We start from the raw sequence: 119,724 nt of genomic DNA on the forward strand, positions 1-119,724 counted from the left end.
TATTTTAATACATTTTATTGGGCTATCAATCACTTCTTTGTAAGATGTAGGGAAAGGATTTCCTTTGATTTCATCTAGAAATCATCCTCTCCCTAGAAATACAGGTCTTGGTAGTCTTAATTTCTGCCACCTTCCAGATGATATTCTTAGTCAAATAATTGTTTAACTACAGAAAATTGCTAGTCACTTCACATGGAATAATGAGAATGTCATTCTTCTGCATGTAAATTAACTAATGATGAGAGTTTACAGATTCTGAGTTTCAAAACATGTAAATAAGCCCAGGTTTAGTTTATTTACATCAGGAGAATCCTGATTCAACAAGACAAGTAGTGTGTGCTGTCTTTTACTGCAGAGGTGAACTCATTAATTTAAACAGGACTGCTCACGTGCTTAGTGATAGGTCTCTCTACTAGGTACATGGAATTCCCTTGCTCAGACTCCAGTGAATATTTTCCTGGGGCCACTAGAAAAACAATGAAAATTTCTGGGGAAAGTAAAGGGAATGCCTTATAATTACTGAGAAGTCATCTATGTAATTCTCTCAAAATAATTAGCCACATTAAGAAATCTCTTATAAAAAGAAGAATGGTGCATCAGTGCAGAGGGCTGCCAAGTTCCAAAGAAGTAATATCAGACAATTTGTGACCCAGTGACTGACAGCTGCTCTGTGTCCTTGTGACTTGATCAGGATATGCAAGAAACTTTTAATGTTTCAAACACTGAGTACTTTGCCTTTGTAGCATCCATCTGCTAACCATCTATGTCACTTGTAAATGAATTCATAAATCCAAACTTCTTAAAATTTTCTTAGAGACATTAGTGGAGTGCTATTTATGTTGACCTCTTGATAATAGTTATGTTGACCTATGTTGATCACTTTCAAACATTAATCGGCATTAGTGAGTGTTGTTAAAGACCATGTGTATCATATTTCTGAAGGTCTCTCTCTCACGTTTTATAAGCAAATTACTAATCTACCTTAATTCAAATTATTCCTTAAAGCACAATTTCTGCCAAGCTTATAATTGCTAGTATATCCAATTTACCATGATTCTTGCATACTAAACAAAAATCCCCAAACTATCCTGTAATCTAGAACATTCTTTTCTATTCCTTTTATTTTGTACCATGCTGACCCATCGACAGTGCTCAATTGGTTTTTGTCTATCTGTCCAAATATTCTTCTATCCATCAACTATCCATCCTGTGCCATTGTTTATATATCAAACTTTTACTCTAGTTTTCCTTGTATTGGTAGTAAAAATCTAAGCTTTCACAGTTTTTCATTGCAGTTCAGCACTTTGGATTTGCATATGAAAACCTGATACTAAATAATACTCAACGTAATACAGAGCAGTATGTGCTCTATATGAGTATATGAACTTCCAGTTTAAAGCCATGAGAAATGTTATTTCTTAATATCCCACGTAATGGGAATGAGTTTAGAATCACAAATAGATCATTATAATTCAAATATTTAGCAGCTACCAAAACTAGATAAACTGTTACAGGAGTAAGAATTTATTTTCTTACAACTATAAAATTTAGTCAAAAGATGAAAGAAGAATGCTTATTTCCCCAGGAAATAGTTTTCCTCTTGTTTTTCCTTGAAACATTGATTTTCTTCTATTCTGAAAAAAAATGACCAGAAAATATACTATTATTTTGCCCTTTGCACTGTGTCATGGATGAAGAAGCTCTGTGATTTTTTCAAGGTCTTAGCTTTAAGTACTGGGCCATAGCATCACAGATCGGTTGTTGCTTGTGTGCCATATAAGGGATATTCTATATTCAGAGGTCTGAATGATTACTGGTTTTTTCTCAGTTTAGTACCCCACAAACTCTTCTGTTATTTCTTCTCTGTAAAACATGGATGAGCTTTGGTTTTGCTTTTTGTCATTGTCATAGGAATCCTGGTATGATTTGTACAGCTTTCTACCTAGACTAAGAGAACATAGATTTAGAAGCATGTGTAAATTATCTATTATCCACAGAACTGTAATGGGCTGCGTACCCATGAGATTATGAATTTATGCCAATTTATGATTAATCAATAGAAATGCTATTTACTGACTATGACAAGCAGAATATAAAAGAATTCTGCTAACATCAACTAGTCTTTGCAGAGTTACATTTTCTGATTTTGCTTGATAGGCAAGAACCTTAGCAATGGTCATCTGTGACGTGACCCATAGAAATGACATCTTGTTTTTGTTTCTTCCAAGATTATAAGAACTTTCAGGAAAAAAATGCTTATGGATGAGAAACTGACAATCCTGAAGATAATTTAGTCACAGTGTAGTTACTTCATTAGCAGCAACAAGAGTTTTCCTATTGTCCACTAAAGTACCTCACTGGGGAGCTAGAATGACCATTCTTAGTTATTTAAGAATGTTCCAGTCTCTAATGCATTTCTGTCCCTGGTGTATATGATGCTCATGATTTGTGCTAGCAAATAGATATAGTGGTATGTGTTGCAAAAAAATTTTGAAGTGTGTAAGTGAGCAAATAGTTAACTTCATCCACAGTAGGTAAACATTATAGCAATTAATGTTAAAAAATTATGGTCATACTGGATTGAAATAAATCTAAATATTACTTTTTTTTAAACTACCCTTTGTGTATAGTTTATTCAGCAACTTTTCTTAAATTCACTGGGATAAGAAATGAGCTGCAAGCCCTCACAGAATTAACTAGGCATATTAGTAGACCCATTTTATCCTGTTTCATCTTCATGTTGAACTTACTAGCTTTGGTTTCTATTGCTAGTTTGTCTGTACTGCAAGATACTTCCCCAAAATGAAAGCAATAGCAGTGCTACCTTGAGATGATTTTGTAGCAATAGTTTATGAAACAAACATTTTTCATAAATTAAACTACAAACAGCTACTGATATGCTGGCAATGACACTATTACAGCCATATAGATGTTTATGGATTTTTACACAGTTATTCAAGCACCCTGAATTGGTTGAAAGCTCCTTACTTGATGATGGGCAGTTTTATGGTGCTATGCTGGAACCAGTAGCTGGAGCAGGGAAGGGAGGGAAAAAGAGTGGGAAAAACCAGGGTGTTTTCAGCAACTAACTTGAAGTATCTAATTCAGGAACTTTCTTGCCCATATAGCAGAAAGTAGTCAACTTCACTGTGACGGGGGGGCTGTATTTTTTGTACGTGGTTACTAGTCATCACAAATATTACCAGTTTTCTGTTATCTGGGACAACAGATAATGGAATAGGAGACTCTGATAACAGAAGAGCTTCCATTACAAGATAATAGTGCAAGTAGAGGTATAGAAAACCCTTATTTCAACTCAGAAAGAGCTTGAGTACCTCCAGACCATGCTCCCTGCGAGGAGTGGAACAAAGGTTACAATGGATGTTTTGATTTGTCTTATGCCACCTAGTCGTTTACTTTCAAAATAATCTCTCCAGCCTACCACAGACATGCACTGCTCCCTAGCAGACACATCTTTCCAGTCATCACTTCAAAATCTAGAACATGAACCTTCAGATCCTGTAAAGTGATGGTGACTTTGAAACGTCCATTTCCTATAACCCAGAAAAACTCCTGCTAAGCTTTGAGCCCACAGAGAGCAGGGTCCTGAAAGCATATACTCCTAGAGCAAGCTCATAACCCAGCTGAAGCCTTCTGTCAGGGAGCATATCTGCCTGCTGAGGCCTTATCCCATGCTTCAGAGAACTTGTCCCTTTCCAATCTAATTAATCCAAGGAGCCTGTTCACTAAACCACAACCTGCTCTCAGCCAAAGAGAACAATATTACTTTATGATACCTTGTCTAGAAGCTACTTCTAACCTATCCTAGACTTTTCCCTAGACCTACAGCCTTTCTCAGAGAGTGCTCCCAGCTCAACACAGCTGAGAGAGATCTAAACCCTCATGGGCCAGCTGCTGCTGCGTCCTTGTGTTGCTGGCTTCAGAGGCCACTTAGCTAGCTCTCCTTCCTTTTCTCTCTGCATTACTAGTGTATTGGCTAGCTTCATTTAATATTTTCTAGAGGATAGCCTTGGTCTTCAGTTGCTTTTTCAGAATTCCTGATCTACTCAACAGGATCTCCAAAAGATGGATTACTGAAACAAGTCTTCCCTGAACAACTTAAAAATCAATGTAGGTTGGTTCAATACAAAACAGTGCAATGTGTGGTCTATTTCTTTGCTTCAGAAGGTGGTAAATTAGTTTGCGTGTGGAAGTAAAATTGTTCATGGTAAGAAAGCAATGTGTTACATGATTGACCTCTTTAAAAAGGAGAAGAACTAAACTAGTATCGCCTACCTGTTGCTGTGCTTCTTGTTAGATCTCAGCATTGTTACTCTCGTGGTGAAAAGTAGTCAAAATGAACAAAGTTATTCCCCAAGAGATTTAGTTTGTAAGTATATTACAAGAAGTTTTTCTCTAATGGCTTGTATCCACAGAAGATAGAAAGTGGATTTTAATATTACTTCTACAGGCTTTGTAAAGCTATTGAAAAGTCACTCGTTTAAGTTAATTTCAATTTTGCATGTAGATGTTCAACTACTTTATTGTAATATTCTTCTTATACATAGAACATATTCTTCCTAAGTTTACAGTACTTTCATTTTACATATTTCTTAATTTGCAACTAAATTAGTTGGTTTTATTCTTAAAAATATTTCCTTTAAGAATGTAGTCGCTTTTACTTTTTTGTTTCAAATGATTCTAATACTGAGGAGTCTTCAAAATTCCTTAGTAGTTAAAATTCAAAGTATAAAACTTTAGTAGTTGCACTTAAATAATTTTTGAGGTTTGCTGGCTATTTTATCCTACTATTTTTCATAAGTAAAAATATCTTCTTCAGTGATGCTGGGAAAAAATAGGCCTCTCTGGGCATATCTTTTCTGTTCTTCCTCTGTGGCTATGGCTTCTTACAAGTTTTCCTCTAAACTGTAGTGAAAATATGACTGTATAGTCTACTCTAAAAGCAGCACAATTGATACTGTAACAGCAAGCTATTTGTCAGGGAGCACTAGCAGAGTCTGAAATCCAAAGCAGAGTTAATGTAGAATTTCAAAACATTTTATAAGAATGTATTAATTGGGACTTGGTTTGTATGTTAGCTGTAACAAGAGTATTGTATGCAATCTGGCAGAGTGTAAATCTTCTGGACTGCAATTTTGACATGATCTAATTCTAATTGAGTCTTGTTTTGTAAAATAACATCTACTAAAAATGTGTGTGCTCTTTAGTTGAGTGACAAGAGATGCAAGGATTTCTACCTACAAATAAATCTTAGACACATCAACTATATTCACTGAAGAGAGTTTAAAGTATACACTGACTTTTAAAAAGAATTTGATTGTTTTTACTCATATGTGGTAGAAATTCTGGTCTGCTTATGAGATAATTTCAGAATCTTCACCTTTCAACTTCAGTATGTGAATGAATTCTGGAAAACGAAAGTACTTGGAGATGTTAAAGAAGGCCAATGCACTATACTCGCCTACGTCACATGGTGAAGAATGAACAAAATTGTATTAAACTATGTTACAGGTGGGACACGTAAAGGGACAGACCATGATGTTGTATAAAAACTCAGTGACAAAGCCTAACAATTTGTTGTGAAATTTCCATTTGTCTATTTAGCCATGGAAACTTGCAGTTAGTGCTGTTGAGATGCTAATGAAATTGATGGGAAGGAACCCTTTAAAAGTAGCTTCAGCTGGAAAAAAAATCCCTTTCATTTGCAACAAGTTAAATGCATAGGGCTTGAAAATAAAAGTGGTACGTAAATATATTGCTGTTAATTTAGAATCAGTTTTTCCTCTTCTAAAAACTTCAAAGATTTCAGTCTTAACCTTCTGTGACAACTGCCCCTCCTGTATAAACAGATTTAACCTAGGATTGCATCTGTACTTGCAGTGTCATTCTCCCTTATTCAGTTGTAATCAAGAATATTATTAATCGACTGCTGATAGTGTGCTTTGGGATGGTTCAGAGTCTCCTCAATTTCCAGGGAACATGCAGTCTTGGAGTCAGATGTAGAAGAGCCGTGCATCTGCATAGACAGGGTGGACCAAAGGATGTCTTTCGGGCACAGTGTCTCCTGAGATGATGAAGTTTATTTATTGTCAGAAAAATTCATACCAATTTGGTAGCAAAAGTAAAAACCCTAATGACCCAGGTATGTAGCTATGGAAAATAAGAATCACAGCTTGCAAGCTCATGTCTTCCATGAGAGCATTAGAGTGCTTCCAGTTTTCCAGATTTTATGTCTGACGTTTGTGAGGCAATATGCATTTGAATGCAGATGCACCTTCCTTAAATTCAGTAATGAATAGATCTTTTGTTTCCCATCTTGTATAAAGGTGCAAAGTCCAGATGTGGACCCAAGTGCCACTAAAGTTCTGGAGGGATGAGCTTTTTATTTTTTAAAAAATTAAGCTTAGAATTGGCAGTGTTATTAGAAATGATTTGGCAATTCACATACAGAGTTGTCTAAGTGATGATTGCCTTTTACACTGATGTTCTGTAAGAAAGATAACTCTTAGGTTGTAGGTAAAAGGAGGTTTGGAGATAAGTAACTGAAAGTTAAAAGAGAGTGGAGGATAGCCGAGAATGCTGGATAGCATAATCATAGTGAAGTAGAGGACTGGACTAATTTATTTAAAGTGTTTATATTAATGAAACCTGGTAAAATCACCTTAATCTTGTAATCCAGTGTTGCTTTCACTCTGCATAGTATTGAGTCTGCTTTTAAAAGGCTGTGTATATTTCATATGCTAGTGATAACATAATAAGAGCACATGGAAATCCTATAAAGAGTGGAGAAAAAAAAACTCTCATGAGAAGAAAAACAGATGCAAAGCTATAACCTTGCACCTGGAAATCTTTCACACGGCAGCTCTGTGCATTCCCAACCACCCCATAAGGACAGAAACAACACAAGCAGCTGATAATGTGATTGTGAGGAATGTGTTGACCATGGTGATGACAGGGTGATACATTTACCCTAGAGAGCACAAGTGCACCTGTGAAAGATTAGACTGTGCTTTTTTACTAGGAGATCATTTTAGAAATATTTAAGAGTAAGCTACAAGATGGAAGGAGAGGGCAGTTAAAAGAGGCTGGGAAGCGGTAAATGATAGACATTTGGGGAAAAGCAGAGTGTCCTTTCAGAACAATTTATTACAGAGCTTTGGAAGCTTATTCTGTTCTCATTAAGAACAGATCCTATGCAGGCAAGCCTCTATCAATGCAACTAATTAAATACATTGGAATTAGTAAACAAGGAGAGAGAATTCCTGGTTTATATAAAAAAATACATAATTTAACATGTAATTAGTGATATATACTTGGGAAAGTAAAAGGGAATGTTTCAGAAAGCTGATTTGGTTGCACTGACTGTGTATTTCTAATTTATGTTTTATGTTAACACACCAAATGGTAGAGAAAACATTACATGCATGAAAAGCATCAAAATTGAAATTACTGTTGGTTTGGTGTTATATGGGTTGTCTGAATTCTTGGAATGTTATCTTCAGTACTCACAAATAAGTAATGTTTGTGATTATATTTAAAGAAAATTCTGCATGCTAGTATTACTGTTTCCAAATGATCCCTTTCCATTTTGGAGTTCCCCTGTGGGATGAAAGAAATAAGATGTGCCTGGGGGATGGTTTGTTGTTTGGAGTTCGGGTTTGGGGTTTTTTTGGGTACTGCTTAATGTAGCCTGATGGAAAATGTAGCAAACCTTAAGCTGGCTTGTAAGGGACACATGTGGATCAGGATGTTTTGTAGGGAAGATTCTTCCCAGTTAGTTGCTGTTGTGTCTGGGAGATGCTGAAATACATCGGTGAGTTTACCTACTTCAACGATTTGTTGAAACTTGATGAAAATGTGTAATCTTATATAAAGGCTGATAAAAAGAATATAATACCATCTGTATAAAATGGGGAGTATGTTTTGTGCAGGCTTGTGAACAGATGCTAGCTGACATGTTTTAGCCAGAAACTCTGAAATTAATGATAAGGTTTCCTGGGAAAAACTCTTCTGTAAGTATTTGAGGAAAGCAGTTCTGAGCTTAAAATGTCCTCACAGTCAATTGGATGAGGACTGATTTGGCCTGCCACCAAGGAGAAGTAGATTCTTCACTGGCAACACCTGAAAGGAAAGGCAAATGCTGAATAGAAAGTTTAATGCTGAAGCAAATAGCAGTAAGGAGCTCAGAGCCAGGTTTTATAGTGTGAAGAAAGTGACAGAGGATACCAGGAGGCAGAAACAGTAGAACACCTGGATGTAGAATACATTTTTAGAGATGATAGATTAAATTTTCTTAATTTTTTGTTGGAATCAACCTTAGGAAGGAAAAAATGCCTGGAGAACGAATTAATATTTTGGCGGTCTGTCCAACATTACTTTGCTAGTGAAGTGGAGGGAATCAATATTAAATATATTAAGGAGTACATTATGCTGAGTTATGCTGACCTCATTAAATATATCACTAACAAATGGCTACAGTACAATCGGTAGCAGGGCAAAATTTGAATCCTAATCTGCTGAGGCTTCCTTTCATGGCGAAGACATGAAGTAGCTTCTTCAGGAGAGGGCTGGGTGAAGTTTACCTGAGATTCTGAAGCTGGTTAGCCAGAAGATTAGCTGCTGTCAGTTGAAGAAAGCAAAATAAACTAATTGAAATCTCAGTGCATCAGGAGCTTAGTAAATGTCAGACTTCCCAAGCAGCCCTCGGAAATGTGCTAAAATGACTGGTCACACACTTCAAAATAGTGGAGGGGAAACTCCGTGAAAAGGCTCTCTGAGACTCATCTGCCTTGTGCTTCAGGGTGTGTGACGGTCTGGCTCCAGGTAATGCCCAGGGAGTGGGACACTGCTGCCAGCAAGCTTTACAGCTCTTTGCGGAACTGAAAGCTGCCTTGCAGCTTGCAGAGAAGGCAGCCTTCTATGGCTCAGAGAAATACCACAAATGTGTTTAAAAGGAGGAAAACAAGAAGAAAGATGTAAGGGACTAGTACAACTAAGAGTCCTAAATGAAGTGAAAAAGGATGTTTTTCAGACTCAGAACTTGATTCTTGTGTGTGTTTATTTAAAACTGCACTAAGTTGATGTGGATGTTCTTCAGAAATGGGTAATACTACTGATACGGGAATGTAATGGTTTCAAGTACAACATGCCAGAGGAATCTGGGCTTAGGATAGAAAGAAATGTTTACTGATGTGTTCAAATTCTGAAGAGACGAGATTGAGACCAGAAACTTCAGAAAAGGATATTTTACTCTCTTTAAGAAGAACTACATTGAACACCTGAGAAAGATCTGTTAAGTCATGTGTCACCAGTGTCTACCTCCTTCCATTCTTTCTTCATAAGTGCCCAGCTATAGTGAGAGTCTGGTTCATTTTGCTTTGGTTAATTATGCTTTTATACTAGTAACACTTTCACACAACTTGTGGTTTTCTTTATTATTTAGTGCTTTTTGAGTTTTTTGGGGTTTTTGTTTTGTTTTGGTTTTTTATTTTTTTAAATGGCATTTGAAGTTGAGGCATCTGCAAAAGCCAGTTTTCCTGCCTGGAATAAGATTTGCCCTAGGATAACAACCGAGGGATAATCTATGAGGTTTCTGTCAACTGAGGGGGAAACTGCAAGTATTTGCAGGACAGTCAGTCTGTACTGTCTTGAGTAATCTTATTGAGGGGAATTAAATCCCTTAGAGTAAGGAATTCAACAGTTGGCTGTTTTTGCTGAATAGGGCCTGGTAAGATTTGAGTTACAAGGTCAAATTAATTTGACAAGATTCTAGGTTTCTCCTGAAGTAAGTACAATTTGAAAAATGTTGAGTATGACATTATAATAATCTAACAGGTGAAACCTACTTGAAAGGTGTGTATGTGGTAACAAACTAAACACTGCAAACCTTGTTTCTTTAGGAAATGAGACTAAGAATGTAATCTCTTGGTGCTTGTGCCTCCTTTAACAATTTTTAAAGCCATTGATTAATTTCAACCAAAGCTGACAATGGAGATCAATCTTTAAGATGCTTGATTTCTATGAGCTTCATGAAAATACAATCCATCTCTGTTACCCACCTATCTATCAGTGCTCTCATTAGGAAAATACGGTAGTGTCAGTTCAACCCTTAGTAGTTATCAGATAATCTGTAGGTGGCAGCAGTGGTATGAATGCCCTGATTACTTCTGTCAGATTAGTGCTTTTGTAGACGTGGGAGAATCCAGTTGTAAGTGCTAAAGCTATAGGAAATCAGTCTTTTCTAATTCTGCCTTCCGTATTTCAAATCAGTTTTACTTGAGGCAGTGGTATGAAGAAGCCATAAAGGTGATTAATATTTTGTAATGAAGCTATTGGCACCTAATAAGCTATTCACTTCTATAGACTCTTTACTAAAAGTATTTAAGAACTTGAAGGTAAATGTGAAATTCAATTTTGAATACATACATTTGGATACTAGTTCCTTTGTCTAAATGAATTCATTAGTATTGATTGATCAATCACCTTCCAAAGAGATAATCAAGGGGTAATCTTGTTAAAGACAAATGGACTACTTAGCATGACTCAAAATGTCAAAGGGCCAAATCTTGATTTGAGAGTGGAGAATAACCTTACAGTTACATTAGGACTGTTAAAATGAGAAAGGCAAGAGGGACTCATTCCAAAAGGAAGTGAGTTTTTGCTGGGTCTCTAAGTCAGAGGAGCCTGCAGCTGGCTGATCCTGCAGCTTTGCTTTAATATACAGTGCAGAAGGGAGAATGTGCAGATGGGGAGAATCAGGTCCATTATGGTATCGTGCAACAATGAAAGATAAGGTCACTTGAGCTAAAGCTTATAATTTATTCCTGATGTTGTTAGTTTTTAAAAAGAAAATGTTGTAAATTTTTTTGGCAAACGTTGGAATGAACTATACGGAAAATTCCTAATAATGACCATTAATCAGCTTTCAAAAGAGTATTGCGAAACTTTAATGTGTTTGAATATTTCCTAACGGTCAGCTGAAAGATGATGATATAAGATGTAAACAGCATTTGGAATGGGCTGCTTCACATTATACTGGCACTTTTTAAAAAATTAGATCTGAATATCAGCTGTATGTTTACTCCATTTCTCTTCTGGAGTATCTGAATTTCCATTTTAACTACTGGATATAAGGTATGGTAAGCTTGGACATGTATCTGTAAGCATTGGGCCCCAGATCTTCAAAGACTTAAAAATTTCGTAATTTTTACTATTATAAATGGTAATAAACATTCTTAATGTCTCATTTTATTAACTTATTTAATCTTCAGATAGTAATTATGATATATTCAGGTATCCAGAAAACAATGCTTTGTGAAACATCAGCATCTTGGTTCTCTCTAAAGTACTCTTCCAGTCTCTGAAGTTACATCATACCATTTTGTAGAAACAGTATTTTGAACAATTGTCTGAAACTGACTGGACTTAGTATATGACCAGCTGCTGAGGAGAGCAGGCTCTAGAATGGGAAGCTCCTGGATCCTGGGAATATTTGACTCTGGCAATAAGAGTGACCTGGAACCTCTTTGTGAATATAGAGGACTCAAAAATACCTGTTTAGTCCTGCTGATCATGGAGATGGTGCTTGTCTGCACGTGACTTCTGCAGGTGGATTACGGTTCACTTAGAGCTCACTTTGCGTTTTCTGTTACTTTGTTGAGGGTAGAATATAGACAAGGACTCATACATAAAACATCTACAGCTAAATTGCGGTGTGCCCAGGATTTTATTCTCTACAAACCTTAAAATATTACTTCAGAACTAGAACAATAGAATAAATAGCTTTTCAACTTGCATATGGTGGCAGCTGAAGCTGGCTAAGTTTCTTTCTTACTCCTAACTTTGTTTGCCTTGAGCTGAGTAAAATCTACTGATGCCAGACCGATCTATTTTATAGGGACAGACTGCAAACAGTTCTGCTAAAACAAAAATCTCTTCCAAGTGGAAGAGAAAAAAAACTTTTAAATTGTCTTTTGAGTTATAAAAACCTAAGGTTCTGTATGGCAATTTTATTTCAAGCTGACTTGCAATTTTTTGGTGCCATTTATGCAAAATTTAAAAATTATTCTAACTTGTGCATTTATCAAAGTTTCATGTTTGAATTCTTTGGGCTGTGGCTTAATGGTACATAATTTTGTATTTCTGAAGAAATGTCTGTGACAAACCAGCTGGGGCTTACAGATTCATTCTTTACTAAGTCATCCTGATTGGAGAAATTTCTGCGTATGTTCTGATGTTACAGTTAATTTCCTCCTCAGCCTGATATTCCAAGCTTTGTTTTTGAGCCCAGACAACCCATTGTACATTGATCTGTGAGGATTTCCAAGCAATAAGGCAGACTAAAACACCTTACACTTCAAATTATTTTGTAATATACCTGCACATGAAAAAGCTATAACATGACATAAAAGTATTGCAAGACTTTTTAAAAACTGTACGTGCCTTTTGGAATATGCAGATGAGCTTTTTTGCGAACTGCTATTTATCGAGCTTTCATTTCTGTGGTCCAATTTCTACATTTTAGGTTGTAACTTTTCAGGAAGTTGTATAAAATGTTTACTTAGGAATGCAGAATGAAGCATTCTGCCTGCTTAGTTTCTGAACCTCTGTTTTACTCAGAGGGAGCTTAGGATTGCTTGTCCTGTCATATGCTGTCACTTGAAGCATCAAAATTTATGTAGCTGAGGGATTGGTCTGAGCAGGCACAATTCATATAGACTGCAGCTTTGGTTATCCCTGCTCAAGGGGTTGGCATAAGGTTAAGCTTTCTCCTTTGACGTGATCTGTGTATAAATACTGTAGAAATTTTGGGCTCTGGCTCAGGCCTGTTTTTCAAACAAGCTAAATTCATCTGAAGTGTCCCCTCTCTTGAGGCAGCCATGCTGAGGGTTTCCTAATGGTGAACCTGTTGTTGTTCTTTGTGTCTTGAACAATATTTAGGACCCACATGGCAACAGCAGGAACAGAAGACCAGGGGCTTGGGGTTCAGATCTTGGGCAAAGAAAGGTTTTGAGCCTGTATGAATGTCTAAATTGCTGAACTATTGAGTAAAAAGCTATTTCTCCTGATACTGTTTTGTAAACTTCTTGCTTGCAAGGAAAGCTGAAGTGCTGTGGGTTGCTCTGTAGTACTATTTATTTTTCATCACAAATGTAATTAAAAGCAAAAATGCTTCTCATGGTTAACTTAAATCACACTCTTTTTCTGTTGTTTTCAGAGACTGGTAGGCTGTGCAGAAAATCACTTCTTCCAATGGATAATGCCCCATGATTTAAAGACAGACCCCTAGTAACTATTGAGGCTTATTACTTGGTGATCTGCAGCAGCTACCACTGCATTAAATGGAAGTGGTTTGCACAAGCAATTCTGATAATCAAACCATTTAAAGTATCTACCTGGGGGTGCATATGTTAGTTTCTTGGCCAGCAAAATCTTGTAAACCCAACCCATTTATTTAGACATTTGTGTCCATATTTTGGCATCTAAGTGTAGGCTTAGGCACCACAGATTGAATTGTCACCCTTACTTTTGAAATTTGAACCATAGTCACTTCTAAAGGTAGCTGCAGTGCTGCCAGCATTTTAAGGTGGGGCTTCTGTTGGCAACATATGCAACACTGGCTGGGATAATCTCTACATTCAAAACAACAACAAGAAAAAAACCCACACACAGGTACACACACACACACACATCCCCCACACCCCCCGACTCAGGATCTTGTTCATGTGTGTAAGTAAGGAAATGGATGATGGTCTTTTAAAAATAAACAAATTATAAAAGTGCTTCACCACCACAACTCTGTCACAGATTGAACAATGTCTTGAAAGAATTGATGAAGCAGAGAAAGAACTAGTGCCCACTACAGTACTAATGCCTCATCCCCTGGTAAGTCGAACAGTGTCAAGGGCTTATCAAAGAATGGCTTCTCGCTACTTTTGCTACTGTTTTATTTTGCTCTTGAGGTAAAAGGAGGGCCCCAGCTATATGCTAATATAGATTTATGCCCAAGAACACTAAGATTTAAGGATATTTCCACCGTTCACGGTTAAAAGCTTATTGGCAAAATCTTTGCGTACAGACTTTTGTTTGTGATGTGGATGTCTATTGGTTTTCCTGTAGTTTTTCAGCTGGGTTTTGTCCCTCTGAATGTCTAGATGAATGTTACATTGTTCAGCCTGTGACTCTGTCATGATCTGCTTACCCTTACTTGTTCCAGGTGTTCAGGAATTGGTATATCTGTGCAGTTGATGCTGGCTGTCAGCTGAAGATGCAAGGAGTGATCCTGAACTGATAAAAGTTCAGCTCTAAGTGGTGACTTTGAGGGGGAGGTCTAGGCTATCTTAGATGTATCCTTCAGGGTAGGATTCCTCTGATCTAAAATAAAACTTTTGAACTCATTCTTGTGAGGTGAATGTTGATTTGCACAGAACAAACAGAGGATGTAGCTTTCAGGTTTCTCACATGGCCAGTTTCGAACCATTCAGTTTTGTTGCTTCCTCCTGCTAAGACAACTTATACTGTCTGGTTTTTAGGCAAGCGTCTATAACATGGGGTGTGCCAAAGCGTACTGAGAAATTGTTCCGTGATTCTTGTCACCGTTTGATTTGGTGGGTATGAACTAGAAGCGTTTGATGTGGCATGACTTTGTAGGATCAGATAAATCTGCAACTGTTAATAATGTCTGGTGATGGATCTTTGTTTCATTACTGGATGTAAGTGATCATACTTGGCCCCCAATGGTATGGCATTGAGCACAAGACAATGAAGTGGCTTTGATTAGTTTCTAGATACAATAAAATGTTGGCTTGTTTATAGGCATGGTCTAACGAATCAACAGATTGACTGAGATTCAAGGAATGTGAGTTTTATTACTGGCTTTTCCAGCATCAAGTACAGTGGCCTTGGCAGATGAATTAACCTTCTTTTGTAGATTAAAAAGTTGAGACCTGGAGAAGTAAGTGAAAATTACATCCTTTGTGCAAGTTGTAAAAATGAATGTGGTCTACATAAATATTTATAAAATAAATGAAAGTTACTATCAATATTACTGCAGCATTTCCATTTGAAACTATTTCAGAGAGTTTGCAATGCAAAGATTTAAACCAGTTCTATTTCAGAGCTGCTTCTTGTGCTTTGTGATGGTAGAGTTCCCTTCCTTCTTTCCATCCTCTCTCTGTCCCTTCACTACCACCCCCTAACCCCCCAACAAAAATTAGGATTGAGGTGGCCCTTAGTTCTGATCCTTCCAGCTGGCAGGAGGTACAGCAGGTTCTTTCCCCTGCTGTGGCCAGGGTGCTTTTGTTTGTGTATGTGCTTCTCTGATCAGCGGTCTCTTTTTTTTTTTTTTCTGAAGTGGCCTCTGCAGTGCATGAGATTTATGGCAATGTGTACTTTCATTATGTATCAGTGTTACTATGCAAGCTCGCTGCATCTCTGTCAGAGGAAGAACAGCTTCTCAGAACAAGCCTACAGTATTATCTTTGAACATATGTTCTCTATTAAGTGAGATGAGGAAAGTCACTTAGTTTTCCTTCCATTTGGAGGTTAAAATGGAGGGCTTGTCTAAAAACAGATTGTAGTAAATTGGAGGTTTATTTGAACAGTATGTCAACATTATTAACTTGAAAATATATACTAAATTGATAGGTTTCCTTTAATTACCTCATCTTGAAAGCTGTTCTCAACAAACAAGCAAACAGTTCAAAAGTGATTTAATCCATCTGAAAATGAGAAAATCAGAGGAAAGCATACAGCACTATGCTAAATATGACTTGTGTTATAATGAGTGCTAGATAAGCTATGTAATGTATTTGGCCCATTCCACTTCCTCCTGTTCAGAAGTAATAACAAATTAAAAAAATTGTTTGTGTCTAGGGTTATTCTGTGAATGTGCAAGCAATGGCCTATACTTTGGGCATAGACAACACGTGGGGTTGCGGAGGTGCTAGCTTGTTGCTATGACTGGTTTGAAACAAGTTATGTGACTGGGGTGCTGGAACACATAGTCACTTGACTGCACTGACAGATGTTTGATGGCTACGTGAAAGCTTCATGTGTGAAATGCATTATACAAGTATCTATGAGACTTCTTTGCTTTTAGACATTATTCTGAAGATTTTAATGATGATGTACATGCCAAGAATGCCAATTTGCTTTAGCATTCCACATAATCATAGACATTTCAGCAGCATTCACTCAGCACTACTTATGTATGTGCTACCCTTTCAGACTGAAGAGCTAAAATTAGGGGCCTTCTAGATTACCCTATTGCCAAGGAAAACTGGGGATTTCTAGGGAAACTGAGCTGCTTTAGTACAGTTAATGAGAAACATGTGCCAAGTCTGACTTACTTCAACACAGCACATAAACAGAGACAGTTTCACAATTTGGAGCTTTAAAATTCTTTCAATAAATAACCCATTTTAAAAATCCACTTGTTCTTGACCAGAATGGGTCAGTAATTCAGACGTGGTTTTCTTCTTAATGTGGCTTCTGGGCTATTTCCTTCCAGGTGAAACTCTTTGGGTAGAGCCTCGTATCCACACCAAAACTCAGTAGCAAATCTTACCTGTCTATGTTTTAGGAAGAAGTGCTGCCATAGTAGGAATTGATGATCTTCCTGACCCAGTGAAGAGTGGTTCTTAAGTCCACCATTTCGGCCCTTGATAGAGTGTGAAAGAAACATGACATTTTTAGATCTTCCAAACTACTCATTGTCACCCTTTCCAGTGACTATATCCAGGAAGATCAGCATCCAGAAGTGGTGCTTTCTGACAAAATGAACGGAGGATGTTACAGTTCTTCTAGGCAACCACTAGCTGTCTGGTAAAGGAACCATGCAAAATTACCATTTTTTGTCCTTGTACTTCAAAAAATAAGTAAGAAATAGCAGATCTTGACCTACATGAATATTTTGTTCTAAGTAGTTTTGGCAGTGGTTGATGAATCAGTTTTCTGTTATTTTAAATATTATATTGGGTTTATCCTTGAATCTGCACCCTATTGTTAAAAAGACAGCTTTATTGTTGTACAAATTAATTTGTATATGTCAGTGACTCTAGCTGAGATTTCTAAGCATTTATGCAAAGAAATTGAGCGATGGTGCAGCATGTAATCCCAGTTTGTCACATGAGGTACAGACACTTTCTTTAGTAGGAGAGACTGCACAGTGTTTTCTTCATAATTTGTGACTGCAGAGCTCATGGTGTAAGTAACCTTCATTACTACAGCTGAAGGTATGGTGGTTCTGAGGTGTAATTGGGCTTCCTATACTGTTCAAATACCAGAAAGTGGTCTGCTGCCTTGTCCTTGTGTTTCTCTGCTCTCACACTGAAGTGATTCTAAATGTCTGTGTCTAACTGACTAGTACTCGCTTTCAGCTATCATCCCGAGTCCCTCCTCTCTGGTCTATGTTTCTCTTGACCCTACCCCGAGTACTAAAGCCAAGCATAATACCAGACTGTCCCAGTTGCCACGTGCTTGGCCACTTCCCTATTAAATTTAATTTTATACTTCACATCCTTTCTACTGTGTATAGTTAATTTTATATGTACATCCTTTATTCATACTAGTATGTCCAAGTTTGTGTTTTGCTATTTTATTACGCATAATTTCCAAAATTATCCTCAGGAACATAACATTCTTAAATACAATAGAAAAAGCTTTTGCAATTGGACGTTTTGCAGTTTCTTGCTATCCTTATAAAACTGTGATTGACATTGGAGGATAGTAGTTTGTCACAGAGGGATTTGGGACACTATTATAAAACATAGCAATTTTTTTTGTTTATTTTTTTGGTGAGAAAAAACAGCTTGGTCAGTGAAAGGCTTGCCCTGGGCTCATCTAGTAGGATCACTGACTATGTGTATCTGGCCTGATACTGTGCAGAACACATTTAGGGTGCCTGAACTGCTGAATAGGGGCTTGTTTAGAAGTTATAGTTGTGTGAATATTTACAGAAGAAAATTCTTCAAAATGCCTCTGGATTTTTGTGGTACTATATTCAGGAAAAACAAGTATGCTTAGAAATCCTGAGAATCTGTTATCCAAATGTCAGTGGAAAAGAATTCGCAGTAGTTGGGGCATCTTCCTTACCTTTAAAGGTTATGGCTTAAAACTGTTTTGGGATCTAGAAGGTGCAAAATTTGGACTAGACTTAGCATTAAACAACATTTGACACATCATAAGCAACAATACAATACTGCTTATCAGGATGTTGTATTTCCAAAAGGAAGCCATAAACCAGAGAGTTGTACTCACCTCTCCTTCCCATATGCTTACAGTACATGGGAATATCTTTTCATCTTGCCAATTATTTTTCGCACTAGTGGGTTGGCTACTCATCTTCAGTACTTCATTGTTAGTTTATGTGATACTTCAGTTTGTGTTGTCCTATATTTTATGTGGCAGCTTGTCATTAAAGATCCCAGCAATTATCACTCTGTGCAACTCTACCAGTCTCTGCTCAATGGCCAAATTGCAGCTGAGCAGTTACAGCCTCCTTCACTGTGAAGTGTGAAGGAACAGGGTGGCATCAAGCTTTTGCTTTTACTTGTTCTAACATTATTTTGTGGTGCTGTTACCATTACAAGCAGGACTGAAACTATCAAAGCCTTTGTAACTTTACATGCATATAGCTGTGATGAATGTAAACATTGTGTGACAGAGAGATGCAAAAAGAAGGCTCATTTTATGATACAGGCAGTATCATGCCTTTATAAAAAACATTTACACATGTGTTTACTTCCCAGGCAACAGGGCTGTTGCTAGAGGCCATCTGATTAAAAGCCTTCATCCTGCAATTCCCAGTATTAGGATAAATCATAGAGCATTGTTTACATGACTCCTTGTGTTTTGTGTCATGTATCCTCATATGCAGATGGTTTTCATTGTTTATTGCTAATAGTATGTATTAAAGTTTTTCTATACATTTTTGTGGCATTTTGTATGTTTAAACTCTACTGTAGAATGGGAATGATTATGTATTTTGTCTGAGGGAAATGAAAGTCATCCTTGGGATACTTTTGGGTTTGTTTTCTCTGCTTATACAACAGCCTTTTGCTGTTCTAGAAAAAGGCAGAAACCTTTCACCATCTAAACATTTTGCCTTGCATTCCTGGATTAATAATGCAAGCAGAAGATATATGTCAGGTGTATTGGGTTTGCGTGGCAAGGTTTTCATAGCAAGGAGGCTAGAGGGGTGGCTCCTGTGAGAAGCTGCTAGCAGCTTCCCCCATGTCCGACAGAGCCAACACCAGCCAGCTACAAGTTGGACGCACCACTGGCCGAGGCTGAGCCCATCAGCAACGGTGGTAACACCTCTGGGATAACACAGTTAAGAGGGGAAAAAGAACCTGAGTAACAGCAGTTACAGCTGAGGAGAGGAGTGAGAATAAGTGAGAGAAACCACTCTGCAGACCCCAAGGCCAGTGATGAAGGAGGGGAGGAGGTGCTGCAGGCACCAGAGCAGGGATTCCCCTGCAGCCTGTGGTGCAGCCCATGGTGAGGCAGCTGTGCACTGCACCCACGGAGGGTAACGGAGGGGCAGAGACCCACCTGCAGCCTGGGAAAGACCCCACGCCAGAGCAGGGGGATGTGCCCCGAAGGAGGCTGTGACACCGTGGGAAGCCCACGCTGGAGCAGGCTCCTGGCAGGACGTGTGGCCCTGTGGAGAGAGGAGCCCACGCTGGAGCAGGTTTGCTGGTGGGACTTGTGACCCCATGGGGGACCCACATTGGAGCCATCTGTTCCTGAAGGATGGCACCCCGTGGGAGGGACACACACTGGAGCAGTTCGTGGAGAACTGCAGCCTGTGGGAAGGACTCATGTTGGAGAAGTTTGTGGAGCACTATCTCCTGTGGGAGGGACCCCATGCTGGAGCAGGGGAAGAGTGTGAGGAGTCCTCCCCCTGAGAAGGAAGAAGTGGCCGAGACAACGGGTGGTGAACTGACCACAACCCCCATTCCCCATCCCCCTGTGCCTCTGGTAGGGGAGGAGATAGAGAATTTGGGAGTAAAGCTGAACCCGGGAAGAAGGGAGTGGTGGGGGAAGGTGTTTTAAGATTTAGTTTTTATTTTGTCATTATCCTACTCTGATTTTGCTTGGTAATAAATTAAACTAATTTCCCCAAGTCAAGTCTGTTTTGCCCATGACCGTAATTGCTGAGGGATCTCTCTGTCCTTATCTTGACCCATGAGCCTTTTCTCTCCCCTGTCCTGCTGAGGAGGGGAGTGATAGAGCAGCTTTGGTGGGCACCTGGTGTCCAGCCAGGGTCAACCCACCATGGTCAAGTCACATGAAGGATGACAAGATGATAGAACATACTGACACAGTGCAGGGGAGCTGGTTGACTGAAGCACCTAGACAAGATGGAAGTGATTTAGCAACAATTCCATACCTCAAGTCCTCTGTGTATTAAAAGGATTCCTTTATCAAGAACCTCAAAATTAAAAGGTGTGAGGAGCCAGATTTTTCAGCTGTTTTAGGTGATTGTAGCTCCATTAGTGATTGAATGGGTGGCTGAATGAATGAATGCATGTGTTTAACTGCTCTGAGTTACTTGAAGATCTGGTTGAGAAGCTCTTTCTAAATGAATAATAGGGGAAGGATAGGGAAGATAGTTTTGGAAGAGTATACAAAATTCTGATGTTTCTTCTTTCTCCCCTTATTTGGGAAAGAACTGTAGGCAACTGGTAAGAAGAAGCCCTAACTGAAAAGCTTGATTTAAATGAGAATTTCTAGAGTTGATTCCCTTCAGAACAGGAAGCAAACCAGAAAACTTCTAACTGCTCTAAAAGGAGGGGGAAAGACTAATGGCTGATTAATGTTTTTCTTCAGCCTTCACTTACATTACTATATTAGTCAAAACAAAATCACTCTTTTTCAGGGTAACAGAAGGTTGAAATGAATGTTCAACACTTCTGTAAGTGCCCCCTACCCCCAATATGCTTTCACTCTTCTCTCCTAAGTAGTCTTCTGGCAAAACTGACTCAATTTTGTGTAGTAGTTTTATTTTTCTCTTATCCTTTGACAGAAAATGGCTTTGTGGGGTTTGTGTCTGTAGGGGTGTGTGTCTATGTGGGATGGTGGTGTACTATTTTGTTTTCCCTTTCCACCATCCGAGTCTAGTACGAACTGTTTCTGATTTTGGCTGAGAACTTCACAGCTGCTGATCTTCTTCCTAATGTGTTCAAAATAATTTGTGAAGGGTTTTAACTTCATGCAGTGAAGGAAGAGCCCCTAAACTCTAGGGAAAGATAAAAGACAAGGTTCTGATACTGTCAGTCTGAATGAATGAATGAACACATTCTTGTGCTTCTTATGGAAGTAAATCTCAAAGCCCTAAAAAAGAGACAATTCCAAATCTATTTGTTTAAATTCCTCACTTCCAAAGAGAAACTTATGTGTTTTATAAATAAGGCCTTGTTACAGAACAGCTGAACTGTCCTTGTGAACTGTTTCTGGCGTTCTTGAGAATTTTATTCTAAATGGTGAGTTTTCTCTAGGGTTTGAAAAACAAACAAAATGGTATATGAGCAAACCAGCAGCACATCTAGGATGAATCCATAGAGACTAGTAGGCCTAGAGTTAGTGGCCTGCAATTCTTCCAGATACATGGTACTCCCAATATGAACTACATTTTAAAAACATAATCTGATTTTAGTAAATGCTGCAGCACTGTGTGTAGCTGGAAAGGTTGTGCTGTGCTGTGGGATTAGAATTCAGGATTCTTCTAGATTTTGATGTTTTCAAAGCTACTCAATTGCCTTCATGAGCTCTTTCCTTCTTCAGTTACTGGTGTGCAGCAGCAGAAACAACATGACAGCGACTCTATCCTTTTTGCTGGTGCAAGTAGTAACCCTATTCTGTCTTTAATCAAGATGCTTTATTGTTGCAGTTCATGTGTTTTAATAAAAATCTTATAGTAATCAATATGCTATCTAAGATTCTGACTTACTTGTCAGTCCCTTCCTGGGCACAGTGAGGAGGTTGAGGAAGAAGTGTTTAAGTATACTTGCAGTCATGCAGCAGCATGTAAAATGCTGTCAGCTGCAAGATGTGTCTTACACCTGCTAAGCCCGTGCTAGCAAGCTGGCCTGGCACCTTTTGGTTATAAAGCAGACAGAAATACAGTTTGATCGCATTCTAATTTCATTTTTAGACAATCTCAGTTTTTATGGGAGATGTTTACTAAGTGAGTGTCCTGATCAAACTGAGCGTCCTGTCTTCTTTGCAGAATGAAAGTCTCAGGTATCCAACTTGTGACACAAAAGACAAAAATGATATCGATGTAAATGCTTCACATACTCTGTATTTGGAAGCTATATGGTTTCTATATGTATGTCTTTGTATGTATGTGCCCACCTTTCTTTTCCCAGGAGAGTAAGGGGAGAAGTGTTCTGCTCCATAACATTTTTTTCTTGTTGGGTTTTAAAGTGCTTGTTTGGAAAAGAGTGGTAAAAGTTGAATAGAAAACACCATGCTTTTGAATACAACTGTAGAAGGTATCATCACTAGATCATTTACTTGCTGGAAGGAGAGAGAAAAATGGGTGAGATTAAATATGGATAAGTCTGAGAGTAGCGTGGAAAGGTGGAGGGAAGCACTTGCATGTGAAGTGATCTAACTGGGTATCTTTGGATCATGTCATTTTGAAGAAAACATTTTTCACAGTTTCACACTTCTGGCATTTTTCTCTACCCTTCAAACCATTCTTAATTCCTCACTGCAAAAGTGAAGTTTCTTATTAGACAGAGTGACTTTTAATTAATGCTTGTCTTTTGTGAAAGCAGCCTGAGGTGTGCTGCAAAAACAGACCAGGCTCATTTGATTCAGCAGACCTACCGTGTGACCAGCTGCCAAAAGTTTGACTATGGACTCAAAGTGAAAGGCTTATAATCAGTATAGGAAAGTATATAGCTGGGCTGAAAGAAAAGTATTTCAGTTTTAATTTTTAGATAGTGATTTGAAAGACACAGAGAAGATACACGTGAAGGGAATTGATTTTGTTTCCCTCTCCTAAACCTAAAGGAGCTGAGTTTAACACTGTTGAAGGATTTTCTGTGAGATGTTCACGCAGTTCTGGTGGTGACAGTATCTTGGCTTCAGTTCTGAATTTTGTTCTAAATTTAGGATTCCTCTTTGCCTCTCTCTTGGAAATGTAGTTGTTCCCTTCCCTGCTTGGTATCAATAACAGTCTGCCTCCCTTTTAGCATTATTTCTGCACTCAATACTTGCACAGTGTGTGAATCTCTTTATATCTTCTGTGACTATCACCATGTTGCGGACATACATTATTTTTGCTTTCATAGAAGCAATTTACAATAGATGAATAGATGTTGACAGTTCTGGGCAGCCAGAGAAAAGTTGTATCACAACAGACTTAGTTCTGAATCAAAGAAATGTTGTCCTCACTGCCTCCTACCACATTTCCAAAGCTGTTTAGTTTGAGTCATCCATGTTTCCTATCTTTTCTTGGCAAAAGTAAACAAAAATCAAACAGAAACCTGTCAGGAGGTCATGCCTGAAGGACAGATTATTATTAATTTTTAATTTCTGTCTTCATCAGGTCTGTTGTTAACATGTTGCTACAGATTGATATGTAGCTGCATCAGCACTGCTAGTAATCCTGTTGTGTGAAATGGCTCGTCTGCCATCAAAAATTATGAAGAGACAGCAGGCAGCAAGACAATAGATCAGCCAGAGTGTCTACAGATGTTTTTAATCTGATCCTCTGTTATTTATACAGTGTCATAGGTATGCATGTTGTTTTATAGATATATAAAACATGAGAGTTTCCTGTCCTGAGGGGCTTACAACATGCAAGATTGTAAATTAAATCCTGCAAGATTTCTGGTCATACTATTCAGTGCCCAGTGTGTATAGCTTACAGCAAGTGCAGTATGGAATATAGCCACTTCTCACTAGCTGTGTATATAAGGGAGAGAACCATGTTTAAGTGATGTGCAGTCAGTAGTGAGGGAGAGAACTGGTAATGGAACTTCAGGGCCTTTAACACTGATTTAAACCTACCTCAGGTCAGCAAGGCCAGTGCTCTTATTTAGGCCCTAACCATATTTTGTTAAACAAGAGGACTTTCAGAGGTCCGAAGCATGCGTAGTCCCCAGTGAAAACAGGGTACGTGTGTGTCTGCGTTAGTAAAATGTATGCTGCAAAGTGGTCTGAAGGCAGCAGTGTCTGCTTATTTTGCTCAGCTGTACAAGAAATCATTCCTTATAATCTTGGTCTGTCTAGAAGAACATGGATCTAGGTAACAGGCACTGACAGGAGTTAGATTCATTTTTGCTACAGCCAAAATATCAATATTTAAGAATAATTAAGGAGTTTTTAAACTGACTCATTCACCTCAAACTCATATGGATAATGTCTTCATAAAAGTCCATAATCAGTATGACATTGTATAGGTCGAATTCCTCCATGTCTGAAAGCACTTGAATGTTTCTGACTTAGCAAGATCCTCTTTAGCTTTGTAAACTGAACACGTGTTCTTTTCTTTCTGCATCTGACCCAAGCATGCATAGCTTATTGCACATTTTTACAGACACAGAGGTTGAATTTACAGATTTTTTCCAGAGAATTCCAATATATGAACAGAGTTGTGTTTTGGTTTTGTTGTTAGTTGCTGTAGCAGAGCTCAGAAACATGCTTAGCTTTTCTGTTTCAACTGTGTGTGCATGTGTCTTCATGTTGAGCAGCACAGGGTGAATTTAAAAACTGTGAAGAAGAAGAAGAAAGACAATTAAATAATTACCTTACTGATGAAATAAGATGACCATTTCAGAAGCCTGTTTTATTTCATAAGTCTGTTTTAAGGTTGCAAAGCTACAAAACGATGTACTTTTGCTAGCATTTTACAGCTACTGTTCTGGTAGAATCCTTACCTTCAGAATATGTCTGATGAAAATTTGTGAACTTTGCACTGTAGTGTTCCCACTTTGTGCCATTAAATATTGACTGGAGAATGTGACTGTGAAATTTATTCTTCCTTTAATATCAAGCAAGTTGTATGTTAGGAGCGCAATCTGAGAACCAATTTTATGGCCTCTAATACTTGGTTAAGAAGTTCTTGACTCCCAACAGATAAAGATAATTTTTCTAGTCATGAATGCTGAACCTAGGAAGTGATAGTATTGACCTCATTAGCTTACTTCAAGCACAATTCCCATTTTTCCACACTACCTAGGAGTGATTTATGTTCTTCAAAATGTCTCCATATGATATAGACCTTGAGGTTTTTTTCAGTTATTTTTGATTTGTGGGGTCATAAATATTGTTGCCTGATATCTTTGACTAAATAAATACCTTCCCCCTCCCTTTTCAATTCTATTTTCCTTTTCCCATGTTATTCTTCATTTTTGAGATTTGAAAAAAACTTTAGGACACAAGGAAAAGCATTCCAAGAGGAAGAAATGTGGAAATTGGAGGCTCAGAAAAGAGTTAAGTGGGGGGTTTCCTTGCTATAAAATTACTGGTCAGAAGCCAGACACATGAGAGCTGGAGAAGAGGAACTGCAGAAGTTGTTTCTCTGTGAGTTGCAGTCTGGGGGAGGAAAGATGAGTGGAGCTAAAACAGGGCATGACTCCAGGGAGGGAGCCTTTTATGACAGCTTTCTGGGAGAGTGGAAACGAGGAGAAAAGATGGCCAGAAGAATGTGTGTGAAACATGTTTGTTTTACTTAGCTCAGACTGCTTCTTAAAAATTTTAAACTAGGTTAATTAGCACTTGCAAAATGCTTCTCTAATATGCTGAATTGCTTCCTGTCTTGGGGCTAGTTCATTTAGAATTAGCCAGTTCCAGGCTGAGATTGGCAAGTTTCTAGCCTTGACTGAGAAACTGAGTTAATAGGCTCATACCCATTTAAAACACCTCTGTGTCCCCCATCCAACACTCAGTGCACTTCCGATTTTCACTTCCTCATTTTGCATTACAACAGGTACAGTGAAAAGTAGCAAGGATACTCGAGATGTGGAATGACCTCTGCACAAAACCCAGCTGATTAACCTGGCCTTCTTGAGGCTGGGAAACACGGGATTGTGAAGAGCACATGACAGAAGACTGTAAAATCCTGGGTGGCATGGAAGACTAAGAAACAAGTAACCACACCTTCTCATAATGCAAGGATTGGAGTAGCCTCAAATTACACTGATGAGGTGGCAGGCTGGAAACGTGCAAGAAAGAAGATAGTTCTCGGGAGCTCGTTGCCATGTGGTAATACGAATGCCTGTAGGTATGCTTGGGTTCAGAAATGATGAGGCAGATGAAAGCCCATGAGGGCCTTCCGAATGCAAAGATGTCCTCTATGGCTCAGAAAATTCCTGAGAAACAGGGGAATACACTGGTGTAGTATCACTTCATGCTTGGCCCTTCTCTTGTGCTCTTTCTCCACATACCTGCCACTGGCTGTTGTCACAGAAGGTCTGGCTCAGTGTGGCCGTTCATATGGAACAGCAGGTCATATGCAGTAAATACACTGTGAAATAATCACTTTGGGAGAGTATAGGTTTACTTTTGGAATCTCTTAAAGTGTGTAAATGCTTTGGATGCTGTTTTAATTTGGTTGAATAGCAAAGTGGTTTTGCCTCTTTCTCATAGCTTTCCTGCTTTTAAGTTGTAAAAGTAATTACTAAAATCTAAGGCTATTCAGACAAAATATCATTGCTGAAAAGAAGGTTATGCTTGATAATCTGCATGGTATACATTTGATGTCTAAATTTCAAATACGTATCCAAATATTACGATTGCTGGCAGAGATTCAAACAAGCGAATATCAAACTTCAGCTGTTGCTTCAACACACTGGATATATATTTTGCCTAATTCAAGTTTAGTTCTAACAGTGGCAAGCTGTGTTGCCCTGAAGTCTAACTCTAGTTAGTTGCAGGAAAAGCTGTAGTCTTTGTTCTGGTGCCTCCCTTACAGCTGAGGATTTGTTGTTCCAGAAAACAGCAGACGTAGTTACTGTGAGGATTCTGGGCTCCTTAAGAAGTTCAACTTCTTTTAAAAAATCTTGTTCTTTGGCTTTACATCCATAAATTTAGAGCATAAAATAGGGCCATTGAGTATGATTTTTACCTCTGGACTTAATTTTTTGTTGACATAGACAGTTTACTATACACTGAAGTACTTGACTGTGCCCATGTTTATATTCTGAGATTGGGCTCAGATAAAAGTTATTTCTGCAAATGTAAATCATGATGGTCATACTGTGTAACTTTAGCCACTTAATTTCAGGGGTTACCTTTCTCTTTAAGCTGGTGGAGAGAGAGGCTCCTGCAGAACTTTGTGCTGTGAACCACCTTTCAGAGGAGATTCTTTGGAATAGGACTGTACTCTTAGAAGTGTCTCACCTACTCTAACTTTCAGCATTTGATTTTAATAGTCTTCCTTCCCTGCTTCCACCTGCTCTGCCTTCCCTTATCCTCAGCAGCTAGCTGGGAGTGAATATAACCAGGAGAAAAGGAAATTTGCTCCAAGGGATCTTGACCCTTTGCTTTTCCCTTCTCACTGCAGTGCTGGCACACAGAATTAATTCTGTGAGCAGCAGGAAGACTTACTTATGACAATAGCATTCAGTGGTTAGGTCCTCTGCCATCTGACAAGGTGTGAACTCCGGCTGAAGCTTCTCTTGGGATGACATTATTCATAATGTGCCTCTCCCATGTGGCTTCACTCTTATAATGGACAAGTTCAGTTTGACCAAAATTGCCCCAGGGCTACGGAAATTATTTGGACTTCTACTATATTGTCTATGTGCACTTCTGCAGGAATATCACAAAATCCTTCTTTCTTTAAAAATTAAAGTTAAAATCCCAACTAGTGGAAACTATATGGTAATTGGATCTTTTAAATGAAAATATTACTACTATGTAACTAAAAAATATGCCGTTGTAGCAGATTGCAATTCTGCACCATAGTTCAGCTAACATTAGCATATAGTGCACAGAATTGGAAATGTGTGTAATATGTTTCTTGATTTTCTTAACGGGAGGAGAGGAGGAAAACGTCCTAAACCATTTCTTATTAGGTGCAGTAATCTTGAACTGCAGAGAATGCCTTGACTGAAGACAGTGATAAGGACAAACATAGCTTCAGAAGGCATGTAGTTCACCACCTACCATGGGGAAGCTTGGTATCAGTGGTGAAAAATAGGTATTTCAATTGTATTTTGGAATCGGACATTCTGTTCTGTGATAGAGTGCAGTTCAGTGCACTGTGGGATCATGGTGGTATGATAATCCAGGCTGTTGTTTTGGCTCCACTCTGGTGCAGACTCCTCTCTATGTGAGATATAAGTAGCTCCTATAATTTTGTGTGTGTGTGTTTAAACAAAACAAGCAACACTTGCAGTGTGGTCGGTCGCTGTAAAAGAAGGAAAAAGATGCAGAATGAATCCTTGGAGACCTAGGGTTCATGAAATGCCTGCATGTTAAATATTCAAATCTATTATCTTAATGCCCATGCCATTAGCAGCCATGGGAATTTCAGGTAGTTACTGAAGAGGAACATATGTTGTTTATTTGTTTGTCTGTTTTTAAATGTCAAAATTAAAGAGGAAGAACATGAAGGATTCCAAGAAAAAAGAGCACATAAATCCTTCACATAGGACAAGTTGTGGGGCAGATCCGCAGCCGTTCTGAGAGTGACCACTGGTAGATCTGAGGAATGGAGTATAAACCCAAGTACATGTGTGAAGGTTGGGGTTTTGTTTTGGGGTGGGGTGAGGGGATTAGAACAAAGGCGAAGGAACAGTGAGAGAGATCCTCTGTGAAATGTGTGTCATTATATACACGTAGCATGGGAGTAAAGTGTAACCTGCTGTGGGCACATCTTCAGTTTAACAGGATTTGAGGAATGAATGGAGTCAGGGCTTGTGGTAGGTGCACTTACACTTCATCCTTCCATATGTTTTCCAAGCACTTTAGAGTCACTTCTAGATAGTAGGTGTTTCCTGCAATTCAATTAATGTTTATTGCATTTTCCTCCTCATTACATACAGTCAGGTTAATTCTGAGGGGATTGCTACCTGCAATTGCTTAGCCTGGCACAATGGAAATGCAATGGTAGTAAACAGAAAAAGAGAAGAAAAAATTTAATCAATTTACAAAGCAGATGCAGTCTTCTGTTAGTTGAAACTGAGAGCCATTAAATGCCTGTGTATCCTTAGTCAGTGTAGACTCTTGTCTGTCTTTTCAGTTTTCCCTTTGGAAATATAAAAACTTATACTGGACTTTGTCAATTAATATCTTTCTAGTAAGCATGACAATTAGAATCATTATTTCAAGAGAGAATGTCTCATAGCTATACATTGTTAATTTTCCAGCCCCAAATGACCTCCCAAAGTAAACTTGAAGTTGCAGGTGCACATCCATGATTGGAGGACAAACACTTTTAAGAATGTTATTTTTAAAAAAAAGTAAGACACAAGAAATCCGTAACATGGCATTCCAGTTGCTTATGGAGGAAACTCTATTTCCCAAAGTCTCCACAAAAACTTTGATATTCTTTAGTATGTCTGCTAGCACAGATAGGGTTGCAAAATTAAGTGCTTGAAAGATAAAAGGTGACCAGCTGACCTAAAACATGATCAGTGTTTCTGTTCTTTTCACAAATTTTGGTAAATTATACTTCTGAACTTTGCCTACAGATATTGTACACTTCAGGTATACAACAGACAAATGCTTCCTCCTTGTCAAATCTGGTAGGGCAGCTTTAATTCATACCTTAATTTTAAGATTAACTTTCTCAAAAATACACATAAATATGCATAAGGAAAAAACACCATGAGTGGGCTTCTTCTGCGGCAGTAAGTAGTAAATCATGGGAAAACCTTTTTACATGTTTGATACAACCGTGACACTTAGCAGACTGACTATTCTAGTGTATTGCAGTTTGCTAATATTATGTTCAATTTTTAGTTCATCAAAGCTGGATAAGAAATCCCGTGATGCTAATTTGAGCTGAATATTACTTGAATCATCAAAGCTGTTCTAAAACCAAACCAAGCTCAACAAATGGCTTATTCTTGCTTGTGTATTGGGGGGGGGGGAGGTGAGAAAAATCCTATTCACCTAATAATGAATTCATTGTTCTCTTGCACAACTGCACATCAGGATTGAAAGCTTTAATTAATTTGCTAAACTATACTCTCAGTTATTGAGGAAAATGGCCTGCACGCAATTCCCTTAAAGCAGTATGTAGTATGAATTATTTACCCAAAGAATAACTCTGGTTCTACAGTCCGCACACTGACAAAATTCCCAGTGCTGGGTGAGCATACAGAATCACACTGTATTTTGTGCAGCAACTTTTGGGGTTTTTTTTGTCTAGCTCTACTGTTAAACTTAGTTCTCAAACAAAACAATAAATAATTTCATAGACAACTTCTTGTCTGGTTGCCAAAACTAGAACAGTGTGGTTAACAAGCAGATACTTTGACTATTGTAAATTTTTCTTTCTATTCTAAAATGTTTCATGTTTGTTTAGTTCTACCAATGTTAGTAAGGAAATAACAGAACAAGAAAAAAATGACTGTGACTACTGAATGTACTTATAAGAATTTTGCATATCTTTTACTACTCAAATCTGCTAGCTGAGACATCTGGCAGAAGATAACCTGAAGGGAGACATCTGTGTCACCTTATGCACTCTATCATAATTGTCATGTGCTTATATTACATGGTAATTTTTTTTCCATAAACTTTTATGTTATGATGCGTGGATGGTTTTGAGGAATGTTTCATAAGTTTTCCATAGGAGGAGTTGTTCCTGTCCCAGTTGTCTTGCAGATGTGATGAATGCTGTTTGTGTCTTCAAAGCACAGATAAATGCTGCAGAAGGGAAAGATGAGGAATAAAAGGAATTTAGATTAACTAAATCAGATGATTAGACCAGCTAATCAGGTACGTAAGTTAATTGAACTGCCGTTATAAAAACTGTGAAAGCAGTTCTAAATGAAGTCACTCTACCAGCACCAGAACAAATAAGCCCTGGTTTCTGACAGATTTGCCTGAGTAGCTGGAGTTTTTGGTGCTAGGAAGATGTGAGATCCAGCTGAAGCTGTTTTGCAGATAGGATGATTTCAGCACCTCTGCTATGCATGCATTTTCTGGTGTCTAGTAAGGCTGGAACACAAGTTACAGCCTTTCTGTTGAGGTGTTGATACTCTCCCTCCTCAGCTTAACTAGCTAATATCATAATGTTTGATGAAAATCACTATCTTTGAGAAAATTAGCTGACTGATTCAGAAATTACTGGTGTGAGAGAGAGAACATGTAAGGATTATTTCTTTGGTAAACCTTGGCGTAAAAAGTTACGAGGCAGTGAAGATCAGTATCCAGATAACCACTTTTAGTGTGGTCTTACATAAGAATTCTGTTTTCTTCATTCCTTTATAACCTAAGGAAGTCCAAAATTATTAAGGCTGTTTTGGACTTGTTTTTTTTGTACTAGTTTTCTGTTCTGGTCTTGTTCTTTGTAAATCGCCTTTAAAATACATTGCTTTGCATACACTAGAAGCAGCAATGTACATCAGGATATGGTTATAGTGTGAAAATTGTGTGCTTACGTTCTTTTCATGAGGCTCAGCTCTATAGGTGAGGCTCAGGCCTCTGCAGCCTCTGCTGGACACTTCAGCCAGAACATATTCTTCTGAGAAGGAGAATATAGGATGGAGACATATATTTATATCTATATGTGTATCTATATTTAAAGGCAAAGAGAAAATTAAACACAAAGAAGAGGAAGGAAGCAAAACTAGACAAGAAAATGAGCTCCTAAGGTGAAGGAAAAAAGATTTAGCCATGGAATACAGTTACATACAGCAATCTCTGAAGGGCGGGGAAAAGAAGGGAGGTACACCAAATAATTGTGGTATTCAGATCACAGAAAAAAGTTGCGTGTTAAGGCATCCATGCTCTTCTATTTATTTATAGCATAGCATTCCCTCAGTTGTGTTTTTAAAAAAATAATAAAAAAAAAATATTGCCAAAGGTAAACCTCCAGAAAGCACAAGTAAAAGATTGCTCTGCCTTTGTGGGGTGAGGAACTATGAAACCTAAAATGGCTTTTCTTTTTTTTGTAAATGTGACGTATGCATTTCTCCTTGCCTGTTGCTTTGGAGAGCTTTCTCCTTACCACTCCTGAGCATTTTCTGCTTGTTTAGTAAATACTCAAGGTATCATAACTGAAGTGTGCTACTGAATCTGTCCCAAATCACAACAAAACAAACTGTCTCTACCTCTGAGCCAAATCGTACCTTCCTTTCCAAATGTTTCCCAAAGCATGTAGCTTCAAATTAGAATCTGTACAAGGAAACATAGAACAAGGAGAGGAAAGGCTGGGGAAATACCATTTCCTGCTTTGTTTAAAGTAAATTAATTAGCATAATATATGAGATAAGAAGGAAAGGCAAGTTCTTCCCTTTTACACTGGAAACTCGGAATAGAAACCTCCTAAGGAGGAACTTTATTTCAATTCATGCTGATAATTAACACTCAAATTTTCCTGTTTGTTAGAAACTTTATCTCCTCCAGAGTTGCATTAATCTTTCACTGAAATTTTGCTTCAGTGAGTCCTTTAAGAAGAAAGAGAGAATAGAAAACAGTTCTTTTTTTAGTTATAATGTATCTGGAATAGCAACAATTATACCACAAAAAGACCTTCAGTCTCAATAATATGAATAACTGAATGAAGGCATTCTTAATGTTGCTAAAGTTAATTGTCATTTAAGAGCTTAATGTTAGCCAATTCCAATTTCTTTATCAAGCAAAAAGGAAATATGCAGCTTTGTGTGGGAAGAGTATATCAAAACAGCCTAATTTATCTTGCAGTAGAAAAACCTGACTAGATGTTGATTATGTCAGTCAATGCTAATGCTTCTACTTCTGAAGACTAACTATGAACAAAAAAATGATAGTGCACAACCTTATTCAAAATCCACTTTCCCTTTGTTCTCCCTTCATTTGTAGGAAGGGATGCTGTGCTGCTGACGTATACTAAATGTACTTCAACAGTTGGAAGCAGTGATTCATGTTAGATGAATTTGGAACTTTGAGGTTGTACTAATTAAGAATCTGGCTTTTTGGGTTAAAATCTCGACATCCTTTCTTTTGCAGTACTGGAGATGAGAACTGGCACTCCTAATTTACTTAGGTTGGGGTTGTTTTTGTTAAGAAAATTCTCTAGCTTTTTAAATTTTGTTTAGAGAAGAAAGAAAGAGTGGTGAAGTTACTTCTGTATTTTATTTCCATAAAGATAAGGAATGTATATGACTTTCAGATACAAAAGTGTTTCTGAACCAATAGTCCAAGAAAGGTCTGCTTATTTAAATAACAAAACAACAGAACAGCTCTCTTCTTGGTTTCTTGGCTGATTAATACTAGAAAGGTTTGTAAACCTTGAGTGGTCAGCATAACTTGTTTCATAATCTCCATTACAGTGAACAGAAACTCCTTGGTCTGACTTGGAGAAAAATCAACTTTGATCCCATGAAATTATGAAGCTGCATAACACTTTCAGTAACTCTTTTTCAAACCTTCTTACCTATTTCCATAGGCATGTTTCTCCTACTTCAGAGACAGAGCAAACATAGAAGTCTAGTCAAGACTCTAGATGAGTTAAGTATCTTGCAGATATGCTGTGTGAGATTCATGTATGTATGGCCTTCATTGATGTGAGCTGTGGGGAAAAAAGAACAGAATATCCAAAGGATGAATCCAGATGCAGAGATTTTTTTTTATCTACTTAAAATAGCCTTATACACATGCACACACGAATCATATATGTTAAACATGGGTTACGTATCCAGTCAAGAATCCTACTTATCTTTTGAAGTTATCTGATCAGGATTCAGCTAAAGCCAATGTGTAACTCAGCACATTTGTTGAGAACTTTCCATTGTAGTACAAACCACCACTCGGACAACCTGAATGTCAACTACGATGACCAGAAGAACACCCACAGGTGGGGATAGATTAATTCTTTTAGTGCTGACTTGAGAGCGCCTGATTCACAAGCTGTGCTCTTTTTCTTCTTCCCTTTGGCAGTCAATCCAAGATAGACTGGCCTTTTTCTGAGCCTTCAGACTCTTTCTTTCATGGTTCCAGTGGCTTTGCTCCCTGTGGGCAACAACTGTGATAGTCAGTATCTGAATGTTTCTCTGCTGTAGAGAAAGAAAGAACACCTCCCTAAGGGTATGGTGAGTTTTTCTTCAAACGCTAACGTATTCTTTTATCAGGATTAGATATTATCATAGTCTGCAGTCTTCGCCATTCCCAAGTGTGTCTCTTGGTGATGTGGAGCGTCAAATGAACAGATTAATAGGTAACAGGCTCTGGTATTTTTATCTGTAGCTTCAGTATTTTCATCCATACATGATTCATATCATTATATACATTCTGGCTTCTTGATAGCATGTGACATATAGGGAGCATTCCTGTGAAATACTCCTTAAAATTGCTGGAGAGTAGCATGAGCTGCTTTTTCCAGCCAGTCCCACTTCCTGGCTGTCAGCTCTTCATTCCTTTCACCTTTAAAACCAAATTTTTCCAGTGTCTCTTAAGTGACAAGTGCCTTCAAGAGACAGTTTCTTTAGGTGAGGATTCTAGTGACTTGTCTTGATTGGAAGGAGTTGAGAGAAATAATGGTCTTACCATTTTCTTCACTATTTCAAATCTTAGTAAGGGAATTTTAAAGATGACATTCACTGGATCAGTTTTTATGACCTGAAGCTACGTGCTGTTTGGTGCACATGAATATAATTGTATCAGAGGTAACATGTTTCCACAACATAGAAATAGATAAGTGGGCAGTCTTGCTCACTTTCCTGACAGGATACAAAATCAATAAAGGTGCATGAGAATTTAAACTATAATTATATATATATAACGGCTTTCTTCAGGCCCCAGTGAAGTATGTGAGAGCCTGTACTAATTTTGTTTCTACTGTATGTCTGTTCTTTGTCTATGTGCTGTCTATACTTTGTCCCCCAGATCTATCAGTTTGTTTCTTTTCATAAAATTGATTCTGAATTCCTTGATAGGTGCATTAGCAAATATGCATGTCTGGAATTAGACATTACAGATGAGTGCAGATAGATAAAAAGAAACCTAGAAAGCTAAGAATTACATTTTGAAAAAAAGTTGATGTGTCTGTCATTGCTTCTTATCATGATCAGTCCATGAATGATATTGTAAAATATTTTTACATCACAAAACCTGATGTGTCAGGTTTCATTTTTTTTTTACTGAAGATATTTTTAGATTGCTGTGTTTTCTACATATTCTCCATGTTGGCATAATCCTATTAATATCATGTTACAGATGTGAACATCTTGGATCAATATAAACTGTATTTTTTGTACAAATCAAACTATCCATGTGAAATTAAAATCAGGAGACTGAAAATAAAAGCAGTGGGGAGTTCTTGACAGACAAATAAAAGAAAGCATTTATAGTTGATCCAGTTTGTACCAGAAGAGGCCAAAACTTGGCATGCAATGAGATACAAATTATCATCTGAATTTTTTTCCAGCCCAAGAAACGGCCTACTCTAAAAGATTACAGACTCATGCCTCACAATTAGAAAAAAACAATCTACTTTCATCCTCAGATAATTTTGTCTTGGATGCTAGTCATGTTTCTAATGTACTTTGGTAGAATCCTCAGTTTTGTCAGCTTTCAAAACCTTTTAATATCGTATAAAAGCAGCTGACTGTTTCTGGCAGTAGGTAACCGAGTATTTGACCTATAGTATTCTTACTGTACTCTTTGCATTTAAAATGCTGATTTTTATTTAGTTGTTGAGGAACTCCAGATGCAGAGCTTTGACATGGTGAATGTCTTTAAAGGAAGAATTTCTGTAAGTTCAGGGTTTGGTTTTTACTTCCATCTAACAAAGCAGGCAAGACTTTCTTGCAGATCCTCATATAATTGCTTTCCAGACATGCATCAATTACTTTCTACAACTGAGTAGACCTGAGTGAATTCTTCATTGGATTTACTTTTAACCAAAATGTCCTGTTTTGTGCCAACAGAACCATGTCATAAATTTGTGTCTAACACATTGAGATGTATAAGTGTGCAGAGAGAAACTTGAAAAAATTCTGAAAAAGACTGTTTCAACTAGAAGATCCTCTTTTTAGATTTTTGTTTTCTCTTAAAGGAACTAAATTCTTACAATTGAAAACAACATGTTAATTTTGACTCTTTCCACCTCCCCTCACTCCAGGTCACTCACTGGAGGAAAAAAAAGTCAGTTTTCTTACAGCTTTTCTAATGATTCTAGGTGGGCTTGGACGGTCCTGTAGAGATGCCTGTTTCTGCCTGATAATGCAACCAGGCAGGGCAGCTTAGTGGATCTTCAACACTGAGCTGCTACAGAAAGAAGTGGCCCCACTTCCACTCCTCTTTATTAATTTCTACATTCTTTTGTGTCTAATTATTCCTGCAACAATCATGTTATGCCTGTTTCTTCGTAGAAGGATCTCGGAAATTTTTCTTGAGGGAGGGAAAGTGGAGAATTTCTTGATAGGGGTTTCAACATAGAGATTTTCATTTAAGCAAAACTCATTGTCTCAAGTATAATCGTGGGAGGAAGCAAAAAAACTTGGCAAACTCACTTATCTGAAGCTGCCCATTGTGACAACTGTTTGTTCTCAGTCTTGAAATATGTGTAAAGCAAACAAATAACACGGTATATTGTTCAGCTTGTATAGTTTGAAGCTGTTACAGACGTATGCTTGCGTGAGGCTTTAAGAATACAAAGGACAGCAGGAGATCTTCTCCTAGACTTTTTATTTTCTCCCACAACACCTGCTGCTAGCACCATTGAGTTCATTCATGAGTAAAATGTATGTTGTGGAAGAGGCAGTTTTTAGCAAGCATGTTTTTATCAGGATCCAAGAAGCTCAGGCTGTCTTGGCAAAAAATAATCCAGTTTTAGGTGAGATGGCTCAGAAATAAGGTGGTTAGATGTCTAAGCACTATGCAGTGTGTTTGGAGAAGTTTGTGATACAAAATAGGAAGAAATTGAGAGTTGAAATCCTTGTTTAAAAATTATGCATGATTTTTAAACTTTCTTTCAAATGTGTTTTAGTTGAATCTCATACTTGCTAACAGATACGGGAATCTTATGGCATATTCATATATAGATTTGCAGTTCTGGTTTTGTGTTATCACCAGAGAGAAGGTTGCTGCAAACAGTGTTGGGAGAGAACAGGGATATAAAGGGAGAAGGTTCTTTTTCAGCCATTTAACCAAAATGAGGTAAAGCTGAGAAAATCTGATGAAGAGAACTTCTAGGAAGACTTGCTGAATTTTTGCAGGATTTCTCAGAATGATGTTAGATCGTGTTTTCTCTGTCTTCTGTGCAATTCATCACTACTAAAGCTTTGCTAAAGAAATTGTCTTAAAGTAGTTCTAATTTAAGCAACAGACAAAGCTCAGACCCCTTTAGAAACATGTAATGCTTGACAAACCATTTGAGTATATAATTTGTAATTTATTTGTGCATATAGTATACAGATTTTTTATGGATTTGTCACACTAGTGAATATGTGCACCATCGCACACATAGATCCCAGTGTGTGGCTGATAGCACTGCTTTGCTGTAGAGGTCATGATGCTTACTCTATAGTCAAAAATCTGTGTTTTGTCAGCACTAGATATGTAAAGGTATCTTTTCTTTCTTTTTTTTTTTTTTTTTTTTTTTTAAATTGTGGAAACTTACCTTTTATAGAGCTCAGTTTATCTCTCTCTGAATTGCATCTTCTTCAACTTTGTATCCTGACTCCCACTATATCAAATCAGAATTTCTCTTATAAGGCCCTGAACAATTCTATCCTTTTCTGGTTTACTGCTGGTCTCTTTTACTACACAAGCCTCTTCTGCTGAGAGATGTAAAAGAAACCAGCCAGCTACCATGACTGGGCTGACAAAGCCCTTCTAAGTGAATTTACTCACTACAGGGTCTGCGTTAATCACCTGAATATCTTAATATAGTGCTTCAATTTACAGCGATCATCTTCTTTCATTGTCTTTCCCACAGGCAGGAGTGGAGTGCCTTGCTTGGCATATACTTGCATTTAAACCCTGTCTTTGTTGCTGTTAGGTCCCTGGACTTGTCATAGGCTTTGGTACCCATGAGAAGCTATTTCCACAGTCTTGGCTAGCTCTTGTGTCTGTCTCCTGCACAGATGAGTGGCTTTTCAGAAGGAAATTCTTTTGCTTCCCAAAGTGATGCTCCAGTGCATCACTTATTTGTATGTGGCGGGCTTAGATCATTGATTGCTCTTGAAGACTGAGGCTTTGAATTTGGTTTGCTATGCTATGGAAAGCCAGCATGCATAGTGGGGGGTACACATACGCCTCTGTTCTTTGGGAGATGAACAGCAGCATTTGTTTGTAGCTATTGTTTCTTAAGGGCTTTCTATTCAGGTACACAGTGCTGTTGTAGTCTCAGTCACACCTTGGTTCCTCTTGGGTTTACCATGTAAATAATTGTAAGAATGGGGCTTATAGTCGATGAGAAGTCTACTCTTTCCAGTAGTTAATCTTGAAAATGAATTCAAGATGAACAACATTAAATCTACCATAATTCTGAATGAGAGTACCCACACAAGGATTTAATGGTTTAAGTATTCCATTAGATTAATTTGGATTTCTGAGTGTACTTGGGTAATCAAGCCTTCCAACATATGCTCTGAAATAATTTCCTACAGACTTCAGTACTGTGGAGGATTGTAACTTGAAGGTGTTTATACTTTGCATTTCTTCTGCCTCTTAACCACACTACCAAGTACATTCTGATACTGTGTGACTTCTCTGCACACTCCCATGTGATATGTCTTAGCAGCTGTATTTTAGGTGGCCAGAGGTATGAATAAGCTCCAGCAATTTTGGTGGCCTCAAAACTCTCGTCTTAATGCTCCAGGTGTCTCTGAAGCTTATGTTACTTTATCAGAATGCCATTAGTTTGCCACTACAACAACTTGGCTGTGGTGTAAATGCTTTGGCTGTACCAAAAAGTTACTTTTATAAAACTTCTATTTCTTCAGATGCTGTTATCTAATGGATGGCACCTTAGATTGTTTGTTGAACAGATATACTCCCCTGTTTGTGGTAGTTGTTTTCAACTGATGTTGACAAGGGCACAAAGGCTGATGAGACATGAAGAAAGAGATCTTTTGTTGTGCTTCTAGATGCCAGTGCCCAAGGTAATGATCTGTGGGTTTCTAGGGTTTTAGCCAATTGTTTGGCTGTGATTCAAGGACTTCACAGCTATGTGTTTTGGAAACAGAGTTCTGTAGCAAGCATGTGGTAAAAACAATCTGTTTTCCAGTGCTGGTGCAGGGAAAGGAAACAAGTGACAGTGGCTTATTCTATGTGACATATTTACATGTAAGTTCTACCATGCTAGTTCATATATAGGACTATTCACAGAGGCATCTTTTGGCTTCTTTTTAAAAATCAACATGATTTCCCAAAGAATAGGACTGTTTTGTTTATTTGTGCCCTGGAGTACTTGTATATGCTTATGAAGGACCAACGTACATGTTCTATTTCCTGACAGCCAAGGAAAGTTCTCCCCAAAGAGGCAAACAGCTGAGCTAAAGATTGTAGCTGACACGGGAGAGTCGCTGATGTGACAGTACTGTGGCTGTTAATGACAGGTTTACTGCTGTTCTTGCTGCCCTGAAGGATTTTTTTGCTGAAGGTAGGGATATAGCACTGGCAGTGAGAACTACAGGGCTGCTGGTTCAGATTGCTGGCTTTGCTTGTAATACTGCTTGGCATAGCTTGTAAGGAGATCTTTTGTATAACCTGAAGTTTGTCACTGTCAGCTCAGCTGCAGGCAACTCCCTTGTCTCTGATTGCAGTTCTTTATTTGGTATATGAAGAGCATAGATTTGCATTATGGGGCGGGGTGGGGGTGGGATGTGGGGTTTGGGGCAGGTGGAGAGAACTTCACTGTGCCAGTAACAAGGAATTATTATCCAGGCTTAATAATCTGAAATGTCAGATAAATGTTCACTCCATCATGTTGTTCTCTAGAAAGAAAAAATATTTGATTGAGACATTTTTGAGCTACCAGAGGTATATTCAAAGTGTGTTTAAAACGTTGGCTGCAATGCTTATCTCCAGAATCTGAAATATGGCTCTGTGTGTGTGGAGGGGGGTGTGGGTGGGTGGGTGGGGGCGCTGGTTTGACTCACAGAAGTAAATGTTTAGCTGTAAGCAGTGCTTTTTTTGGGAGCTATAATTTCTGAAAATTAATCCTTGAGGGACTGCCAATGGCCCATTTGTTCAAAAACCTTGAGCAAGAGCTTTAAATGAATTGCAAAAAGAAGGAATCCTTTTGATGCTGAAAGAAGTTTGTCAACATACTGTCAGTGTGTCAGGATGTGTGCCTCTTCCCCTCACCCTGCCTTTTGTTGAATGTCTTGTTGCTTGATCTTGTGAAATAAAGCTGGGTTGTATTTAGGACTGGGAATAAACTTGGTCCTTTCTCAATCCTTTCCCTTTACATCCAGGGGAAAAAAGACATTTATATTTGTAAAAAGGTATTTTCACAGAAAAACAAAAAAGAAAACCTAAAAAAAATCCTACAAACCTTTAAGAGCTGATGCTAAGCTTTGGATAGTTTTTGTGAAAGGAAAGTTATTAAAGAAATAACCAAGAATAAACTGTTTTTATTGAGTGTGGTGAGAGGTCTCAAGAGGAAGCTGGAGCTGAGAGATGCTTGATGTTGGGCAGGTGAAGGGAGGAGTGTGTATAAAACTTATTTTATGTTATATTTCTGTCAAGTTAAAACACCTTCAGCGCTGAATGCAAGTCATAAATTCAAATGTTGTAACAGACCAAACAGCAAAGCTACACTTGGGAAAACCAGGATACACAATGACCTTTGCAAGCACAGTCACTTAAGCGCGCAAGTTTTACACTTGTATACACAGTTACCCAAGTGTGTCAGTATGGGCTGCATGTTCGTAAGCAAGCAGAAGTCCCTTTTCATGCTCTTTTTTTCCCCTGTTCTGCTGGTAGTGTCACCTGATAAAGCTCCTAGTCCTGCATTGATCTCTTCTTCTGACAGGCTTTGCCCATCGCATGGTACCAATGCTTCTATTAAAATGGGCCAGACCCTTTGATCTCATAGACTGGCACCAGGTCCTGCTGCTTTTGGTGGAGTCAGTCACTACTCATAGTAGTCTTTGGGCTTCTCTGAACTGTGGCATCTAGGTTTGTCACATATGAGGGTTTATTCCATAGTTTTCCTTGTTTTTCCCTGTAAAACTGCAAGTTACTTTGTGTTGAAGGAGACCAAACAGACACACGTACATTTTCTGCTTTGCACATAAGTACTGTTTTGTTGGTGTAGATCACTCCCTTAGCCCTATTTCTCATTCCCTGCTGCTTCTCAAAATGGCCACAAGCCACACATTCAGGGGTGTTATGGACTGAAAAGCTATTGTTACCAGAATATGAAAATCTATTTATAAAAGAATTAAAGGGAGTCGGGTGCCCAAAATATGTGAATTTCAATTGGAAATATCCAGTCCTGTTAACTGAATGTATTATTTTGCTAGCTTTCTTTTAAATGACATCATGATAAAAGAACTCAACCTGTTTTCGAATGACTGCATGTTAATAGCTTCTAGCAGGTGCTCCAGAAATCAAGGGAGTCTATGAAATTTCAGAATGCCCCCTCCCCCTAAAGAAAGCTTATTTCTAAAAAGTGCATGTGTTCTTAGTCTGGTTTATTGAATGTGTGAGACTATGATCTGTTTGTACTTCTGCTGTTTTGAGATTGGTATTTTTGTAAGGATTCAAAGTGCATCTGTCTTAAGTGGAAATTCCACACGAGCTTAGCTATGTCGATGTCAAGGCACCTCTAAAGCATATAATTTTAGGGTCCCAAAAGTGCAAAAACAGTTGGCATAAAGCTTCAAGGAAAAAAAAAAACCGAACAAAAACCAAACCACAACCAAACAGCAAAAAAAGCCCTAAACTCCCTGAAATGTCTTTTGTCACCTGAACTGCAATTGCTCCAAGAAGCCAGCACAGAAAACTACAAAACTGCATTTCATCTGCAGTTACGGACTGATAGATATTCTTCGTAGCTGACAGTAGGCAGTGAGGCGTAATTCCTTTTGTTCCTTTGGTTGTTTAGCACAGTAAGTAAATTTAGGTCAAACTCTCAATCATTTGATCGCATGCCTGGAGATGTAATACATTTTGTCTAATAGCCAGGGGAAACAGTCATTTAACCAAGTAACTGTTTCGTTTCTTTAAGTGACTAATTTGATAGACAAGGCACGGTTCATAGGAAAACAATGGACCCTACAATGGGATGTTCTCTGCCTGACCTTTGTGACCAGCTGGGTGCTGGCGGGCCTGTTAACATGGAGATGTTTGCCAGATTGAGATGAGTGTAGCAACATCATACATACAATACAGCTGAAGTTACATCATGCAGCGCGTTGCATCATGTGTCTACTACAAATAATTTGCCCCTCTCTTTTCCTGCCACAAGGTTTCTGAAGTAGGGTATGAAGTAAGAGCATTTAGTTAAAAGAAAAGCAAACAGCTTGCTTTACCTTTAATTTCAGAATAGTGGGGGCTTATGTATTTTTCACGCTTCTTCCTGAAGACCCAATTCAGCACTTTATTGCACATTGGCTATCACACCAGAAAGCAGCTAAAACAGCGGGTCGATTTAAAACGAAGGGACAGCTGTACAGATGAGCTACTGTATAAGCAGATTATAAAATATGCTGTTTGGAGAGGTGGAACTTATCTACCCTCAGTAAAGAACTCTTTGCTGGTCGTTACTTGTTAAGTTCAGCCATCATCTCTTGAGGATAAATTTTGATATTGCCGTTGTAGCTCTGACTAATTCCACATTGGCCTCTTATTGTCATGCAGTCATGGTTTTGACTCTTTGGAAAGGTTTAGTTTATAATGGAAATATATTTTTCTGGTCTACTTTAATAATTAAAAAAACCCTATACTTGTAGTTTAGCACTGTCAGCTGAGCATTTGTAATTATTCAGTATATCATGTTCTTCTCCAATGATATCATTGCTTGCTGTTTGGTAGTGACCCAGGAGAGAGAATCTGCATTCAAATCTAAACAGAAAACCACTAGAGAAACTGTATTGTTAAATAAGATATTTTTATATTCCGATTTAACTGAAAAAGGACTTTTTACTGCATTTTTTTAATTTAAATGTGGAAAATAAGGCTATACAACCAGCTTTGCAAATCATTCTAGCTATTTTTTCAGGCAGAACAAGTGTCCGCCTTTGCTGTCTTACTACCACACCTTTTATCCTAGGCTCTCATTGATGTGCCTCCTTGAGGGAAGGTCTTTATTGTACCTTCATCTGTGATGAAAGTTTGCAGCAATTACCTCTCATTCTCTTCTTTCTCTAGAGCATAATATGTGCATGATTTTTTCAACTGCGTACCAGCTAATAAGCATATTTAAAATAATGAGTCCCAAGGACTGTGGAAAAAAAAAGTATACAATTTAGCTTCTGAAAATCTTTGTTTTCAAAACCAAAATTTATTTCACTGTTAATCATATTCCTTTCTTTCATTGCACCTTCACTTTCTGCAGGTTCTTTCCTCAGTGCTATTGTTTTTAAAATCTTATTTTATGCTTCTTTTTTCAATTCACAAAGGTGTAGTGATCTTGTGTGTTAATTTGCCTGTGATTCCAAGTTGTGTATTAGATTGCCTACCACGATACCTCTAGTAGCTCCTCCCTTCCAGTGGTAACTGCTGAAGTCCCTCTACTCTGTCACTATCTGGTTTTTATGCACACCTTCAGTAATGGTACAGTTACTAATTCTTTCCTTTCCACTTTTGTTTCTCACCAAAACTATTAGCGTTCTGCCCGCTTACAGCTAGAACATGAGCAAGAGTTTTCACTGATTGGTTACATCATTCAGAATTTCTTATATTCAGGTAGATATACAGAGAAATGCTTTTAAATAGAACGTCTTGCTTCATTTTCCTCCCCCACTTACAGTTAATTTCATCCATGTTCAGCTCATAGTGGAGAAAAGATCTCTAATTTGACTGAAATAATGAAACTAAGTCATGTTGCCACATTTAAAACCTCATGTGGCTGAACGAGTGTACCAGCTGGAAAACTTTGTGCAGGCAAATGCAGACCTACAGTACTCTTAAATTGAGCACACGTACTAAATTAGTTTAATTATTGGTATTGTTTTATCTTCCTGTCTGGTCCGAGCAAAATGTTCTGTTCTGTACAAACGACTGCTGAGCTAGTGTGATTCTGTATGTGCTATGCACCTCTGAAAATGAAAGAACTTTCTTATTTAGGTACCAACATGGATTTCTTTCTTTCTAACTAAATGTTTAGAAATTAAGTGTCTGGCTTTGTTTCTGACACACTTTGGGAATAGTTTTACACAGACTTCTCTGGAGACTCCTCTCCCTCAGTTTTCCGATTATTAACATACAAATCACTACTGTTGTAAGTGAAAATGAAGCCAATTTTATGATCTCTCACCAGGGTCCTCCTAGTCTTCTCACAGCTAGGGAAAACAAATGGGCCTTTTAGTGTGCCCTGAAAGTCAATAAACTAGAACTAGTTTGTAGGGTGTGGGGGTGCAAGTTCCCAAACTGGGGGGACACAACAGAGAGAGCACATCTGCCTTCTTTTAGTGGCATTCCTGCCCTAGTGCTCAGCTGCTGGCAGTCTGGCACAAAGAAGTTGTTGTTTGTAGGTTTGTTTTTTATAGAAGCATGCTTTCCCCAAATACTTTAAGGCAAATTTCCCAAATACTTTAAAACTGGCAAAAATAAGATCCTTGAATGCCATGGCCAGAAGAGGTCAAAAAAAGGATCAAAGATGTATTTGATAAGAAATGGGATGCTGATGCTGTCTCACTTTGTAGGTGGCTTTTGAATTGGAAACATAGTAGTTCATCTGGAAGGGAGAAGCTGTAGCTGAGAGCTGCGAGATGTAACCTCCGGTAATCTGATGGCAGAGAAAAAAGCTGACAAGGTTGTAACTGTTGACCTCTTTCTGGTTTGGGGCAGAAATCCATTGGCTGCTTCTTTTCTATCCTCCAGATGCAAGTTTAAAATTTGGTAGAACATCATAGTTTTTTAGATAGAAATTTAACACATTATTATATGTACAAAGTTGTGAGGATTAAAGAGAAACAATTTTTCAAAGACTTACTGTATGGTTGTTACTGGATAGGAGTGAAGGGAAAAGGGAAAAAAAGTTGTTGATTTTTGGCTTTGTTTAGTCTTTTTCTCCCACTTTTCCCAGCAGAAGCTTCTCCACAGTGTGAAAATGAAGTGATGTTCTTACATCCTCAAAAAAGGAGGGAGAAGAGAGAGGCACAAAAGTAGCTTAACAATAAAGAGCATGTCTAAAGCAAATGTATTTACTCTTAACAGTTCAGATTGATTAGGCAAGAGTAAGTGACTTTATTGCTTTACAAGCAAACAATGATAAGAACATACATCTGCTTTAAAACGGCACGATTTCTTTTCTAGTACTGAGACAGATTTGCCCTGGGCTCTGGTAGTTATCAGATCTGGCCTTGAGGATGCTGCTAGCCGCAGGTTGCACTGCGAACATGAGAACGCGTTGGGGCAGGATAGGCTTGTCTTACTCAAACAGATGTCAACTTGCTTTGTAAAACAAGGCAGCTCCATTTTGTGTCTGGCTAAGGGTACCAAAAAAGTTCTGTCTCAATTGTGGTTTTTTTGTTTCTTTGATGAATAATTTTGAGGCGGTGTGTTTGGTTTTTTTCCTTTTAAAGAGAATTTTCTTCTGTGCTTGCTTTCTAATAATGAAAGAAGTGATAAGTTTACAAGCTGTGGGGTTTTGGCGCTCTTTCATTTGTTTTAACTTTGAGTAACAAAGATGTTACACCCATACCACATACACAAAGGTATTTGCATCATGCATTATACTAGCATATAGTTTTAGATGCCTTCTTGAGAGCCAAGACAAAAGGCCTTGGTTGCATCACACATTTTTAGGCTGAAGTACATATGCATTAAGATTACCTTTTCCTTCTATATACATCTATATCTTTTCCAGAAAATTCATTAGAAATTACAAGTTCTCAAGTACTGGGCTTTGCCTTTGGAGAAAAATAAAGGAAAAACCAATTCTAACACCAGCAATAATGTGATTTCAGGCTTTGCCTACCTGTGGTAGATGAACTACCTACTGTGAAATCCCAAGGGGGGCAGGCTGTTTCTGTGGGGTATTTAAGGACAGGGTTCACTGTACTCATTTGCTCATGACTGACTATCTGGTTTGTTTTGTGATAAGACTAAAGACTCTCTGTAGACTAGAAACTGTCTCTACTAGTGAATAAACAAAAGAAACCCATTTCTGGCAGTCAAGACAGAGCCATAATGTTCCAGATGGCTCACAGTATTTGAAGTAACTCTAATATTAAACGATACAGTGTTTGAAAAGCTGGAAGTGCCTTGTAGGGTTTTTTCTTTTCTTCTCTCTCTCTTTTTTTTTTTTAAATTTCAAGATTATTTGACAAAGCCTATTGTTGAAGAAAAAGACAGAATTGCAAAAAATGCAGCCCTTCACACCAAAAGTTTGAGAGGCTGCAAAGTAAGCCAGATTTATCTTTAAGCAGTGCCTTTGTGGTAAACTCATCACAGAAGAAAACTCACAATTCTGATGTTTGTAAATGATACAGGCTTATCTTGGGGTGTGTGTATATGTAGTATCTCTTAACAGTATCATACCTCTTCGTCTGTGGTGACCTAAACATTTTTACAGATGGAGCTTAATAAAAGTGCAGTATCTTAAGATATAAATTGCATTCTGCCAGATAGAGTCTTCATAACTATCAATTGCAAATCTAAACTTTCCCTTTAAAGGAGTTATTCAACAAGAAAGACAAACAGATTAGGAACATGATACAGATGAATGGGCAAGTACAATAGTAATAGTAAAGTCCCAAGCAGTGCTGGAAGCAATGTAGTTGCAAAGATATGTATAGATCCTAAGTTAGAAGTAGGAGTGGGTAAGCAGATGGAGAGTCCAGGAGGGCCAAGAGGTTAATTTCATTGATTCTTTAATCTTCCTTCAAGATTCCTGGGACTTGCTTAGATCAATGGAGAAGATGTATTATTTAAAGTGAATTATTGGAAAAAGGTTTAGAGCTATGGTCAATCTCTCCTTGGCTTTTCAACAAAACTTTGAAAATGTAGACACTAGAGTAGATTCTAACAAAAATGAACTTACTGGATTTGAGTGAATGCATGTCTAAATCTTGGACAAAATAATTAGGCAACACTCACTTAGCATATTTTGGCCTGTTCTGTGCTGGTTATCTAAATTATATTAGATCCCAATATGATGATGAGACTGGGCTACCAGGCCACAGCTACTTCTGGTTGACCACATGAATACCACGATTTATTGACATAAAAAGTAGGAATGACTACAGCCTAGTGAACAGGAGTTAAAAAAAGTCCCTGTGGGACCAACATCAGTTGGAAATGACCTTGGTTGCAGTTACAGTATCTCAAGGACACTGAAATTTATGTGAGCTTTTCAGCTCTATTCAGAGAAAGAACTTTTGTGTGTTCTTATTAGCTGCTGAATTGCAGCTTGCTGTTTTCATTTTCCAGAGGTTCCTAAATCCACAAGAAGATCACTAGTGCTTTGCAATTAAAGGCTTTCTCAGCTGAACCATACACAAGAGCTGTCGCCAGTAATGTGGTTTTGGGAAGATTTGTATTTGGCAGGGAAATTCTTTGGGGATGTCACCTCTTTGCTCTTTTTCTAGAATCCTGTGCCCTTCGAAAGCTTTGGAGCACTTAATATAAATGTATATGTGGTGTGACTATGTAGGTCGGATACTGCATGTGACCCTTCGTAGTTTAACACCACAAAACTGAGGATGTAGGTTAGACTTCACAGTCCTTAGGATTTACAGTGATTGATTTTTATTTTCTGTAATGAAACTTGAAGACACTTTTTTTTTTTTTTTCCAAAAAAGGTGGAGTAGTCTCAATTTGTAGCTAAAATATGTATAGCACAGGCAATGATTTTACAAGTTTACTTACTCTGCCTAATATGTATCCTTCAACCCTGACTCTAGAGCAAGGTGAAAAACTAATGTGCTCCACCCAACTCTCCCAAACAATTCAGGTGCTGTGATCCAAAACCCTGTAGTTTTTACAGGCATTTTTTTTCATTCTGAAAGCATGGGAACTCAATGGAGTGGATACCATATTTATCAAGTGACCAGTACAAAGGGAGTCTAATCCCTAATTTTAGTCTTTAGATGCTTTTCAATAGAAACCATAATTTTTACATCAGATCCTGTATCTACTTAATCCTTAGACTATGAGGTTAAACTGGTATTTGGAGACCTGTGGTGATGGGGGAGGAGGGATATTTGTTAGCTAGGCAATGGGTGTAGTTCATTTAGTGGTGGAAAACAATGTTTGTAAATGTCAAATACTGGGTTCTTCAGCTATAAGTACAAGAAAATAATTACCAGTTTGTAAATAAAAAGAGAAGAAAGAAAATACCTGACCAAGATTTAGAGCAGTAATGAGAAGACTAAAGCTGTGTCTATATTAGCAGCTGGATTTTAAATATGAGTATGGCTTTGAAGTGAAGCCCTTGATTGTCCCAATTTCCTGCACTTTGATTCAGTTCTCAAAGTGGTCTAGGATCAACTAGGTCCCTCCAGGAGAAAACAAAACTGGAGCTTCAGGTCCAAATATGCTCCAGTGTTTGCTGGAGTTTGTTAGGCTCTACCCCCCAGTTTGGGTTTTGCCATCATGAAGTCGTCTGGGAAGACCCAATACACAAGGGTCAAGACAAGGATCTCAAATGCCGACAGCTCTCACAGCACTCTGAATTAGTTCTGGCACTCTATAAGGTGCTAAATTCCATGAACAATTTCCTATTTGCTGCCAACTACCAGCCCTCTGCTATTTCTTGTAATTCTGGTGCTCCTTCCTCATTCATCTGTACTTATTCGGATTTGAAATCCTTTTCCTCCTGTAACTGCCCATCTTTCTCTTGCCGTCTTCCCTTGCTGAATTCCTATTTCTTTTTGTTTCCACTTTCTATAATGCCTTTTCTACTATGTTCACCACCTTCTGCCATGTTTATAGTTACCTGTTTTACCTCATAAAATTCAGCGACCTGCAGCTTGGGGCTCCAAGGAACAGGTAGTCCTTGAGTTGTGCAAGGGTTGGGATTTTAGTGCCATCAAATAATCCTGCTGCCTACCTGGAAGTCATTAATCTCATGATTGCTGCTGATAGAGGAGACCTGCAAGCAATGAGGAATTCAACCAGATAAAAAAGTGAAGATAGAGTCCTTGAAGGTCTGGAACAGCATCCATGCTTGGGAACACCGGAGCAGATGTGCACTCTTTATGTGAAGATTGAAAGGATCTTTGCTTGGGAGCATGCCAGCAAGATGGTGTTCTGTTGACTCCAGCACCCCCTAAGACAGAAACACCATGTACGAGAATCCAGAGGAGAGCACCTGTTCTGGCACTTGCTCCAGGATCCCTGTTCCCAGCAGAAGGCTCCCACAGGGGCAGGCCAATACCTCCTTCTGTGTTTCCAGCCAGCCCTGGTATCGACAACCCCTTGTGCCAGTGCTCTGGATTCCAGCCCCACAGCATGCTGTTTTTTCTGTATGTCTCTCTGGGGTGGGCGGAGTTGGTGCCTGACCTTTCTGGTAGGCTTACAGCATCAGGCTCAGAGCCACAGTGAAACTGCGCACACCACTGGTCTGACTGAGGCCATTATACCCTTAAAACACTTCCTCCAGAGCCATCAGCTGTGGAAAAAATCCTCCATGGAACAGGTATCTCAGAAATTACCTCCCCAGTCCCAAGTCTGTGTGAGTTTCTAGCTCAGCCCCAGTATTGGGGAGCTGTGTTTAATGCATGCTGCAAAAGCACAGCTGTCCTAGGCTTCGGTGCTGAGAACCTACAATGTAGGCCCTTTCTCACACTAACTGCCATGGATTTGCCTGCTCACAGGGCAGTAACTTTCCTGACCCATGAACACAAGAGTAAGTACTTTTCAGAGGCTTCTGTTTATCTGAAATACAAAACAGTTATTGGCTGAGGTGCTGGTTGATTGCAGTAACCCTTCTCTCCCTTGCACTTCTCAAGTTGCTGTGTCACCCATCCTCGGTCAGTTCCTGAAGGGGAACCGCAAGGATGCAATCCTGCTGCTGCGACTTTCTGTAGTTGTGCGAGTCCCTCTGCAGAAATGCTGTGCAGCACAGTGTCATCCCTCTCATTTTAGGAGGCTGGAAGCTGTGTTGGTTCCTAGTTTCAGCAAACAGCTTTGCAGACAGGATCAGTTATAAGTCTCTTGGGGTGGGAAAGAGAAAAAGGGCTATTGTTGGCTATTGTGTACTGTCATGCCATTACTCCAAACAGGACGTTGAGTTCATGTAGTACCATACTGTTACCAGTATGGGATGGAGATGTAGACAAATTGTGCATCAGCAGAAATGCCGGAGAGGGCAGCCCACAGCATTCTTCAGAGCCTCTAGCGTGTGAGTCTGCAGAGAATTGAGTAAATTCCCAGCAAATGCTGGTAAAAGGCTCCTGCTGTCCTGAGATCACTTATCCATTACTCCGGGGCAACAGGTGATTTTCTACCTCCTTCCTTTATGGTAGAGGCTACAAAAAGGTGGGTGCAGGATGGGACAGAAGTTCATGTCTCAAGAATAGGGGGAAAGAGAAAGTATTCTTGCTGAGAGGGTGTCATCCCTCCCACCTGAGCTGGCTCTGCCATCTGATTCCCTAACTGTTATTAATTTTCTCTCTGCTGTGCTAAGGCTGCTGCTTTAACAGCTCTTATCAAGCTTTCCTTCACCTGCCCTTTCTCTTAGTAGCTTGATGGTAGAGGGGTATGACTTTGACTGTTGTGGGTTGACCCCAGCCAGCAGCAAAGCACCCACACAGCAGCTCACTTGGCCCCCACCTCAGAGGGATGAGGGAGAGAACAGGAGGACCAAAAGTGAAAAAAGTCATGGGTCGAGATAAAGATGGTCTCATAAGTGATGAAAAGAGGGGTGGGGAAAACCCCAAGTGATGCAAGGGCAATCACTCACCTATTCCCATCATCACACCCATGCCCAGCTAGTCTCTAAGCAATGACTACCCTGGAAGAGAAAACCTCCCAGTTTTTATGGCTGAGCATGACATTATACAGTATGGGATATCCCTTCGGATTTTTTGGGTCACCTGTCCTGTCTGTGCCCCCTCCCAAGTTCTTGCCCACCCCCAGCCTGCTTTTCAGTGCAGAGTGAGGGAAAAAAAGGTGGTCTTGACACTGTGCAAGCGCTGTTCAGCCATAGACAAAACACTGCTGTGTTATCAACACTGTTTTAGTCGCAAATCTGAAACGCAGCACCATATGAGCTGCTATGAAGAAAGTTAACTCCATCCCAGACAGACCAGTACAAGAGTCCAGTATCACAGTGGGTCTGCAGCATGTCCCATGGTGTAAATGGACACCCAAATGCTGCAAATGATCCTCTCTCTTTGTGTCTCGCTGCATTCATAAGTGGTGTTAATGTGGTGCTGAAATGTTTGTAAGAAATGAGAAGACAGTGCAGTGCTGCTTGGAGAGACCTGTAGTTTAGGTCGTGGAGCCCTGGAGGATAGCTTCCCTTCAGAAAGTTGTGGACAGTTTTGTGGCGATGTTTTGGCACTAGGCCAGGCTCTGATCCAAAGTAACCCTCCTAAACCAAATATGATGGAGATATGAGGTGTTTCAGCACCAGCCTCACAGATCTGCTGAACAGCTTGCTTTGGGCTAAGTTACTTCCTGATGTGAAATAACCTAAAAGCTATGCTGCTTGCCCTCAGTGCTTTCAGCCATTTAATCTTTAACTCATTTTGTTTGCAAAGTGCATCACCCTGTTTCTGTAGCTAAACACTCATAAAGGGATCTGTTATAACTTGTGAAAACTATGCCAGTTTTTATTAAAAACCTCTGTCACACTTTGTGACTGTCTTCTTAATGAAGCAGCTGCACAGATGTTGAGATACCATTTATATTGGTATACATAAGGGTGGAGACCAGTCTTATTTTTCATTCTCAGGTTTGGTGTGGCAGGTGTTGCTATAGTGTATTATATCCATCCTGAATTACCTGATTTAGCATTGGACATCAGCTGTGCTCCTTAAGGTTCTGATCCTGTTAATGTTATTATGGTAACAGGATTTGGGCAGAGTCACTATTTGCATAGGAAATGCCCTTGGAAAAAACAAAAGTGCTGAAGGAACGTTGTCTGAATTGCTAGAGAGTGGGTTTTCCTTGCTATTCAGTACTTCATCAGTGCTGTAGTTGGGAGGCAATTTCTAAGTTGGTATCTTTTAAATGTCAGACTTTTTTAAACTAGTTGTGGTAATGCGATACCATGGTGACATTTACCATCAGCAAGAAGCATTAGTCTGGGGATCCTAGCCTTCTCCAGCAGGCAAGAGGTGAACTTTGAAAACTTGCCTCTTCAGGAGGTGCCAGTGACACCACATATGCTGATAATCTGGTTGCAACACTGATCCGTGTTAGGATAACACGAGCAAGAAATATCTTTTGTAGCTATCAGTTTTCCTTTAGTCACATAGACAAATTTAAACCCAAAATCCAGAGTTAACAAAATATTGAAAATGAGAAACAATGCCAGTAAATACAACTGTCTTTCCATGTGGTACTGTAGCTTCTTAGGCAGCTCTGTGGGAGCGTGTCTCTCGCCCTGCTGGGTTTGGATGTATGTGTGTGGGACCGAGAAATGATGTTTGCAGCTGAAAGTAAAAAAGCTGATATGGTGGTCTGTGTTGTCAGCCCTCAGAAATAAAACTGTGGGCATGTCAGAGGACCCAGTACTGTAGAGAGAAATCTAAATAGAACTAATAACTCTGCAAAACCTGAAGGAAGGAAGTACACCTCTAGAGGCTGAAACTGAGCTATTTGGGGAGATGCTTAAGGGAAACATACCTGTTTTAAAGAGAACTGACTTCCAAGAAAACCAAATTAATTTGAGGAATATGTAAGTACTCAGAATTCCTGGAAAAAACGAAATAACTAGACTATTACATTTTTGTCCTCTGTCTAAATATCAAGGACCAGTTATTAACAAATGACTCCCACATCTGTGCCTGTGATCTTGCACATGCTCACTGACCCTGGCAATGCAGGATTTTGCACACCTTATTGTGAATGTAAAATATCTTATAGGATAATATGCTTTTTCTTCAATAATTTTCTCTGGAAGGTATAGCAGACACGAACAAGCTTCATACCAAAGAATACAACCTATAACCTATATACCAAAACTTTATATGGCTCTTTGGCCAAAATGTAAACACCCATATGAATGGATGCCTCTTAATATACCCAGGTATTGAAATTGACTGATATTGATAGGTATAAAAATAAATTGGTATCAAAATTCATAGCTATTGATGCCTATCGATTGGTATTGATGTCTACTGATGACTACCATAACAATAAGTATCTATGTCTATCAAAAGGTATTGATATTGATAGGTATCAATGCTTATCTAAATCAGTCTATCAATACCTATCAATACCTACCTATCAATAGGTATTAAAAATGAAAGATATTAAGGACTATTGCTATTGAAAGGTATCAATATTGATAGGTATAGATGCCTGCTGATATCAAAATCAGTATCAAAATCAGTAAGTATAGATGCCTATTGAAATCAGTAGCTCTTGAAATCAATAGACATTGATGCCTATTGATTTCAAAATCAGTGTAGGAATTGATAGGTATTAATGCCTATCTTTTGATACCTATTGATATCAGTATCAATGCCTAATTATATCAAAATCAATACTGAAATTGATAGCTATCGATGCCTACTGATATCGAGACTGGTATTGACAGACATTGATATTAAAAGGTATTGATTCCTTTCAATAGGTACCATACTCTTTGAATGCCTATTGTTCCCAAAATTAGTATTGAAATACCTTTTGATGCATACTAATATTGAAATTTGGTTTCAAAATCAAGAGGTACCGGTAACTATACTTATTGGTAGGTATCAATGCTTTTTGATAGTTATTGAAATCAGTATTAAAAATTATAGGTATTGAAGCCTATCAGTACTGAAAGGTGTTGATGTTGATAGGTATAGATGCCTGTTGATGCCTATTGATAGCAAAAGGTAATGATGCATATAGGCACCAATGCCTGTCAATATCAAAGTTTTGAAATCAAAAGGCATCAATGGGTAGCGATGCCAATGGATGTTGAAATCAGTAAGTATCAATGTCTGTTGATGTCAAAATAGGTATCAAAATTGATAGTATCAATATCTTTACTATGCCTAGAGACTTGCAAGCGGGAGTATATACAACCAGTGTGTAACCAGTAATTATTTATTGGCTAGCACATTGGCAGGAACAACATTCTATTGGCCAACCAGAAATGTGTGCACCACCCCTAATGCAAACATCTCATGAGTCTCTGCTGGTCAGTCAGGTGGAGAGAAGCAATGGCCTCTGCTGCTTCTTGGAACAAACTGTTCCTTGATCTTGCTGACTTTTGACTATTACTTCTTTGGGGTTTTACACCTTTTCATGGCAGTATTTGTCTCTCGAGTCCTTGAGTTACTGCTTCCAACTCAAAAATTTCACTTTGGTCTTTGTTTTTACTTCTTACTGCTTTGACTTCTTATCTTGAATTGGTTTAGCTTGCATAGTCTCTCACAGCTCAATAATAATTTTTCCGTGAAGCTGAGCCAAGGTCATACCTCTGTGCTTTGCAGATCTCGGCCTCAGACCACAGAAATTTGAACTCCTGGGCCATGGGTCTGGGTTCAATTTACACAGGAGAGATGGCAATGACTCAATATGTCAGAATTCCTGTTTAATTACACTGACTTGTTACATCCTTTATGTTTCGTGGGGATGAATGTTAAATGGTCAAACTTACCAGGAGATTTCCCAGTCTTAGACATAATGATGAACGAATTTACAACTTGGAAACTCCTTGGTGATTTATTGATGGTGCACACGTGAAATGAAGAGCAGAATCTGATTCTCATTCTTCTCAAGACAGTCTAGACCCATATACAGATATGAAGTTCACTTAGTCTCCAGCATCTGTATTTTATTTCTGTATCTGAAAACATGTGTCCATATTGCTACAGACAATTGCTTTTCTTTCAAAGAAAAAATGTCTGAGAAGTGCAAGGTTTTCTTCTAACTTTACTTTTCCTACCACAGCCCGATTTAAGTTTCCTTTATACTAAACAGATATCTTTTCTGTAACCTTTTTGCCCTTCCTAAATGGTTACTCCAAAGTTAGCAGGCTTTGTAACATTGCTGAAAAAGTGCTAGGTTATTAAATTAGAGAAAGCTTTTAAAAATAGAACCCTCATGGAAAACATGCTGTTTCTCTATCCTTTTCCTCCATATTAAATGGTTTCTGCCTCAAGTATTTCTGCTGATCATCACAGGGTGCATGTTTGTTAATGTGTTAGTTCAGAGAGGGGATGTCCTGGTGACATGAATATTTCCATCCTCCTTCCTTGCCTCATATTGGTTTGCGTTGTCAAATTGTCTTGGAGAACACAAACTGTGTTCCTTCTAGATGAAACTAAAACGAAAGGCAGGCTACAGGAGCATAGTTAAAGTGTTTAACTGCTAATGGTCATTCAGTGCAGGAGACTGGCATAGAGCTAGTATAAAGCATTTTCCCTTCTCCCCAGAAACACCTGTGGCATGGGTTTTTGGTTTCCAGCAATATCTATTTTGCTCTGATTGTGCTGCACAACTTGGTAATGAAAATGTAGCCACAATTATGCTGTATTCTCATCAACCTCAAAAAAAAAAAATATTTAAGTGAGGTGTGAGTCCTAAAAATAGGCTTAAATACTAGCATTTTGGTGCTGTTTTCAACAGAATACAGAATAGCATTTTAATAAATGAGAACCTACAAGCTCAGTTTAGACCTTACCATCACTAATAAAGCCTACTGAAAAATACAGATCATCAGCACAGTAGCTTGGTGTCTTAGTCTTTAAAGCAGATGCTTAATATTTAGCATCTGTTTAATCCTGTTGTTATCAGAGGTATGTCACGAAAGTTTAGTAGGGAGTTCTACTGATGGTTACCAGAGTGAAATAGAATTCAGTTCTTCAATGGGTATTCTTTGCTGAGTTAAAAGAGCAGTAGATCTTATTTTCATCACTGAAATAAAGGCAAAGGACTCTTACCTGTATTGAGAGAACACATTTCTGAAGTGCAGGAGAGCTATTTCTTAATGGTGATGACTTTAATGGAACTGTACTTGCAGACCTGAATGTCACTCACTGGCATTGTAGAACTCCAGACAAAAGCTTTCCTGTTTAAAATCTTGGGATGTTTGTTTTTACGTGGTGGCTTTCCTTCCAAACTGCAAGGATATAGATAGTGTAACTCCTGCTACAGCTCAAACCATGGCATGGATGCTTTTAAAAAAATTGCCATCGTGATTTTTCTCTGAATGCTTCTTACTAAAGCAAATCAAACTAAACAAAAATGATTCCTGCTGCTTTTTGTCTGATTCTGCAGGTTGCCTTTTCTATGGAGGTAGTCCTAAAGTATAAACCTCAGTATTTACTGATAAATTAGCAAACTCCAATTTACTTTCTGAATTCTCTTTACTTCATACAAAGTGGAAAATAATTGAGAAAATGCACTCAGAGAAATATCAGCTTTATGATGCAAAGAATAAGGCCGCTTCTGCATTATTTCTATAAAGTGTTCCACAAGTCTTATGTGATGTTTTTTTTCTGCATAGCTTTGTTAATTGAGATCAGTGTATGGCCTTCCCTATAGAAATGATTCCTGGGAATGGAAGAAGAAAAGATGCTACTGTCTCTGCATTGACTACTATGTATTAGGTGCCTGAACTATTATAACTCAATGACATTTGAATTAGGAGTACAGTTTAACAAACGTGCTGAAAGTAGTGGTCAGAAAAAAACCCTAACCATTCTGCCAGGTAAGCAAGTAATGGCTCACCTGACAGAAGAAGGAACTTTGAAGCTTATGTCTAATACCATGAAAAGAAATCTGGATTTACAGGTCTTTTGCTAGCCACATTTGGAATTGAGAAAATAAGTAGGCTAACTGAGAAGTGAGGAAAAGCTAATGTTTGGTGGGCCTTCTGTTTCAGGGAAGCAGCTCTGTGTAGAATAGCGATAATTGTATACTTCTTAAAGGACTTTAATCTTAGTCTTGGACACCTTTTAGACTATTTAGAGAATCAGGTAGGTATGTACATGGATGTGTTTAGTATATAAGACATTTTAAAAAGCTAAATCTACAAACTGCTTGTGCTTCCTAAAATGGAGATTTGCAGGTATTACGTTGCACACAGGGTTAAGGATCAGTTTGCTTCAGTAGCCATGTCTCTCCTGAAGAAATGAGCTGAAAATCAGAGTGTCCCAAGGCACAGATGTAGAAAAGGGCCTATTTTGAGGCAGGTTAGTATTGGTTGATTCAGAACAGCAGTTGGACTAGGAAGTCTCATGAAAGAGTGACTGACAGAGAGCTAGCGAGTGCTCTGGAAATGTACCAAAGATGCCAAAGAAAGACAGAATACTTAAGCCTGTTCAATCCAAGCAAGGCTAGACACACGAAGACTAAATATGGAGGGCTGAAACCCAACAGCTTGATGAATGTCTAGACAGCAGTTTAGACTGTGACGTGTTTGTAACACCGAGCTGGCTGGAGAAGTCCAAATCTCACTCAGTCACAGGATACTCGCCCACTGTGAAAACCAAAAAGGCTTCCTGGCACAAAAATTGCTTCAGAAAGAGGGTGCTCTTGCTTAACTAACCATGCTGCATTTAATAACCAGGGGACCACCAGTGTGATGCTTTTGCGTGGCCAACAGAGTCCAAGTGATTCTTGTCTCTCGCTGCTGTTGCAGCTGCTAGGAGGAACAGCTGCCAGGAATGGAAACAACACAAAGAATATCCATGAGGAACAGAAGAGGAAATAAGAAGCATTAAAATTAAAGACACAAGACAGGTTCTACTCAATTAATGGAAGAATTTTGATGAGAAAACTTTATACTGACTGAAGCAGAGTAACCTTTGAGGGAACATATAATTTGTGTTTTGGCAGTGAGATCTAGCCTGTGATTTCCAGTGAAGAGATACTTTGAAAAGTGCTATTTACTTTGACCATGTAGATTATAAATATATTAGCAAAATGCTGTTATGCTTTAGTTACCTATTCATAGGAAGGGATGGCTCATCAGATTTTGGGTTCAAGCTAGTACATTTTCCAGGAAAACTTGTACAGCCAGCTCCTGCTTTGAAATAAGAAACCAAATTGCAGATTGTTTTCTTAGACAGTTGGACCTTGGTATATCTAATGAGCAACTTTCTCCTGAAAATGTTATTGCTGTGGTATGTATCAATGAAATTCTTTAGTTCATCTACTGTTTTTGCTGTTTATCAGAGAACTTTTAGTTCATTCAGGAAAGGTTTAGTGTAATCATGGCATAGATTTGGACATTAAAGTAAAACAACTACAAGGATCTGGAGGACTTGGAGTGAAAGAGTTCAAATGTTCTGCTGTTCTGGTCATCAGCTTCCATTCTGCTTTCCTTTTAGTTGTGTAGGATTTGAGTTGTTTGATTCATTTGACCTTTAATTCAAAGTATGAAGTCTGGTATCAATGAGTATGGAAGAAGTGCTTTGCCCTTGTATCATGGGGCAAATTTAACATTTCACAGAGTATTCCAAGAAGATTCTAAAACTTATGTCCCAAAATTGGGGTAAAAAAGATGGGGACAAGCATTAACCTTCAACTTTTATATTCTGTCTTTTTTTTTTTTTTTTTTTTTTTTCCAGAACTGCTACTGTAATACTAGAACAGAAGAATTAGTCATTCCTAAATCTGGCACCTAAACCAATGAAGAATAAGATTGCCTCTCCCTATGAAATGTAGCAGTCAGCAGTTCTTACATAAATGGAAAAAAGGGAAAAGTGTCAGGAAATGAGGACATTCCAAATTCTGCACATACACTAAGGGACACACTGTGGTTTATCATTTACCACAAAATAGCTGTGGAATTGCCCTTTATGTATGTTCCCTTCTGGTTTGGGTGGTTCGGTTTCTATTTTTTGGTTGTTTTTTGGTTTGGTTGTTTTGGGGGTTTTTTTTGGTACAAGAGAGGAAGACATGATGCTCAAATGTCCTGTACAGGAAAAATGAAGGCCAATAATATTTTTTGAAAATCCAAATAGAGCTCCACAAATATCAGAAATCATAAAATGATTTTGGGCTATCAGGAAAAATCTGTATTTTTTAAATTAACAAAAATGGGCATACATTTTAAATAAACTGACTGTGGTGATAAGTCATATATAGGTTCTATTGTCTGTGTGACCAAAAATATATATATATACACACCATAGGGATAATACGGTACAAGGACTAAATATGTGTTAAGGAATAATATCAAAAGGAGAACTCGCTCCTAAACATTTAAATCAAAATCATCAGTATATTGCTTTCTTTTTTTAAAAAAGTAAATGGTTAATTGCCTGGGGCACATTAGCACCCCGTCTGACAAAAACTTAAAAATTGTCTAATTTTAGGTATGATAATAGTCCAGTTGATGCCTCTGGACCTAAATGTGTGTAAAACAGTGTTTGTGGAGGTACTGGGTCTGCCTGACAGGCAGTTAACTTTCTACATAGCAGCCTGTATGGTATTGGAAATACTGGACAAAATTTTTTTTGCTGTTTTTGCTTTTGTTTTCAAGCAAAATAACATTCTTTTTTTTTAACCACTTGAGATCTCAGTTTTTCTTTTGCATTATTTTGTACAAGAAGAGAGGAAAATAAATTAGTAGAACAACTTTATCCAAAAAGTTATTAACTATGAGCTTACAATTGCCTCTAACATTTTATATCAACATAAAAAATCAGTAAATACTATAGTCATTAACGTTAATCTGATATATTAAAACAATTAAACTATTTAAATGTTAGTTTTTATATATCATACTTTTTTCAAAGACTCCACATATGAAGTTCAGAATGACTTTGCAAATATCTATATGCTTTATTGCTATCTGTGGACTTCTGGTCTTATCATAAAGAAAAGCTGCACTGGGATATTCTGACTGCGATCTGAAGATTCCTCAAAGTTTGGGTTGCTTGTTCACTCCTGCATATGTTTATGAAGTTCTTCTCTTGGAGTTATCTCACTCATCTCAATGCAATAGAAGTCTCTCTTGATTTCAGCTGCCCTAGTGAGATCACAGCTTTCATCCTTTTAAGATCCTCTTTGCCACTAAAAGAAAACCAAAACCGGGAGGACTTCTCTGAATGGAAAGAAAGCAAATTGCTTGTGACATAGCCATTGGTTGCCCTGGGAGCACTCGCTGCATCCTTCAGTTTAATTTGCTTAATATATGTAATTAATTAAGCAACTACAAAGTGATAGAAATGTTTTTGTGGATTCAGTTTCTGTAAATTAGCGATAAACAATTTGATACTGCAGGATGTTAGTGCTTTCTCTGTGGGACTAATGATCTCTAATGCCTCTGCAGTCGTTTGTGGAGCTCATCATGTTTACCTATTAAAATGAAGTCATTACATTTTGCTGTAGAAATCTTAGAATGCTCTTGGTACTACCTGTATTTGGCTGTGAATTTCTGATCATGAACAAGACCTGAATGTTTAGCTGATCCTGGTGGACAGGACCCTGGGTTATGGGTAGATACTCTTAGCTTTAGGTGGTTTGTTTGGTTTTTTTGGTTTGTTTTTTTTTTTTTTTAAGCTCTGTCTACCTGACCTTTCTCAAGTCATCTACACAGCAAGCACACGAGACAATTTTTTAAGAGTGAGGCATTTTATGGGAGTTGAGGGATTAAGATGCCCTCCGCAGAACTTGACTTACAAACATTTGAGTATGCACGCCTCTGTGTAATGTCATTGGAAAACATAAATGCTACTCGTGAGAACCAGTGACTTCAGGGTTAAAATAAGTATCTTCAACAAAAGCGAAGGAGTGGTGTCCTAAAGGGTGCATTTAAAATGCTTGGGCTGAATAGCTAGAACTTGTCTAGAGACAGCTTTAGTGTGCGCAGGTGCTGTGCCCACGTTGTGTGCAGTTTGGGTAGCTACATATGCAGCTACTGAGTCTGCATGCACAGATGATAAATTTTTGTATATGAAAACTTGTAGAACAAAATTCGGAGGCTAAACTGAAAGAATTTTCAAAATTAGGCTCAAAACCAAGCCTTCCTACTTTCCTGTACAGCATTCTTGGTGTTTTTCTACCTTCAAACTATTTAAAGGAAACTGATAATTTAGCTGGAGCCCAGGCACATGGTTATTAGTGTCATCTGTACCCAAGAGATAAGTGACGTAACCTTAGTGCAAAGAAAAAAAAATTGCGATTTCACTTGTTTCTTGCAAAAGTTTTTTTTTTTTTTTCTAGAGGAAATTCATGTGGTTTGTTGTCACTGTCAAGCAAGGTAACATATTTATGAACTTAATCTCTTAGAAAATGTATTATTTGTTTATATTTGCAAGCTGTGGCCTACATATACAGGAGATTTTCCTGTATGTGGAACAAAATGATTACTCAATAGGGAAGTTTAAGCTGAATGTACTGGTATTATTAATATAATTAAAAATAGCAAAAAAGTTAAGATACTTTAGTTGGTGTCCTGTCTGTAGTATACTTAGCAACAGTCTTATGCAAGTCTCAGACCTAAAATATTAGTGTTGTTTTAAAAAAATATGTCAAGCATTATGAGTTTTTTCCTGTAGTTCTTAAAAAGTAGTATAGTCACAACAAAATTAGTAAGTACAAAGATACGAGGTATAATGATTTAGCCCAAAACTTGGGCTGAGATGTGTGTTTTCCATCCCTTTTATTAAAGTTGAGGCATTGTGCAACAGAGGACATAGGAGTCATGAAGCGGGATGAGAACAAGCAGGCCCTTCGGCTCTGCAGCACAGTGTTGTGAAATTCAGCCTGGAGAAAGTGGAAGCATCTATCTGATAGGTAGCCCTAGACCATTGCATCTGGCTTCATTGGGATGAGACTGAAGCCGCGACCTTGTTACGCAAACTGAAGCAGTTCCAATCATGCCAAAAAAATAAGAGCTGCAGATCTTCAAGGTATGTTGCAATCATGCAGGGAGGTACTAAGTAAGTTTAGACTATTCCAGAGCCAGACAAATGAGCAAGGATTTGCTGAACGACATTTTTAGCCTTGAACATCAAAGTCCTTTGAACCTAGTCTCAGTAACCTAGCACATTTTTTGCTTTACTTGTGCTTAACACTCTCAGACCTGGCCTAAATTTTCACAGGGTTAAAGGTGTCTATTTTTGTGCTATGAAGTGTAAACAGGGTTAGTGTAGCAAACACCTTGCTTAGTGTGATTTCATTTGGTGCCTATGCTGGAAATGACATGCAGTTTTTAAACCCTCTGTCAACTAACTCCTCGTTTGATGTTCAGGTTGAGATGGTGGTCTTCAATCAGAGTACAATGTGTTGTGTTTGTTACATCAGTTTATTAAAATATATCATACAGTTTGGATGACTATATAGAATTTTCTGTAATTATAAAAGAGGCTCAGGAAAAATCCTAGCTCCATGGAAGTTAGTGGCATAAACACTCATATCCAGTGAAAAGAGAATTTCAACTCATGCTTTTGGTTTCGATAGTTGCTTATAAACTGTAGGTATGCGGAAGGAATTTTTAAAGCAAGACAAGTATCGCTGTCATCTTCCCTTAGCTGGGCTTGGAGATCTCCTGACTTTGAGATACTTAAGCAAAGCATGCATATGTGTATGTAGTAGAAAATGATTTTGTGTGTATGTTGTAGCTTGATTTTCTGGACTGCTATTTTTTCATTAAAAACCATAGAATTTGGGGTATTAGTGTATCTTTGGCAACTTTAAAAGGATTTAAAACATGTAACCAGCTGATGTATTCTGAAGGGTAACCAGCTTACATGGTTAATGGGGCTCCCTCACTGTGGGGACAGATGTACACATTTTCAATACTTATTCGTTCTGTTCACATGAAATGACAGGGTTTATGCAATTGGTGATCTTGGTCTCTCATTACGTTGCCCGAGGTTTGGGACCTTTTTGCTGTCACTGATTTTCTTCACTGAAATCCAACTCCTGCAGACAAGCTAACTAGGGTGTCTGAGGCGTGTGTCAGGCACTACCGAGCGCACAATACTTGCAACATTTTATTAAGGCAGTCAGGAAAGATGCTTAATTTCCTTAAAAAGGGGGGGACCCCAAAGAACCCACAAGAGCAGCTCTTTGAAAAGCATGAAATAAAGATAAACATGTAAAGGTAGAGCCAAATCATTGCTCTAGGCTCCAGTGCCAGGAATGGGAGAGGAAAAATCCCTTTGCTCCCTCTGTGCATCTGTCCAGCCTATCAGTTGATATGTGCTGTATTACAGATGTTATTGATCCAAAGCACTACACCAGAGTGCCAGTACAAGTTGTACTCTGGCATGGGACTGTCTGCTACGGGGCTGGCGCTCCGTCAGGCTTTCCTGAACTTATCTTCTGCAAACGTTTTTTCCCCTTTGTGTGCTGTGGCTGAACACTCTGCCTGGCTCCCTTAAATACTTGGGCCCTTTTCCAGAAGAGATCTGAGACACTGTAGGCTCACCTTTAGCTTTGGCTGAGGGCAGATACACTGCTATGGTTGGCTGAATATTTGAGAAGTGGCGTAGGCTGGAGTGGCAGTTTTGGCAGTTACGTAAGGATACGCGTGCTCACTGCAGGATGTGCCCATTCCTCCTTTAGAGATACCAGATTATTAAGCAGTTGGCACATTTACTTTGCCCCAGTACTCACCCCTCCATGTTAAGAAAGTAACCTGCCTCAGATTGTCAAAGAAACATAAATGCGCGATGGTTTAAAAGCATGTCCTGGATAAAAGAGAGAGAGATTCTTCTCTGACTTGTGCAATTTGAGGAGCAAACATAGATGTTTACCCTGTGCCAAAATCTGCCCACATAAGCAGATCAGACTTTTTTTAATGTTGTTCTGGAAGGTCAGAGACTATTTTGTTTGCTGCAGGTTTTTTTGCTTAGTGAAGCAAAGTTCACAGGAGCCAGAGTAATGATTTGATTTCCAAATTTTCTTCATTCTTCACTGTGTGCTTAGTTAAATATATCTGTGGCAGTCTTGGCTTTGAGCGGTAGCAAAGAAGCTGTAACTTCTAAATAAGCAATAAACTCCTTTGTCCATTAAAAAAAAAAAAAAAGTAGCTTCAGAATTACCGTTATAAATGGTATGAAATGACTCAAGGGCTGTTTGCATCCTGAGTGCTTGCATTATGTGCACTGAAAATTTACTATGCAGCTGCTTGAGATTCTGCCTCTGAACATCTTCGTGTGCAAAGATTCTGCTACCTTGTGTAACTCTCATTGCTCTCCTAGAGTGAAGCAGAAATTTGGGGTTAGACACATCCAGTGTGCAAATGCAGTGTTAAGGATAGTTGACATTTTGTATTGTGTATGTTTCAAACATCACTGAAGGATTATGCTATTGTAATATGTTAGAGCTGAATCATGAGATTGAGTCTCTTTGCTTTGCCAGGGGCAGTTTGTATTTCTTTACTATTATGTCTCAATGTCTTACTTGCAAAATAGATAATAATTCTTCACCTGATAAGTGTACTGCGGCTTTTCTTATTTTTGTGAATTTTATACTGGGTGTGTATTTCTGATAAGCTCTTAGCAAAGCGGAAGCATAACAGTGTGGACTGTGTTGTTTTGGATGTGTATTAATGCCGGCCAGACACAGAGACAGTCAGCTAGGGCCATTTGCTGCAAGGTTATGTGGCCCACTGATATATGGGATAAACTGCTCTGTTTATCGCGATACCTGCCCCTCTTTTTCTGGGGTGAGAGATGGAGGGAGAGAGGTTAGAGAGGGGCTCAATTTCCCCTATTGGGCAAAGGTTCTTTTGTGCTGGATATTCTGAGCCTCTTGTTGAGTCCTGTTTGGTAGTGTTGAACCTCTGAATATATATAGTAGTGAAATGGAAGTACATGAGGCACCTTTTATTACATTTATGCCAGTTAAATTTTTCTAAACTGTTTTTTGTGCTTTTTTATGCAGTGAAACTTGTAGAAAAGCTCAGCAATCGATACTGCCATAAGAAAAAGACATTTAATTTACTTTTCTCAATCAGTTTTCCTATGTGCTAAACACCGTATAACTTATTTTCTAAAACATATAATTGATAAAGTAAAATAGCTGAAGTAAACAACAGTTACCTATTTGTTTGACCTAGCATTTTCTTTACTTAGAAGTGATGGCTTCTTTACACCCCTGTTGCCTTACATCTGTCTACATTTGTGTACATCTGTTGAGCTAAAGTTAGTAGTATTTGAAGTAAGGTTTCAGGACAACAGCATCTGAAATCAGTGGACCTCTAACTATTTAGAGAGAAAATTTGCCTTCTGTCAAAATTATGATTGACGCATCCTGTAAAGGCGGATTTCAAGCATCGAAACTGATAAGCTGGTAAACTGAGGAGAGGGAGCTATACCTATTGAGGATAAGTAGAATATCTCCTCTGCGTTGTAGCTTACATCTGATTGTCCTTGGTCTGTTTTCTGCCATGGAGGGTGTATGATCTCCTAGCCCTTGTGGCAGACCTCAGTTTCATGGTTTGGAAACAGCTTTAAATTCAATGAACTGTGAGTCATCGCATTTGGAAGAGGTTGTCCCAGGAGAGACCACAAATAGAAGTAACTCTGGGGCAATTCCATAAAGTACCGAGTGGAACCCGAAAGGGCCACATGGGAAGTTACTTCCAAGGTTTCTGCTCTTTCCAGAAATGTTACCACAAGCTGCTCAGAGCAATTTCAACAGCTGATTTTTTTTTTTTAAGTTTAATCTTTTTCTGACTCCTAAGGATCCAGAGTTGAAGTTGCCTTTTTTTTTTTTTTTTTTAAAGTCCTTTTGGCAATAGGTTGTTACCGAAAAAAGAAATTGATTTTTGTTGTACTTCCCCAATAAACTGGTACCACTACTCCACTTTTAGCAACCAGTTATCAGGACGCACTCTGCAATCAGAAAATCTGTAATCAGATACTTTTGAACTCTTCTACGAGTCTTGTCACAGCACCTTTACTTTCACTGTATGATTTCTGCCTGCACAATCACAATTTAATATTGAAGTTCGTTTGGATTAGCCAGTGTAATGTTGCTTGATGAGCTGCCAGATAGGCACGTGTATATACTTCAACTGAGATTTGATCTGTTGCTGCTAAACTCTCACTTGCCTGAGGTTTTCACAATCCAGTCTTCCTGTACTCGGGGCATTACCTTGGCTGCTAATTACTTCTCCCATCATGTACAAAATCATGTTGTTTACCTTAAAGGTGATGCATCAGCTTCATCCTGCTTAACTTGCAGACCTGCAAGTTAACTGCCTGCTTCTAGTTGTTCCCTTGAGGTTCTTGTTCTACTGGTTTCCTGTCAGCTTCCACTTTTCAAGGAGAATAATTTGGAAACACTTCATTTCAGTAGCTGTACTTCTAGATTTTGGAATTTAGTAAATTTTACCTGTTGGGCATACCTGTTCCCACTTCACTTTCAGATGAATATACAATGTCAGCAGTTGCATATCCGTGCAATGATTGTTTGACTTGCAAAAATATTTTAAGATATCTGTGTGCAAAATGTCATGGAGGTATACTTTGTACTGTTATGTGCTATAGACCAGGCCAAAGGAGAGGATATAGTTTAATCATTAGAAACCTTGGACTGAGAGGCATGACTTTAAAACCAAGAATAGAAACCTAATGCTGACTTAACATGTGACTTGTGCAAGTGATGTAACCTTTGTATGCCCCTGCCTACCCACACATAGAATGAATATTATAATCTCTACTTCTCAAGTTTTGTCATTAAAAAGACTACACTAGTGTCTCTGTTGCAAGCACCCTGTTTGATAGCCTGCTAAATACAAAGTTCAGCTCTAAAGATTGATTTTCATCCCTCTCTGTCCTCATCCCTTAATGGCACAGCTTCTACTTACGGGCGTACTGGCTCATACACCCAGTTAGTCACCTCTCACAACAGCTACATTTCTATAAAACAAAGGAACTATAAACCAGAAGAATGAGGCTCGTGAGCACAGAAGAAAGCACATCTTTGGAGTATGGCCTGTGAATCTGCAAATCACTCCCACATGCAGTGCTGGTAGCTGTAAACCTCAGCTTCAGAGTCAAAGGAAATAACACGCTACCTGAGCTTAGTCTTTTTGACCTCCCTAATCCAGACACACCAAAATTCAGTGCTTGTAGATAAGGAGAAGGAAGAAAAAGCCAGAGCACCAATTAAGTTTTTTGTGCATAATTTTGTGAGGTGCCATGTTGCCATAAATGATGTATTTGGATTAGACAAAACTGTGAAAACTCTGTTCCTCTATAGTCCATACGTAAACCGTGTGAGCAAGTTTTATTTCTGCAGGAGTTAAAAATATTGCACTTACGCAATTTGTAAGTGGTATAGATTTACATATGCATGAGTCAAAATCTTTTTTTTCCCCTTACTCATGTGAGTAGACCAACTAGAGACAAAATGGACCTCAAAAGGATTTGGACCAACTGTGCATCTGTCTCATCTCTCTGCAGTACGTACATCTCTCACAGGAGATGTGAAAGCTCTCTGGAAGTTCTTTCTCTTGAAGATTAAGTACAAGCTAAAGTCTGGACAGTGCTGGTTTGGATCCATACTGTGTTCTTCCCCTCAAGTTTCTAATCTTCAAAATAAAGAAGGAGAAAATGGAAGTAGAAGTTCTTAAAAACCAGAGCCAAAAGAGCAAAAGAACAGTTTTGAGTTCTAAGTGATACTTAGGCTAAGTTTAACAGCAGGGAGAAACTCGACTTCATTAGCTCCACCTTCATGTGCGGAGACTGCAAGAATTAGTGGAAAAGGTTCCAAGTGCGAAAAGAGTATTATCAAATTAAAAAAAAAAAAGAAGCAAAGAAGAAGTAAAAATATTTTATCAGACACTGCTGCAGCAACAGATTTCCATGAAAGGCTGGGGAAGAAAAAGTGCTGAAAAGTCACATATTCTTTCCTTGGCTTTGTGTACCTGCTCAGAAATTACAGTCAAGAGGGAGACACTAAGAACTATAGAAATGATCAAAAAATTTAAATAAAATTTAATATATGAGTGACTATATCTGATGAAACAACTCGGAGAAGGGACCAGAAGTTCTGTGTGTTAGTACAAAGCCTAACTCCGATACATATTCTCTGAGTGCTCCTGGAATGAGTGTTAATAGTGATACAAAGATGACTGAGAGAGGCACAGAGTCTAATGACATCATTTATTATAACAAAATGCCTGCTTTGCTGAGGGGTTAGATATCTATTAGAGATGAAGGCTGAGATTCTGGCCCCACTGATGTCCATCGCAAAACTACTGACTCTACCTCCAGCTGAATTTCACCCATCACCTTGAAATTTAGCCAGTGGAGGGAGCAGAAGACTGCTGTGAGGTCCTCTCTCACTGTTCTGGTTCCTAATCTTTAAGAGTCAGACTGTGCTCAGATGTTTAATGCATAATTAAGATTCATTTCTTTGCCCTGCGTGGCTTGCTTTTACCATCCTCCTCCGTTTCATCGTAGGCAGCCTGCCTGCTCTGGCGGGTTGAGCTGGGTGCTGAGTTTGTGGAGAAGCAAGTGAGGATCACTCATGCAGTCCATTCTGGTGTCTGCCGCTGGGAATTCTTAGACAGGAGTCATAACAGCGTCTTAGGCTGCTAAAGCTGATTCTGCAGTGAACAACTCATCGCTTTATTTAGACCATATGTAGATCCTTTCATTTTTTTAGCACTGTCTTGTATTATTGATGCCAGTGGCTTACTCTGGTATGCTCTATTATATTCTTTCCTGTTTGACCATAACTATATTAGTATACAACTTTATACCTGTAGTGCTGAAATAGTACAAGACGTAACATTTTCTTTGTGAAGTGTTTTCCATTAATTTCCAAAGTTATTCCTCCCGCTACTAGTCCTTCAATTTTTCATTATTTCCTTTTTAAACTTATATTATTCTGAAACACTCTCAGTGATACACTGCACACAGAAACAAAAGAGCAACTTTGTTCCAGTGGCGTTACCTTCCTCATAAAGTCTGGGCTAGCTGCTTTTACAGGGCAGAGGGCTTACATTTGTTGAGTTTTCTACAGTAATTTAGATAGCATTTTGAGTTGCTACTTTCTAAAACACAGCCCACCATTCTGCAAACATTCATGTTCTGTTCCTACATGTATGGCCTTGCATGGCTTCCAAGAGAAATGTTTCCTAAAATACAAGATGTAACTTAGACTTGGCTGTATATGCAGAGGAAAACTAGTTACAGAAAAACAAAAATATTGCCTCAAATCCAAGGAGCTTGAGACAGGGGAGCTTCTATCATTCCTCTTCAGAAATTAGAGCGCATTCACGTTTAAGCTTTTCTCAGAAGCCAGTTCTAAGCTTTCTTGGAAAGAATTCAGGAAAGCGGGACAAACAGCACTTCCTGTGATTCTTCAGTCTTTTACAATGGACAATATTAAAAAAAAAAAAAAAGGTCCTATTCATCCAGTAGAGGTGCATACCTCTGTATAGTAAATGCCAACTGACAGTAGCTTTGCTAATGTTAATTACTTTTTATGGACTTATGAGAAGTAGTCCATGAGCTCCCAAGGCGCCTGCAGACCACTGAGTGAAAAAACTCTGACCTAATCTGTTCCGGGGTTTATTCTGTAGCACAGCAGCGGGCATGTGCTGTTCAGATAATACAGATCAACAAAGTCTCCAGTCATTGACTCCTTTGGCAGTATTGAAAATTGGTGCGCAGAGTTGTTTCCTGGAAGCTCAGGGGTAAGATGATGGGTCTATGAATGTAATTGTGGCAATAAGCGGTCTATTTATCAGGTAACGTGAGCTGGTGTGTCACACAGATGGTCACAGGTGCCTGATGGCGGTACCATGAATGGCAAAAAGCTAAGGCCCCCATCCTGTAAATATGAATTACATCAGTGGAGCTACTTCTAATTAGACTGCTGATGTGTGCAAAGCCTCTCCATCAGGTATCTGTACAGGTCTGGACGCCAAGGTAAGTGTGGGAGAATGTAGAGAACATGTTTTCTTATTTTCGTGTAGATGAAAAGAAGGGGAATCAAAGTCTTAGGCTCTAAAATCTAAGGATGCTTCAGGCTATTATATGAATAAAACCACGACTATCTTATTTTCAGAGTGAAAAAATATGGGGGGGGGGAAGGATATTTTTGTAGTAAGGTACAACTTTTTAGGATGTGTAGCAATGTAGGTACTGTTTCATTATTGGGTAGGTAGGTGGGTGAGAGACGGCAGGATAAATGACTCGGTTTGCATGGATGAGTAACGACCCAGTTCCTCAGTTGAACTAAGGTGTGATTCTTTGGCAGACTAATATTGCTGTGGAGGCTGCATTAATTTGTATTTGAATACTGTGGGGATTACTTTCCACAGATCGCCTTAATTCTGTGTCTGAGATTATGTTGAATCTTCTCGGTAGTGTTTATTACCTCATACTGTATTTGCTCAGGAATTCTGTTCCAAGGGGGGAGTTCTTCACTCGGGGAGCACAGGTGCACGGTGTGAGGTAAAGCGTTTTATGTGGAAAATAAAGAAATCTGCATTCAAACACACATTTTTGATAATGGGAAGTTTAGTATGTAATTTGATGCCAATTTCAGCTAATTTCGTTTCTTGCTAGAAAGCCGTGAACTGAACCGCAGTGTGTGTTAGCTCTTTCTAGTCTTTGAGAAGTATCAAAGTTAGGGAGCTGGAGGGATAACGCTGGGGGCTGAGAATAGGGAGCCTGCAGTTTTATTCTTGCCCTGGCAATTACGCGCCATGTATGTGGCCACAGCACTTAACTCTTCCGTGCCTCAGTTTCTCTGCCCGAAAAAATCGTGGATGTCGCACAGGGAGCCGGCGCAGCGTTGTCACCCCCCGTTGCGAAATCGGCTTCTGTTTTTTGGGAGAGAGGAGCGGGTTGTCGGAGGGTAACGCCGGCCGCGCCCCGGGCGGGACGGGGGTGCCCAGACGCCTCGCTTCCCGCCCGCAGGCCAGCCGCCACGGCCGGGGCCTGCCGGCCGCGCACCCCCGGGGCTCCGGCCAGCTCGGCGCCAGCGGGAGCGAGGGGCTCCCCGAGCAGCCGGGCCGGGGTGGCGGGGGGAGGCGGCGGGAGCCCCCCGCGCTGCTGCGCGGCTCCGGCCAGGCCCGCCAAGAGTTAACGGCGGCTCCCCCGGGGCCGCCGCCGCCCCCCCCGCCCAGCCCCGGCGCTACGTTATTATTATTTCCCCCCCTTCCCTCGCCTTCCAGTTTTGGCAGGGGATTAAAGTAGCTCCCCCCTGTGGCAGCAGTGACCCAGAAACGAGTTTGATTCACGGAGTCCTTCCTCCATAACAAGTACAAACGTCAGTCAGAGGGAGTCTCTGTGTGTGTGAGGAGAGTGAGCGCGGGTGCCCGGGTGTGTGTGTGTGGGGAGGGGGGGGAGTGTGGCGCAGGGAGCCGCGCTCCGCGCCCGCTCCCCGGCGCCGCGCCGAACTCATGAGGCGGCCCCGAGCCCTCCGCGCAGGGGGAGCCCGGCCGCGCCGCCCGCCCTCGCCGCCGCCGCCTCGCCGCCGCCCCGCCGCCGCCGCCGCCAGCAGGTAACCGTGCCCGCCGCCTCCCCGCCGCCGCAGCGCCAGCCGGGGGAGCCGCCAGCACAGCCATATTTGATGGGTTTTTTTGTCGCTCCGGAGGCGGCGAGAGAGCAGTTTCGTGCCGAAGGTCGCTGCCTAGTGGAAATAAGATAGTACGTCATTAACATGGCGCCAAGAGCCGTGCGGCTCGGTACCGGGCGAGGGGAGGCGGCCGAGTTGCGGCTCCGCTATCCCACAAGCAACTTGTGCCGGGCTGGGGCGGGCGGGAGGGACGGGGCGGTGGGAGGAGGGAGGGGAGGCTTTGCCGCCGCCCGGCGCGGCGGGCCGGTGCCGGCAGCGCCGGGCGCCTTTTTTTGTTCGGCGGCGAGTAAAGGACCGCGCAGCTTCCCAGGTGCAGCGGCCGAGGGAGCTGCCGGCGCGCCGCGCTGCCGGCCCCGCGGCTCGGGCGGCGCCGGGGGGGGGCATCTCCCGCCCGCCGCGGGGAACGTTGGAGCAACTTGGTAGACAGATGGCAATGGCAGAGCGCAGGTCCTGCTCGGGGATTGATGTGTGGGGAAGGGGGCGGGGGGAGCCATGGCCAGTGTCTGTCACCGTGTCACCCACATGTCCACGAGACCCAGCGCCTCTCGCCGAGGGCGGGGAGCGTGGGCGTGGGGGAGGAGGTGTTTGTGTGCAGAAGCAGCTTTGTAGTTACACTGACACCCCCCACCCCCCCCAGCCGCACTTGGCTTTCGCTCGTAGGGAGGGAAAAAAAAAATGCTTGGAAAGCATAAAAACTGCTCATCGGTGAAATTAAGCAGAAGTTGCCTTTCGGAGCGGGAGAGCCGCAGCCGGTTAGTCGTGTGCCCGGTGGGCGCAGGGGCAGTTCCCCTGGAGGTGGCGAGCGGCGGGCTGTCACGGGTGCTCCGGTGTCCCCGTGTCCCCCTCGGCCCGGAGCGAGCGCACGGTGCCTCCCGCTGGAGAGCAACTTGCGGGAGCCCTCAAGTGCACGTGTTCGGGAGCGTGTGCGCGGGGGGGCGTGCGGAGCTGCCCGGGCCCGCCGGGGAGGGGGCCGGGGCGGGCCGGGCCGGCGGGGCAGCGGCCGGCAGGTGCACGGCGGCCCCGCAGCGCCCAGCCCGGGGAGTTGGGGAGCGGGCGCGGTGCAAACTTCGGCAAGGCGCGGTGGGGGGGGGGGGCGGCCCCCCGCACCCTCCCCCAGCCCGCGGCTCGGGCTCGGTGGGTGCCCCGGGGCGGCTCCGGCGGCCTCCCGGGGCGAAACGGCGTGGCCGTGCCGGAGTTTGTTGACGAGGGAACGGAACGTCAGCGGCGGTGTCGAAACGCGAACGTAACGTAACAGAACAACCAGCGCGGGGAAGCGGCGGCAAACGCCTGAAGTTGCTCGGGCGGCAGCCGGGGTAGCTCCACGATTTGGCGCTCGCCCCGGGGCCTGGCGATCAGGACGGGTCTGGGCGGCGTTGTGTGTGCCGGATCACCGCGGTATGCCCGCCTAACGGTGCGCCCTCGGCCTGCCGGGGAAGGCGAGCGCGACTCCGGCGGCGATTCCACTTGCTGAAATTAGACAAAGCCGCCCTGATGCTGCTGCCACCCAGCCTGTCCCTGGGCTCGGGCAGTCAGTCGCCCGCTCGCAGGATGATGTTGTTGTTGTTGTTTTTCCCTTCCCGTTCGCGCCCGCCAGCTCGTTAACGATAGGCGGTGGGGTGTTCATTATTTTGGGGAGGGTGGAGGCAAAGGGTGTTTGTTTGTTTGCACCGCCTGCTGGTTGGTTTCCTGTGACAAGAGGTGATACACAGTTTCCAGAACTGTCTGGGAGTGGGAGGAGAGACAGACACAGAAAATGAGCTCAAGTCTCCTTCGTGCTGCCGCCGCAGCCGCCGCCGCCGCCGCTGCTCAATCCGCCAAATCGCCGTCCCGTCCCGGCCCCCCCCTCCCCCCCGCCCTCCATCGCAGCGCGGAGCCGGGGGCGGGTGGGGAAGGTGCTTTGGCCGTTTTCGGCAGTGACAGGGGCTGGGGGGAGAGGCGGCGGAGCCGGGGGCACCAAGTTTGATTTGCAGCCGGGGCCGAGCGGATTGGTGCGGCCGGCGGCGGGGAGGAGCGGGAGAGGGAGCCGGGAGGAGGAGGAGGAGGGGGCGAGCCGGGCCGTTTCAAATGGAAACGGGTGGCTGTGCCGCTGCCCGGGAAGGTGCCATCCCCGCGGGGGAGGTGTCGCCCGGCGGCACCCGGGCGGGGAGGCGGTGGCTCCGTGGCCTCTCCCCGCCGCTGGCCGGGCGGCAGCGGCGGCGCCGGGAGCCCTCAGCGCGGGCGTTAACGGCCGGCGCGCGCCCCAGGCGCCGCGCGGGTGTGGGCAGCCGCCGCCCGCCCGCCAGCCCGGGCCGGGAGCCTGAGGTGGGATCGCTGCGGGGGGAGGAGGAGGAAGAGAGCCGCCCCGAGCGGCACCCGGCCGGCCTGGAAGCCGGCGAGCGCAGGGCGTGAGGCGCCCCTTCGGGCTTTGCTCTTCAAGCCGCGGCTCCCGCCCTCGGGCAGGGCGGCCCTGATCTGGCGGCCGGTGGCTCGGCCCGCTCGGAGCGGTGGCGGCACTGCTCCCCTGAGGGGCGATTCCCGCGCGCACTGCCTGCCTCCGACTAACTTCGCCCTCGGTCTCCTCCTTTTCTTTCAGCCGACAGCTTTATTCTAATAAAGTTTATTAGATTCACCCGTGGGTGAAGTCCGTGGGATCTCGAGACCTGTCAGCCGACCAGTAAGGACTGGCCACGGGTGACCTGCAAACGGCTGGTTTGTGTGGCGGCACGCAAGCGTTAAAAATAGATTGCTTCTCCTTGGGTAGCTGTTAGGTAGTATTAGAAATTATGATAGCGTTCAGCAATGCATTTTAGTTGACATTTTAATGTTAAAGCAGGAAGATGCTTTTATGCTAGCCCCGGTTTTTCTTTTTAGAGAAAGATTTAGCTGTGATTTAGAATAATTTCCTTTTTAAGCGGGCACTGTCTTTTAAGTAAGTCAAAAGCTGCCCACACTCGCAAACCTAAAACCTTCATAAAAGTTATGCCAAAATATGCTTGTTGTGATTCTATTTCTAGAGGTTTCTCACACTCAGTGGGATATTGTTGAAACAGCAAGGGTTGTACGTTTAGTGGCAGGATTTTCCCTCTGGCTTCAGATACCACTCGTTCCCTGCTTTTGAGCTATGTTTAATACATATGTTTAAAATAAAATAATAATAATAAGCTCCCCTTTCCCCTCACAGCTGCAAATTTCCCTTCCAGCTTCTCTGGTTTCATTCCCAATTCACAGAATATAGTAAAAAAAACTTGCAGCATTTCCTCAAATGTTTTCTCCATGTGGTTAGTAGTGCTGCTTCGCGCTCCTGTTTTCAGCTGGAGCTGACCAAGCTGACAGCTTTTTCTAGATGGAAGAGATGAATTGCAGTGGGCGCAGGGCGGGTTGAATTAATTCATGGAGCCCAATTTATCATTGCTCAAGGTTTTGGGCAGTCAGTTTCACCAGCACAGTTTGGGAATAATTTGCTGCCACTGCCCAGATTGTAAGGTAACGTTATGAGCTGACTTGCACAGGTGCATAAATGAGTGTGTGGATTGCTGAGAAATGTTGGGCTGATATGTCCAAATTGTGCTTCTGCCTTTCCTTGTGAAATGTTGAATAGGTGTGCTGAAGTCAGAAGAAATATTCCTTGTGGAGAACACTCTTGGCCTTGGAACATGCTTTTTTGTTTCATGAGAGTTGGAGGATTTTTTCTCCAAACTTAAGGTCTGTGGCTTTTTTTGAACAGTGGACTGTGCTACGTAATACTGGAGTATTTAAGAACTCTTCTTGTATCTTCATGACTGTAAAATTTCATATCAAAGCTTTCATAGGTAATGAAGAGGAATGATAAAGTTTTAGGTGGATTTTTAATAATGTAACTTATTTCTGATGTAGTTTGTTCTTCTTTTGGTCTGGGCGTAGAAGGAAAAAAAACGTTCTTGCTAAGTCAGGTGTCAGTGAAGACTGGGCTGGTGTCATAAACACACTAAACAGTACAGTAGTAGAAGCCAAATGTCTTCATCTACTATCCATTTCGTTAAGACTATGTCACACTTCCATTTGTACAATAAGTGTTTTGAAGTGATTTCTCGTATACTAGAGATAATTAGGTCTTAGTTTCATTGCGGTTACTGGGTTACTTTCAGGAAAAGCTAGTTTTTCAGTTTGTCTTCAGGGTGTACATCTGTCATAATTCTGCTTTCTTCCCATTCTGTCTCTGCAGCTGTTCAGTGCAGTTTATTATAGTGACACCCGTTAACACGGTTACAGTTAATTGTCTGTCAGAGTTTGAATTATACACTCTTTTTACCCAAAGGTTTATACAGCCTTTAAAAATGCTTTAGTAAGAATTGTGCTGTGTAAAACCTTTGACCTGAGGATGTGGATTTTTTCATGTATAATTATTTTTAAAAATCTGTTTATGTTTAGCTATTTGCACAACAAAGACTGACACACTTTACATCTTTCTCTTTGATCATCTCGCTACGTGGGGTCAAACTGAGTGAAAAACTATGTGGTGTTTTTAACTGCGCAGTCAGTAGTATCGTAAAGAGTTCTGTGTGTTGCACATGGGTGTACATGTGTGCACACCGCCATGCCAATTTTAAGGGGTAATGTCTGGATTTCTGCTCTGAGAAAGCTAGGCGAAAAGGATTCGGATTTTTTTCACTCTTATCTGTGCAACTCCTGGGACTTCAGTGTGGGAGAATAAAAGGAAAGATCTTGGCATTGCTGTCCAGTGTGGTTTTTGGGTTTTGTTGGTTCTTCTAAATTAATCTCTTGCAGAGCTAAGAATGGAGGAACATGAGAATGCATACCGGTAAAACCAATGAATTTGCTGTACTGTGTCATGTTGCTGATTCTAACCCATTGCACTGCATCTGCCAGCAGATACTGGGCAGCAGGCAGAAATGCCTGTATTCCTAACCCTGTTCAGTTACTTGTGTAGAGTTAGGTGTTTGTCACTCAACCTCCACAAGGATGTGTAAATCCAAATGTTGTTTGGTGGTCTGACATTGATTATCGTGGATTATCATCTAGTCATTTCATTTACATAGCATTTTACAAGTATTTTGAAAATGGCTTAGTGTGCTCTCTTCAAAATACAGGAGCCAGAAGAAATGTTTTAGGCGTTGTAATCTTGCCTTTAAAAGTGATCTGAGCAATTGTACCATACAAGTCTGGAGTTACGTTTGCATGTTTGAAGTTTGTACGTAATCAACAAGTAAAACCCAGAGCTTAGCTTTCAGAGCTAGCATGACGAAACAGGATGGAAAAGCCACTGGTGATGTGTCTGTACAACACAGTGCCTTCAGCCTCTGGAGCAGCGCAGCAGAGCACCCTGCAAGCTGTGCCAGCCTCACCAGTGCTGCCCTGGTACGGCCTGCTCATCCAAGGGTGCGCGGTGGCTAACAAGTCATGGCCTCTGCCCCGTCTGTGCCATTTGTTGTGGTGGTGTGAGGGCATGAAGTGCTCTTAGATGCTTTGTCTACCCTTGGAAATGGGGTGACGTTGCCAGCAGTCGTGGCTGTTTCTGTAAAGCTGTGTTTGGTTGAAGGCTGGAATTTGCCCGAGTCCACTCCCCCCCCCGCCCCCCCCCAATAAATGGGTAAATGTTTATTTACAATAGAATCCTCAGGAGAAATATCAGTAGACTCTGTGTTGGTCTGTCTGATTTCTGAAAGGATGGTTTTGACATGAAGAAACAATCATCTTTCAAGGAAATGAAACTGAAATGACACACGGAAGTTGCTGGATTATTAGGAATTTACACCTGTCGCTGAAAACTCAGGGAATGTTTGGCTTGGTGATGCAACAGCCTTTGTTACATTAGGGATGTGGGACTCTCCTAGCTTTTCAAGTGTTGGGCTTACTCTGCAGGTGAACAGTTCATGGGCAAACGCCCTTTTGGGGCTGGTGTAAGCATTTGGGAAAAACAGCTGTAGAAATGTTTGTGACAGAAGATACAGGGTTCAAGGACACTGCTTGGTTGGCTGCTTCCTTGCTTCAGAGAAGCACTGGGGTTTTGCGAAGGGGGTTGGGAAGCTGTTCTGTGGCATGTGTGGGTGCAGTGAATGTTTTGTGGAAGCTTCTGGACTAAGCAGCAATTATGTGGTTGCATGCAGTTGTTGGGAATTGAGCTCAGTAACCTGGGTGGTCTCTTCCTGTCCTGCAAGTGGTGCAGGCTGAGTGCATAGTTTTTACTTACTATTGGTATGAATCTTAAAGCTTGGCTTAAATGTTTCACCCTTTTTATGCTTACATGTGAACTCTTTGCTTAGTGATCATAGTGATCCTAGCCAATTTGTACCATTAAACTACCTGTGGTAGAGTCAGTCTTGATGAACCTGCCTTTACTTCTGACCTGTTGGAATTGACAGACGTACTTCAGTTTCAGAATATGTTCTTCATGAGATGGGAGTTGGATCAGATGCATTGTGTATGCACCTGAGTGTCTTAAGTGTATGTCAAAATAAAGTCAAGTAAAAAATACCAACATTTCCATGACCGTGAAGAGTGAGAATTACAAAGAAAAGTAACATTGCTGGCACTCAAATCTCAGATTAGGAAAACAAAGAGAATGAGACAAGTAATTTTAGTGAAAAGCTTGATAGTTTCTCCATTTTGCCTTTTTCAGTATAAAAATACCTCCTTATTTTTAGGTAAGGATGTCCCATAAAGAATAAGTTACTATAGTTTGGTTGGTTGTTTTTTTTTTTCCTTGAAGATTAAAAAAGCATTACTTGAATTCATAGTATTCTTTAAATATGCTGGGGAAATGTATATGTCTGTAGTTGAACAGGGAAAGACAGCACCTTCCATCTGCACCTAACCATCACTATCCATAATCTGTGTTTATTTTTAATGCAGTTCTTGTGTGACTTGGAGGTCACCATCACCTGACAGAATCTGATAGTCTTTGAGGCAGAGGCACTGTGATACCTTCAAGAGCAGCAGCATTTCCATCTGTGTGGTTGTAATTCTTACTAGCTGTTCTAGTGTTATCTCTAGAATGTCTGTTCTGAACTGTGGATATGAACATCTGGTGGGAACAGTTTAAAATTATTTTAGAAGCTGAAAAAAGGTGTTTATTACTTCTAATGACAAAAATTCTAGGGGGTTAATCTTATGAGGTTTGAGACTTGCTCTAAGAAGCCAAATGCTGCTTTTCCATTTGTGATTTAGCTCCCTGTAAACTCAGGTTAGGTTCAAAGATGGGAAAATAAGATCTCGGGATTTTAACTCCTTTTTTTCACATGCCTCTATAAAGGAATCTCACAGAAGCTCATGAAATGGGGTATTTCTTTTAATGTTACTTTTGAGAACACAGGCTTTTCTGTGTGGCCAACTTCAGAAACCTGACTAGAGTGGACAAGGAAATTAGCTGCCTTATCTAATACTCTGTACTCCAGGAAAGTGGCTTCTGTTCTGGCTTCTCTTATTTCCTGAAGAACTGTGGAGAGTGCTTGAATTGGGAGGTGTGAATATCTCTCTTTTCTTTAAACAACAGCAACAACAAATATGTTTAGTTTGTTTGTTAAAGACACATGGTAGGAGTAGAAGCTTCTGGGTCTTTCCTTACTTTGTGAATTTGCAGAAAGTACAGCTCAGAGAAGATGAACTCAAAATACACTTATCCAAAAAGATGTGGAGGAGCAGAATTCTGAATTTTCTTGTTCATTGCAAGCTTATGAGTGTGTCCCAGTGTATATACGCTATGTTATTTGCTTTACAGTGCATAGTACTTTTCAGACTGTGTGGGAATGAACCAAGGAGTGAGAATTTTGATGAGGAATATACAAGCTACATTTCTGAGAGAACTTAATTTTTCTTTATTTTCTTCCATATCCTCTTTACTTTGTTTATGGGAGATATTTCCATTCTAAGCAAGTATGTTCTACATTGCTATTGTTAATATTTCTTTCAATTACAGGAAAAGTACGTGAACTGCTAGAAAAAGTACCTTACAGAATAGGTATTTATTTATCCCCCCGATTTGGCCTTGTAGCAGCTAATTGATTTTTCAATTCTGTCTTAGCCTGTTTTGCATCTGAACGTTGGCTTTCTGTCGTTGTAAGTGACCGTATCAGAACTTGGCTCTGGATCTACTACATTTATACCAGATCTGTATTCAGATGATTTTGATGGTGCAGGCTGGTCTGTGTATTTATTCATTGGCAGCATTTCTGCCTGCCATACACACGAAGTTCTGGTCTGCTTCAAAGCAATTCTTTTGGAGAGAGTTCTTGTAGCACTGTAAGAGGTTGTCATTTATGATTCTTTATTCTCTGGCATCAGACATAATATGCGAACTTTTACTCTATGAAATGGTGACAGAAGGTCTCAGTGAAGTGAGCCATTCAGTTTTTTACCTTTAGTGAGCAAAAATTTGCAGCTCAGAACTGTTACGTGTTTCAAAAGACAGTCATATTAAATCTCACTCTGGAAAGTTGCTCTGGGAGGGAGGTGTCCCCCCACCTCTGTTTGCATATATAATATGAGAAAGGAGGCAATCTTGCAATGCTTGTGCTCTTAGAACTGTATTAAGTTCACTGGAAGTAAAAAATAGTCTCCAGTTCAGTTGCTTGTGATTTGCTACTGATGATAAAATTAATTCTCTTTCAAAAAAAAAAAAATGCTTATTTCTTTTTATATGAATCACTGTTGGAAGAGAAGATATTTTTTGGAAATAGTGTCAGACTTTGGTTAGGCTTTTTGCTTTATTTTGGGAATTAGTCATATAAAAGTTGAAAGCATTATTGAGTTTACTACAGTGAGGTGTGTTCTCAGGGAACAAAGTTGAAGTAGTTAACTGTACACTGAAGGGTCAGTGAAAAGAGATTTGTTGAAAGGTTTCTAGGAAATCCCAACTCACATGAAAATGAGGAAGTTAGATTTTCTGCACCTACCTAGAAGCAAAAAAGCATTTTGGCATCTGATATCCAAATCTGCACCCCAGAGGTATGTACAAGGGCTTTGCTGCTAGCAGAACACCCAGACCTTGTTGATATCACGATTGATATATGGTAAGCAAAGACTCAGGAGATTTGATGTACATCTAGAGTCCTTGTCAGTTTAGCTTACAGTGGATATGCCTTTCTGCACTTGTCTTGTCATGTTTTTTCTGCTCTTCAACTTACACTTTTTAATAGCTTTTTACATGTAAATGCTGACTAGCTATTTACAGTTTACTTAATTTTTCTGGATTTGGTTTCATTCCACAGAGAATACATGCAAAAATACCAACACCCTGTGAATAGCAGTTAAAAAGATAGGGAACTTTTTGCCTTTACATCGCTGGTTCATACGCAGTTGAACTCAATATTAGTTGAACTCTGGCAGTTTGGAGGAGCTTCTGTGTCACCAGTTGGTGGTCTGATTCCTGAAAAACAGTTAGTGTTAGGCATGGCACTAGAAATGTGCCCGCAGGAGGAAGTAACACACTTACCTTAGAGGGTAGTGCATTCCAGGGCATAGATGATGCATGTTATTTAATCTGGGAAAACTTGGCTTGCTACTGCTGATGTTTCTTTTTTTAACATATAAGTGGATGACTTTAGTCTTTGATTTTGTAAATCTGGCACTTCAAACAGGAATAAAATGGTTCCAGAAACATATTAGCCAAAGTAAATATTTACAAGCAGTAAAAATGTTACTGTATTGCAAATCTAGTGTCAGAATGGGCAGGGGAAGTTAAGCACATTGACTGCGGATATTTAGTGATTTTAAGACCTCTCAGAACAAAATAGGCTTTTGTTTTGGGGTGAAAGTGTTGGTGGGGTTGTCACTGATACTCTCCAATTTTGTTCACCTGCTGGTATGATGACTGCCTAATTAAGCATCCTTGAGATATTCACTGCTCATCTTTCAGATGCTGTTTAAAGTTGTTTGTTTTCCTTTGTGTGCTGTAAATCCTCAAATGCCATCAGAAACACAACTTGATGACTCTGTATTATTATTATCTTGGGTTAAGTGCTGTCTCATTGCTTTGCAGGCTGCCTGCTGTTTCCCGTGGAGATCATGAAACGACGTCGGCTTCCTAGCAGCAGTGAGGATTCTGACGACAATGGCAGTAAGTGCTCCTTTGTTGTAGAGTGCAGTAGGTTATGAGTTTGAAAACACGTTTTAATGCAGTGTTTTATGTGACAGAGGCATTTTGCATATTGGTTGAACTAGTAGAAATGTGTATTATAAGGATCTAGTTTTGAACTCAGTCATTCTGAGCACAGGTGGACAGTAGATTTGAGATCCCCCCCACTGTATTGACTATACAGTGTTAGTTAATAAGATAAAACAAGAGAAAAAGTCGATTGTGTTCTTTAAAAATCTTTGCAAGCAACATAATTTATCAGTACAAGGACAGGACTTCCATGGAGACATTTGCTAACATTGTCTGCAGCTTAGTACTTAATAGAAGTTTACATTAGGATTTTAAATTTGCCACAGTGTTCTCATACTCTCTTACGCAATGGAAAGGTATATTGCTTCAAACTTAAGTAGAAAAGATTGATGGTGCATGAAAGTTATTCCTTCATTTGAAGGTTATCTTGTTTGAGGAGTAAATTTCAAGAATTTGAATTCAGGATATCAGTAATTTGGGTACAGAATGTATTTATTTTTTTAACTGTTTCTGTACTGACATACCTAACACTAAGCTCTGTGTGGTATGTATCTCCCTTGTGTTTGGATTCCGGGGATTGATAATCTTTCATTTAAGGAAAAAAAAAAAAAAAAAGTGAGGGGAGGGGCATAAAATGGCAGTTTGGAAAATGTGCCAAGGTGTTTTATTTGCCCAAACAAGCAAGTTGATTGTATTTGACAATATTGCAGCTTAGTCAGTTGTCAGAGAGATTTTCTTGGTTTTAATTTGATCTGTCTGGGTGCACATCTTCAAATCTGAAGTCTTTTGTGAGACTCCAGTCTGAAATGTAACAGAAAATGATCAGGGAAGTTTTCCAGGTGCTTTTGAAAGCTTTACTCTGAGAACGTAGCTCTGTGCTGCACTGTGGCCCTACATAGGTGACTGCTTCACCTGCATGCATTTCTTAGGTGTGTCTGTGCTGCATGGGAGTCTGCTCAGGTATGGCCAAATCTGCACCTTAAAACAACCCTAGGCAAACTGCTGCTGAAATGAAGGAGCAGTAAAAAGACTGGAGGAGGTGAGAACTAGCGAGCTGATAAGGAGTGAGTCCAAATAAGGATCAAGTAAAATGCATTAAAGAGGTGTGGAATTTGGCTTGTTTTTGGAGAAGGACTCACAGTTGGGGGATTTTGGAAGAAAAAAAATCCCAAATCAGACCTGTTTCTTCTCGGTTAGAAGTTTACTTGGGGTTATAGAAATTGAAGTCGGTGTATTTCCTCAAAGGTGAGGTGTACTTCCCCAAAACAAAGATGTGTTTTTACTTGTGAGATAGACGAGTAGAAGCAAATGTGATGTCTTTCATTAGAATTTTGTTTTACCCATTTTTCATTCCCTAGCAGCTTTATATAATAGTGTTTCATTTTTATAAGTGTTTATTTTCACTTACGTGTTTTGTTGTTTTGTTTTCTTTTTTTTTACTCTTTGATCCCTTCATGTGCCTTGTGTTACAGGCTTTATCAAATAAAATATGAAGCAGATAATATTGGAATTGAAGTTCCGAAATAGATACAGTTGACTGATCTGTTGCTGATTGTAATGCTTGTTTGTAATGTCATTTGCTATATAACTGTAATAGAGCTGTTGACTTAATGAATTACGTTTTCCAAAACACTGTATTTTCATCTGTTCCATAGATCAAGATCTAAGAAAAGAGTTAGGAAAAGAAAAACAAACTGTTGCCCTTTTATGATCTCTCTATTTTAAAGCCTCATTAATATGAATAGCTATTTGTTGAATAAATTACATGGAAAAAGGCAGTGAAATTTTGAAAGTATTTTCAAGTATTATTTGAAAAATACACCATTTTCCTTTCATTACACTTTTTCTTTTTTTTTTTTCCTTGGCCTGATTATGTTTTTTTTCCCTTGTGAAGTTACTGAGCAAATTCAGATACAGGTTCCTACATACTCATTCTATTATTATACACGTGTTCAAAAAAATGAAGGCATAAGAGTCAGAAGCTGAGATAACATTTAATGTAGGGTCAGCATCTCCAAGGCTTTCTGTCATTCACACTTCCCTGAGAACAATGTCTGACACTTGGGCCCTTTCTCTTCAATTTTCCTATTACAGGGGATACCAGTAGTTCCTTGCAACTATGTTTGAATGTCAGGGGTCTCCCTTTACAGGTTTCACCTTCATATAATCTTGTCTTTAGTAGAATTACTGATTACTCTTACTATGTTAATTTTGGTATTATTACTTTGTCAGTAGTATCTCTGATTCACTGTACTGATACTAGTGTTAGAAGGGTAAAAAAATTTTATTGTCTAAAAAAAATAAAAAGTAAAAATTTCTGTGAATTTCTGGGCTCTGTCTTGGAAGGCTTTAAGTTTTTCACTAGTTATTTTTCCTTCTCAGAGTTTCCAGAGGCAGAAAACAATTAAATAGACTATTCTGAGCACTTCAAACAGCTGTTTTCTAATTGAGAAGTTGAAATTTTAATCAGCACTTCATTGGAATCCTGTTGCCAAAGATCTGCTCCCCTTCAGTCAGTGGCACCTCTTGACCCCAAGTGCCTTTCTTGCATTCCCATCATACTGAGCTCTATAGTCATTCAGCTTAGAGCTCAGCACTGCCTTCCCTCATCGCACAAGGTGAGGATTGGGCCTCCAACTCTTGGGTTTCTTTAGTTCTGCAGTTGAGTTTTGCTACTGTGCCTTAGTAGGCAGTGTGATCAGGTGGCTCAGATTCATCATGAGTGTCACTGGATAAATGTTGTTGGTGTAACCTGCATGATGATGTTTGTCTGGGGTAGACTCCAGTGTGTAGACTAGTGCCACCTGGAAAATACTTTGGTGTGAAGAAATACAGATTTTATTTTACTGAACTCAGGAACCTGAATATTTATAAAATAATAATAGTGATGCTACTAATAATGGAATTTATCTAAACAAATAAATGAACATACAAAGATTGTTTTCCATGAGATCACTGAACTGAATCAGTTTCCTTGGTAGTCATAAGGTGATAGAAGAACAAACCTCGTACCCCAAGCACTGCAGATGTATTATACTGAAGATACAAGCATGTCTGTAGTTCTTCAGAGGGAGAAGGTGCTCTTTTGTGAGATGAAAAAAGGGAGAATCGTTTTCATTTAGGGGTGAAATACAGAACAGAAGAACGCTTAACAACATAGCTGCAGTCCTAGAGTACATACATGTATTTACTGACTCATGTAAGATATTTTAGTGTGGGTGGTTTTATATTATTTGCAGTATTTTAAAGCCTTGCAGCTTAAGGACAGAATCTTTGCTTTTCTCATCACTTCTTTTTTGCCCTCTGACTTGAGTCTTTCCCAACAGCTAAGTGCAGACTTCAAGCCCCAGAAAGTGTTTATGTCCTTCAACCTAACTACTGAAAATTGTTGAGCTGTGTCCCCTTAAAATCAGAGTTGTAAATCCTCATTTAGACATGAGGCCAAAATAGCGTATTTGAAGCACTGAGCAAGAGGTGTCAGTGGAAGTTGTGCACAGCAGTTCTGCAGTTAGTCCCTGGATATCCGAGTGTGTTCTCAGAGATTTCATTTTCTGAAATTATAGGTCACTTTTGAACATGTTATCCATGAAATATAATTGAATGAAAAATGGCTGCAGGCATAGTTCTGGATTTTGAACTTTTGTCTAAATACAGAGGAATGGTATTGGGAGAGGCTCTGGGAAGGGTTTAAGATTATTGGCACCTCAAAGTAATCCTTTTTTTGTCATCTGGCAGCTTGTTAGTTTCTGTCCCTTTCCAGATAATGTATTACACCAACTATAACATGTTAATATTAGCCAGGCCCATCATAAAAGCCGTGTGATGTGCATGCCATCTTCTTCAAAACCTGTATTAAGTAAATCAGCAATGTTTACCTCAAACTCAATTATATCCTTGTTATCTGCATGGCTGGCTAGGGCTTTGATAGTTTTTAAGCAATTTTTGTTACTTTGTATTTCAGCTTGCTCTTCCATTGCAAAACTCCTTTTCTTCATGATCGCAGGTCTTACTCTAATTAAATGTTAGGTACTGAAGGTGTTTTATCTTTCTTGCTCAGGGTTTGACCTGACTTTTTAGCCTCATTGGTCTGTAAATTTGCAAAGGTGGTTTGTGCTGAATATTCCATGTGCTTTGTTTCCTGGTGAGATAAAGTTGTGCAGTGGAGTAGTTTCCATTTATAGCTTCAGGGCATTCCTTTTGCACAAATTGGTTGGACACGTGAACAGATTGTGTTTGAGACAAGATCTGAAGCTCAGACAGTTGTATTGTAGGGAGCTTGGGTGAGATCCAGGTCCTCCTTGATGTCAAAGAGAGTTTGGTCGCTGTTTGCCATGAGCGAGGAATTCAGAGCATGATTTTCTTCACACTTTACTTGCTCCCACGATGCCTCTTCATTTATTCTTGGAGGGGTTATCAATTCATCATACTCCTACATAACAGAGTGTCTGAGAGAAGAACTGAAGACACTGGCAGATGAAAAATACTTCTAAGATTTACAAGGTTTCACACCAGTTCCGAGAAATGAAAGGTTTAATACTTACGGATTACGGAATACAGTTTTGTAATTTAGATGGATCCTTATTCTATCATAGCTAAACAAATGTTATTTTAAAGTTAAACATATTTTGCCAATATCCGTGGCTCTGACTGAATGATGGGGATCTTAGATTTAGAAAGGGCTTTTCATCCCAGTGGATTCCTGTTGTGTTTGAGATAGATCCCAGAGTGCCTTCACAAAGGTTGCTGAGTACATAACCTTAGGTGTGTACGTCATCTACCACGGAACTGCAGCCGCTGCTGGCCTGAAATGCGGCAATTACTTAGCAGTGTGCGTAATGCTGTGCAGCATTTTATGAAAATAAAATGATGAACATTTTTCGGTCTTCAGTTGAACTGGCTGGCAGGTGATGGTGATTAAACGACAGAATGTAATGTAGTTACAGTGCTAGAATTTGGGCAAAGCGGCAAGTTTAGCGGTCACTGTTACGCTTTTCAAAAAGGGTTCTGGCATTTGGAGTGGTGATGGGTGGTCGTAACTAGTATCTTACCTGAAGGTTAAGCTCACTGGGGCAGGGTGACTTTTGGTGAAGTTGTTATGCTTTTAAGCACTTTGGAAGAGTGATTTGAAAGACTTCTCTGGGCTGATAGAGTATCGTGTCTGAGGAAGGGACATCACATAATCATTGCCATCGTTTTTGGAGAAGCGTATTTTTCTTTACAAGACTGCTAATACTGAGTGCACCTAATTCCACTGGAGTTTTAAGGCCTGACAGCATCATGTTCTAAACCTATGAATGCTAGCTTGGGAGCTGCTCAAATTGACTTTGATAACCTGTATTAAACTTGTGTTAAAACTTTGTATTCTGTTCTGGTAAAACATTGCTGCAGCAGGAAGCCTTGGGCTAGGGAGCTAGAGTGGCACTTGGGTCTTGTGATAAAAAATAAGATGGGGCCTAAGAATTCCTCACTGTTAGAAGAGTGACATGTGCCGGTGCATGGTTATGTGTGTGTTCTTTGAGATTACAAAACTCAAATGTCTGCTACTGAGAAAAGGGATGATAGGGAACTTGTATTGAACTGCTGTGGCAGGGAGCTGCAAAGACTGTTCATTATGTGTGTCAGATACTGAGCAATTGTGCAGTGTTGTTGTAAAGCACTGCAGAGATCATATGGATCCATGCATTGTTCAGCAGCTGCAATTGGGTAGTTGTCAAATGGCACTACATTTTGAGTAGGATCGGTGTTGACAAGAGATAAAAGGCTGTTGCTTTTTCTGTTTTGATCTTGAATGAGATGATTGTGTAATAATACGCTATTATATAAAGATGGGGAAGATAGATGGGCAAATCCTCCAGCAAGAGAAACATGAGAAGGAGAATTTGGTTATGTGAAACGATGTTGTAGGTTGTGTTTGCATGCATGTTGCTTTCTCTGTGATAAGGCCTGAAGACTTCTGCACAGACAGCCCTTTCTGTACCTAACATAATGGAAAACTGCCCTTAGAATAGTCTGCTTCTGTTTTCTTTGTGCTGGAATTTGGGTCTAGACATGGAGTTATGTCTAAGTGACATGAAGCCTTACTGTAAAAGAGTTGTGGGCCAGGCACTAAATGGGGAGACTGAGCATCTATGTTTTCTCTTCAGGCTGCATATCTTTCTGACAGAGTGTTGGCAGCAGCACCTAGTTGGTCTCAGAGTGAGCTGAGGAACAGTATAGGCATCTGGAAATGCCAGTGTTAAGCAGAAGTGACAGCCAGACATACATCCATGTCGGGGATGTTTTGCTGTGTTGTGCTGCCTGGTGTAATGGTGTAGCAGGAGTGTATTTACAGTGGGAGAAGTGCTTTCAGACACCCAGTGATCTGAGGCTTTGAAGTGTTCAGAGGCTGCAGCAGCAGGTAGTTCTCCAGGGACACAGCTGGGTGCCTTGCAGGTGGCTTTACAGCAGCCTTATGCATGATACATAATAGCTGAGCCTTTTCTGCTCATGCTGAGTAGTGTATTAGTTGTGGGGTAGAATTCCCCGAGGGCTTGAATTACTTTATTGGTCCCAAGGAATTGTCTGTTCTGATGGGATTTTTGGAATCAAAACATGTTCTTGACAGATCATTTCATAACTTGATACAGTTAAAATTTATTATGTTTTTCCTTTTGGGAAGTGTGTGTTCTTCACAAATATGAAAAAAGAATTCACACTCCTTGATTGCTTTCCTTTATTATCAGGAGGTGTATATGTTTTATACACCCCATAGTGGTATTATAAAAACACTGTATTTACAGTGCAAGGTGTATGTAGTAGCCTAGGGGAACAGAAAGTTTTCCTACCTGGGTCTTAGAAATCGCCTTTCCAGCACCAGTAGTGTGTTAGAGCTTTGCCTCTTGCTGTGAATTACACCTCGTTAGTGGTTTGGAATTTCTTTTTGCCTTTTGTCTCTTAAGTGGATAAATGCAAAGGGAAAACTGAGGCACGTAGTAGGAGTATGATCTTTCTCCCATTTTTCTCATAATGAAAACCTTTTAAAACATAGGAACACTTAGGCCATCTGAAAGGATCCTAACTATAAAAGAATCAGAATGGTCTTGGTGTATCTCCTGGAGTGATGATGCTAACTAGGCTACTGTGTTCATCCTTAACTTGCACAGTCATGTAACAGGACAGGCACTTAAGATACCTTTTATCTCTTATGTCTAATGATGATAGTGATGCATGTTTTGGATGCGTTTATTTAGCTTTGTGCTTTGGAGTTGTGTGTTTTTCATATTCACTGTTACTTACATGGCTTTTGGTAGTATGGGCTCTCTTAACATCTCATTAATTTTCCATCTGCCGTAGAACTCGTTTCTCCCATGAGGTATATAATGTTATCTTACAAAAGTTTTACATTTTCCAAATCCCAGTCATTCAGACTTCCCATATGTTTTTTTTTTTTTTTTTGTTATTTAACCAAAACTGGTTTTAACTCTTTGTCTTGATCTTTAATTGTTTCTAGTCTCGATGATCCTAATCCTAAATTTGAGACTAAGGCTAGTATTCAGAAAATGGTTGATGAATACAGTCATTTTGGATACTTAATGCAAGAGGATAATTTTGGTGAAAAGTTCTGGAACCTTTTTAAAATAACTCAGTTAGGCTCATGTGCTTTTATAATACAGAAGAGCTGTTTTGAATCCTGTGTTTGTTTTGACCACAGTAGATTGTTCTTTCCGTATAATCCAGGAGTGGTTCTTACTTCATGTATTTACACATAAAAATCAGATCATTAATCACGGAATTAACTGTAATTGCGTGTGAAGTTTTTCTTACAGTGAGGTCCCTCTTCTGGATAAGGTATGAAAATATGGAAAGGATGCTTAAAAGACAAATAACATCTTTCATTTTCCTCCTGCACTTTTATTGGTATACTCAGGGTGGGTGGATTGCTTATTAATGAAAGCAGCTTTGGGTAATTCAGTGACCTGGGTTTGGCACTGTTGAAGGCAGTGGTATTTTGCTGTTAACTTTATTGGAAGCATCGTTGAAACTCTTATTTGAGATTTCAAAAGTAGTTAAATTTAATACTGTTATGGGCTGGATATTTTACTATCATTTGGCTGGCTCCTTCAATTTCTTGCACTTTTATGTCTTAAGTGGTGGTGGTTGTTTGAATCTGTGAATGCATGCCTTATAGTCGGGTTTTGTTTATTCAGTGAGTAAATGTTTTCCCTATTGAAGTGAAGCCCTTACCAAAGGTCATCTGTTAGCTACAGTTACAGATCTTAGTGGGTAGTAAAATCTCAGTCCCATGAGAAATTCTTCCACCTTTTTCTCCTAGTATTATATTCAGTCAGTTTACACTGCTAAGAAAAATACAACAGTCTCTTCAGTAACTTACTAAAAACATGGTGTGTTTTCACTGCGTATTCACCAATTTTATGTGCAAGGAAACAGCTATTACAGAACTATGTAAGAAACTATTTCTCCCATTATTCATTGTAGGAAGTTAGTTGGCATGGAAAAAAATACTAATTATAATATATCCTGAGGAAGGCTGGCTGTGTTTGAGCTGTCCCTTATGCATGGAAATTTTATGTAGTGTGCTTTCATATAGGGCTTTAAAAAAGTAATTTAAAATGAAGATTCTGTAGTTTTGGTGCTAAGAGTTGACCTTTCGTGTTCCATGGAATAGTTAATTAATCCAGTGGTCTAACCTTGTGTACAGAGACTGTGTCTGAAATAGAAGTACATATTTAAGACACTGTTTTGATGTGTATCATCTGCAGATGACACAGTAAAGAAATGGAGATGGAAGATACGGTAGGGATTATTTTACTCCTCACCTTTGTAGCTTCTCTGTGGCATGAGAGAGACCTGGGAATCCATCTTTTAATACCCATGTTAAAAAAAGTAAGCAAGCATATGGGCTGCTTTTGCCTTCAGTTTATGATAAGTTGTCATCAGAGTTGAATTAAAGCACATGGGTAAAGATCCAGAAGTACATCATACTACAACATGCTACTGCTCTAATTTTGCCAGATGCATGCAGTACTTGGGAACAACTCCCCAAGCCTCCAGACTCACCAGCTCTTCTCCCATGGAAATTTCAGAATCAAACACCGCTTTGCCAGTACAGCTTGTTCTTAATTCCTTATCTTGTATGCAGGCTCCTTCCCCCAGGTCCAACAGTATATGGAACACTCAGATCCACAGATGAATTAGAAATTTCAAAGTGTCTGGCTTGCTGGTGCTGTGGTCTAACTAGCTGAATACCGCAGTGCCAGCTAGTTGGTCAGATATTAATGTGTTGCTTATGGAAAATATCAGAACCCACAAGAACTGAATAGTAATCTGTGTGAGTATGTATGTGGTCTATGTCTTCTAGTGAGGCTGTTGATTAAAGAACTCACATCTGTCTGAATGTTAAAATGTTGATAATTACTATACTGCAGGAAAAATCTGGTTTTCTGTTGTGAATTTTAGCTATGTATCTGACGCTTTTTGAGTGATAACACTTACTCCCCTCTGACTTGTTTAGGTTGAGTTTGGGTACAGGCAGATAGGATCCTCAGAAAAAGTTTATACTGCTTGTGCTTTTTTCTTTGGTTTTCAAGAGAACATTTAAATGGAATGTTAGTTAAATGATCTTGGGGGTCTGGCTTTCCAGACAGATTAGTAAATGGCAGTTGGTCCTTAAAGGGCAGTTGGTCATTTTTTTCCTTTTTTTTTCCTTCCCCTTCATGGAAATAGAAAATTCTAATTGTAAAATAGAGGGGCTTAGGAAAAGTGCCCATGACTTTTTGAAAACTTTTAAAATCACCAGCTTTTGTATGAAAACACTAATATTTGCTTAACAGCATCTTTTCTGTATTACCTCAAAAGGTAAGATTTTTAGCAGTTTGCTGGGTAACTTACTTTCATTTTGACCATTAAGCAAGTCCTGTGTAATGTCTGTTGTTCATTGCTGTTAGTTAAGTGGTTTTTATTGGGGTAGATTCCTTAATGTATTATTAACTGAAAAGAGAAGACAAAAGCATAACTACAACATAATTAATTCTTCCGATGACTTGTTGCTCAGTTGCATTTTGCCAGTGAAAGTCTTGGACAGTCATTTCACTTTCAAAATTATTTTGGTTTTCAACAGAGAACTTATCACATCCTATGCAATCTGTTTTTGAACAGTGCTTTCTGATCCCCAAGAGGTTTCTCCTGGATGAGTCACAGAATCATCAAGGTTGGAAAAGACCTTGAAGATCATCCAGTCCAACCATTAACCTAACACTGACAGTTCCCAACTACACCATATCCCTAAGCGCTAAGGATGATGTGAGGTGATGTTGCTCTTCCGGACTGTGTAGCCTTACACTTACTCTTAGCATCTATGTGCGCAGGCAGTGAAGAAATGAGCAGTGTGGGAAGGCCTTTGCATCGGTTCTGTTTTATTTGTCTACAATTAATGCCCAGAGTTGCAAAATCTGTGTTCATCCTTCAGAGTTCAACATGTAGGTCCTGGCTTCCCTATCATACAGACCTTATTACAAGTCCTTCATCTCTCTGATCCATAAGGATTTATTAGCTTTTTTTTCATTACTGCTTTGTAGTTGGCAGGGGAAAATACCCGCTGTACCTTTAAATCTTAGTGAATTAAAATTAGTTGATTTGTACAGGTATACCATACTCTGGTGTCAAAGCACTACCTTGGCATTGGAGTGTAGGTTCTTTCTCTTTTTTCCTTTTCTTTTGTTACAATATTTCTGAAAGCTGACACAGACTCTCTCAAAAGGATTCAAGGCAAAAAGGTATAATTTGTTTGGATATAATGAATAATTATACAGACAAAAATTGTACAACCACACTGAGAGATTTGCTCAGGAGAAGACACGTCAGCTTGTTTTGTGGACTCCACTGTGTGTGCATGGCAGTGTGCTTCATTTTGAGAAGGCTGGCTCTGATAAAAATTGGGTAACCAAGAGAGATATTTAGGACATCAATACATTAGCTTCAAAGAGTACATCTCAGGCTATCAGCAGACCTCCTGGTCAGTTATTAATCTGCAGAAAGTGGTTTGTTGATGCTCAGGGGGAAGCATGTTATGAGGTAGCTTTCTTCAGATGCTGGGTGGAAGGCTGATAAGTGCAGTGCAGCCAGTACATGCATGTGTCGGTAGAAAATGGTAAACAAAAGAAAACCAGAAGAGTGATTCCAGAAGTTTATGACCGAGTAACTTTTATTTTCTGGTTCATTTTGAAAGACTCTTTTGGAGGTTTGTCATGGAAGCCTGACTCTGGCTTGCATTGCTCGTGTAGTCTCACTGAAGTCAATTGGCCTTCTTGGGTGTGCGGAGAGAGCAAAGGCTTTTATTGATAGATGGCAGCAGTGTCAGCAAATGATCATTTCTGTGTCCTAGGTCTGTCCACCTGGTCCCAGCATTCCAGATCTCGACATCGGAGGACTTCGTGTTCCAGACATGAAGATCGAAAACCTTCTGAGGTATTTCTGGAATTTGATTTGCATTTTGTTACATCTGTCAAGTACAAAGCTGTATATGTGTTCTGATAATGGATACATTTCTTCTGGTGTACATTTTCTTTTCTTTTTGCTACATTTTATCTGGCACCTGCCCCCCCCCCCCCCCCTTTTTTTTTTTCCCCAGGAGATTAGGGAGTTCAGCTGTTGGCACAGCCACTGCCAGCACCAGTTTCTATCTGTGAATTTCGTTATAGTCTGACACCCATTCAACAAAGCTGCAGAGTCTTTCTTCTAGTATTTTAGGCATCAGGGTTTATTTGTAGCTTGATCTGTGAACAGTGAAAATTTACATTAGGTGCATTTATTTCATAGTTGGTATTGGGTCTTGGTATGTGATCTTTGTTAAAGTGCTTGTCAAAGTAGAAATCTGCTTCCTGACAGTTCTGTCTTGCATAGTGCTTTGAGGAAATCCTGTCAAAGGAGATACAAATCTTTGAACTTTCCAGGATGGATCAACTGTTAGTAACACATAAATGCAATCCAGTTCTTTGGAAATACTTGTGCTGAATCTCCCTATCTTCAGGCAAATACTACACTGCAGACTTTGTAGAGGCTGCAAAGAAAGCATTAGCTTTGGGAGATGGAATTTCTTCATTTAATGTACTTGCCCAGTACATGTATTTTGAAATGATGCACTAGTGAGTGATTGATGTTGAGAAAAAACATGCTTTATTAATGACAGTATACCTAAGTCCCAGAGAAGAGTTTTCACAAGAAGAATCCCATTCATTGTTCAGTGTGAACTACACCTAGTACTGATGGTTTCCAGTCTCCTTTTTTGATTGTTGGCTGTTAAAGACCTTTTTTTTTTGGTGAATGCGGAGGCCTCTGCAGAATTTATTCTTGCTGGTGGCAGGCTTGCTTTCCTTAGTTGTTTTTTGTACATCCCTTAGAAGTAGCCCCTTAGACCCAGTTTTGAGAACTACCTCATGAGAGGCTATCAAGAAATAATCTGAGATAATTATGAATCTTGCTGTTGTTTCTTGTGTGCTTTTTTGTCCTCTCCTCTTTCCTTGCATTTGTTTTCAGAATCTTTGCAGTTTTGTGCTGTTCTCTCTTGTTTTCTCAGCCTGGATGGACTTCTCATATACTTCCCTTCAGCTCTGTTCCACAGCCTTTTCCCCCTCTCCCTCCCTCCCTCCATTTGCATTGTCTCTGCTTGCCACAGCACGCTATTCTGATGATAAGTGTGCTGGCAGAAAAGCGACACTTGCTGAACTCCCCGGGTGAAATCCTGGTCTCATTGAAGTTGGTGGCAAAATTCCCATTGACTTCAGCGTGTCCAGGGTTTCACCCTTCAGCTTTGAAGTGTTCAGTGCTTCTGAGAGCCAGTACTACTGTGAGCTCCGCTTTGCTCCGGGCAGTCTGATTGCATCAGAAATTAGAGCAGAAAGAATGGTGTCACAGGGCCACTGGCCTGGGAAGGAGTTTTTTGGATGTCAGGTGCTGCATTAGCTTTGCTTCTGAGGGAGTTTTGCGGCAAATTTATCTGAGAGCCTGAGTTACTTTGGCTCTCAGATTCAGCAAGTTTTGTGTCCCATTTTATATTTTTAGTCTTTAGTCTTCTTTTCAGTTGACATTTGATTGCTTTAATTCAAATCACTTAGAAGTGCATAATCCCCTGGCCAGCTGTGCTTGTTTGTTTTGTGAGACAGTTTACTTTGTGGCTTATTTTTCATTTCTTGATTGGAGCCTCACAGGACTGGTAATTGGATTGTTTAAAACATTTAATTATATTTCATTACCTGCGTTCACCCTTTCCTTCATATGGTAATATTATTCTTTATTTTTTAATGTTGGCAGTTTTTCTGAATATGTCAAGACAAGTGTTAAGAAAAATGTCATGATTTTATGCTATTTTTATGACAAAACTAGAGTGGGAATGGAAACATACTGAGACAGAAGTGGAGTAATATGTGTGCGTTGGGAGGTAGAAGAGGTTTCAAGATGTGCAGTGTGGTAAGGCAAATCACATTTGGTAATGCTCTCAGAAGTATAATTAACCATCAGGTTCACTGTTTCCCTAAAATACTTCCCAAAAATCTCAGGGAATCTATTGAGATGTCAGGTGTGAATAGCGTAGGACAGAAGTTGCTGTCCTGGGGAGGCCTGCCTCATTAGCACTCTCTATAGATCTGGTTCTTTCTCAGCCACGTGCAACAGTTGGCTGGAGCTAACGTGAACCAGTGTGGCCTTTGGTTTGGGCCTGGGAGGTTGTGTCATGTTGCCCCCTCGGCAGCCCAGTCAGGACTCCAGGAGCACTGCCCGGATAATCTGTCTTTTCCTTTGTAACTGTGCAGCGTGGAGCTGGGTGGACGCTGACTCTGTCCACCACAGACTGAGAAATCTGCAGGGCAACTTTTCTTAAGATGTTGCTGATCATCTCCTTGTCCTGGTGGTGCTTATCTTCTGTCACCTGGTTGCTTTTTAACCCTTTCCTTTGAACGTGGCATTGAATAGTTAAAAATTTGTGGTTGTGGAGGTGTGGAGCACTGAGAGCAGTTGCTGTAGTCTACAGCTGCCTTGCCTTACAGGGAGAGCAGGGTGGGGAGAGCTGGAAGACGAGTAAACAAGTGCAGGCGTGTAGTTCTGATACCTGCGATAGCATAGCACCCTTTGCTCTGCGGTACTCACAGGCAGTGGCCAACCAGGCTGAAGCTGCCACAACAGTACCGCAACATGCCCACTACAAGAGTGAATCCCTTTTTATTTCATTCTATGGCTTGTTGAAGACAGCATCGCTGCTTGTTTATGGCTGCTAACCCAAAAGGTGCCAAACATCCTGCTCGTTTTAGAGGTGGATGCCTTTGCAAAGGAAAAGTAAAATTACAGGTATAATGCAGAGGTGTCTGTAGCTGATCGAATGACAAGCACCTGTGCTGAACAGGGAACTGCCACCAGAATTCCAGTTTGGGTCTTATTTTATTTGATCTTTTGGGTTATTATTTTAAATACTTGCACAAAGAATCATCTCCTTAGAATTTCCTCTTGTGGCTGGTCATGGTAGAGTCACGCCTTGATTTCTACCACAGGGAATTTCTAGAATGTCTTTGGATTAGTCAGAGCTCCAATATTTAAACCCCGAAAAACCTTGTAGCAAAAATGAGTCTTCATTGTGCTGCTGTTTTAAGACTCAGAGTTTCTGCAGCTTTTATTGCAGCCAAAATGGAGGTAAAAGCGGGCAGCGCCTTTTAGCATCATGTCTCCAGTGCAGGGGGAGTGCCAGAACTGGTAGTGGAGTTAGCTGGAAGTCATTTTATCAGTATTTGAACCTTCAGCCACCACTTTCCCTGTGATGAAGCTAAACTTGTGTCCTGCAGTGGGCTGGGTTAGTTCGCTGTTGATACAGTGACCTTGTTACTCACTGTGCTCCATGGTTACCCTGAAGCTGTGAATCATAGAGTGTAAATATCAAATGTCAGTGTCTCTATTTTTCTCTCTTGGTCACTCTCTTTGCAGGTGTTCAGAACGGACCTGATCACTGCCATGAAGTTACATGACTCCTTCCAGCTGAACCCTGATGAATACTATGTGCTGGCAGACCCCTGGAGGCAGGAGTGGGAAAAGGGAGTTCAGGTGCCAGTTAGCCCAGGGACCATCCCCGAACCCGTAGCCAGGTATAGTTTGGAGGAATGCAAACAAATGCACATACGTTTATGCTAGCAGCTTATGTCTACGTTGCCTTGGCTTCTTGAGCTTTATTCCACAGTGACTAGCTAGAAAGGTCTTGGTTCTCAGAGGCAAAGAGCAACCTGCCTCGCTTTTTGAATGGTCGGAGGGGTCAAGAGTCAGGCCTGTTCTGACTGTGTGTTGAAATATGAATGTCAGAGAATCATTTTTGGCATTACATTAGGGTGGAGTGTGATGACAGAACCTTAAAAATAGCTTCTATTTTTAAGCCCAGACTTGACCTCACTCAGCGTTGCTGGGAGAGCCCTTGTCTGCTGTTTCTTGTGCTTAGTTCCAAGCCATAGGTTCCTTTCAAGGAACAGTTAGACAAGCCAGATTTAAGGGCTAGAGAAAATACAGCATTTATTTTGGTTTCATTTATTTTGGTTATTTTTTTGGTGTTTTCATTTACTAACTTAGGAAATTGTTTGTTGTACAACAATTCAGCTGTTTTAAGAACCATCCAGATGTGCATGTAACTAAGTAAATTAATGTGAGATTTTCTAGCTCTTATCCAAGAAACCCTTATTTTCCTTACCTTGTTTGTTACGCTTACTGTTTTTTGTTTTAGATTAAACAGTACAGTTGTAAGGGCAGGAGCGTGCTGCAGCCCATCTATCTATTTTATGCTTAGTTGGGACTGGAGTTGGAGAAAGTGGGAAGAAGAAGGATTATTGCCATTTAATCATACTAGATCTCTTTGTGTAAGTCCAGGCTGGCTCATAAGGTGTTACAAAATGACCCACCAGTGCCGGTGGGGCCAAAACAGCCCAATCTCTGATACATAGCAAAAAATTCTGGGTGGTGCTATACTGCTTCTGTTAGGTCTGCATCTGCCAGCTTTCACCTTGGAGTAGGGGACTACAGGAATGTTTGTTAGCCCTTTGTGTGTGCTGTGCAGCAGCCTGCAGACCACTGTACAGCCCTACTAGGTCTGTACAATGAGGAACTTACCTGCACATCAGGTAGACCCTTCCCTTCCCTCTCCTTCTGAAGGATTGGATCTGGAGCTCCAAGGAGAACTTGGCATTTTCCTCTCTGCTGTGCAGTTTAGAACATGGGATGTACTGTTTCCCTGCAGTGCTTGTAGCCTGCTCCACACTGACCTCACCCAGTCCCTGCATAAATGCGCACACGTCATACATGTGTGCACATACTGTCTTCTCCCCACTGCTTTCTCTTTCAAGCATCTCCCAAGGCTGCAGAAGGGCCAGGAGACCTGTGGACTTTAGCAGAGGGAGACCTTCCAGGGGATCCCCACCTCGTGTCTTTCAGGGAGGTGGTTTGGTGGCTATATCAGCTCCAGGTGCTCACTTAGAGAGCTTTTCTCTGCCAATGGCCAACAGGGATGTGACTCCAAATTTAAGACATAAAAGGAGTTAGAGAAAGAAGGTGCCCACAGCTGTAGGTATCAGCCCAGAAGGCACCACTCTTCTTCAGTTGCTGAGCTGTCTTGTATGATTCAACTGGTGAGCACCTGCTGGTCAGAGTGGCCCTCTGATGCCTGATTATTACCCTGTTTGCCCCCTCACAAAACACTTGGAGAGCTCAGCTGTGGTGGTGCTAGAGTGCTGGAACTGTTGTGCCTGGCTTTGGGAGGGGAGGGAGGTGTTCTGCAAATGGAATCAGCAATAGACGAATAGTAGCTGGTGTAGAACAGAAGAAAAATACAGTACGGATAGCTGATGCTAATGAGGTACATAATAGGAATAGAAGGTTTTGGCCTTGTAGCGACTGGTCAGGGCAGCGAGAGTAGGTCCGGAGGGGTGGAGCAAGCAAGTCTGTGTGGTGATTCAATGCAAGCATGCAGTCAGATAGATAATTCAGTTGGATGTGGTTTTTGGTATGTAGTAAATGTTGCTTTTTTTAACTTCTTTCTCTCATAAAAATAAATAGATGAAGGTAATTTGTTCTGAAGCCAAACTGTGCTTACTCCTTCTGTGCCACTACAGTGGTATTTAAACAGCATGTACAGGGTGCTACTCAGAGATGATGACTTCTGCATGGAGAGGTACTGGGGAAGGAGTTTATGGTACAGAAGATTCAGAGAGCAGTGCCCATTTGAAAGTAAATTCTCTGTGAGATGTAGTAGTCTGTAATATTTTAATACTGTGCAGTGTGACCCAGAACAGTTTGGGCAGTACGGTTAGCCTGGCAGGGTCATTCCGATTCATATTCTTCCTCAGTCACCTCAGAAGCCCCAAGTTCAGCATTTGTCTCTTGCCCACCATTTCTCAGACTGTTGTCGAAATAAGCTAGATGAGGGGAGGGTTTAGGGCTGTGCAGGAGGCTGAAATAGGTAGTTCTGAGTTCTGAGATCAGATACAGTAGAGACAGGCCAGGGTCTTCTGGTAGGAGGAATTAATATGCTAGAGCTCAGATGAGGGCAAAATAGTGTGGAGGATGTCCTGCTTGTTGTGGAGCTTCAGCTATTCCCAGCAGAAAGTTGTGTCTACATGGAGTGGTGCTATCTGCTCCCTTGTAGCACTAGAGCAGAAAAAAGTCATCAGCACTAGTGCTGCAGGAGGCAGTCATTTGGCAGCGTGGCCTGTCGCTCCTGAGGTATCAACGTTACATCGTGAAGTGGGTTTCATCCAAACTGAATTTCAGTGTGCGCAGTTCACTAAGAGGAGGTGCAGTGTCCTCTGCTGAGAGAACCGTGCTGCAGGTGGACTGCCAGAGGTATCTTGCTGTTTGGAGGCAAGTCACCAGCTTGCTGGTAGAATGACAGCTGTCTGTTGTGAATGGGGCGGTTTTGCCCCCAGCTCCTGGCTTTGCAAACTTAGGGCATTGCAGGAATCTGACCTAGAACAAGTTACGTGCTGTAGGTACTTTACTCTGTTTCCTGAACCAGTGCTTGTGGTTGAACAAAATTTCAGTTGGCTTGCAGCTAAATAGTTGGTTGTTGGCCAGCTGAAGCCTTCAAAACCTGAGAGAAGGTAGTTTCAGCAGCAGCTGATTAGTATTTGTGCTTGGCCCAGCATGACATGAGTGATTGTGAAAGAGGAAATGCAGACCCAGGATGCCAGAGCTTGGATCTGCTGGGTAAGTGAAGGTGAAGCTAGTACAAGTTACTGATTCTCTGTGGAAAGGTCTTCTGAATTTCACAGAGATAGCAATTCTGTAGCTACACACACATACAAAAAGAATTTGGAAGTAACATACTGTAAGAAAGTAAACTTCAAATGGAGCAGGAAATACTACTTTTTTTCTTGAATTTTCTTGATCTTGGTATTGAAATTAAACAACGATTTTTAAAAAAGTCTTAAAACAGAGTTTAACATCTGTGTATATGGCAGCCATCAGTACATAAATACAGTGTTCCTACTCTAGCTTTAAACAAGTGTGAGTTTCAGGTAAGAGTAAGCATAGCTCTGGCCTTTAATCTTTTAATTTTATTAAGAATTCTGGTAATGAATTGGGTTTCTAGATAACCCCAATTAATTCCTTACAATACCACCAATCCATTACGGAAGTGCACTGTACTGTTTTCTCTTCCCATCTCTGGTGCAGGATGATTGCCTAGATGGTTAGGTGGTTGTGGATGATTGTTAGTCACTTAGAATGAGGCATTTTGAATTCTCTAGAAACAAGTCTCTCAGCAAGCCAGCATGCCTGACGTCTGCTTGTCTGTTTGTTTTAGGATTGTGTCTGAGACGAAAGCTGTCACGTTCACGCGTCCCAGGAAGTATATTGTTTCGTCAGGTTCAGAGCCTCCAGAGCTGGGCTATGTTGACATTCGAACCTTAGCAGACAGCGTGTGTCGCTACGATCTCAATGATGTGGACGTAGCATGGTTGCAGCTTGCCAACGAAGAATTCAAAGAAATGGGTGAGTAATGAGTGCTTGTGGTTTTGTTGCCTTTTTTTTTTTTTTTTTTAAAGCTGCCAATCTTAAGAATTCTAGAGAGGGCAGCAGTGGGAAGAGATGGTAGAGATATGAAGAGAGAGTAATCATATGAACAGGGAATGAGTAAGGAATTCCTGCAGTGATTTATTGGAGGAACCTCCCAAAGCTTACTGTGACTGTGTGCTGCAGTTCCGAAGCAGGAAGAGGAGCTGTCACAAGGGGAGCAACTGTTCCCTTCTCCACAGGATGGCTTGTGGGTGGGAAGGGGCGGGGGAGCAAGGCAGGAACAGAAACGTTTCTTTGGTAAGGTGTGTGCTTCAGGAGAAGATTTCAGTGAAATTGAAGAGGATGTAAGTCAGCACAGAACTTCTACCACATTGTTTAGGTAGGGGAGAAGATGCTGTGCCAGGTGGAAGAGGTTTGGACATGTTGGTGAACACTGTTTGATTTTTGTTTTAGCATTGTGGCAGTTCCCTGCTTTGGGTTACAGTTTAGCCATATGGGTTTTACCTGGCTGTAGCCCATACATGGCATGGCTCAAGACCTGGCAAACCACAGTCTCACCACTTATATTTAAAAGTTTCTCCTTTTTAACCCCCATATGGAGGAAACGGATGACCCAGCCTTGACTTGGTCTGTTACCCAAGCCTTTTTTCCAGCTCTCAAGTCAGGCCTGCTCAGGTTTAGTGTTGGGCTTAGATGATTTCAAAACAGTTCACAATTCGAGAGTTTAGGTTACCTTTCCAGTTACCTTCAGGGAAACAGCGGCAGCAAGTCCCCTTAGGTTTCTTCAAAGAAAACTTAAAAATACTTTTTATGACTTGTAAGTGATATTCATCTATTCAGTGTAGATAATCCCCTATGTCTGTCTTTTGCCAAAAGCAGAGGAGGGCTACCACAGTGCTACACTGGGGGGCGAGTAGCGTTAGTGGGGACATGCACACGAGAGGGGCTCCTCCTTGTGCAGATCTGTACCTGTGTGTGAAGCCCTGTGGTAGCCATTCTGCTACGCCAACAGAACCTTCAAAAATAGACATTGCACATGAAACACCGAACAGCTGGAATTGGACAGATCTGATCTTCAGTGTTGTGTTTTGGTGTAGTTTCTAGTAGTTCGTCTGCTCTAAATCTTTACCCACTGAGTTGCGCTGTCCGGAGAGGGACGGCAGTGCTCCTGCCGGTACCAGGCAGGACATCGTGGGCCTTGAAACACGTACCTGGGTGCTCTGTCAGACACTGCACTCTGCAGATACTATTAAGGGGCATTTGAAATGTTTCCTGATCTGCAGTTGCAGCACTTCCTTTATGGTGTCCCTGCAGCTGTGAATTCGTGTGTTTTCTTTGATACCTGTTGGAGTGCTTCAGGTACTGAAAATGTATATTCTGTCTTTAAAAGAACAAATGTAAACATTTGAACTGAAGCCTCAGCCTCTTGATTCCCTTTTTTTACCCTTATAAATGCACAGTCAGTGACATAGCTCTAAGGGTTTTTTATAAAGTGATAGCAATTGTGAGGTTAGAATTTCATTACAAACTGGTTTAAGACCTGCCATCATCTGCTTTGCTGGTGCAGTATTTCTGGGCTGCAGGGCAAAATTCACTCTCTTTCCTCAGCAGGATTTTGGATGTTCCCTCTTGCTACCTCTCAGCTGCTCAGTTTGGGTAGTGAGGGATGCAGTGATCTCTGCTGCAAGGATTTGCCTGTCAGTAAGGGAGGCTGCAAGTACTTTTGTACAGTGTTTGTCTTCTGATCTGGGCGAGCTGGGGAGGTTTTTTCTTCTTCATGTTGTGGAATCTGTGGCTCAGTTATTCACAGGGAGAGCCGAAAGGAGGATTTTCTTGTTAAAACACACATCGTGAGGTTGCCATCTTCTGTATGTCACAGTAAACGTTAGGTATTGGGAATTAGACCAAAAGTGGGATATCCTAATCCTAATCCTACTTCATTGTAGTGATTTAAGAAGTTCATGTGCTAAACTGATTTTGTGAAAGGAAAATAATTGTTTCAGTAGCATAGCTTTCTTGGTTTCACAGGCGTTTGTGTGGCATGATTTTGTGGTAAAGGTTGGTGTAGTATAACTTGGAAGCATTACAGCCAGTTCCTTGTCACGGCAAGTGAGAGATGGAAGCCAGAGGGGGAAGCGCCGTGGGTTTTTTTGATATTTTTCTTGCTGCTTCCGTGATAGATACTTTTTCAGATCTGTAACAGTAATGTAATATAATGAACAAATTTGAATTATAGAATACCATAATATAATGAGCCTGTAGCTGTGGTGTCATGAATAATTTTCTGATGCATGCTGTTTGAAAAGACCAAATCCCAGATTAGATGTTGCATTTATTTATTTATTGTCCCAGATTTGATGTTGCATTTCTTACAAATGTTTTCCACTTTTTAAAACAAACTAATTTATTGGTGTAGCGGGTTCTGATGGAGACCTCAGTTGGGATTGCACCCTGTTGGGTTGGAACTTGTGAAAAAAGAGCAACTGTTGTTAGAAATTGCGTTTGCTCCAAATATGACAGCAGATTTGTCATTGACTTCCCCCCCCTCTGCCCCCATCACTTTTGGTTCAAAAAACACTCAAATCTTTCACCAAAGAGTCAACATCTGGGTTGCAAAATTGAAGCAAAAGCCATAGACAGTGCTGTCCCAGAAGGAAAAATGAGAACAACACCAGGAAGCCAAAATCAGTTCCTGAGTTTTTCTCAGGATTTTGAAAGATTGGTTTGGATACTCTGCTTCTGTTATGACTTTCACTTTTTTTTTTTACAGTTTCCCTAGTTTATGCTGGAATAGGCATGATTGTCTAGGAATGACATGTTTATGTGTGGGGGTCGTCTGTATTTGCTCAGCTGTTAAAAAAGAAGCTGGAGTTGTGTGTGGTGGTGGTTATCACTCTTTCAGTAAGTAACAACTCTGGTTTCCCAGGGATGCCTGAGCTGGACGAGTACACGATGGAAAGGGTCATAGAGGACTTCGAACAGCGATGCTATGATAACATGAATCACGCTATCGAGACGGAAGAAGGACTTGGGATTGAATATGATGAAGATGTTGTCTGTGACGTCTGTCAGTCTCCAGATGGAGAAGACGGCAATGAAATGGTGTTCTGTGACAAATGCAATATTTGTGTGCACCAGGTATGGCAGCTGGGGCACAGTGTGGGGGTGTAGGGGTGGTGACAGAAACTTTTCCAAACCATTAAAGATAACAGGTTAGATTTTTTCCAGTGGCAGACATTGATCTGTTAAGTTGTTGCAGAGTTCTCTGTTGAGCAGGGGGATGCATTCAGGAAGTATGTAATTGAGAAGGAGAACTGTGACATGCAATTCTAGAAATGTCATGCTAGGAGGGTTAAAAGTGGTATTGTGTAAGCGTGGAGGAAGTTACAAGGTGAGGAATTGCCTCCCCAAAACATACACATGTATTGTTGTACGTTCTCACCTGGTCACTTACCTTGCTGTGTTCTTTTCCTCTCTTTCTGCACACTTCTGGGGCCAACACACCTTTAGTATCAGCAACTTAGGCTCAGCAGAGAAGGGGAAGAAAGAACTTTGAGGCAATCAGTAGGGACACAGGTAGGACTTACTAGTTAATTTAATGGAGAACCTACTGACCTGAGCTGAGCTAATGAAGCACTGTTATGTGCCACCTTTTTGTGGCAGTTAAGAAGTCTTCTTAGCAGGAAAGAACAGACAGAATTTTAGCGTATCTGTTTCTGTGGATGCTTCTTACTGTGGCAGATGCCTTCCTATCAGCATGTCCTTCCTTCCCAGCTTTAAGAAGTTTGCTTTGTCATTCAGTGTTCAGAAAACTCTGTTGTCCAGTGAGCAAGAATGGCATTTTCTTGCATGTGTTACTTCAATTCATTTGTACTAATGATAAAGAAATAGGGCTATGACAGCTGTAACGTACAGATGGCTGTCTTGCAAGATACTCAGAGTAAAGTGGACGTTTTTAGACCTGTAGCGGTTCTCTGATCCTTAGTCTCTGATCACATCAAATCTGAAACTTAAGAGGGCTAAAATTGACAGTAATTTGGATGGAGGTCTCCATAAAGATGCAATCTTCTGAAAAAAGTGATCTTAATTAGTTGCTGTTCTGCACTTTTCTCTCTGAATAAGTAAACCTCAGTGCTTTGGAATAACATTGAGTAGTGCACAGCAGAGCTCTTGAGTTTGTGGTTCTTGCTTTTTGAGTTAGTCAGTTGCCAGAAGTCCCAGCCTTTTGGATACAGTCCAGTTCCTGCTACTTGCAGTCTTTGTGATACTGAACTTCATGCTAGCTCACTGCTGGCAGGGCTGTCTGTCGGGAGTCCTCTTGCTCTTTGGGCTGGCAAACACATTCTTCTTTTTCCCAATTGAAGTGGGCAGAGGTTTTTTGCCTAACAGCTGGTCATGACTTCTGCTCCTTTCACTGAAAGATCATTTTGGGGAATGAATGGGTAATGTGGTTGGCTGAGTTTATGAAAGAATCCCAAGATCCTCCACAAGCTAACATTTCTGTAGTGTTAGAAATTCCGTAAAGAACATTTTGGAGTTGTGAGAGGCTATGTGTAAGCAGCTAAAAAGTAACAGAAGTGCATGTTGTTTCCTTTGTTTCTTTCCCTTTTCTGTAAATGGGAATACAGGCATGTTACGGGATCCTGAAGGTGCCGGAAGGCAGCTGGCTGTGCAGGACCTGCGCGCTTGGTGTTCAGCCCAAGTGTTTGCTCTGTCCCAAGAAGGGTGGTGCCATGAAGCCGACCCGGAGTGGCACCAAGTGGGTCCACGTTAGCTGTGCTCTGTGGATTCCAGAGGTAGGTGCTGCTCCTCCGGGAGTTTGGGGCTGCAGTGATTCTGGGAGAGAACAAATCCATCAGAAACACTGTTCAACCTAGTGCGTGTTGCTAAATGAGTGTAGCATCTATATGGTACTTTTTAGGGAGACAGTAGAAAAGATTTTCAGTTGGATGTAAAGTCTGGCAGGATGAAGCATCATCTGTAAAGAAAGTAATTACATTACCTTTATCAACCAAAATTAGGCCTCAAAAATTAGGCCTTTGCTGCGGGCAAAGCTCATTTAACAAGCACACAAAGTACTGTTTTATTTTGTAAACGGAGCATTAAAGGTGAATCAGGAAGGTTTAGATGTGACAGTGAGAATTCCTGTGGGGTCTCATAATCAGAAGATTCAGCCTGCATGATAATTTTAAATTGGAGGGCTTCACCTTGAAACTGATTTGTTCATGCAGTAAGGAACTGACTTTAAAAAAGGAATTTTGATTTTTTTAGTTCCTTATAAACTGAGGAACTTGGAACATGCTAATTTTGCATACACAGAAGGAATTTGATTTGACCTTGACAGGCTGGAGAGATGGACCCATGCAAACCTCATGAAGTTCAACAAGGCCAAGTGCAAGGTCCTGCACATGGGTTGGGGCAGTCCCAAGCACCAGTACAGGCTGGGTCATGAGTGGATTGAGAGCAGCCCTGTGGAGAAGGACTTGGGGTATTAGTGGGTGGAAAAGTGACTGTGAGCCAGCAATGTGCGCTCACAGCCCAGAAAGCCAACCACATCCTGGGCTGCATCAAGAGCAGTGTGGCCAGCAGGTCGAGGGAGGGGATTCTCCCCCTCTACTCTACTCTCCTGAGACCCCACCTGCAGTGCTGTGTCCAGCTCTGGGAGCCCCAACATCAGAAGGACATGGACCTGCTTGAGTGGGCCCAGAGGAGGCCACGAGGATGATCAGGGGCTGGAGCACCTCCCTTATGAGGACAGGCTGAGAGAGTTGGGGTTGTTCAGCCTGGAGAAGAGAAGGCTCCAGGGAGACCTTATAGCGGCCTTCCAGTACTTAAAGGGGGCTACAGGAAAGCTGGGGAGGGACTCTTTATCAGGGGGTGTAGGGATAGGACAAGGGGTAATGGTTTTAAACTGAAAGAGGGTAAATTTAGATTAGATCTAAGGAAGAAATTCTTCCCTGTGAGGGTGGTGAGACACTGGCACAGGTTTCCCAGAGAAGCTGTGGCTGCCCCCTCCCTGGAAGGGTTCAAGGCCAGGTTGGACGGGGCTTTGAGCAACCTGGTCTAGTGGAAGGTGCCCCTGCCCGTGGCAGGGGGGTGGAACTAGATGGTCTTTAAGGTCCCTTCCAACCCACACTACTCTGATCTGTTCAGTAAAATTGTTTCTCTTTTCAATCATGGGTGTAATAGTAACTCTGTTTTTTAACCTTTTTTCTCTCAGGTGAGCATTGGAAGTCCAGAAAAAATGGAGCCCATTACAAAGGTTTCTCACATTCCCAGCAGTAGATGGGCACTGGTGTGCAGCCTTTGTAATGAAAAAGTTGGAGCTTCTATACAGGTAAATTTAATCACACAAATATCTGTGTGTTTTATTTTGTCAGTGTTTAGTAGATACACAAAATGTGTATCCTCAGTAAACTTTCTTTGATTTCATGTTTGTTACTATGGACTTAATTGCACACAAAGTGCTTTTGAATGTTAGTGTGCTCTTACTTTCTACTAAAATTTTAATAATAATAGCCAGATCATTCTATAAGATGTCCTAATTTGTTGATACGTTTATTAATACACTGAAGTAAAACTTAGATGTTGTTGAGTAGAGGAAAAAAGCTATATTTTTGTGATGTTCCACATACGAAAATGAAGTCTGATAACTGAAAGCTTCTGTGCTGAAACTTATCTGCTAGTCCCTCTTCAGTGACTTGTAAGACAAGTTGGATATTTCAAGGGGAGTTGCGTATCTCCTGTAACAACCTGAGCGTGCCCAGCTCTCAGAGAAGTCAGTGGAAGTGAACATCTTCACTTTGATGGTAAAGCTAGCTGTAGCTTTGAATTTCTCATTTTAGGTACTACTTAACATTGGCCTGTTCTGGCTGTAACTATATTCTGTAACTGTTTTATTGTTGGTCCAGCTTTTAAGTTGCTGAGGAGAACATCTGATCATTTAATATTAGGCGTTTTGAGCAGTAGGAAAGAAACAGGTTGTTTGGTCTGCCCTGAGATTTGAGCAAGCCAAAAGTTGAGGAAATGAGCCCTATTTTCCCCAGTGGTTGTGGGTAGATTCTGGAGCTCCCGGTGTTTCTAAGGGGAAAAAATCCACCTGGGTGTGTTTCCCAGCTCATGCTGCTGTAGCAGCAGTGTCACATTATCATTCTGCTTCTGGTACTCCCTTGAGCTCAGGGATGATGACTGCCTGTAACAGCAAGATGGGGCAGAATCAAAAGAAATGTCTAGTCTTCATAGTTCCAAAAAGAATGATTTCCGTATGCAATAAATAATTAAACTATAAAGCCAGCACTATAAAGCCATTTGTTTCATACCAACAACTCACATTCTTGGGCGTGTGCCAGTTTGTCTCATTGCATACTTCTGAAATTCTCTCTGCAGTTTCAATTGGATTTGGATTCAGCCTTTCTCACCGTAGCCTGTGAATGGTCGCTGTTAAACAACTGAATTGATTTGCACCAGAGCGTTTCAGACTGGGCAGGGTGGTTTCATGTGCCTATTTATATTGGTTGTTAGCTCTAAAGCACTTGCAGATCCTTTACAGTGGAAAATCACTCAGAAATATTAAATAATATTTCTAAGCACAATTTTAAAATCTCGAGAGATTGAGAAAAGACATTACCAAGCCCCAGATTTTTGGAAGAGGAGATACTCAGTTTCCTGAGACACAAGACAAAACGTTGATCTACCTTACTGGAGAACAAATGATGAGAGCAAGGACAGGTGACCCACTCAGAGCAGTGTTGTGATTGTGTAGAAAAAGACAATAAAGTGTAGCTTAGTATTCTGGTAACATTCTTCATCTACTTCAAAATGATCCTCAGAAAGCTCCCTGAGACAGGAAGATACTACTGTCTCGTAAGAAGTCGAGCTCTTTGTTTTGTGGCTAGCCTAATGTTACAGGATCCATGATGGTAAGAGCAGCATTAAGACATAGAAATTTCTAAGTCCTACACTTTTTTGAAATTAGGTTTTATCCATTTCCTTTTTTCCTCTGCTCTGAGTCATTTGATGAGGTTGCCAGAAAAAGTTGTAAACCAGCAATGCAGCAGTAGTTCCAGTGAAACCTATCAGTCCGTTTCCATTTAAGGAATATATGAAATAGTAAATGTTAAGTAGAGAAAATAAATCTGTCCACAGCATATAAATCTGCGATTGTAATACCTCCTTGCAGAGCTGTCCCCTTCCTCTTGGCCGCTGTTACATAGTTGAAACTGTTTTGTCCATTCTCCAGAGCTCTTCTGAGGGGTAACTTCCAGCAGGTGAAGTTGAGCACTTGAGTATTTATGGATGTTGGTGTGCAGGGGAGAGGAGGTATCCTTCCGTATCTCTTCTGATCCCACCTGTCCCCTTCTGGTGACGACACAGGTTGACAGGCAGGCATGATGGCTGCCACTTCAGGCAATTCTATATTTGAAATTATGGGGGAGACACAAAAAGATTACAGTTTTGCCTGACATTTTATAGGAGTTGTGTAAATCTTGGTATCATTAAAGCTAGCAGTGAGAAGTATTTAGATTTGTATTGTGAGATTTTATACAGCAGAAAAGAACATTATACAAAGCCACTGCAATAGGAAGGAAGTAGCATTAGCTGGATGAACTGAGAGCGCAGGATCCTCCAGAGATGTTACGAGATGTGCACAACAATTAGGAAAGTCGGCAGCTGGAAGTATGTGTCAGGCTGGGCAGAGAGCAGCTGCAATAAGCTGGGAAAACTGAGACTGCATATTCTCCCGGGTACAGCAGCTTTCCTTCCAGTGAGACAGGCTTTCCCCTCTTGTCCCAGTAAAACATTAGCCACACCAAGAGCTGAGTACTCTAAACGACAGCAGCTTGGAAGTTGTGGCTAAAGGACTGTCCTGCCCTGTTGGGAGTTCCAGGTGGAACAGGTGCCCTGTTTGTTAGTAAGAAAGAGAGGAAAGGGCAAAAGATGCTTTGGTATTTTTCAATTCCTTTTATATGCTGATTTTATTAAAGAAGTTTCATTTGAAACTTGTGCAGTTTAAACTCTGTTGTACCTTTATACGCCATCTGGCTGCTGAGTCAACCTGAGCAGGAAAACCCAGAGGAGAAAGATATTTGGCTCCTTTATGAAGTACTGGACAAACATCCTAGTGCGACGTGTTTCTCTTTCGGGTCAGATGACTTGGCTTAAGCATAGTTTTGTTTCTTCCTAGCTAACAGCACTAATGTTAATTTTCACTTTAAATTGTTTTCACTGGAAGCACAGGTGTGAGTTGCTACAAATGCATATGGGGGAGTGTGTGTATATACATACATATATATAGACATATTTAAACCTTTCAGTTTGTGGCTGGCAATAGCTATGACAGCATTTTGCAAGAGAAAGTTACATATAATGAAATGAAGTGCTAAATCAGCTGAACTTGTGCCCATCACACCGTGATGGCTGAGTTCACTGGGAGGGAAGAAAAATGACAAAAAATTGGATTTCCTGTTCTCCTTATCCCCCAGGTGAAGTAAAGGCTGTAGTCAGTGAAGTATCGATTGACAGTGATTTGACATTTTAAAATCTGTATAACAGGAAAAAAACATCCCCCTTGGTTGAGGCCTTTTGGGTAGCATGGGTCCAGGTACTGGGAACGACTTTTAATTAAAAGCACCAGACTGGCCTGGAGCCACCGAGGTGTTTTTCCCTCTCTGTCATGCTGGCACAGCCGAAGGGGGAACGTTTTCCTTTGTGTGATGCAGCCTTAAGCAAGTGGCTCCAGTGAGGGTAAGAAGACTCCCCTGGTGTCTTTGCTGCTTATTGAACAGCGTGATTGGGTGAGGGAGGGGTTAACCACTCCTGTCCCACTGGGCCACTTGATCATTGCCTGGCCCGAAAGCACTAAACTGTAAACCTAATGAAAAGAGAGCAAGAAATCACAGGCAGCTTAGAAACAGAGCACGGTCTCAGGGTTGTCCTTCCAAAGCAGTCCTGGCTGCTCAGATAGTTTTAGGCAGTGTGGCTTCTTAAATTTCTATTTGATTAATTTTAATTTAATTTCCGTAGTGTTCAGTGAAGAACTGCAGAACAGCCTTTCACGTCACCTGTGCGTTTGACCGTGGCTTGGAGATGAAGACCATACTGGCAGAGAATGATGAGGTGAAATTTAAGTCTTACTGTCCCAAGCACAGCTCCTCCAAGAAAGCGGATGACGAGCCTTTCAGTGAAAGCCCGGGCCAGGAGAACGGGAACGGGATTCAGGACAGCTCTCTTCCTGCCCACATCGACCCTTTCCACACCATGGATCAAACCCAGGAGGAGGCCCACAGAGTCAGCCTCCGCAAGCAAAAGCTCCAGCAGCTGGAGGATGAGTTCTATACATTTGTGGAGTCTCTGGAAGTGGCTAAAGCGCAGCGGCTGCCTGAGGAGCCGGTGGGATTCCTTTACCAGTACTGGAAGCTGAAGAGAAAAGCCAACTTCAATAAGCCTTTGATTACCCCAAAGAAGGATGAAGAGGACAATCTGGCTAAACGGGAGCAGGATGTTCTGTTCAGAAGGTTGCAGCTCTTCACACACCTCCGGCAGGATCTCGAGCGGGTAAGCCACTGCGCTGCCGGCACTTGTGCGAGGGGCCCTGGCCTTCATCAGCTGAGCTTCCAAGCCACGCTCTCGGTTGTTGCCTTGCGTGTGGGCACTCCGTGCTGCGCCTTCATGCCCAGTTAACACTAAATTCCTACCGAGCACACCACTTTCCCTTTTCAAATAGAGGGTCGGTTCGCAGGGCCAGCAGGTCTTGCCTTGTGGTATCCAGTCTCCTTATAACTGGGTGGTTGTGTTTCTGCCTGTGCTTTTTGGCTGGTTATCACTGATGGCTGTGGCCTGTACTGCAGCCTCCAGCTGGAGCGGTTTTAGCCTTTCAGGGCTTTCTTTGCTGCTTTCATCTGCTGTGCAAGAAGGAAAAGATGATCGTGATTCGCAGCGGATCTGTTTTTCGTTGACACAGCATTGGAGGATGACATTTCACAGGACTATCTGTGTAGGAGGTTTGGGAGGCACACAATACTCCACTCAGTTAGGGCTTGAATGTTTAAAGAGCAGTTCAGTGGGATCAGTTTGGTGGTGTATCCTAAGTACATCTGAATCTGTAACGACCTGAATTCCTTCCTTTTTGGGTTAACTATTGGAGTTTTAAGATAGGTTAGAGCCAGAAAGAGTACTGAAATTATTATAGTTTTTCACGTCCTTACAGCATATGGCTCATGTAGGCCACGTATGGAACCTGGCTCGGGTCCTACCTCAGCCTCAGTAACCTGTGGGTGAGCTCGAGCCTCTCTTCCAGGACAGTGTCTGGGCTTTACGTCAGGACAGCAGGCGCTCGTGTACCTACTGCATACTTTGTAAGGGATCCTGGTGGCTAATTAATCTTCTAATGAATCATTGCAGTTTTTCTTCTGACTTTTTTTTTCTAGTTCTAACTTCCAGCCCATGACCCTTTTCTAGCTCAGTGAGAGCTGTTACCTAGTATCTTGTTTCTGCTCCACATGCTCAAGATCTCTTTTAATCTTCTCTTTGATCAGCTAAATAAGTTGAGTTTGTCACTATGTTCTCTGGATCTTAAATTGCTCTGTATGTATCCTTTCCATTTTTAAGTGTGATGTCAAGACAGGATAATTCTAGTAATATTTTTAATATTTTACTACTCTGTTCCCACTGATTGTACATCCAATGTAACTTGGATGAAAAAAATGTAAAAAATGGGGCCTACATTTTTTTCTCCTCTTCAAATTGGGTAGATTTGATCATGAATGACATTAGTGACAGTGTCGGCCATCTAGAAACAAATTTTGAAATCATGTCATCCAGTTCCCCTGATGGAACAGGTACCTCTGTGGACGTGACGCATCTGTTGCGCAGCTTGGGTCAGGTAAGGCCAAGAAGCAAAGGCCAAGGACTGGCTCAGGAGGGGTACCAGGCGGGATGTGTCCCTTCCAATGCCAATCCACAGAGTAAGAGAGCTCCTTGGAAGCGCTGGCTGTGCTGGGACTGGAAGCCTTACGTAGAGCAGGGCCTTGGCAAAACCCATCACACGTCTCCTCCTTCGTGGCAGTGGGAGCAGCCTACGGGGCAGGAGCCTGCAGCTGTACCCAGCTGAGCGCAGAGCCTTGGAGCACCCACCTCCACTGCTCAGCCATCCCCTCCTCTGGGGAAGAACTCACTTCTGAGCTCTGGAGAGCGGTGGTTGTGAAGCTTACACAGCTGTGGTCTCAATTAGACAGTCACAGTTTAAGGGCAGAGATGTAGCTTTTGCCTAAGAAAACCTGAGATAGTAAAAATAAATAATCATTTTGTTACTGTTCCCAGTCCCTGCCACCTCCATTGTGCCGTGGCACCAATAGTTTGGCCTGCCTACATTTTGATCAATTGTACTGCAGTGGCGTCAGAAAGACTGGTACTGGGGAATAGCTCTGCACATTTTCACACTATTAAGTATAATTTTCTGTTGTGTCTCAAACAATAAGCGACATATGGTGCTAGGCTATTTAATACTGAGTAGATTTAAGCACTTCCAGCATTTCTTTAGATTTCCTGTATCTATACATATATGATTCAGGTGTTTATAGATGTTACTTCTGTGCTGTGCCCCTCCCAAATCTGATGGAATAATCTCTCAGTTAAATGGTATTTAAGACTCTTCCAAGAATTGTGTTAAGAATGTTAAATTTAAACACATTACTAACGTGTTCAAATGGTGTATAGTACTTAAACTGAGTTAAGAGTACAGATTCACAACATCACAGACATGCAATTCCTGTACAACTCATCAACTTGATGTCTTCTAGGTGCGTAATCTCACTTACATGGTGACCCGAAGGGAAAAAATCAAGAGATCTGTTTGCAAAGTTCAAGAACAGATATTTAATATCTACGCAAAGCAGCTGGAACAAGAAAGAGTTTCAGGTACATTTCAGTGTTCTCTTTTCACTTAAGACTGCAGGCACAAGCACCGAGAGGTTTGGTTACAGGCTACTGACTGATTTTTGAAGGACAAACAGGACCTCGTTTATTCTCATTAAAATCTTGTGTAGTCCACCATGCATCAGCAGATAGGAAGGAAAAATGAGGATGTGTCGCTGCAAGGGTGGGCACATTGCTATAGAAACTGGTAAGTCTGTGTTCTTACCACGGGGCACTGAGGGGCTCGCTGCCGTCAGCTCCTGTCTGGGGTGAGTCGTGAACAGCTCCTTACGACAGAGACCGTGACATAGAGCCAGGTGCCATGTGGTACCGAGTCAGTCGGTGGCTTATTAGCACCACTGCATTGGTGTAGGGTACGTGCTGCTTTGTATCATAGATGCAGTTTATAGAAAGGAATTTTGGAAAGGCAGCACCCTGGTTTTAAAACTAGACATCTTTTTCTGCCTGAGCTCATTGACAGCAGCCTTTCCCAGAAGGATGAATAACTTCAAGGTTACTGCATTAACTAGATTATCCTTAGAGTATTTGGTAACTAATAAACTGTATTTTAGACAGAATCAATCAGATCCACCTGCTGGTTGCTTTCCTCCCCTGCCCCCCATCTGAGGAGTCTCTCTGTCTTAGGATAGAGTAGCACTAGGAATTACATTTGCTACAGGTGTAATGAGGTGCAGCACAGCTACAGCATGGCTACAGGAAGGGAAACTACACCCAGCAGTAGGTTGTGAAACCACGACATAGCCACATGATCGTGATGTAAAGGTGCTGGATAGGCAACCCGATACCCGTTTTGGCCGAAGAACATGTCAGGCATGAGGAACAGAGATCAAATAGGTACATTCAAAAGTGGCATTTACCCAGACATGGAATTGCTTGACACTAACTTCGTCTGTTTACACATAGGTGTGCCTTCCTCATTCTCCTCAATGGAAAACACGGTGTTGTTCAACAGTCCCTCTTTGGGCCCCAATGCTCCTAAGATAGAGGATTTGAAATGGCATTCTGCGTTCTTCAGGAAACAAATGGGCACGTCTCTAACCCACTCCTTGAAAAAACCACACAAGAGAGACAGAGTAAGAAACAGCTCTGGGAACGACAGCAAATCCGTGCTGGGGCAGCCCAGCCAAAGGGAGGGTGGTGCAGCGCCGGGTGGCTTTTTAAATTTTGACAAGACCTTTGCAGAAACACGGATTGTATCAGCACAGCAGAAAAATGGCATAGTTATACCAGACCACAGAAAAAGAAGAGACAATCGTCCACAGGGTGAGGTGATCAAGGCCGAACTAAAGGAAAAGACTTCTAAACACAACCACAAACCACTGAGACCCACAGAACTCTCTCAGAGGCAATCGGAAAACAAAAGGGCTGTGAACCACTCCAGTGGTAGGTCGGCACCTGGCACGCGGAGGGATTTAGTGCCTAAATGCAATGGGGGTCTTGTCAAAGTAAACTCTAATCAGACAGTAGTTAAAGTGCCTACGACGCCCACGAGCCCAGTGAAAAACTGGGGCGGATTCCGAATTCCAAAGAAGGGGGAGAGGCAACAGCAGGGCGAGAGCCCGGACGAGACCTGCCGCCAGAACTCCAGCTACCCCTACCTGGGCGTGGACAGAGTTTCACCGAAGGACAGGGCAAAAAGCAAGCTAAAGCCTGACAGCGAGAACGACGGCTACGTCCCCGACGCCGAGATGAGCGACTCGGAGACTGAAGTGGCTGAAAAAAAGTGCAGGCAGCAGCGGCTCAGTCCAAACAGCACTATCAGCAGAAGGACGGACATTATTAGGAGAAGCATCCTGGCATCCTGACTGGACCCGGGGACATGGTGTCGGCACCGTGCTCAGTAGAGTCACTGCCTACAAGCCAACTTCGCATTATTTATTGGTGTGAGAGAGGAGAGTTCTTAGACGTGGCTACAGACTGACAAATTGAGAACCCCGTTATTCCTGAGCTGTATAAACATGTTTACATGCACTTAAAGCTGTTTTTTTTTTTTGCGCGCCCCCCCCCAATTCTGTGAGAAGTTAGAATCTCCTTTATTTGCAACTACCCTGAGTAAGCAGAGAAACGACATCACTACTGAAACAGGATTTGTGATGAACACTAAAGTAACTCACAAAAACCTTTTAGAAGGGGCTAGGGTGGGTAGGGGGAAGTAGGCTGCATTCATCCCTTTTAGCTAAAAAAGCACTGGTACAATCTGACTCCCTTCCCCTGCCTTCTGGAAAAGCACAAGCTCTTAATTTATCTAGTGTGTATTGAGTCGAAGATGGTTGTTTAACCGTACTGCACTGCTAAACCCCATCACAGATGGTCAAGTTCCTTGGATGGTGGTAGGTCTTTCTCCTCTCTTTGCAGAACGTTTTCTGTTGCATTCAGTTTGAGTGTAGCTGGCGGCTCAAAACCCTCCATAAACTCCAGAGTTTACATGTAAATATATGCAGGAGATGAGCAGGTCTAACCCTGATGTTATACTGGAGGAGGAGGAAGGGACAGGTCAGGGCTGCAGCTGCCTTGTGGTGCAACAGCTTGGAAGGATGGGGGCTGAGCACGGAGGCAGCTCTCACGGGGCTCCCTTCCGAGAAGGGGGCAGACTCAGGGGTCATGGCCCCCCGTGGAATAACCCGCCACTGTTTAGCCAGCCACCTGCCTCGGGAGTATGATGACAATTCAAGAAAAAGATTTCTAAGGCACTAGTCGGTAGGATTTCCCAAAGCCCACCACGGATGCACTAATGGTATGTATTGGGAAAGCCAGGCTTATGACACTAAAGGGTTGCTTTAAAATAGACAGGAATATATATTTTTAAATAGAATAAAATGGAAAGGCAATAAATTGTGATTAGCTCTTTACAGTCAAATGAAGAAAAAATATTTCATTCTATTCTGGACTAGATTTGATGGAAGAGGGAACTCGTATTCTGATTGTGTACTTTTTTTTAATAATTGCAAATGGCAATAACTAGTAAGCTATGAGCAATAATATGAACAGATCATTAGGATACTGTTTTGTACTGAGTAGAGTGCACATGTAACAGTGGAGTGTTAGGAGCCTGTAAATTTTGGAATTCTGCGTAGACGTAAGAAGTCAGGTATGTACTGGTGAAAAAGTTTAAGCAGCAATGTGTTACAGAAAGACAGGCATAAAGAACCCCCTTCCCCCTGCCCTTCCCTACTCCTAGCCTGCCGTTACCGCATCCACTCGCTTTTTAATGTTAGACCCTTGCCTCTTGAGCAGGGAGCGTTTAAAACACAGTAGAACTTTGCCATAACTGAGTCTTCCAGAGGATTCAATCAAACAAAAGAGAAAAAAAAAAGAGAAAAAAAATGCTTATTAACACCCTATCTTGCTATGCAAGTTATCACTTAATTAAGTATTTCAACAGAATGCATCTCTGTCATTTGTTTTAAAACTCAGAAGTCTTAACCTTTTGAGGAAGGGGAGTTTTGTGTAAGACAGCTAGTGTACTTCTAAAATACCATTGCTGGTCCCAAGAAGTTAGATTAACTTCATCACTCACAGAGGGCACTGGTGAATCTGAAGTTACACAGTCACTCTTGGGACGTGTTAAAAGAAGAGTACTTATTTGATCAAACACCACCATAGACAAAAGGTAAATGCAGGTAAGTTCTACTCGACATACAGCAACATTTTCTAGACAGGCACTGTTGTTTTCTGTAAGAAAGAAGCTCATGACCATATAGGGAATTGTTTGACAAGCCATAGATGTGGAATAATCTAAAATTTGATTCTAAATAAACATTTAACCTCACACCAGTTTGCAAGAGGTACCTTGTTAATTTGCACTATTATGAATGCTAACGTTGTGCAGAATTAATGCCTTATCTGTTTTGCTCCCCGACGTTTAGGTTAATAAGCTTTCTAATGTTTCAAGTTAAGCTGAACCAAAACCAAAAAAGCTGTAAGAAGACTGCAGTGTGCCCAGCTCTGTAGGTTAGCTTTGTCTCCCATGCTTAGCGCGCAGCAGAAGAGGTGTTGTAAGTACAGCAGTGACAATACAAACCCACCCCTGCATTTTATTGGGACAGAACCATTTTCTGAATTTCTGGTTTTAAGCGTTACCTTTCCTTGTGCAGACTGACCAAGAGATCTTTGATTATGATTGGTGTATTCTGTCAAACTGTAGGCTAGTTGAACTTCTGTAAAGTTGCCTGGAATGCCATTTGTTAGGTTATAAAGTCACACAATTCTAAATGAAGGGTTATACGTGTTGTGTATAAATCTCAATTTCAGAAATTTGAGAAAATCGTCATTACATTTGTAAAACCTTGTACAGAAGATTTTTCACTATGTGCCTAGCTTTGGTGTCCATTCAGCTGAAATTAATTAAAAAAGGTGCATGAAGAGAAACAGATAGAAATAAAAAGTATATGTAGAGATGACTATTTTATATTACATGGCCCAATCCTGTATTTATTTTCTCCCTTTTTTGAAGTATTTATAAAGACCTAGTTGAAGACAGCTGTATTTTTTGTTAAAATATTCAGTAGAATTGTGCCTTTTTGTCTGTATGTGAATAAATGCTGTACATTTTTGCAGTATCCTTGCCAGCAGTGTTTTAGAATTTGCAGTAATAATTTTGTTTGGGTTTTTACATAAACACTTCACTGCAATGATCTGAAGAATTTTCATGGTCAAAATAAGCATTTGATTTGGATTATTACAGGTATCAAAATGCACACTGCAGTTGCAAGATTTTTATTTTTCTTTTTAGAAATAGTATTGGGTCTTGTTACTGATGGCTGTGCCTAGCCCATCAACAGAAAATTGTATGCTTTTTCCCCTGAGATCCTCAAAGAGATCTTGCTTACCTCAAAGAGTTGACATTTGTCAATATACGATGTCCTTCCAGAGTCCGTAATTGTCATATATGTGTTCCACTGGAAGGGCAGCACGAGGTTTGTTGCCTGTCGCTCTTCAGGACGCACACACCAAATGCACGTTCGCACCATGAACTGCTGATGGTCAGGCAACGCTGAGGGAGAACAGCTGCTGCTCGAGCAGCACCGCCAGGAGACAAGGCCTGAAGGGCACCACAGGTCCTTCCCTCTCGTTTCCTCTAAACTCAGGGTGCAGAAACATGGAACGGACTTGGAGCAGAGCAAGAAAAGGGCAAGGTTGGGAAGGTGTATGTCTAGCAGTACATCTTGAAAAACAGCGATGGGTAAATTTTTCTCCGATCCGTACTTGTATCACATGCATTCACAGTGTGGGCAACTGTGAGTGGCACCCCTCAGAAACATATTTCGAAGAACGAAGGTTAAAGGATGGCCCTCCTAAGAGTTATTAGTACAAGCTCTTCAAGGCAGGAGTAAAAGTCTGAAAGAGGTTCTGGCAGCTGCTTTAGAGACCTTGCTGACAGCAGCCTGACAGGCACTGCCCTGCTGGGGTTACCCAAGAACAACGGGGTCAGAGCTGAGGGCAGCTTGGTAACCACTTCAGTAGGCTATCATCAAAGAGTTTCTGGTAGGCAGCGACAGATCTTTCACGATCTGGCCTGTGCTAGAAGGTGTCAGGCTCTTGGGCAGACCCAAAATGAAACTCGTACTACCTTCATAGTCAGTTTATCTCACCTGCTGAATGGAAGTAACTACTCACCCAGAAACTTTTCCTAAATAAACAGTCAAGAACAAAAGTTCTACTCACTGGGAAGCATTAATGTTACACTAGGGAGTCTTTAAAATACTCAAAAACTGGTGTTGGGGTGGGAAAGAAACGTAGGGGAAAAAGAAACTTTTCAGTGGAAGAGTGACAAGAAATACATAGAAACAAATGTAAAACCA

At 40.7% G+C, this 119,724-nt stretch overlaps 1 protein-coding gene across 16 annotated transcripts; it reads left to right on the top strand.

Annotated features, from left to right (window-relative positions):
• Nucleotides 1-58,479: 58,479 nt before the first annotated feature.
• JADE1 (jade family PHD finger 1) lies at nt 58,480-118,482 on the top strand. Of its 16 annotated transcripts, none has more exons than XM_074823649.1 (11): nt 58,480-58,502; nt 81,839-81,916; nt 93,345-93,427; nt 96,926-97,083; nt 100,779-100,966; nt 103,917-104,128; nt 105,619-105,786; nt 107,211-107,327; nt 111,014-111,544; nt 113,788-113,905; nt 114,827-118,482. In XM_074823649.1, exons 2-11 carry the CDS (start codon nt 81,865-81,867, stop codon nt 115,726-115,728), a joined length of 2,529 nt encoding a protein of 842 aa, XP_074679750.1. In that variant the 5' UTR covers nt 58,480-58,502; nt 81,839-81,864; the 3' UTR covers nt 115,729-118,482. The 16 variants fall into 16 exon arrangements, with proteins under 16 accessions (XP_074679750.1, XP_074679740.1, XP_074679742.1 ...); XM_074823639.1 differs by lacking the exon at nt 58,480-58,502 and adding an exon at nt 61,540-61,588; XM_074823641.1 differs by lacking the exon at nt 58,480-58,502 and adding an exon at nt 61,650-62,240.
• The last annotated feature ends 1,242 nt before the right edge of the window (nt 118,483-119,724 follow it).

Source organism: Strix aluco, chromosome 4, assembly GCF_031877795.1.
Source record: "Strix aluco isolate bStrAlu1 chromosome 4, bStrAlu1.hap1, whole genome shotgun sequence".
NCBI classification, from domain to species: domain Eukaryota; kingdom Metazoa; phylum Chordata; class Aves; order Strigiformes; family Strigidae; genus Strix; species Strix aluco.

What these genes read in the sequence shown, in the direction of transcription:
- JADE1 (XM_074823639.1), top strand. Translation starts at nt 61,561, where the DNA reads ATGTGGTTTGTTGTCACTGTCAAGCAAG. An exon ending in GGATTCTGACGACAATGGCA is followed by an intron (nt 81,917 to 93,344) that starts GTAAGTGCTCCT and finishes TCTGTGTCCTAG; the next exon opens with GTCTGTCCACCTGGTCCCAG. An exon ending in AAGATCGAAAACCTTCTGAG is followed by an intron (nt 93,428 to 96,925) that starts GTATTTCTGGAA and finishes CTCTCTTTGCAG; the next exon opens with GTGTTCAGAACGGACCTGAT.